The sequence below is a fragment of the Meriones unguiculatus genome, chromosome 7 (assembly GCF_030254825.1).
Source record: "Meriones unguiculatus strain TT.TT164.6M chromosome 7, Bangor_MerUng_6.1, whole genome shotgun sequence".
Lineage (NCBI taxonomy): Eukaryota > Metazoa > Chordata > Mammalia > Rodentia > Muridae > Meriones > Meriones unguiculatus.
Genome location: NC_083355.1, coordinates 23,818,431 through 23,936,879, shown reverse-complemented (window position 1 = coordinate 23,936,879; position 118,449 = coordinate 23,818,431). Strand labels below are relative to the sequence as shown.

Below are 118,449 nucleotides of genomic sequence, written 5' to 3'. Positions count from 1 at the left end.
AAGTTCCAGGCCAACCAAAACTTCATAGTAAGATCCTGTCTCATCCAGCACTCAGGAGGGAGAGGCAAGCAGAGAGCTGTGAGTTCCAGGCCAGCCTCATCTACAGAGTGAGTCCCGGATAGTCAAGGCTACACAGAGAAAGCCTGTCTTGAAAATAAAAAATAAAACAACCAACATGATCATAGACATAGGCCAGCTGTGTTACACGTACAGAGAAGACAACTGTGAAAACAGTCTGCTGACTCCCACCTCTGGCCCGGATGCCCTATTCCCCTGAAGATCAAGTCTACTTTCCCACCAATTATCCTGACTGTGTTCCAGCCAGCTTTTTTTGTTTATTTGTTTGTTTGGTTTGTTTTTGTTTTGTCCCATGAATCCTAGGCTTCTTTTCATTGACTAGGAGTTGGGTGAATGGAATTCATTTAGTGAAGTATTGCATTAAACACTTGCTAAATTGTTAGGTCTAGTGTGCTGGCACATGCCTGCAATCTCAGCTCCTCAGGGAGGCTGAGGTAAGAGGATCACTGGAGCCAACAAGTTCAAGAGATGCCTGGGCAACATGATATCTCAAAACCATAAAACCAGGCTGAATGTGGGCAGCATAGGCCTGTACTCCCAGCACCCAGGAAGCTGAGGCAGGGGAAATGCTGTGTGTGAGGCCAGCCTGCTGTTCTATCCAGTAAGCCAACCAGGCTACACAGTGAGACCCTGTCTCAAAAGCCTGGGCTGGAGAGATTGCTCAACGGTTAAGAGCACTGGCTGCTCTTCAACAGGAGTTTCTGCATGGCTATTCACAACTGCAACTCCAGTTCCTGGGGATCTGAAGCCCCCTTCTCACCTCCTTGGCACTGCATGCATGTGGTCCACAAGCATAAATGCAAATATAACACTGTACACATGAAATTAAAAATACAAAGGAAAGCCAGGTGGTGGTGGTGCACCCCATCAATCCCAGCACACGGGAGGCAGAGGCAGGAGGATTTCTGGTCTACAGAGTGAGTTCCGGGACAGCCAGGGCTACACAGAAAAACCCCGTCTTGAAAAAACAAAAACCAACCAAACAAAAACAAAGGAAGAGATAAGTAAAATATCCAAACGTCTGTGGACAAAAGTGTGCATACAAACACATTTTTTTAGATTAAAAACCTGATGTATTAAACATGTGCTCCAATAGCTTGGTTTTTTTGTTATTGGTTTTTTCAGAGCTGAGCTGAGGACCGAACCCAGGGCCTTGCACTTGACAAGCACTCAGTGGTAACTAAGCCAAATCCCCAGCCCTTCCAATGGCTTGACAGCTTTTGATTTACCCAAACCGTATGTCGAAGTTTACAGCCAATTTTCATCCCATCACAGCGAATTGTGCTTGTGTGTATCTGAAGCCAGCCTACATTAGGCTGACTCTTAACACTCGTACATCATACGTTTTTGTAGGTCTGTGTTTACTTTTTCCACTGGACCATGAGTGATTTGGAGATGAACTCTCGTTCTTTCATCTTTAACATTTTGAGAGTTTGCACGCTAAAGAGAACTTGCACACTAGAGAGAACTTGCACACTCCCCCCACACACACATACACACACACACAGACCCTGCTCTCTGAAAATCTAAGCTGTGCTGAGTCACTACAGAAACTGCAGTTTGAGGTGATGAGCACACCTAACATTCGAACAGCATCCACACCGTGGGCCCTGCCCGCCCTGCTCTACCTGCATGAAACAGCAGAGGGCTGTGTCCCAGCCAAAGCCTTGTCCAAGGTCAGAGTCAGCAGGGCACCCTCTCAAAATCCAGCCTTCCTGAATATCCTGGCCAGGATGCCCAGGCTGGCCTTGAACTCAGGAGCCCAAGTGCTCCCTCTGCCTTGGCTTCTGGAATAGTACGGACTACAGGTACTCAGCACCTGTCTAATGATGTTTTGTTTTGTTTTTTTGAGATAAGGTTTCTCTGTGTAATCTTGGCTGTCCTGGAATGCAATGATGTAAACCAGGCTGGCCTCAAACTCACAGAGATCCATCTGCCTCTGCCTCTCAAGCACCAAGATTAGAGGTGTGCGCCAGCACTGCCTAACGATGTTTTTAATCTTCCCTCTCACTTCAAAAATCACTTCAAAAGCCAGGTGTGGTGGTGCACACCTTTAGTCCCAGCACTTGGGAGGCAGAGGCAGGTGGATCTCTGAGTTTGAGGCCAGCCTGGTCTACAGGGCGAGTTCTAGAACAGCCAGAGAGCTACACTTAGAAACAAAACAGAGCAAAACCAAAACCTCTGTCATGCTTCAACTCCCCAAATGCTGGGATTGCAGGTTTGTGGCACCGCAAACCAGGTAGAAACACCTCGAGTATTTCATCCTCTGTTTCCCACTTCTCCCCAGGCCCCTTCTTCTGGATGTTTCTTCAGTTCTGTTTTATGTCTAGATTATTTTGACTTTAAATTTTTTTTTTCAAGTCAGGCTTTCTCTGTGTAGTCTTGGCTGCCCGGAATTCACTTTGCGAATATCCTGACTTTTAAAAGCTGGCTTCAGGGAGCGAGAGAGATGGCTCAGTGGTTAAGATCACGTGCTGCTCTTGTAAGGGACCAGGGTTTGGTTCCCAGCCCCCACATCAGAGCCCTGTAGCTCAAGCTCCGGGAAACCTAACACCCTTCTCAGGTCTCCTCAGGCACCTGCATGCACACGCGAACCAACATAATTAACAACAAGAGTTTGCAAAAGCTGCCATTTGAGCCGGGCGTGGTGGCTCATGCCTGCGATCCCAGCACTCTGGGAGGCAGAGGCAAGCAGATGGCTGTGAGTTCGAGGCCTGCCTGGTCGACAAAGCACAGTCCAAGGTTACACAGAGAAGCCCTGTCTCAAAAACAAAACAAAAACAATAGAGGCTCTGTTTCTTTTCTTTTCTTTTTTTTTTTTTTAATTCAATTTACATCTAGGTCATAGGCCCCTCCTTCCTCTCCTCCCAGTCCCACGCTCCCGCTTGCATCCCCCCTACCCAAGACACCCCAGCTCATCTGTTCACCTGAGGACTGAGTTTCCTTCCCCTGAGGCCTGGTGGGGAAGTCTCATCAGGGGGAAGCGATCAAAAAGCAGGCAACGCAGTCTCTGTCAGAGATCCACTCCCCTAACTAGTGGGCCCACAGGGAGCCTAAGGCGCCCATTGGGCAAGGCTCTGGTCTTAAGAGTGAGCTAACCCAGATTTCTCCTGCATCCCGTGAGACGTGACTAGTTAAACCCACCTTTCGAGCCATCTTAAGCCCTGCCTCACAAAGCATCGTCTTTTTCTTAAAAGCTCACACAGGCGCTGATGGGCATGGAAGTTTTTTCAGGGGCTGCGTGGACAGGGGACAGGACGGTCTGGAGGGCTGTAACATTTTGGAATGCCGGCAGCGCGTTTAAGCTGGTAGGTGTCGGGAACAAGCTTTGACTGGAAGAAGCCAGAAAGACAGAGTCTGGCGGGCCTGCCCTGCCGGGGTAAGGCGGAGGAGGAAGGCCGGACTTTGCTGGAAGTTGTGCTGAGCAGCTGGGAGTTGAGAAGTGCACATTGCCATAAATGGTCGGCCCCTGCTCAGAGCAGCTGAGCTCACTCCCGGGCTTCCGGACCTCACACTGGAAGTTTCGATTTAAGCATGTTTCCTGCCTTTTCCTGAGATCTCTGGAGGAGCAGGCCAGCAGTTTCCCCATTGCCAGAGGTGCACTCCTGGGCGCCGCTCCCTGAGATGGCAAAGTCACTGCCAGTGATGATATCAGGAGCGCTCAAACAAGGCTTCACTTTCCCTTTGAAAATTATGTTATTTGACGTGTGCGCGCGCGAGCGTGTCACCGGCGTGTAACCTGACGTATGCGCAGTGCCCCTGAAGGCCGGAAGAGGGCGCCAGATCTCCTGACCCGGGGTCTGGCCGTGCTTGGCCGTTGCGGAGCGCTGGGAATGCAACCGGGGTGCTCACCTCGACGGCAGCCGGGGCGCTTCACTGCTGAGCCGTCTGTCCAACCTGCCTGGGAGATCTTCCAGGTCTCGGCTTGCCGGGCCAGGCTAGCTCCTCAGCCTTGTGCACACACAGGCCGGGTCCCTCATTCTGCTTCAGTGAGTAAAAGCCTGGAGGCCCCGTCTGCTGTCTACACCCCAGGGCCAGGGCTAACACGTGCCGGCCTGTGCTTTGAACACTGCCTCCGCGGTCAGTTCGGTTCGGAGGGGCTCTTCTGACGGCTGCTGCAGCATGCATGCGGGGACACTGGACTTCCTCGAACTGCAGTTGCCCGCAGCTCGTTCCTATGGGTGTGTCCTGGAAACCGAACCTAGGTAGGTCCCGTGCAAGCGCGGTCCGTGCTGTGGACTGCTGAATCGCTCTCCAGCCTTCCTGTCAATAACCAGTACTTGCCGTGGAGACTAGACCCGCCCTCACTCACAGAGATCCGCTTGCCTCCACCTCCAAGGGCTAGGATTCACCGAGGTCTTTTAATCAGTGACTGAAACGTACATCCACCGCAGCAAACGGCACGCCGTGAAATTGCACAAGGCCGTTCTGTCATACAGGGTGCTTCTCGCTACGTGACGTTCCCACGCCAGCAACAAGCCGTGTCTGTCCAGCACTCCCAGGGCATGGTCAAGGATGGACCACAAATGACGAGTCATTTAAAACTACCCACATGGCCAGGAATAGTGGACTAGGCCCTTGGTGCCAGCACTCAGAAGGCAGAGGCAGGCAGATCTCCATGAGTTCAAGGCCAGCCTGGTCTACACAGGGCTAGGCAGAGCTACATAGTGAGATGCTGTCGCTGTCTCAAAAACAAACTCTTCCTGCACTATATATGAGGTCCTTCTTGTCCTGCATTCCCCTCCCCGCCTCTCTCATGCTGAAACTGAACCCAGGAAGTCACACATGAGGACCCGTGAGCTCCACCCACGGCATCAGCATGCTGGATTTCTTTGCTGGGAGGAGGAGGCAGTCCCTGGATTGGTGAGGCAAGCAGAAAGTGGAAGCAGAAGAGTTGCCGGGGCTGGCTCGGCCTACATCCAGCAGAGGAGCCTGCGCCTTGAGAGGCACTCCAGGAGTCCTTAACAGCTTCGGCGATCTGCAGTCCCTGCAGTTTGGGACGGTGAGGACAGGTTCTAGCAGTTTTCTCAGCTGGCGATTATCTCTTCCCCCAAAACCGCGGTTAAAAATCCATCACTACGGAACTGTCTAACCCAGCTAATGGTGATAACAGCCAGATGTTTAGGCTGAAGACGGAATTGACAGTGGTGGGAGGCAGGGACAGAGAGGCACGGGAGTGGTCAGTCTGCCTTGTGTGAAGCTGTCTAAAAATCAAGTTAAAAACCGGAACTTCACACTCAGGCAGGACTGCGAGAGCTGGTGCCAGATACGGTACAGCTGACATCTCCGGTGACAAGAACACTGACAGACGTCACTGAGAACCACTAAACCTCACTCCTCAGGGAGTCTGCCGAGCTCACGGTCGTGGGCAGCATGTCCAGAGCCTGGAACATCAAAGATGGCAAAGGCGTGGCATACTGGCTTGCACAGTGGTGGCACCCACCTGAGGTCCTCCGACAGTGAGGAGTTCTAGGCTAGTCTGGCTGGTCTTGGCTGCATGAGAATCTACTTTTAAAAAAAGGGGAGGGGAGAAAAGAAAGAAAAAGGGATGGAAGGATATCTCCTAAGTTTACCTGTTAAACAAGGCTATTCCACTAACACCTTTAATACCAGCACCGGGGAGGAAGAGGCAGGCAGATCCACTTCCAAGATGGCCAGGGCTACGCAGGGAAAACCTTTCTTGAAGAGATGGCTCAGAGGTTAAGAGCACTGGTTGTTCTTCCAGAGGTCTTGTATTTAATTCCTAGCACCTACTTGGTGGCTCATCACCATCTACAATGACATCTGGTGTCCTCTTCTGGCATGCAGGTAGAGATGCAGGTACAACATTGTATACATAATAAATCTTAAAAACTAAGTGCTTCTGGGCTTGTTAAGAACTCTCCCTCAGGCTGGAGAGATGGCTCAGAGGTTAAGAGCACTGACTGCTCCTCCAGAGGTCCTGAGTTCAATTCCCAGCAACCACGTGGTGGCTCACAACCATCTATGATGAGATCTGGTGCCCTCTTCTGGCCTGCAGGTGTACATGCAGGCACAACATTGTATACATAATAAATAAATAAATATTAAAAAAAAAAAAACTCTCCCTCTCTCCCCTTACAGTCTCTACTTCGGATTGCACCTAGGGCCTTATGCAATGCTAGGCAAGTACTTCACCACTGAGCTCTGTCTCCACCCTTGAGAAGAAAAAGTAGATAGCCCAGGCTAGCGTGAAATAGAATCCTGCCCCTATATTCCAGGTCCTGGGACGCTGGGAATTCAGTGCCGTGCTCAGCAGTCCCCTCCTTTGGAGGCAGAGTCTTGTGTCTCACGAGGACGACACTGAAGTTTTGGTCCTTTTCTCCACCTCCCTCCAGAGCGCTGGAATGGTAGCAAGCCTGGGCACCATTTATGGGCTGTTAAGGATTGGACTCAGGCTTTTGTGCACCACAGACAAGGACTTTACCAACTGAGCCACATCCCCCAACCCTTACCCACCCCAACCCCCATGCACCGAGCCCAAGCCTCTCGTTTTTAATTGAGATCAGGGTTCTGTAGCCCAGGCTGGTCTGAAACTCATGGGTCAAGTGATTCTCCTGTGGAACCCTGTGCATGACATCACACCTGGGTTCCTTCCCCCCCCCCCGCCCCACAACTGGGAAAATAAATATGTGTCACTATTATACAGTAGACGGAACCCAAAACTTTGCCATGCGAAGCAAATTCTCCACCACCAAGCTCCATTTCCGGTCTTGTATCACAGTTCAAACAGGAAACAGTTTTGAATGGGCAGAGGTTGGTAACACAATGTTCTCGGGTGAATTGTTACAACCCTGGGGAAAGAAAACAGTTAGGCAACAATTTTCTGTCACATATCAAAAATATACTTACAGCTATCAGGTGCAGAAAAGGGTGACTTTCTAGAACCTTCTTCAGTTTCGGCATGATGTCTCTTTTTTTCTGCTTTTGAGACTGTATCTCATTTTGTAGCCTAGGTTGGCCTCAAAACTTGCTACACTTGTTTCTCTCAGCCGGCTGTGGTGAAACACCTCTGTAATCTCCCCATCTGGGGGATAGGGTGAGGCAGTGCTGAGTCAAGAGTTCAAGGCCAGCCTGGGCTACAGAGTAAAAACTTGTCTAAAAGCAAAATAAAGATGTGAGCTAGGAAGATGGTTGTCAGCACAGCAAGAGGACCTGTGCTCAGATCCCAGATACCCATGCTGAGGAAGAGCAGACAAGGTAACTCACATCTGTAATCTCAGCGCTTGGAAGAAAGACAAGAAGATCCCAGGAGCCTGTATGGCAGTTTATCGAACCTGTGGGCCCCAGGATCAGTTTATCAAACCAGTGAGCTCTCAGTAAGGGAGCTTGTCTCAAAAAAACAAAGTTGAGATGGGCACGGTGGTATCTGCCTTTAATCCCAGCACTCAGGAAGCAGAGGCAGGTGGATCTCTGTGAGATCCTCAGATGGCCAGCCTGGACCCTATCTCAAAAAAAAAAAAAAAAAAAAACAAGAACAAAAAAACGAACACCAAACTAAAAGTAAAGTGGAAAAACAATGGGGGCACTGTTCAACCTCAGAACCATAGAGCCTCTCCAGGAACGCGTGCACATAGGGAAAATCCCCAGTGAAAAATGACTGGATGGAGTTTTCCGTCTCCTCATGGTTCTGCTCACAGTTTGAGGGGAAATAGCTCACAGTGGAGACACTGGCAGCAGGAGTGAGAAGCAGAAGGTCTCAGTGTCCACAGTCAGGAAGCAGAACATTATTATTATTATTATTATTATTATTATTATTATTATTATTATTATTATTGAGACAGGGTCTTTAACTTGCTCCACAGCCCAGGCCGATTTTCCTGTTGTTGTTTTCCAGGCAGGTTTTGTCTCAAGACCAGGCTGATCTTGAACTCAGAGATCTGCCGGTCTTCCAAATGCTAGAATTACAGATGAGAGCCACCTCGTCTCAGTGCAACAGGACCTTCAGATTATACCTCCCTCTCCTGAGTGCTGCGACTACAGACAGCCACCACTATGCCTGGCTTTTCTTTCATTTTTAAAATTTATTTTTATTTTATGTACCCTGGTGTTTTGCCTGTATGTATGCCTGTGGGTGTGAGATCTTGCTTGGAGTTGTGAGCTGCCATGAGGGTGCCGGCAATTGAACCCAGCTCTCGAAGAACAGCCAGTGCTCTGAACCACTGAGCCATCTCTCCACCATCCCCACCCCAGGTTTTTCTCTTAAAGCTATCCACCTTTAACTGCAGTTTGAACTTGGAATCCTGTCCCCCTAGTGACTTCAGGTGTGTACCAAGACTGGTGGTTGTTGTTCTTTGTCTCTTTTGGGGATGGGGTGGAGGGGAAGACAGGGTTTCTCTGTGTAGCCCTGCCTTTCCTGAAATCACTCTATAGAACTGGCTGGCCTTGAACTCACAGAGATCTGCCTTCTTCTGCCTCCCAAGTGCTGGGACTAAAGGCATGCGCCACCACTGCCTAGCTGACTGTTTTTTTTTTTTTTTTTTTTTTTTTTTTTAAAGATTCTTTTATTTGGGCTGGGCTCAGAGTTTAGGAGCACTGGCTGCTCTTGCAGAGGTTCTGAGTGCAATTCTCAGCAGCCATATGGTGGCTCACAACCATCTCTAATGATATCTAGTGCCCTCTTCTAGCATGCATGTATACATGCAGACAGCACATCATATACATAATAAATAATCTTTTAAAAAAAGATTTATTGTATATATAATAAATGAAAGATTCTTTTATTTATTATGTATATGAGTGATTTTTCATGCATACCAGAAGAGGAAATCAGATTCCATTACAGATGGTCATGAGCCACCATGTGGTTACTGGGAATTGAACTCAGGACCTCTGCAAGAGGTCAGTGTTCTTAACCTCTGAGCCATCTCTCTCACTCTAGCTCTGGGTAGGTCTTAACTCACTATTGTAAACCAGGGTGTTCCAACTCGTGACAATCCTCCTGCTTCAGCTTCCCAGTCGCTGGGATAACATGGGTATACCACCACATCTGTTATTTCTAAAATTACTTTTGTCTTTATTCATTGTGTGTGGGAGGAGGTGCTGATGCCACAGTGCATGTGGGAGGTCGGGGGGCAACCTGCACTTGGCTCTCTCCTTCCACCATGCGGGTCCCGGGCACTCCAAGTAGCTGGGAATAAAAGCAGGTCTTTACCTGGGGAGCCACGAGCCAGCTTCAGCCTTCTTAAGAAGTGCAAATGAACACGTCAGGAAGGAACAGAGGGCTAGGACACATGGTAGACTGTCCCCAAAACACAAAGGAGTTGGGGCTGGAGTGATGGCTTAGAGTTAAGAGCACAAGCTGGTCATGAGAGGACCCGGGTTCAATTTCCAGCACCCACTTGGCTGCTTACAACTGTCTGTAACTCCAGCTCCAGGGGGATCTGATGCCCTCTTCTAATCTCCTCGGGTACCAGGCATGCATGTGGTACACAAGCATACATGAGAATAACAGCACGAAGAACAGAGCATTCGGATCACTGCACACGAAACCAGGTGACTGGTGCTCTGATAAGTGGACTTTCACTGCTCAGTTTGCCAAACGGAGGCCTGAGAGTAAGGTTGGTGAAGGTGAAGGCTGAGGTACGAGGATTCTGAGTTTGAGGCCAGACCCAAAAAGCATTAGGGTTATAGTTCTCAGTCGAGGTGTTAGGACCCAGAACGTACTCAAATGCAGGTGAACTTAATAGAAGGGCTTTACAAAGGGCTCACGGGGACCAACAAGGTGTGAGGGTGTGAGTAACAGAGCAAACAGGAAGTGCTCTTTCCACGGCTGCATGTACGAGGCTGACAGACAGTGGCCTTGAACAGACGGACACCAAGGACTCTTAGGACCAGACAATGAAAGCCAGGGAATAATACTATGACCTCAGGCGTGGTGGTGCTCGCATTTAATCCCAGAGGCAGAGGCAGGTGAATCTCTAGGAGTTCAGGCCAGCCTGGTCTACAGTGAGTTCCAGAACAGCCAGGACTACATAGAGAAACCCTGTCTTGAAAAACAAACAAGCAAACGAACGTGGAGGTCAAAGGATAACTTGGGAGTAGGTTCTCTCCTTCCACTGCACGGACCCTGGGGACGGGAGTCAGGTTTGGTGGCAGCTTTTTACATGCTGAGGTATTATTGGCTGTGTGTGTGTTGATACACAGAACAGAAGAATTCAGGCTGGCCAGGAATCTATTGTATTGTCAGACAGGTTCTCTCCTCCGACTTTCTGGTGCTGGAAATACAGGGTTTTGTTTGTGACACTATGCTGCCCTTGCATTCATGGCAACCCTGCGTCTCTGTTCAGATCACCCTAGGGATCCCCATCTGACCCTCCCCCAGAACCAGCTTTTCATAGGGGTACCTAACCTTTTTTTTTTTTCCCTGCCCCTTTCCCCAGAGTCTGATTGTATAACCCTAGCCTTGAACTCAGGGATCTGCCTGCCTCTGCCTCCTGATTAAAAGGGAGCTCTACCACACCTTTTTAAAATGTTGTTGTTAGGGATATGAACTCAGGTCCTGAGCAGAGCAGCTTACCCACAGTGCCATTTTCCACATGCTATTTTGTTTATTGTGGCTAGGAACCAAACCCAGGCTTTGTGCAAGCTAGGCAAATGCTCTCTTGATGAGGTATATCCTATAAACACGTGTATGTGTGTGTGTGTGTTGTATGTACACCTATATAATATATATATATATATACACACACACAACTGTTTTGAGATAGGGTCTTACTGTGTATGTAGCCCATGTTACTCTGAAACTCTCAATCCTCCTGCCTTAACCTTCAGAATGCTGAAATTATAGGCACAAACCATCATACCTGCTTTGAATTTTCTTAAAAAGAAACACACACACACACACACACACACACAAAACCCTATGGTAAAATTGTGCCTGATGGCTCATGCCAATAATCCGACACTGTGGAGGCTGAGGCAGGAGGATCATTTTGAGTTTGAGGCCAGTCTGGGCTGCACAGCGAGTTCTAGTCTAGCCAGGATTCAGAAAGAGGCTTTACTTCAGAAACAAATGAGAGTGGGCACACACACACACACACACACACACACACACACACACACACACACAAAATGGCATATACAGGTCCACATACATTAAATGTAATGCAAATATGGTTAGCTGGGCATGGTGGCGCATGGTTGTGATCCCAGCCCCAAGGGAGGGAGAGAGGTGGATTTCTGAGGTCCGTCTGCTCTACAGATTTCCAGGACCGCCAGGGCTACACAGAGAAACCCTCTCTCGAAAAACCATAAAAGAAAAACAAAAACATTCTATGGTGGTCAGACTTCTTATAATTCTCTTGAAGCACAGGAAAAGTTTTAGTTTCTTTTCAAGGAGGCTGAAATAATCAGGACATCAACTTCACATTGACATTTTTATTAACGCCAACTGTTTTTTAATTATTATTTTTTAAAACAATAGCACAAAAATGTTTCAAGGAAGCAGTCTCACAATCTGATGACCTTCCGAAATACATTTAAGCCACACCAAATATGAATTTCTGTTAACACAAAAAGAGATCCAGAAAAAATAAAAGGAACAGAAAAAAAGAAAAAAATAAGAAGGGAGAAAGGGGCTGAGGCTTAGTAAAAACACACTGAGTTAGGTGGCCAGGCTCATGAGTGGGCGGGCACTCTGGTAGCGCGGCGGCGCAGCGGAAATTGGGCTCATGGCAGTCCCCGCTGGCCCCTCGTATGCACAAGCCATCGAGCCGGAACTCACAGATACTGTTCGGAAGAGGCGCGGCATTTGGCCTGTCAGGGAGCTGGGACCCTTCTGAGCAGAATCACTCCAGCAGAAAGGCCTGCCTGACAATCCTTATTTCTACTCTCTCACCTACTATGCATTTCAGGGTTCTTAAAGGTTATCTTAAAAAAAGAAGAAGAAAAAAAAAAAGTATATCAGCTCCTCTTATTTAATGTGGCTGTCAAAGATGTTTCTCGTTATCTATAAGAACAATGGGTCAGGGCTCGGCAGAACTAAAGGGAGAACTCAGGATGGGGGAGGGGAGGGTTATTTTTTTAAAAGCTTTCGTTCCTTTTTGGGGGTAGGTGGGGATCACACAGAAGGGAGGCAAGAACTACACTCCTTGGTTCAGACTGAGTTATGCAGGAAAAGGTACCTTCCTGGTCAGTTCCCATGCCACAAAGGAAGAGGAAAGCCCACCTGGAGTTCTGCAGACTGCACTGAGCGAGCCAGGACCAGCCTTCCGGTCAGCATCCCCAGCGATGGACACACCTGGCTTGTTAGGCTGCATGGAGAACCCACTTCACAACAACCCTCTTCCCCAAAAGCCTCTTTCCTTCTGGTAGGCTATAAAACAACATCCGTCACTAACAGGAGAGTGTTCAACACTTTGAACCATGACAGGCTTCAGGAAGTTTCACAGTTTCGTTATGCTCTAGTTTATTACTATCATATTTACATTTTTATTTTATTTATTTATTTTTTTTGCTGAATTGCTGATTTTCCTTTTTCAATAGAATTTAATTCTGGAGTGTGAGCAGGAACCAGTTAACTACATTCATTGTCCAAACCCCACTGGTGTAAGACTCCAAATTCTTGGCATGTGAATCAGCTTGGTAGCTCCACCTCATCCTTGCAGAGGCAGCGAGCCCACGGTGCAGAGGCTTCACACAGAAGGCGGGGAGGCTTTCCGCTGAAGGAGGTACTGGTGAATGCTCTCGGCATCTCGCTTGAGCCAAGCAGCATTCAGCAGGATATTTTCACAACACTGCTGGATGGTACGCTCAGCTGAAGGGGCTGGGTGACTCTCGAAGAAAGCCTGGTATAAGACAACCCACAATGCAGAACTGCCATTAGCAACTGGAAGGAGTTCACAGATGTAAAAGCACAAAAGGATCAATGAGCCTCAATCATGAGAGTTGACCATCGCCACCATAGGCTGGAGTAAACAAATCCTTGGGCCTATATAAAAGAATCCTTCCTTAACAAGTGAATACACAAAACCTAATAAAAAAACTTATAAGAGACGGAACCTGCTAAGAAAACGCTGTGTCCCGGTGTGTCCAACTCGTGGCCCACGCACAAGCTCCATGCAGCCAAAGACAGCTATGAACAGCCTAGTAAACCATCACAAACCTACTAAAAGCATCGGATTTATTTAGTAACTTGATTGTGTAGTTTCTTTCTCGGTAAAATATTTTATTTAACTAGACAGATCCAAATATAACAAGTACATTTAAAAATTTAGATATTATATTTCTCGCATAGTCTCTAAAATCTGGTTATTTTATACTTACAGACCATATATTTCCAGTTTCTAGCTGCTGTCACTTGCGGTACCTAGTAGGCTTTTCTCTGCACAGAGAAGTATAGCCTTGGAAGAGCAAGACAGGACCCTTCAGAGCTCGGCATGTTCAAACCCCCCTACTCTCCTGAAGTCTATTTATAACTAACTGCCTTTTCTCTGACTTCATGTAGAATCTAACCTAGTTTTTTGTTTTTCTTTTTTTTTTTTTAAGATTATATGTTTATATATATGGGGATTTTGTTTGCATATATGTCTGCACATCAGAAGAGGGCATTTGATCCACGGGACTATAGTTATTGAAAGTTTTGAGCTGCCATGTGGGTGATCGAAATTGAACTCAAGGCCTCTGGAATAGTCAGAGCTCTTAATTGCTAAACCATTTCTCTAAGCCCAACCTTTGTTTTTTGAAGATTCTATCTATCTATCTACTCTATCTACCCACCTACCTGCTTACCTATTATGTGTGTGCTCGGGTATGTATGTATGTATGTATACATATGTATATATACATATGAATGTATGTAGTTTGTCAAGACAGGGTTTTTTCTCTGTGTAGTTTTGGCTGTGCTGGAACTCACTCTAGACCAGGCTTTGGCTTTGAACCACAGATATCCACCTGCCTCTGTCTCCCAAGTGCTGGAATTAAAAGTGTGCGTCCCTAATACCCGGCTCTGAAGATTTGTTTTCATTTAAGTATATGTGTGTGTGCTTTAGAGGCCGGGAGCACCGCAGACGGCCTAGGGCTGAAGGAACAGGTGGTTGTGGCTTAGCTGGCATGGGTACAGGAAACTGAACTCAGGTCCTTCGAAAGAGCAGCAAGTGCTGTTTAACCCAGAGATGCTCCTCTGCCCCTGACACATTTATGAGCTGAGTGTGCCCTAGTGAGATGTGGGGTCAGATGCCAACACTCAGGAGCTGGTTCTCCCCTTTCACCATACGGATCCTGGGGATCACACTTAGGTCATCAGATTTGTCATGAATCATTCCTACTTGCTGAGCCATCTCTCTGGTCCTAACCCAGACTTGACAAAAGCCCTGACTTCTTCCGTTTCAACATTCTGCCGCTAGCATTTGGAAGTGTTCCCTATCCCTCCACTTCATTTCCTGGGAACTTACTCCTCAGAGTTAGAGAAGTTAGGTCTTAGCCCTCCGTATGTCTATAAATGAGCTCAAGCTCAAGCTGGTCTATGGAAGGATTTCTGGTGATAAAAGCCAGCGTTCCTCAGGAAGGTGTGAACTGGGGGTTCTGTCCCCCCAGAAGAGTCATTCACCTTCCTGGCAGAAGGTACATGGCTCTTGTGGTAGTTTAAATGCCTCTGTCCCACAGGCTCACATAGTTGATGCTTGGTCACCAGGGAGTAGAACCCTTGACGGGATTAGCAGGATTAGGGGGTGGTCTTGGTGGAGGAGGTCTGTCACTGGGAGTGAGTTCTGAAGTTTCAAAAGCTGAAGCCAGGCCCAGGATGAATCAAGATGTAGCTCTCTGCTACTGCATCATGCTTGTCACCATGATAATGGACCAAACCTCTGATACAGTAAGTAAATCCCCATTTCCATGCTTTCTTTTACAAGTCGCCTAGGTCACAGTGTCTCTTCACAGAAACAGCACTCTGGTTAAAACTGCTGGTCTCCAGAATCCCACTGTTAAACATTTCAAAGGTCTAAACTAGAGTCCTAGCCCTTTTCACTTCCCTAGGCTCCCCTTCTCCCAGACACCCTTTGTTCTCTCTATCATTACCAGGACTTCCCCTTGCTGCCACCACTATCTCTTGCTCCTCGCGGGGAGGGGTGCCCACATCCAGTCTACGTCTTCTCTCTATGCTGGACTCTTCCAAGTATCTCTAGGTACTTTCTCTCTTACTCAGAATAAAATAAAAATAACGTAAAAACACTCGCCCTAACTACGTGGCAGGCTCTTTACCACACCCTCTTGTATACAATATGTTAATGGGATTTGAAAGATGAGGCCTTTGAAACGGGGTTGCTTCTGAGTTCATGGCTCTTAAGCATGAATTTTGTAGATGACATTGCCACATCCCAATGTTAAAAGACCTTGCATGATTAGGCTGTGACACATACTGAGCCTAAGGCTAGGCTTGGTCAAGGTACTGGCTGGTCACTGAGTAAGTTAGCTGTTCTAAGCGTCAATCTCTTGTATATATTTGCAGGATGGAAAGACAAATGAGCACTGAGCAAGACAGGGCACACGGCACTGCGGACCCAATGTTGCACCCACGATAAGCGCATAAGGGCAATGAAACCACAAAGTTAAAATGCTGCTACTAATCCAATTCCACTCCACAGTTTTACATTTTTCATAGACTAAAAGTACTTCCGAGTTTATTTTTTAAAGTTATTATTTTCTTCCTAACCCCAAGACAGGGTTAGGGTTTCTCTGTTGTAGTCTTGGCTGTCCTGGACTAGCCTTGTAGACAAGGCTGGCCTTGAACTCACAAAGATCCACCTGACTCTGCCTCCCCAAGTGCTGGGATTACAAGCGTGCACCATTACACCCGGCTTTAAACTATTTTTTAACTAGTTCATCTGGTTTCACAGCAAACATCTGGAAACATTAACCAGCAAATGGCCACAGGCCTACCTGTCCTGGTGAAAGGGAAAGTGACTAACACCAGATGAAGAATAAGCGTCAGCAATCAGTAGCCTGATTACTGGAGAAGACCTTGGCTCTGCAGGCTTCTCAGGGCTGGTGTGACACAGCAGCCCTACTCCGGTCCCTTCTCAGCAAACAGCACCAGCATTATCATCGCCACACCTAGAGACACATCCCTGCTGTCCTGGAACTTACTATGGAGACCAGGCTAGTCTTGGAGACCCGCCTGCCAGAGTGCTGGGCTGGAATGAACGCACCACAAAGACACAGTCCTTGGCTCTTTTTCTTCCTTTAGGGTCTCAACCTTCCTAACTCTGTGACCCTTTAATACAGTTCCTCATGTTATGGTGACCCCCTCAACCATAAATTAGCTTCATTGCCACTTTGTAACTGTAATTTTGCTCCTGTTATAAATTGTAATGCAAATATCTGTGTTTTCTGATGGTCATCTTTTATAGGTGACTCCTGTGAAAGACGGTTGATCCTAAAAGGAATCTCCAGCCACAGGTTGAACAGTGCTGCCTTAGATGACCACAACACACAGAAATATTGTTGAATTAAATATTAACAAAAGCCAAGTGTGGTGGTTCATAAATCATTATAATCCCTGTACTCTTGAGGTTGAGGTAGGAGGATCATCATGAATTCAAGGCCAACTTGGGGTTCACAGTGAGGTCAGCCTGGCTACAGGGTATGGCCCCATCTCAATGTGTATACGCCAATGCTAATGAGAGAATCCACCCCAAATCTCTATTTCCTGACTCCATTATTCCTATCTAAGCTACTGTGTCTTTTGGCTTGAAGAATTAGTGTCTCAACCTTTTCCCTTTCTCATCTCAAACCATCTTCTTTTATACTGTAGCTTGACAGAGCTCAAACCATAGTGATGCTCCTGCCTTAAACTGACCAGCATAAGCCACCATTCCACCTTCAAGCTTAAGGAAATTCTGCCTTACCAGCTTCAGTGTGCCACTACCCTGTCCCCAAGCCTGTTAGGTGTTTCTCCTCCATAGTCCCACCTTTACAATGAATTGTTCACATAATACAATATATAATGGAAACAAATGCCAAGTCTTTCACTAGTTTCTCAAGACCAGTAGAACTTATTCCCCACCGCCCCTGGTCAGACAGGATTTCCCTGTGTAGCTCTGGCTGTCCTAGATTTGCTTTGTAGACCAGGCTGACCTCAAACTCAGGGATCAACTGATGTACACTACCACATCTGGCTATAAAATTTATCCCTAACAACAGCTCCTACAGTGAACCAGATCATAGTTCTCAATATTGCCTCCAAGAAGATAAAGGTGAAACTGGCGTTATAAATGACATCATGATAAAGTTTAAAGTATAATGAAATTTAATTTTTCCTACTCAGAATTAACTTGTCCCCTAAATACTGATATTTACTAGGTTCAGGGTCTACACCAAACTGATCATCTCTCTAAACTATTCATATATTGAAGGCAAAGTCAAATTTGTCTTTTTTCTAAGAAGAAAGGACATTACAAAAAGCAGGTCACTCCAACATTCATTAGAATGAGGTTCACGGGGCTGGAGACATAGCTCAGGTTAAGGGCACTTGCTGCTCTTGCAGAGAACCTGGATTCCTAGCACCTACTTGGTGGCTTACAGCTTTCTAGAACTCTAGATCCAGGGTCTGATGCCCTCTTTAATATCCACGGGTATCACGCAAGCACACGGTGCACACAGACATGCAGGCCAAAACACTCACACACACAAAAGTAAAGTTTAAGAAAGAAAGAAAAAAAAAGCAAGCAGGAAAACTAGAATCATGTATGTTCTAGATTGAAAAGTAGAAAGTATACAGTACTTACCTTAACTTCTCCAGCCATTTTATCAACTGCAAATCCCTCAACTGACAGCTGAAAACAAACAGGTTTTATACAGTTTAGGGAAACAAAAAGACTAGGAACAAACTTCCACTTACCCTAAAGACAACCCATTCTGTTCTCTCCCACTTGCACAGATGCTAAGAGGGAGATGTGCACGCTCATAAAACAAACCCCAATAACTTTTTTTTTTTGGGGGGGAGGCTTGAACCCAGAGCCTCGTTCAGAACAGGCCTATGAGTAAGATGCAACCTCGAGGAACTCTTTTTTTGAGGGTAGGCACAGGGGTTTGGGTCTTGCTATACAGCCCCGGCTGATTTCAAACTCACAACAATTCTCCTGCTTCAGCTTCTATAGTGCTGAGGTTATAAGCATGGTCCACCACACCTGGCTGAAGAACCTTTTAAAGAGCAAAACCCCTAACTTTTGAGTCTAATACAGAGGTTCCCAACCTGTGGGTTACAATTTCCACAGGAGTCACAAATCAAATATCCTGCATATCAGATATTTACATTACAATTCGTAACAGTAACAAAATTACAGTTATGAAATAGCATTAACTTTATGGTTGGAGGAGGTCACCACAACATGAAGGTTGGTATTAGCAAAGTTTTGAGAACCACTAGTCTAATAGATCATGGATAATTATTACATAAGTCAAAATTAGCAAGCCACTCAACACTCCCACATACCTTTATTAATCTGGATATTAGGAACCCTCCCTGGTATCGATTATAAAGCTCTTCCCAGTTGTCCTTTATGAATTTCCAAGCAGCTTTCCTGCCATGCTTGCTGCCTCCAGCCACTCCACCAATTACTGACACAGTGTCCTGTGGACGTACCTCTTCCTAAAAACAAACAAGAAAGCCTGGCTATCTAGAATATCTCCTGGTACCACAGAATATAACAGAAAGTTGGGAAATTAAAGTGACAGCGGGAAGATGCCCACTCCAGGGAGGTAAGGTATTCTAAAGGCGTCCATTTCTTCTTCAACCTGTTCTAATTCTCACTACTAGTGGGAGAGAAGAGGCCAGCATGGCAGCCATGCCTCACAACCTGATTCAATCTCTGGAAACCATAGATGAAAGGAAGAACCACTCACTTTCTCTCATCCCCACCTCCCACCCCCATCCTCAATAAAGCAATAAAAATTTGAAAACAAAAACAAAAGCTCACACCAGCTTCCCCAAAACATCGTGAGTGTGGTGAATCAAAGTCTCCCTCTCTGTGGTTTCTGGAGACAGGGTTTCACTGTGCAGCCCTTGCTGTCCTAGAACTTGCTGTGTAGATCTGCCTGTGCTCTGCCTCTATACTAGGATTAAAGGCATTCACTGCTGCCGCTCAGCTGAGCACCAGTTCTCTTAAAATGTAGCTTATAACTTACTGAAAGTGCAAAAGTAAGAACTTTTTGAATCAGTTCAGGCGAAAGAGTAGCCCCAAGAACTCTTTCAATTCGGTTTTTCTCTTCTTGCATATCAGCTTGTTTGTGAAGCTACAGGGAAAAAATAAAAAGGAATAGTTAGCACTTTCCTGGATTCTACACATGCTCATAACAGCTTCTCTTCCAATAAGGGTAACTTCTGTTCTGCCTCTCACTGGGCAAGACTAACGGGACACTACATCACAGAGTAAGCACTCTGTCACAACGGTTGGGCACCAAAACCATCCCAGTGAGCCACTACATGTAGGCGTGCATTAGCCAAAGTTCGTCTCAGTTCTCTACAGTCAACATCTACAGAGTAAGTCAGGCCTGTCAAATTCTTTACATCACTGACACTCGACTGATACTTTGCATTGGATGAATCAACTATCACCAAATACCATCAATTTAGCCTGTAATAGTGGGAATATCTAATAGCTGGCTGCATTTAAGATAAATTACTCTTGGAGAAGTAGAAGAAGGATCAAACATTTAAGGACATCCTTGGCTACATAATTTGAAGCTAACCTTGGCTACATGAAAGCCTATCGCCCCTCCCCTCCAATAACAAAATGAAAAGATGTATTATTGAATGTTGCTTACAAAGTGTGTACATGCGCTCATGTTTGCAGCTGTGCTCACCTATGAGTTCACCCGTGGATGACAGAGGTCAAGACAGCAGTCTTCCTATACTGCCGCCCACCTGGTTTCTTTGGGTCAGGGCCTGTCTATGAACCTGGAGCTCACCATTTCACCTAGACTAGCTGTCCTGCAAGCTCCTGCCCAGTCAGTGCTGGGGTGTCAGATGTGCACCACTGCACAGGAAATCCAAACAGCAAATCCTTTTGCTGTGCAATAAACTGTTAATCTCTGAAATGGAACCATCTCTTCAGCCCTCAGAGTCACATAATATTTGGGGTTTGAGAGATAGCTCCGAAGCTATAAGAACTGGCTGCTCGTGCAGGGGACCTGGAATTCAAATTGAAGGACCCACATGATGGCTCACAACTGCTTGTAACTCTAGCTTCAGGGCAACCGGAAGCTCTCTTCTGAGCTATGCAATACACTAGACACACATGTGGTTCAAAGAAATACATGCAGGCAAAACACTCATACACATTTAAAGAAAATAGAAAACCCAGAATATGTATTACCTAATGTTCTTTTCCTTTTGAGACAGGATCTCACTATGCAGCCCTGAGTAGTCTAGAACTCCTTACGTAGATCAGATTGGCCTCAAATTTGTGAAAATCCCGCTGACTCTGGCCTACTGAGTCTTTTGAAGGTCCAGTATATTCAAGGACTGAACTTTAGTTTTCAGGAAGCATTTTTCTCCCAGAAGACATGTAATACACTTCCACTAGATGGCACTCTAGTATCACAGTTCAAGATAGCAGAAATTATTCTTAAATAATTTAAATTACTCATTACTAAATTACCAAGAGAAAACAGACCTTTTTTTTTTTTTTTTGAGACAGCGTTTCTCTGTGTACCCTTGGTTGCTCTGGAACCCGCTCTGTAGAACAGACTGGTCACCACCATCACCTGGCTACCCTTGTATCTTACCATGGTTCTATTTCGTTTTTCCTCTTTTTGTTTTTGAAGTTTGTGTTTCTGAGAGAGGATTTCTTTGTGTAGCTGAGTGTCCTGGATCTTGCTCTGCAGACTAGGCCGTCTACCTCCTGAGTGGTAGGATTAAAGACGCGCAACACCATCACCTGCTCATCACATCACTCTTAAAGATACTGGTCTTACTACAATTTTTTTTTTCATGAAAAAGCTGATTTTTGTGAGCTTCCCTGTGTTAAGTAAATGTGGACTATTAGACACTATTGTAAATTCTTGAAATTGTGCCACGATGTGTTAAGGTATCTGGCATAAAGTCTCCTTTATGTATTCATGACACATCTTTTTAGTTGTTTTTTGTTGTTTTTCAAGATAGGGTTTCTCTGTGTAGCCCTGGCTGTCCTGGAACTCGCTCTGTAAACTAGGCTGGCCCTGAATTCACAGAGATCCCACCTGCCTCTGCCTCCTGAGTGCTGGGATTACAGGTTGCACGCACCACTGTCTCCCGGCTTATGGTGACATAATCATAAGCACATAAAACGGACTTTGGTCACACTCACCTCCCTATTACTTTTTCTTGTCCTTTCCCCCCAGCCCCTTCCTTGAATTTAGGTTTGTACTTCCTGACCCACCTGAGATAACAGAATTATTCTTAATCTATGACCCAGCTGGCACATACCATTCCTGCTTGAAGTGTGGCCCTGTTTTAAAAGACTTATTTATTCCCTGTGCCTGTGTGTCTCTAAGTGCACTGTGTGTGCGCCTGGTGCCCTCAGATGCCAGAAGAAGGCGGCAGGTCCCTTGGAACTAGAGTTATGAACAGCCACCACATAGGTGCTGGGAATAAATCTGAAGAGCAGTTAAGTGTACTTAACCACTGAGCCATCTCTCCAACCCCAATGAGGACTTTTGTTGTGAAGACAGGGCTCATATAACTCAGCTGAAGATGACCTTCAACTCCTGATCTTTCTAGCTCCATTTTCCAAGTGCATGGCTCACCGGTATGTGCAAACATGCCTGGCTTATGTGTAAATCTTTTAATGAATACACAGTTGTAATAGGTAATTTGGGTATTTAGGAACATTTTGCACAATTACTTGGTGACAGTAGCAAGCATATTTTGACCCTTCTACTTCTAATATAGACATCATGATTCTTTCTTAACAGGATGGAAATGAATGCATAGGGAGTAAGCACAGAACTTACTCCCCTTACTTTACTATTTTTTTCGACTTTATTTCTTCTTAAAATATTTTAAAATTTATTTTATGTATATGAATGCTCTAGCTTCATTTCATGTACACCTACATGCCAGAAGAGGGCAAAGACCTCAATATAAATGGTTATGAGCCACCACCATGTAGTTGCTGGGAATTGAACTCAGGACCTCTGGAAGAGCAGCCAAGTGCTCTTAACCACTGAGCCATCTCTCCAGCCCTCGACTTTATTTCTTTTATGTATGAGTGCTCTACGTGCATGTACACCTGCATGCCGGAAGAGGGCATCACCCTGTGGTTGCTGGGAATTGAACTCAGGACCTCTGGACAAGCAGACAGTGCTCTTAACCACAGAGCCATCTCTCTAACCCCAGCCCCTGCTGTTTTACAATTAATTCAAGCCCTGAAACAGATCACTACTGTTGGAGGGAAGGTTAACTATGTATTAATAATGTTAAAAAAAGTATGAAGACAGGTGAATTGATTTCCTGTTCACTCATAATGCTTAGGACATCTGATTTTTCTTGCCCTTGCCTCTTCTCTTGTGTCTTCCTTCCCATGCTGATTTTAGAACCCAGATTCTTGTACATACAAAGCAAAATGCTATCTATTTTTCAAAAGTTGAGTTTTAAAAAAAGCTTAGTTTGTGTGTGGATATGTATGAGTGCAGGCGTGCATATGCTTATGTAGAACAGAGAACAACTTTACCTCTTACATAGAAATTTTTTCCTATTCCCCTCCCTTGAGACACGGTTTCTGTTTTTCTATGTAGCCCTGCCTGTCCTTGAACTCACAGACTTTCACATAGGAGAAGTTTTAAAGAAGCTGGCTTACTTATCTAGACCACTGGTTTTGGGGTGAGTGTTGGATGATCCTTTCACAGGGGTCGCTGGCAACCAGATACAGATATCTATGTTACAACTCACAATAGTAGCGAAAATGATTTTACGGTTGGGGGGTGAACCCAAGAGGAGAAACTGTATTAAAGCATTAAACATCAGGAAGGTTGGGAACCACTGATCTAGACAGCCATCAATTTGGGGCACAGTAGGTGGTATAGGCTGTGATCCCAGCTGCTTGGGAGGCTACAGCAGATTAGGTTCAAGGCTTGATTGCATTAAAGCAAGTGAGTTCAAGGGCAACTTGAATAACCTAGTAAGATCCTGTTGTTGTTGTTATTGTTGTTTTTAAAAAAAGGTGGGGCAGGTGTGTGGCATGCCTGCACCTCTGCAATCTGAACCATGTGGGAAGGTGGAAGGAAGATGAAGAGTTTAAGGCCAGCTTCATTTTTGAAGTGGGGTGCAGGACAGCCTGGGTTAAAATGAACCCCTGGGTAAAAAAAAAAAAAAAAAGGTAGTAATAGCACACCTGTAATCCCAGCATTTAAAGGTAGAGGCACAAAGGTCAAAATTTAAGTGTCATTCTTCAATATCAGCCTGCGTTATCTTAGACCCTACCTCAAAACAAAATAAAAAAAAACAGGGCTGAAGGTAAAGTTTAGTGGCAGAACCCTTGCCTAACATGCTTGAGATCGTGGGATCAAACCTCACCATTTCAGGGCCGCAATTTGGCTAAATATTAAAGTTGTGAAGAAAAAACAAACGAAGAAATCTGAAAAATGAGTTTAACATTTTTGGACACACCCAAACAGATCTTATACAGTTCTGTCTTCTCTCCATACCCCTTTCTTTCCCTAGGGTCTGTGGTACTGGGAACTGGGCCTAGGGCCTTCAGTATGCCAGGCCAACTCTCCATTAAGCTATACTCCATAGCTCTTTCATTTTAATTCTGAGTAGGATCTCACAAAGTTGCCCAATCTGACCTTGAACTCATTCTGTAGCCCAGGTAGACCTTAAACTTTCTATCCTCCTGCTTTACCCTCCTTAATACCTGTGATTAGGAGCCAAATCCAGGACATACATTTCTTTGCCCAGATTTTTCCCTATTCCCCAAGCTGTTAAAGTGGTACTGAGTATATTCAAGTTCAAAAGCAGGAGGCAGAGGCCTTCTCCAGATTCACTTACCTTTAGCATAATGTCTAAGGTAGTGCCGTCACCATGCTTTAGAACAGTAAGATAAACCTACAAAAGAGCAGCAGGGAAGAGAAGTCATCTGAGTTATACAACTGTTATAAAGAGCTAATGTTAAGATAAAAAGCAGCCAGGCATGTTGGCAGAGGCCCTGGGGGTGGGGAGTAGGGGTTGGAATGAGGCAGGAGAAAAACCAAAAGTTCAAAGCCCCTGTGGACTACACAGTAAGACTCTGTCTGGAAAAACAAAACTAAATAGCATAAGGCCAGTTTAAAAGAAACATAATTACATATCAATACACAAACAGACTATGATTATGATTATCAATCACTAATTGATACTGGTGAACAAACACAGAGGCGCTGACATGTCAGGACAATAGCCTGCACCAGGTCTATCAGAGAAATGCACCAAGTTATTCACCTTGCAGCACTGATGTGCTACCTGAGAAACCAAGAAGCTGGCTACAGCTTATCTAAGCAGCATTTGTGCAGGGGTGTGCGGGTCAGTTCTTAGGTCAATTTTAGCTTTATGAACAAAACTGATAACTAGAAGTAGGGTATCACTATGTAGCCCATACTGGCCTGAAGCTCAGAGCTCTATCTGCCTTTGCCTCCTGCACTGAGACTAAAGGACTACACCACCACAGCCAGCTTTCACGGGAATTTACTAAGATAACTTACGGGACTCCTCAGATCAGCAGAAAGAATCTGCTTTCCTTCCACATGCTCCTTAAACCGACGTCGGGCTTCTTCCAGAGTTGCTTTATGCCCTGCTTTCCCCAGTTTCCCCAGCACCAAGCCCCTCAGGAGTGCATCGAGATGACCTGATTGGGAAGTGAAGACACAAGACTACTTGAAAAGCCTGCTTTTATAAATGTCCGACCTGAATATTCTGTAACTTTGTTATACCAAGTCTATGGTCTTGAACAAACACTATCCATTACTCTAAAAAAAAGAACATTTGACGTAATTTACCAAATTGTAAGCAGAAAGGAATAAACAGACTAGACAAGCAAACAAGTTTGCTGACTTTAGACTCAGAAGTACCAGCTACCAGAGTCTACTAATGTAGTTAATTACACTGTTAAAGAGTATGTGTGAAAAAGAAAGGCTTCTATCACATGCAACCAGAATATTCTTTGTATGATAAACTGAAACCTTAGATTAAAAATGAAAATTCAATGGATTCATCTTCTAATGACATGAAAAATACTAATAAGCACCCCCAACTGAGCATCACGGTCACTGTTAAGTCAAAGCCTTCCTGAATGGTCTGGGGATACAGCCTTGTGGTAGAGCATTCCAGACGCTTTGGTTCAATCCTAGCACTGAAAAAAAGTTTTTCTGCGGGGGGATATAGTTTAGATTAGAATGGAGGTTGGATCCCTGAAACTGGAATTACAGACAGATGGTTGTGAGCCTTCTTATGGGCGCCAGGAACGGAACATAATCCTCTGCAAGAGCTTTAAGTGTTCGTAACTACAGAGACAGCCCTCGAGCTCCTGTGATGGCTGTGTATGTGTGTGTGTTTATGTGTGTGTACGTATTTGTGTGTTCATACCATGTGGAGAGCAAAGGCCAACCTTGGGTGTTGTCCTCAGGAGCTATTCATCCACCTTGAGTGTGTATGTCTGTGGTTTTGTTTTTTCATTTATTGATTGTGTATAGAGTTCTGTGTGTAAACCTGCAGGCCAGAGAGGGTACCAGACCATGTGGTTGTTGGAATTTGATCTCAGGACCTTTGGAAGAGCAGCCACTGCTCTTAACCTCTGAGCAAGCTCTCCACCCCCACCTTGTGTTTTTGACGTGGGGCCTTATTACTACTTGGCCCTGGAAGGCCAGGAACTCTCTTTGAAGACCAGGCTGGCCTCAAACTCACAGAGAACCACCTGCTTTTGCCTCCCAGTTGTTGAGATATAGGTGGTGCCACCAATCCTGGACACCTTACATTTTTTTTCTAAAGCTTTATTTATTATGTATACAATGTTGTGTCTGCATGTACACCTGCACACCATAAGAGGGCACCAGATCCTATGATAGATGGTTGTGAACCACCATGTGGGTGCTGGGAACTGGACTCAGGTCCTCTGAAAGAGCAGCCAGTGCTCTTAACCTCTGAGCCGTCTCTCCAGCCCCCTCCACCTTATTTTTTAAGACATCTCTCACTGGAATGGACTTCAGCAAGTAGGCAAAGCTGATAGCCAGCTAGCCCATAGCTCTCCCTGCCTTCATCTCCTCAGTGCTGGGATAACAAGCTTGTGTCACCACTCCAGGCTATTTTCCTGGGAATGAACTCGGGTCTTCCGATGTACATACTTAGAAACAGGGTTGAGCTGTCTCCCCAGCCCTTACTGGGACTCTGCTACTGACTTCTGTAGGTCAAAACAATGTTTTGTTGCTTTTCTCTTTAAGTCCCATCTGTACAGTGATCAAACGCATTCTCCCTGTATCTGTTCTAAATCAAAGGTTTCACACATTTCCAAAGAAAAGTGCAGGAACATCCAGGAACTGAGCTGCCTGCACACACTTCCTTCCTACTGTCCCGTCACTATATACGCATGTCCTCTCTAGGCTAACTCCTCCCCTACTTGCTGGGTCTAGACTCCTCTCAATTAGTCAGCTGCCACACCAGCAATAACTTTCTACCTTTTCTCAGAACACACACATTTCCCATACTAATGGCACTTATTTTCCCCCAGTAACCTTTTAATTCCTGTACAGTCTTGCATAATTTTCAACAGAAAAGTGTTATACATTTACAAACCAAACTGTTAATTCTCTATTCCTTTCTGCTTGTGGCAACTAACACAGTTTACCACTTTCCTTCTGCCTTAAATACCAATCCTTTTAAATTAGGGGCCTGACTCTCCTCACAGGCTAGCCAGTTTCTTTTAAGCTCCTTCTCTCTGAGCCTCACACAGCCCTGGCCTTGGATTTTCTATGAAACTAAGGATGACTCCTGTTCCTCCGGCTTCTACCTCCTAAGGACTGGTGTGGAGTACTGTACTAGGCCTCTTTTTTGTTTTGTTTTGTTTTTCTGAGACAAAACCCAAAGAAGTCTAGGTAGACCAGGCTGGCTTTGAGTGTTTCTGTTTTCTGATTACAGGAATATACCACCAGCATACTTGGCTTTGATTTCTCTTCTGCCAATCTCTCACTCCTGAACTATGATACAGTCCTCAGACCCCTCCTCTTTACCTATTCTTGGTCCTTAGGAGGCCTCTTTTAGTTTCATAGCTATAAATACTACCTTCATGCTATTAACTCCAAAATGTATTTAACCCGCCTGGATCTAGGCCTTTTCAGATGTCAAAAATGGCCTCAATCTGAAAGACCCCAAACCAAACTCTTTCTTGCACCCAAAGATGCTTCTACAGATATATGTAACGAGATTAGATATAGAATATATATTTTAAAAAGAGGATCTCAGTATGTAACCCTGGCTGGTGTGGAACTCTGTCCCTCTACAAGTAGTCTTCTTTTCTCTTGGGGGACGGTAGGTTGTTTCTCTAGACAGGAATACTCTGTATAAAAGTCTTGGCCGCAGACGAAGTTGTCCTCAAAGATCAGCCTGCCTCTCCTCCCTAGTGCCGGGATTAAAGGTGTGCACCACCACTGCCTAATGAAGTTGTCTTAACCAGATGAGTCTTCTTTCTACCACACTCAGTTCTCCACCAAATAAATTTAGTTCTACCTTCAAAACACATAGAGAACACACCACTTGTAAGTCCTAGCTGCAACCAACACCTCAAATAGCCTTCCAAATAATTTTTCTTCAGTTTGTTCTTCATGGTCATACAAATCAAATCATGTTCCTTTGCTCAAACCTTTTAAAACCAGCATCTCGTATCATTCATGTGAAAACCAAGAACTTCCTGCAGTCCTCACTCCCTACAGGACATTACTGACTTGCCATGGGCCTCTGAGCTCCTTCACCCAGGTCCTGACCTCACTGGCCTTCTAGTCTTTCTTTCAACACTCTTGGCCACGCTCTTGCTTCAGATGTTACTTGCTAGTCCTTCTGGTCTGGATCATCTTTTTCAGTTCTCCATTTATGCTCAAAGATCAGCTAATTAGTGATGATTTTCCCCCAGTATTGACTCCTTAGTCACACTATCTAATTTTTCACTGTGATACTCTCCACCACCCTAATATAATTTATTTGCTATGCCTCCCCTGGAATGTAAGCTATACAGTGCAATGCTTTGTTAACCTCTATCACCAGCTTCTAAAATAGCACCTGACTTTTACTATTTACATAAATATTAGTGAATAAATGAAGGAAAGACAGGCAAAAATTTGCTACTAGCTGGGTGTGCAATCCCAACACTCAGGAGGCAGAGGCAGGCGGATCTTTGTGAGTTTGAGGCCAGTCTGGTCTACAAAGTGAGTCCAAGACAGCTAAGGCTACACAGAAAAACCCTGTCTCAAAAACAAACAAACAAACAAGCAAGCAAACAAAGAATTTCACATTGGTGGTCTGGGAGTAGCTCACTGACAGAGTTAAGCACAGACTAGGACCCTATAGGTTTAAACCTAGCACTAGAAAAAGGAAAAAAAAAATCCTATATTAAGATTAGTCAGGAGAAAATACCTCTTTTAATGAGCAGATAGCAACAAATAATTGAGTTTAAAGCCACTATTCTCAACATTTAAGTGACAAATTTTTTTAAAGGTACATGCTTATAGACATAATCATGGAAAACACACAGAAAGCAATTAAAACCCTTATTTTAGAAAGCCGACTTCTGCCAAGTGTGACAATTCATGCTGAGGTAGGAGTCACCATGGGCTCCAAGCTACTTGAGCTATTACTGTTTGTTGCTGGTGTAACAATTTCACTAGCAGGTTTAGAACATTTAATTTCTGGCAAACTGCATATAATTCTGGATACAGAGATGTTGCTGCTAATTGTTAATCGGCAGCAAATAGGAAGTAGCAACTTCAAATACATTCTTTCCCCATACAGTACACTCATCATTACCTTCTCCAGGTTTGGGGTCCCAGCCCAGTCTCTCTCCTATAGGTGAAAAGACATCTTTCACAAACTCCTGGATTTCCTCATAGAAGTCTGTGTGGGACAAGAGAGTTGAAAGAATCCCCAGGTTACAGCTGAGGTCGCTCCATACAGTATAATTGGGCTCATTCACAAAAGCCTCCATGACTTTTAGAACCTCTACAGTGCTAATGATTCCAGCTCGAGCCTGGGATAGGAAAAAACACAAATTAGCTCAGCCTTCAAGTCAAACAAGGCAGAAGAAACAAACACGTATACTGGCATTATCTACTGCTAGTCTTTTTTTTCCTTGTTTAAGGAAATGAAGCTCAGTAAGCTCCCAATACTGTTAGAATAAAAACCTTATTTTGACAACCTTTTATAAATTTCTTTGCTATTTGTAAAAGAACTCCTTAAAAAATTACACTGTACCTCCTAAGTTGGGAACAATAAAAACCAGCTAACTTCTTGTTTCTACTCAATTTCAGGGCCATCACTCTGACATTTTAAAATTTAATACTTTCAGAAAAGCCGAAAAGAGTTGAGGGCCTGGTTCTTGACAAAGGCTCTTTCAGGGCTGACCTGCAAACTGTCAATTTGACCCTCTCTTTCCTTTACTCACTTCTAAAAGAACATGAGCGGGAGGCTCTATGAATTGAGAGTGCTTTCAGCACTGACTAACGACAGTTGAAAAAAAGAACTTGTGTTCTAGCATCCAACTGCACAAACAGCCTGCTCTCCCAGGACAGGTCTCTCTTGGCAATGCAATCAGCAAATGGGAGGTTTTGTCCATCAATGCTAATCTGCATTTATTCAAAGAAGGAATCCAATCAGCAGTCACAGAGGGCGGGGAGATTTCAGTCCAATTTAAAGGAACACTAGAAAGAATGACAATTTTACCACAGGTAAAGACATCCTGAAGTGACCTAACCTGTTGGGAGTCATAAAGACAACAATATGAATTCTGCTGCTTTAACTCTTTCCTGGAACAAGGCCAAATATGTATACAAGTCTGGGGCTGATTGACTATAATTTGAGTGATAACATACTGTTAAAAACACTCTTGTGTTCCCAGCAGAGTAAAACTTAGGAAAAACAAAATCACTCTGAAGTAGTTTTATAAAAAATCAGTAGAAAAATTTCTTAGTAATGCATATCCATTTGTTTTGAAAGACTTGACTTTTGGCCCTAAAAAGGATAGTTTAAGCAAAGATAGGTTTTTTTAAAAAAAGGACCTTAGAAGCAGTAAAATGAAATTTGTGCTTCAGGCAAATGATATAGGTAATAATCTTGTCACGTTAATTAGTAATTAGCCATTTGCTGTTATCCCAACCAACCTTCAGGAAGAACCATATCCTTCTAATATGCTTTATATACTTCAGAAGAAACAGGACCCTTTAACCAACAAAATGCATCATATGACCTAAGTGTGAGATGCTCACCAGAGAAAAGAGGTCATTTTGTAATCCAAGTCGATCCACCGGGGGCAGAGAGAGGTCACGGATGCCTGGCAACAAACTTTCCAGCATGGCAGAGCTGTACTGGGTCCGATAAAACCCAACTGTTCCCAGATTTAGCTGAAAAGACCAATAAATACTTTTAGCCACTTCCTTTCTCCTCACTATTTTTTTGAGACAGGATCTATATGTAGCTCTGGCTGTCCCGCAACTCACTGTGTAGACTAGGCTGGCCTCAAACTCATAGAGATCCACCAGCCTCTGCCTTCCAAGTGCTGGCATCAAAGGTTGAGTACCACCATGGTTAGCCACTCCATTTTAGAAAAGATGTTTTCTGAGTGGGCACAGTGGCCAGCCTGGTCTACATAAAGAAAAACCCACTACTACCACCAACAACAAAAAACTCAAAAATCAAACTGGGGCTGAAGAGATGGCTCAGCAGTTAAGAGTACTGGCTGTTCCTCCAAAGGACCTGGGTTCAATTCCCAGCACCCATATGGGAACTCACAACTGTCTCCAGTTCCAAGACACACAGAGACATGTATGCAGGTAAAACACCAATGCACATTAAAATAATCATAATAATTTAAGAAACTTCAATATTGCTTATTCTTCCAGATCATAATTTCAAATGCTAACCTATTCCAGAGTACATTTTAAATATTTTTTTAATTTCTGTTACTGTATTTCACAACTGAATTATTTCATACATGACACATTTGATGCCTTTCGAAATTCAGCTGAGCTAAAAAAAAAAATTTGAATAATGAAAGAATAGTTTAAAATTCTGTAAGTGTAGATGACTTAGGTCCAAGGAGAACAAAGCTCCAGTTCCAGATGCTGACTACGACAGAGGATCCTAGACTCCTCTTCATATAATAGAGGCAACGCAAAGCCCCAGAAGATCATGGGCTTTGGTACTATCACTCACAGACTTGCAACAGCTCATGAAAACTGGAATTTATTTTCTTAAAGACAATTCTGGGTTTCAAAGAAAACAGTAATTGAAGATATCTCCTCCATTTATATATATGCACAGGAGATTATCTTCTTCATTATTTTTTACCTTTGCAGTATAAATCTGTTTGGTATAGTGTATTTCTGAGAAAAGCAATAGACATCATTAAGAAAAATAGACACTATTTCTAAATTTTGTTAAGAATAGAAAAATGGTTACTTTTTAGCAATTAAAATTTTGGGAAAACCAGTAACTGTAAGAAAAAAACTGCAGCAAAAAATTTTATTACAAAGTGAAAAAGAATACTAATTCACTGGTATTTTTGCAAAATAATTTTACAGCAGTAGCTAAAAGAATTTTATATTTCAGTTGACATATCAATTTTTATGTATTTCTGATTTATTTGAGAATAGTTATATGAGGACGACACAGTACTAAAGTTAATACAACATTAGAATGGCAGGGCAGTTTGTTTGGCTGGTTTTTCAAGACAGGGTTTCTCTGTGTAACCCTAGTTATCCTGGAACTCACTCTGTAGACTAGGCTGGCCTCAAACTCAAAAGATCTGCCTGCCTCTGCTCTTGGGTGCTGGGATTAAAGGCGTGCACCACCACTGCCTGGCTTTTTGCAAAGGAGGGCAGCTGTAGCGGCAAGACTACAAATGTTCTGTGCACAGTGTACTATTTGCTCCTCCTTTTTTTCCCTTTTATTTTTTTTTAAAATAGTCTCACTAAGCTTGGCTACCTCTAACTCTAACCTCCTGCCTCAGCCTACTGGGTGATACAGGTACAGGAGTGCATGATCAATCCCAGTTAACTCTTACTTTTTATCTCCCACTCCAGTCTTTTTTCCTATCTGCTTAGAAATGTTTTTGCTTTCAAAGTACTAGCCTAAGCTGGGTGTGGTGGAGCATGCCTGTAATCTCAGCACTCCTGAAGCAGAGGCAGAAGCAGGTGAATCTCTGTGAGTTTAAGACCAGCCTGATCTATAAAGTAAGCCCAAGACAGCCAAGGCTATACAGAGAAACCCTGTCTCTAAAAACCAAAAAGTACTAGTCTAAATTGAAAGAATACAATTCTGAGTCTGCCACAAAGGCATAGAGTAAGAGAAATAAATCATTTCAGATAAAGTAAAAATGGCTATGCCATTCTAAACTCACCTTTACCCACTGGTCGGGTTTGACATTTTTCAAAACCACACTCATCTCTGACTTATCCATCAGGATTTTCAGTTTAGCCTGGCTGGGATCTTCACTAGTTGAAATTGTAATAGGAACCATCCACTGAGGACAGTCTTCACCTAAACAAGAAGAGATCAAACAGAACATTTCAAAGACAGCGCTACACCAAAAGAAACGGGTGATAAGGCAGACAGACGACTGCCTGGGTTGTAACCAAGACACATTCTCAACCTTACACTATGCCTGCAGGTGACCCGAACAGCATTAGTGCAGGGACAAGGTAACTTACTGTCAAACTCACAATCAACTAAAGGAGAATGTTGTGGTTTTTTTTTTTTCCTTTGCAGAGCAATAAGGACAGTAATGAGTCTACTGAGGAGTGAGTATTCTAAGGCACTTTCATTTACAGGCTCACACTCCTGCAACATTGGGCAGGACCAATCCCGGGAGCTGCTGTCACCAAGGAGCCACAGCTAAAAGGCAAGGTGGTGCCAGTTATCTTAGCTATCAAGCAGACTTCGTCTTATGCACTAACAGAACTATTTAAAGAAGGTACAGTCAACATTTGAGCAAGCCACACACTGTGCTTAAAAGTTAAACCACAGCTCAAGCCTCCTCAACTGAGAAACTCCAGGTTTTAATATCACCTATATTGTTCACAGATTTAGAAAAACCTGCTGGCCTGTCAGTATTACAATACAGATTATAAATATGAGGCAGAAAGCAGCAACTATGACACCTGAAGATTTAATTGGATACTAACGCCATTAGCTGACTTGTTAGATATATTTATTAAAAGTCTTTTTCCCATTAGGTAAGGAATGCTAGAGATTAAATCCAATCCAACGCTTCCACTGCAATGAGTAGTTAAAAGTGAGAGCAGTCACAAGTAGAAGGTTGTACTTCTTTACTGGATCTTGTGAATATAACATGACAAAACACTGGTGACAGAGAGGTAGCAATACACATAGCTCCCACTACTCAGACTACTATTTTCAAGAAAATGAAACTTAGTTTCTTCAATTAAAATTTAATTTCCTGGGTAAAATTTCGCAGGTAAAATTAGTTTAATAACATAGTTATTGAGAATATAGTAGTTGAGAGAAAAAACTTACAGCTTTCAATTACTTTTTTGAGACAGGATTTTTTCAGTGTAGCCCTGGCTTTCCTGAACTTTTTTTGTACACCAGGGCTGCCTCTGCCTCCTGAGTGCTAGGATTAAAGTAATGCGCCATGACCGCGCCCAGTTAAATTCCCACTCTTATTAGACAGATGACTTTGAGCAAAAAAAAATTTTTGGCGGTAGTGGTGGAACAACTGAGACAAGGTCTCACCCAGCGCTGGCTGAACTAGAACTAGCCCTATCGAACGGGCTCATCTCAAATTCACAGACCCTCCTGCCTCTGCCTCCCATGTGCTGGGATTAAAGGTGTGCCACCACATCCATTTAACTAACTTAGCCATATCTCAGCTTTTTTATGTGTAAAAAGGAAATACTACTTTATGCTAAGGAAAAAAGTTAAGAACCAACTGTGGTGCCCAGTGTAATGCTAAGTAAAGACAGCCACCACTAGGAATAATACTGATTAAGCCCAGGACCTTGAAGAGTAGCACAGCAAGCCCTTAGGGAAGTAGTTCTCACCCTGGGGTGGCAACCCCTTTGGGGGGTGACTGACTCTTTCATAAGGGTCACACGACAGATATCCCGCATATCTGATATTTACATTATCTGCACAATATAATATAAACTCATAACAGTAAAATTACAGTTATGAAGCAGTAACAAGGGGTTGAGAACCACTGACAATAAAGAGTAAGACTAAAGAAATAGTTTCTTAGGTTGTTTTTTTTTTTCCCCTCCAGAGACAGGGTTTCTCTGTGTAGCCTTAGCTGTCCCAGACTTGCTTTGTAGACCAGGCTGGCCTTGTACAAGATTGTGGCCAGAATAATGGCTCAGTAAGTAAGAGCACTGGCTGCTTTTCCAACTGCTAGTTGGTTCGACTTCCAGTACCCACATCATGTCTAACAATTGCTTATAATCCAGTTCTAGAGGCCCTCTTCTGGCCTCCTCAGGTAAACACACAGTCAGTGCACACACAGACAAGCAGGCACACACACACACACACACACACACACACACACACACATTAAATCTAAAGTAGAACAAAACAAATAATAACACAGTATTATTTACTCTAATTTTGAAAACTACTAGTAAGGAATGCAAATTGATTGACTAGTTCCCTTTGATAGCATATTTGCTCACCGACATATGGTCCACTGGCACAGAACTTCTTTTGAGACAGCTTTAGCATTCTGTCATCTTCTACCTAAAGAAGCAAAACAAAAGCTATAAAAACAATGGTGATTTTGGGTGGAGGTGTTCTGTGACAATGTACACGTGAAACCAGTACAAACAAATGTCTTCCATGATGAAGATAAGAATACTAAAATACACAAAACAAAAACAAAAAGTTACTGTTTAGGGAGGGGATCATGAGCCTCACCCCTAGCTGATAAGCAGCTGCTCTGTGTGTGTGTGTGGGGGGGGGGATCAATTTCTTCAGAGGTGTGGTCCCTGGTAGGTTGTTCATGGTCCAGTGGATGGCCCCATACCCATGTGACTACAGTGAGTTTTTTAAAATCAATTAATTAGTTAGCTAATTATTCATTTGTTTTGCTTTTTTTTCGAGACAGGGCTTCTTGTGTAGCCTTGGCTGTCCTAGACTTGCTTTGTAGACCAGGCTGGCCTTAAACTCACACAGATCTGCCTGCCTGTATCTCCTGAGGCAGGGATTACGGGAGTGCACTACCAAGCCCAGCTAACATGATTTCTCTTTTTGGGTTTTCAAGACAGGGCTTTCTGTATAGCCTTGCCTGTCCTGTCCTAGACTCACTTTGTAGACCATGGTGGCCTAAAACTCACAGAAATCCATCTGCTTCTGCCTCCCTAAGTGCTGGCATTACAAGCCTACAGCAACGTGCCCAGCCACTTCATTTATTTATTTGTTTGTTTGTTTGTTTGTTTTTAATGCCTGGTCTACATGGCGAATTTCAGGACAGCCAGGACTACAGAAACACCATCTCAAAAAACTAAAGTAAATAAATGAATAAAGTCAACCCATTTCATTTAGACCTCAGAATAAAAATAAATAAAAGGTCCTCTTCCAATGCTCTGGGAAAAGCCACCCAGTATATACACAAAATAAACTTAATGTAGCAAGTGAGGTGAAGGACTACCAAGTCATCGGTGAATGTAAAAACAATACATCTCTGGTTTTAAAGTACAAGTTTCACAATAAAACACAAATGTGAAGGTGGGGGCAACTACAAATAACTAGAAAACCAAAAGCAATAATTTATGTGTTAAAAAAGGGGAAAAAAAAAAACAAAAAACTCCCAGAAGATAAGTCAGTATAATACTTACCATGCAAGCTCCAGGACCTGAGATCAATCCCTAGCACCCATGGGGTGTAATAATGAAGATTTATCCCAGTGTCTGCAAGGCAGAAACAGCAGATCCCTGGAGCTTGCTGTCTAGCCAACCCAGCCAAACTGACCAATCCCAAGTCCCAATCAGAGACCCTGTCAGAACTCCAAGGTGGACAGTCCACTGACCTCCTCCACAGCTGCACATGCACTCACCCCACCAAAAAAACAAATCTCAACCCACAGGCAGCCCTGCCTTACCTCTCATCAATTACATTCTGTATATTTAAAAGAACATACAATAGAACAGATTTGTGCTTACTCAAATCAAATGTAAAACTAGACTAATAATGTGTTAGTAAATAAACTAAATAAAAGAAACAGAACTGAAAAACGGGCATAGTGGACAAGCCTTTAATCTCATCACTGAGGAGAAAAAGGCAGGAATTTCTAAGCCAGCTGGAGCTACACAGGGGGACCCTGTTTCCAAAAACAAAACAAAAAAATATCAAGCAAGCAAACAAGAATGAAAAGGTCCCAGGTTCAATCCACAGCACCACTAAATGAATGAATGAATGAGTGAATAAATGAATGAATGAATAAATAAAAGTTAAAACATTCAGGCCGAAGAGACTGCTCAGCAGTTACTAGCACTGACTGTTCTTCCGTCCAGAAGACCTGGGCTTAATTCCCCAGTACCCACATAGTAGCTAACAATCACTGTACAACTCCAGTTCCAAGGGATCAAAGCCCTCTTCTGGCCTTTACGGTTACCATGCACACATATGGTGCATAGACATATACAGGAAATGTACCCATCCACATGAAATAATATTTTTTTCAATGAAAATAAAAAATAAATAGGAGTTATGAACATGGATCCAGCTAGGACCGCATAGTGATATTCTGTCTCAGGAGAAAAAAAAAGGAAAAAAAAGACTTTCTACACGCCCACTGCCATCCTGGAACTCACTATATAGGGCAGGCTGGCCTCAAATTCACAAGAGATGTCTGCCCCTGCCTCCCAAGTGCTGAGACTAAAGGTGTGTGCCATTACTCCAGCAGCCTACTGAAGTCTAAAAGGGTGCTGAGCCCAAAGAGAAAAAGTACCAACTAGTAGTCTGCATTAAGTGCAGTCATTAATAAGTATAACAGTTTTGAGAGATGAAATCTTCAGAAGAAACAATCATTCTTGTGTGCTAATACTCTTTTTGTCTTTTCAAACTATCTAGGTAGGTAGTCAGGTGGGCTCCTTCCTCTTCATAAGGAAGTACAAAGATTACAGGTTTAACACATCATATTTGGCTGCACAAGATTTCTAATAGGTTTACCTGTTCAGCTTCCACATAAACAAGAGGGAATCCCATTTGTTTGGTCCACGTATTCATCACAGCTGCTATAGGCTTACCACTGGCATTTTCCAAACTTTCCCAGAGATCCTCTACAAGGTAAATGAAAACAATAATCTGAAATGTTTACGTTTATTTACTGTATCAGAAAATTCATTTAACTCTTAACATCGCACGGCTTATCAACTGCTATGTCCATCACACAGAGGCTCAAACAAACACCCACCCAAAATGCTACAACTAAGTAAATTCTACTACAAAGAATGCTTCTGGGGACTTGGTGAAGTGCTTGCCACCCCAGGATGAGGTCCTGAGTCAGATCTCCAGAACCCACATGAAAACTGGGAACATGCGCTGGGTGTGGTACTGCCTGTCTTTAATCCCAGCATGTGGGAGGCAGGGGCATGAGGGTCTATCTAAGTCTGAGCCCAGCTTGGTCTACATAGTGAACTCTAGGATAGCCAGGACTACATTAAAAAAGAAAAGAAAAAAACAAAACCTATTTCCAAAGAGGAAAAAAAAAAAGAAAGGAAGAAATTAGTGTCAGCAATATGTTCAGTAAGTTCTAAATAGAAAAATGCAGAAGAATAAGGAGATGACACTAAAAAAATAGGTAAGGACTATAGCAGTGTGGCTTACAAAGAGGTACAGACTTCAACACGAAGGAAATGCAATGGAAAGTAGCACAATATTTGTGAGAGGTAGCTTCTGTCTTAGCTCAAGAGATGGAGCAGAGCAAGCTACAATTACTGGGTTAGTAGGCAATCACAAAATTCTAACAGGTCATAAAGTCATAAATTTAGGGAAGAACAACGAGAAACAACAGGGCACTGAAATTTCTGCAAGAGGATGAAAATCATTCCCGGTGGCCCAAGTATAGGGGAATGCTGATTATTTCTCATAAATAGCACAAATAAAAACACTAAATAGCCAGGCAGTAGTGGTGCACATCTTTAGTCCCAGCACTCAGGCTGGGACTGAGTGCTGCTCTGGCAAGAGATCACATCCAAAGACCTTCTAGGTCTATATGATTGGGCTGGAGTACAAACACGCCTTCAATCCAGGAGACACAGGCAAGTGGATCTGAGTTCAAGACCAGCCTGGTATAGAGCAAATTTCAGGTAAAGAAAAGCTTAGGTCCAGGCGTGACAGTACATGCCGTTAAACTCAAACAATAAAGATAAAATTATTGTTTGTAGAAGGAAGGACCCGTGATTCAAAGTGATGTCTAATTGAGTGACAGAAAAAAGTGATGAATCAGAAAAAGATTTGGCAGGACAGGATATGCCCAACTCTCATGAGAAGAGAGGAAGGGGAAGCTACTGAAGGGGCAACACAGAGAGGAGAGCAGGCAGTTTTATTGGGACAGTAACAGAAAGATGGGTTACAGAGAGAGAACACAGGTGAAGACTAAATAAGCCAAAGAATGAGAAGGAGCCAGGAGATTAGAGCAGATTGCTTGAGTTAGTTTGAGGCCAAGCAGAGCAATTCAGAGGCTGAGAGAAAAGCCAGACTGAGTAAGTTAGCTGGGAGAAGAGTTTGAGCCAGAACAGCTGAGTTGAGCCAGCTAGCCCAGAGCTCAGGAAGAACAAGAAAGGGAGAGCTTATCAAGCAGTGAGTCTCAGGGGCTGAAAACATCCTAGGCCTAGATTAAATTGTACAGAGACTAGAAGCTTCCAGGACTAAGCCTGGGTTAGCAGACAGAGGCAGTAGGCCTCCAACAAAACAACTGAAGCAGGCGAATCAAAGTTCATTTCACAACCTCCCCACCCCCAAATTCAACAGCAGATTTTGCTGCTCAAAGTGTACTCTATATCTGAATACATTAGATCTGCAAATGACTCATCATAAATGACTCTTCCTGTGTAGACTGACATTTTATCTCCAGCACCCCATTGTCTAGTGCTGGGGACTCAAACCCAGGGCCTTTATCTGTAGTTATAGTTCAAGTTATTGAATATTGCCTCTGAGAACAGGTCTAGCTCAGGCTGGTAGTGCATATGCTTTATATGCATGAAGCCCCAGGTTTGATCTCCGGCATGATAAAAAGAAGACAGGAAGAATGGAGATAAAAATTAAAATGATAAGAAAAACACAAAGATTACCTGTGGCTGCATTCTTTTGCTGGAACTTGGTTAAATACATGTTCATTCCTTTCTTAAAGTCCTGAAAAATAGAATTTTAAATTCAGTGAGTCAGACCTCTGAATTTATAGCAGATATGTACATTAGTCAAAAGTAAATGTACTCAAATAATAAAGTGTCAGATATTCTGAAAAGCGCAGATCCTTTTGAAGCCCACTTTAGCTTTTTAAATGTGGTGCCTTGTTTATCTATCTTTGACAGTGTGGTGGTTTGAGAATAGTCCCCACAGGCTCACATGTTTAAATTCTTGATTGCCAACTGATAGATCTGTTTGGGAAGGATTAGAAGCTGGGGCATTCTAGAGGAAGTATGTCACTCCGGGCAGACTCCTGCAATTCCCATTTAGCTCTCTCTGCCTGATGGTTGTCTCAAGAGAGCTCTTTGCCAGCAGTAGTGGGCACACACACGTCTGATCAAGGCAATTGCCTATAATCCCAGCACTTGGGAGGGAGGCCAGTTTCCGAGTCCAACACCACCCTAGTCTACAAAGTGAGTTTCAGGACAGCCAGGGCTACAGAGAGAACCCCTATCTCAAAAACAAACAAACAAACAAACAAACAAAACGAGACCTCTTAGCTACCAGTGCCATGCCTGTGTGTCACAGGCTCCCCACAGTGGTGAGGTGTTATTACAGTCCCTCTGGGACTGTAAATCCCATTAAGTGATTCTTTCTAGAAGTTGTCTTGGCCATGGTGTTTTGTCACATCAATAGAAAATTAACTAATACAGACAGGGTCTCACTATGTGGCCTTGATGACCTAGAACTCATGGTGTAGACCAGGCTGATCTTGAACTCAGAGAGATCCACCTGCTGCTGCCTCCCCAATGCTGGAATTACATGCTCAACTGTTTTTAGGTTTATATCAGCTTCCCATTCTTTGTTTTTGTTTTTGTTTTGTTTTGGAGAAAAGGTTTCTCTGTGTAGCTCTGGATGTCCTGGAACTCAATCTGTACACTAGGCTGGCCTGCAACTCAGAGATCTGCCTGCCTCTGCCACCCCAGTGCTGGGACTAAAGATGTACACCACCATGACCTGGATAGCTTCTAATTCTTTCCACAAGAATACTAACTTGTATATCATTCATTCATCTAGGAAACTCTAATAGCCAATATAAAAAAGAAATATAGATAAGCTAAAATTCAAACCAAAATTTTGTTCATGCTTTAAAACTATGGTTTCATGATACAGGACTGAAAGAATTTATTATTATTACCTTATCGCCGATGTAGTCATGTAGCATTCGGATAACAGATGCACCTTTGCTGTATGATATAGCATCAAATATCTCATCAACCTCAGATGGGTGGCCCACACTGACCTGGCAGACAGTGTGATTCAGGGTTATGACAGGAAGCAGATAGCCTGTAACACTGAATTACATAAAAAGCTTTCTAGGAAAACCCTTCTAACTCATGATACTCTTTTGCCTTTAACTCGCTCACTCATAAAAGTATATGACAATCCTCAAAAACTAAGAATAACCAGCCTAAGTAAAACAGGATAGATAGTAGACTTCCTACTGCAGTTCACAGCCTAGGTTTTCTCCTTTGAGGAAATGCAAGCTATTAAAGCTCCAATTATTCTTGAGTGTGTCTGGGGAGAATATTAAGATGAACACATTTGATTTCTTCCACTAACCATAACAGGTTAGAACAGCAGCTCTCAACCTAAGCGTCACAAATCCTTTGGGGGTTGAATGACCCTTTCCCAGGGGTCAAATGTCAAATATCCTGCATACCAGACATTTACATTGCAATTCATCATAGTAGTCAAATTATAGTTTTGAAGAAGAAGTGAAATAATTTTACGTTTGGGGGGTCACCACAACACAAGAAACTATTTTAAAGGGTCACAATGGTAGAAAGGTTTGGAACTACTTGTTGAGAACAATGGTTAAAGCAGAATTATAACTCCAGTTCTTTGGATAAAACATTTATAAAGTAGAAGAGCCACCTGGGTATAGTGGCTCACTCCTTCCTCGCTCTCAGGAAGCAAACAGAGGGTATCACCTGCGACTTTAAGTCCAGCCTCGGCTAGACAGCGAGTTTAAGCTAGCCAGGATCGCATAGCAAAATCTTATCTAAAGAACAACAAATAGGGCTGAGAATTGGCTCAGTGGGTAAAACAGCTGGCCACAAAGGCCTGACAACTTAAATTCAATCCTCAAAACTTACACTGGAAAGAGAGAAAGAACCAACTCTCAAAAGTTGTCCTCTGGTACCCAGCCTGTGGCATGTGCTCCCACTCACATATAAAAATATTACTATTTATACAAGGACTGGAGAGATGGCTCAGAGGTTAAGAGCACTGGCTACTCTTCCAAAGGTCCTGAGTTCAGTTCCCAGCAACCACGTGGCGGCTTATAATCACCTATGAGATCTGGTGCCCTCTTCTGCCGTTCAGGTATACATGCAGGCACTGTATATGTAAAAAAATAAATCTTTAAAAAATAGTAAGTACAACAAAGCTGGGCATGGTGGGCACACCTTTAATCCCAGTACTGGGTTAGCTTAGCAGGTGGCTGAGTTGGGGGCCAACCTGGTCTACAGAGTGAAGATAGCCAAGGCTATACAAAGACACTCTGTTTCAATCTCTCCACACACAAAAAAAAGCAGAAAAATAAATAAATAAAAACCCAATCTATCAATAAAAAACAAAGTTAAAAAACAAACACAAAAGGTAAGGGCAACCACCAACTAGGCAACTGCAGAGGGAGGATGATGACACTCAACTATGTGCTGAACTGTTGTTGAAACCAGTGATAGTATTGCTCAATAAACTGGCTTCCTCAAAACAGTCAATAAAAATACCCATAGTTCCTGCCTCTACAAAGACAATATTTTTATGTTCCCCACCTTAAAAAGAAATGCTATTTAGAATTTAGTCTGATCAGAATTTCAAGCATGGAAATATGAGAAATAAATAAATAAATAAATAAATCACTCAAACGAAATCACCAATACAGCTTTCTTTTCGGTTTAGAATCTCAAGCATTTTGAGACATAATAAATTACTCATTTCACTGAAATGGTTGGAAAGTACAGCTCACTTCAATAGGATGGCTGTTATCTAAGGCGTCAAGTTCCTGGGCACGGGTATAATCTGCAGAAACAAACTGAGTCCAGATATCATACTCTGGAAAGCAGTGGTCTACACAAAGATACTCAATCCAGGATGCAAAGCCTTCATTTAACCAGAGATGAGTCCACCATTCCTAAAAGAGAGAAAGGTACAAACAAGTGAAGGAAACAAATAATAGTTATCCCATTATTTGAAAAGCATGTCTCCCTTCTATTACACTTGAAAATTTATAACTTAAAACTAAAATTCAATGGAAACCAGTTAGTAAAGAACTCATATTTAAGAAAAAAAGAGAAGAATATAAAATATTCCAACTGGTAATACTATGGCTAAGTAACTACTTGATGCCAAATTTTAAAAAAGGAAGGAGTCTTAAGTGTGAAAAAAAGGCAACACAAAACACATGAGCATAGACAAGACCAGATATAAAAACCTCACCATGTAAAACTTACTCTGAGCCAACTATGGGGATAGATCCTTTTAAAATTTGTATTTATTAATTTTTTCAATTTATGTTATTTTTATTTCATGTACATTTGGTGTTTTGCCTGTGTGAAGGCGTCTGATCCTCTGGAACTGGAGTTACAGACAGCTGTGAGATGCCATGTACTGGGAATTGAACCTGGATACTCTGAAAGAGCAGCCAGTGCTCAAAACTGCTGAGCCATCTCTCTAGCTGCTATGGGGGTATACTCTTATCATCGCAGAGACTGGGAGAATGAAGTAGGAGGATTAATACTTTGGGTGCAAAGTAAAACCTGTTACCTGGCCCTGCCACAAAGAAAAAAGTTTTGGTCAGGCATGCTGGCATATACCTTAATGCCAATACTTTAAGAAGCAGCCAGGTGGTCGCTAGAAATTTTGAGCCACCAGGTCTACATAGCAAGTTCCAGGCTAGCTAGGGCTAATGTGTCTAAATAAATAAATAAATAGATGAATAGATGGATGAAGAAACAAAAGGAGGAGAAGAAAGAAAAAAGTTTAGCAAAGAACGAGAGTCTCAATTTTCCTCCCTCACTGCCCAGCAAGAGCCATTTATTAAGTTCACTGCAGCAAGGCATCAGGCTGGGCAGTAAACCAGAGGACTGCTTGCAGCCAAGAATTTCTCTTAAAAACCCAAACCAAACCACAGCTTTCAGGGCCAAATAAGAAATGTGGAAATTATTCACACATGACTCAGAGAAACACTGACTTGGGTTTCCATTTCTAAATAAATATAAGGATTATGTAAAATTTAACAGCAATATCATATCAGGAAGTAGCTGTAAAACAAATGACATTTAAACATTTTTATCTTACATTTTCACATCTGTTATTTAGGATGCATAATGAGTCAAACAGACCAAAAATAAAATGAGTAACGGATAACATTTGGGGGGAGAGAAATATCCCAGTTCACCATGTTGCAATGGCAATGTACAGAAATTATAGCCATACAGTCTACAAACATTAAACCTTTTTATTCCATCTGAATAAGAGTAACACTATTAAATATGTGAAGTCTATCTATGTGGGTTTGATCACAGAAAGTAATAAAGAATTCTCTGTATAATAATAAAAAATGGATGACATGAAAAAATTTAGGAACTAGCCTTTTAGAACACACCAGTCAATTTTCATTGAAGTTGATTAAATCTCTTAGTAATTATATAAATCCAAAACAGAGGCCAGAGAATGTTTTGTTGAATAATAAACGGCACTTACACTCTTTGAGAAGATTACAAATGTTAAATATTAAGTAATAAAGGTTGTGTAAGTGCCATTTAGATGTTAGTAAGCCCCAATGAGATAAGCTGGCTCAAAGCTACTAAACACTAAACCTCTGGGATTTCAGTATAGAAACAACTGGCATCTAATAAAGACAGTTACATAAATTCTGTAAAAAGTTGTTTCAAAAACAATAAGCACGTATTTCCTCTGCTAAAATATATTGCTGGTAATAAATCAACAATTTTCCTCAAAGTTGAGCAAAAATATTTGGTAAGAATAGCAGGCTTGCTGCATTAAAAAAATACCAGGCCAGATATGGTAGCCTGCGCCTGTAATCCCAGCACACGAAAGGCAGAGGCCAGAGGATCTCAGTGAGTTCAAGGCCAGCTTGAGACGACAGAATGAGCTCCAGGACAGCCAGGACTACATGGAGAGACCATCTCAAAACAGAACCAAACAGAAACACGGACAGTGGCGGCACATGCCTTGGGCGGCAAAGGTAGGCAATCTCTAGGAGTTTCAAGCCTAGTCTACAGAGCAAGTTCCAGGACAGTCAAAGCTACAGAGAAAAATCCTGTCTGAAAAAACAAAAACAAAAGCAAGAAGAGAGGGAAAGAATACAATTTTTACGAATATTTGAATGTTGGCAGATAGTTCCAAAGAAATTATATTAAAAATTTAAAAAAAAATTTTAACCTGTAAGAAAAGTTTTAAGCATCTAAAGAAAAATCAAAGAGATTATTTTCAGAAATTGGTTTTCTTGAAATGCTCTTAGCTAGGTCATAGTTGAAACATATCTTTCTTGCTCATTTCTAAGACGTATGGGCTTAACCAACATCCAATTCAAGCTTAGCTATTTGGCAGCCTACAGTGCTATGGAGGAATCTGTCTCCAGTTCTTCCACTGTACAGGTACTTAGTACTTCATTTATTTATTAAACTCTATTTCAAAACACTGATATAATTGGCTCCATAGATAGAATTTTATTTATAGTAAAGGTAAAATATCAGGATTAACAGGAACAAAATATATACGGTAACTGAAAACCCCCATCAGAGAGTTGAAATTTTACTACAACTTCTCTGTATTTAAAAAAAAAAAAATCTTTATTTCACTTTATCTTATTTTAGGAAACTACAAAAATGACTCATAGGAGCACTTTAATAAATTTTGGGTTTATACATTTCAACTAGCAAACAATACAAAGACAATTCAAGAAACTATAGTTAACCTGGAATCTCACTGTACAATTCATTCCTCTTTGTCTAAAAAATGTTTTCTCTCAACCAAATTAGTATCTTTTCCGTGTGTGTGTGTGTGTGTGTGTGTGTGTGTGTGTGTGTGCACGCTCACTTTGTAGACCAGGATGGTCTTAAAATCACAGAGAATCCGCCTGCCTCTATATCCCAGAGTGCTGGGATTACAGGCAACTGGCTCCAAATTACTATCTTAACATTTCCCATTTACAAACAAATTGTAGAAGTTTATAGTGTTTTTCCTGCTAAACAAACAGTCTCATTCCCTTCTCATAAATCTCTCTCTTCTCTCATCTCCTCTACATGGTAAGGAACCTAAGGGCTTTAAGCATGTTGAGCAAGTATCTAACCACTGAGCAATTGGTATAGCCCTGAAAAGTGCTTTTCAAAACAGAGCTTTTAAAAGAAAACGTTTCCTTTTTGTTTTGATTTTTTGAGACAGGGTTTCTCTGTCTGTCCTAGAACTCAACTCTGTACAGCAGGCTGGCCTCAAACCCCACCACTGAAGGGCTTAAAAGAAAATGTTTCTTTTTTGGCATAGCATCATAGCCAAACTTTAAACAGCGTGGCCAAAATAACGTGCAGCAGGACACAGATGGATGTATTTGAGCACTTAAAAATATTCAATACCATAGTAACAAGATTTCCAAACCATTGATGGGCGAGCTCATGTCCCACAACCAGGGCCACCCACTGGCGGGAGGAAGAACACGAGTTTTTTGGGTCAATGAGCAATGCGGTCTCCCTGCGTTTAAAAAGAAGACAAAAGAAAATGGTGAAAGCATTTCAATAAAAGGGGGCATACAGAGGCGAAGGAGGTTCAGGCAGTAAGTCAGATGGCTTCATGTTTGGCTTTAGCAATATCCAGTAAACATTTTCTCAGCAAAGGTAAAACAAATAGGGCTCAGGAAGACTGAAGACTACTTTTTTTTACAACAGAAAAACAAAGACATCCAAGTTTATCAGTGCGCTGTCTGGTGACTAGGAAGACTGCTAGCCAGAAGACAAAGTGAGTAGCTCAGAAGACAGTCTGAAGTCCAGAAAAGGACGTGGAGCAGGCTGTGCAGAGCTCAGCTCATCTAAAGGCAACTCAAAGTAGAAGGAAAAACGGTTTACAAACTCAGCCTCAGAAATTATGCAACTCACATGCTTGTGTTGCACTGAGAGACACGTAAAAAATACAGAATCTGGGAGACTCTTAAAGTTGGGTAATAGCCGTGTAAAACTGCTGGGAAGAAACCACACTGAATGTGACTCAGCCAAAAACACAGCTAAAAATGCTACAAGTGCCAAATGCTCCCTTTAAAAATACTGCACCTTCAGATAGTAGCACCAGAGAGGGAAGTCCATCTGCATGCTTCAAATATTCATGAAACTCAGGAGAGGCAGAAAAATTTACCCCAGAGTGTAAAGCAAAAGCCACTCAACTGTGAATACGAGTGAAGCCCTTATGAAATCGGTGATTTGAAAGAAAGCAGGGTAATGTGTTATTAACATACCTATAAGTAACAAGGCCCCAGTTCTCCATGGCACCTTCATAAAATAAATATAAACATTTATTGATATATATGCATACTTTTCCTCAAAAATCACAAAATTCAAATAAAGTCATACAATTCAGCAATAAAATGAAATTTACTTTACCAGCTGCAAAGTCAGCAATAGCAATGAGATCAATTTTAGGCAGAGGATAAGGAACATTGAAGTAGTCTTTATAAAAAGGCAAGGTTTTAGCAGCAACCTATAAAGTATAAAAAAAAAAAACAAAAAAAAATCCATGAAAACTTTATTAGAAGTCATGTAGAAATCCACAAAGGAACCTTTCTTAAGCCAAACTATCATAAGCATCTGGAAACTAATCCCAGGGAACCCTACTTCTTTTGAAGACTGTGTTGGCCACTAAGTTTTCTATCACTGGCCAAACTCTTACCCATTTATAAGTTGATATGAACAATAGAACTACATATTTTCATGGTATTCCACAGAAAAACAAAAATCCATTTTTATACTCTCTCTCTCTTTCATCTAGAGCCAAAGTTTGAAGCCATGACTTCATGAACTGCTAAACACAAACTCTACCACCACCATGACTTTCATATTTTCTGACTCAATGCCTAATAAAATGTTTAAGCAACATTAAATTTGGTATATCCAGAACGCTAATAGAAGTGAAATAAAGTGAAATAAATCACAAATAACCATACTAATAATTGATCAGAAATGTAAATTCCCCAACCTGGAGTTATGGACTGTTGGAACAATCCTCTTCAAGGACATTTACCTCTAGCGCAAATTTTCCTTGCTCTGCTTTGCCAACAGGGGTGTAAACACGGACACACACACCATCTTTTGACCTTGTTTCCACAAAGTCATATTCACCCACAACAAATGCCACCAGATATGTAGACATAACAGGTGTGCGGGCAAACTTCACTTCCACTAAATTTTCATCATCAGGATATGGCTTCCTGTCAATTACATTCTTAAGGGAAAAACAAAACACAGATAAGAAATTTTTAAAGAGATTTATATTGGTATTTTAGAGTAAATACTAGGCAAAATTATAGGCTTCAGTATGTTCCCTTTACCTTTCTCAGAATGGCTTATTTTAATCCCAGTACATCGATATTTTTATATAATGAAGGTCTTTCATTAGATGAAAAATGATCTGATAAAGTTCTATTCTATACACGGTGATATACACCGTTGGTCCCAACACTCCAGAGGCAGAGGAAGGTGGATCTCTGAGTTTCTAACCAGCCTGCTACAGAGTGAATTTCAGGAAAGCCAGAGCTACACAGAGAAACCCTGTCTCCAAAGCAAGCAAACAAAAATGTTCTTTTTCTTCTTTCATTTTAAAAAATATTTTATTTTTTTATTATTTATACAGTATTCTGCCTGCATGCCAGAAGAGGGCACCAGATCTCATTAAGATGATTATGAGCCACCATATGGTTTGCCGGGAACTGTTCTCAGGACCTTTGGATGTACACTCTTAACCTCCGAGTCATCTCTTTCATTTTTGAGACAAAGTTTCAGTATGCTTGATTGGCTTGGATCATGCCATGTAGACCAGGCTGGCTTCCAACTCGGAGATCCACAGTGATGAGATCAAAGGCAGGCAACCACCCACCCTGTTTGGTTTTTTATAGTCTTATAGTAAGAAGTTGGAAACAAAGTGTAAAAACACCTAAGGATGGGCTGGAGAGATGGCTCCAAGGTTAAGAGCACTTGCTGTTTTTCTAAACATCTTGAGTTCAATTTCCAGAAACCACACAATGGCTCACAACCATCTATAGTGAGACCTGGTGCCCTCTTCTGGTATGCAGACAGAATGGCATATAAATACTAAATAAACAAACAAATAAATAAAGATAGATAAATCTTTATTTTAAAGGCAAAACAAAACACCTAAGGACTTACATAAAAAAAGAAGAGTCAACTTTTCTTAAATAGTTTACACAGCAAACATTGGAATTTTTCATTTCAGTTCTTTGACATAGGGTCTCATTATGTAGTTCTGGATGGCACTGAATTCCTAAAGATCCACCTATCTCTGCCTCCCAGGTGCTGCCAGTTTGCCCAGGCATGCAATGAGATGCTTTATTTAAAAAAAAAAAAAAAAAAAAGACCTCAATACTTTTCAAATGAAAATAAGGACAGGGAAAAGTGAATGAAAATAAAAGTGACTACGGAATATTACATTTTAAAGGGTATTAACTTCCAAATCTCAAATACCCTCTCTGTACTAAGGCTCTTTGAAGAAACTTCCACTTTACTTATGGAATTCCTAACGGTTTCTTCTATGTAATAGAGCCTTGGCCATCCTGAAACTTGATTGTAAACCAGGCTGTCCTTGAACTCACAGAAATCTACCTGCCTCTGCCTTCTGAGTGCTGAGATTAAAGGAGTGCACCACCCCAGTCCACCACCACCCAGCGGCTTCTCAGTTTCTTAAGACTATCCTTTGCTCCAAGGAAGCATGCTTGTATGTAAGAGACAAACCTCAAATCCGTTCACACTCAACTGTCAAGGAATCTACTTAGTTATTAGTCTCCTATCTAGGAATGTCTGAGAGGAAAATGCTCTGGAATTCTTCCCAACAGTGAGTAGGCAAAAACTAGATGTCTTTGGTTTTGACTTTTGGAAAAGGGTCTTACTCTTAATCTTTAGTCCATCTTGCCTAAAACTTATTATGTTGCCCAGGCTGGCCTTGAACATGCAGCAATCTTTCTGCTTCCGTTCCTCATATGCTGGGATTACAGGCATGAACCACCATGCATAGAAAGTTAGGAGCTGTTAGTTGTGCATAGTGAGAGTCTAAGCCACCTGGTTATTATTGATATTAAACAATACAGTTGAAGCAACAAAAGCTTATCTTACTTTTATGAATGAGATCAATAATAACAGTAAAGAGAGCATATTTAAAAATATAATCAGTCAAAAACCTTTATAAATATACCTTTTAATACAGCCATCACGTCTACAATTTACTGAGAAAGACAAGACACTCTTATTTCAGGTAGTACACATTAAGGTTGTCCCCTCACGTTTAAGCAGTAGATAATCTGGGCACATGGACACAATACTAGCACAAGGGAAGGTAAAGCCAGAAGACAGGTATGAGTTCAAGGCCAGTTTGGGCTACAAAGTGAATTCCAGGACAGCCTTGGAAACAGTGAGCCCTGACTCAAAAATAAAACAACCAACCGTAAGAATCTTGCCAGTGGTTCTAGCAGGGAGTCTTCCTTGAGGAGAAAGACCATCAAAATGCAACTGAAGCAAACAGGACTTATTGAAAATAAAGGAAACTAGTAACAATGGTTCTGTTATGCAGTAAGCACTATGTTAAGTGGTTCATGGTATCCTAATCAACAAAGTAAACATACCAAAGACTACTAAAAGCTTATTAGCACATACATACCATGTTTGATAAAGCCACTCTGTCTTTAGGAACAACCAGTGAGATATCAAAAGTTGCTTTGATAGCAGGCTCATCCCAGCAAGGAAAAGCCCTCCGGGCATCAGTAGCCTTAAGGAAAAAAATATATAAACTTATATAAATATTAAATTAGCCTCAGAGGATGTTTCATGAAACCATTGCCATTTTTGCTAGCATTCATTTATTAGTTTAGTCAATTTTTTTCTTTCATTTTTGTAAAAATTGTATTTAATGTGTACGGGTGTTTCTCTCTCTCTCTCCATACACACACATATACATATACACACACACATATATGTTTGTAGTGGGTACTTTTGGACACCAGAAGAGGGCATCAGATCCCACAGAACCAGAATTACAGATGATTTTGAGTAGCCATGTGGGTCCTGAAAATCAAACCTGAGTCCTCTTGAAGATCAGCCTGTACCCTTAACCTTTTAACATTTCAGATTTAACATGAACAACTTTACTAATAGTACAGACACAATACAAAGCACAGACCATTTAACCCTACTTAGAGACATCATTCTTTCTATGAAATTTAAAAATGGGGCTAGGGAGAGTGCGTAATGAACAAGCAGGATGAATTAAATTTGAGCCTCAGAACTCATGTTTATGGTGGTATTTGTAATCTGGGACAGATAAGAACCTAGGGCTCCTTGGCAAGCTAGTCTAGCCTAATTAAAACTTGCTGTTGTTTGTTTGAAACAGGGTTTTTTTGTGTGTGTAGCTTTGGCTTTCATGGAATTGCTCTGTAGACCCAGATGACTGAACTCTCAGAGATTCGCCTGCCTCTTTCACCTCCTTAGTGTTGGGATTAAAGGCTTGTACCACCACTACCTGGCTCTAGTTGAAACTCATTAAAAAAAAGAGCTAGTACCTGAAGATTGACTATCTGAGGTTGAACTCTGACCTCCATGAGTACATGCACATGTATCTGCATCTGCTCACGTGTACCTGCTCACACACAAACAAAATGAATAATAATCAGGCATGGTACATGCAAGTGAGCCTAGAACTCAGGAGATAAATAAGTAGAGAGTTTAAGGCGAAACTCAGCTCCACAGTGACTTTTAAGCCACCTGGGGCTACATGAGACCCTGTCTAAAAGAAAGGAAAAAAAAAGGCCAAGAGTGGTGGCACACTTAGAACAGGAGCACTTGGAAGGCAGAAACAGAATGTCAGAAGTTCTAGGATATTTTCATCTCCACAGTAAAACTGAAACCAGACTGGGTTACATTGAGAGCGTAGGTCAAAAATACTGACTGCTCTTTCAGAGGACCAGGGTTCAATTCCCAGCACCCACATGGCAGCTCACAACTGTCTGTAACTCTAAGATCTGACATCCTCAAATAGACATACAGGCAGGCAAAATACCAATGCACATAAAATAACAGGTCATTTCAAAAAACAAAACAAAACACCCCAGGTGTGGTGGTGCACGCCTTTAATCCCAGCATTCAGGAGTCAGAAGCAGCTGGATCTCTTTGAGTTCAAGGCCAGCTTGATCTACAAAGCAAGTCCAGGAGAACCAAGGCTCTTGTTACAGAGAAACCCTGCCTTGAAAAACCATAAATAGATAAATAAATAAACAAGTTTACATCAAAATATATTCAACAGCTATGCAAGATACCAGTTATGAAAAGAAATCAACCACACCCGGCATGGTATCATTTTTTTAAGATTGATTTATTTATGTAATTTATGCATTTGAGTACTCTATTTGCATGTATGTTTGCATGACAGAAGAGAGCACCACATCCCATTATAGATGGTCATTATACACGGTCCCACCATGTAGTTGTTGGGAACTGAACTCAGGACCTCTGGGAAAAGAGCCAGTGCCCATCTCTCCAGCTCTAGAACACATTTTTTTCAATCAGCGTTGAAAAATGAACTCAGCATCTCACATATGCTAGGAAAGTACTCTACCACTGAGCTATGGAGGACTGAATTCTCAAAGTAAATCATGCATTCTATCAGTGAATAATTAAGACACTGACAAAGAAAAAGACAACATAAAGAAAGAAACTACAGGAGCTGGGTGATGGTTCCTGTAATTTCTCTTAAGAGAGAAACCCTGTTATAAAAACAAAACAAAACCAAACAAAAAAACAAAAAAACAAAAAAAAAAAAAAGAAAAACAGTTCTCAGCACCTATGTTAGCAGCCTTACATCTGGTAACTCCAGAGGAACCAACACACACACACACACACACACACACAGTCTAAAATTATGTACATAAAATTAGAGTCACCAAGTAAAACAAAAGGCATGAATATAGGAAAGGGACCTGGGGTAAGTAAGGATGGAAGGGAGGCTTAAAAAAGAAGAATATAATATATACATGTGTGAAACTGTCAAATTTAATACATTACTAAATTTCATAATATTAAAAACAAAACCAGCTGGGCATGTGGCAACACCTAGAATTCCACACTCGGGAGGCAGAGACAAGCAGATCTCTTGTAAGTTTGAGGTCAGCCTGGTCTAAATAATGAGTTCCAGGACAGCCAGAGGTACATAGTGAGACCCTGTCTCAAAGGACCATTCATGGATATAACCTAGAACCCCTGCTCAGATGTAGCCCATGGCAGTTCAGTATCCAAGTGGGTTCCCTAGTAAGGGGAACAGGACTGTCTCTGACATGAACTCAGTGGCTGGCTCTTTGACCACCCTGAGGGGGAGCAGTCTTGCCAGGTCACAGAGGAGGACACTTCAGCCAGTCCTGATGAGACCTGATAAGCTAGGATCAGATGAAAGGGGAGGAGGACCTCTCCTACCAGCAGACTTGGAGAGGGGCATGGGAGGGTAGGATTGGAAGGGAATGAGGGAGGGGGCTACAGCTGGGATACAAAGCAAATAAAATGTAATTAATGCAAAAAAATAAAAATTTAATAATAAAAACAAAACAAAACACAAAGGTGTGAGGTTTTTGGATAGGTGGGGAAGAGAGAAAAATCCAAGACAATCCAGAGCAGTGGCCACAGCCCAGTATCATGCCTTAAAAAAACTAAGGAAATCAAGGACTTTCTGTTCACAGCACGGTGGAAGGATGCCAAATCCGTCAAGATCCTGAACACGGATAATGCACTGTTCAAGGTTCACTGCAACAGGTACCTGTATATCCTGGTCATCACAGAGAAGGCAGAGACATTGAAGCAGTCCCTAACCCCTGGTTTGGCAGTGAAGGAGCTGAAATGAATCAGACTTCTACATTTGAGTATTAAAAAAACAAAAAACAAAAAACAAAAAAAACACAAAAAAACCTGAACAGTGGAAGAAAAAAACTAGAGATGTACTGCAGCTAGGATTCCAGGACAACTGCCAATAATCAAGCATACATAAATGTGATGTGGATTTTGGTTTTGGTTTATTTTTTGTTTTATTTATTTTCTGGCAGCTCTCAAACTCACTCAGCCTAAAACAATAACAACAAAAGCAATTCACTATTAAATTTCATTAGCTGAATGTGTAGATACACATAAATCTGTCACCATTCTCCAACCCACATTCTTCATTTCATATTTTTTTTTAAAGTTTCCCTTTTTAAGATTTCTTTTTGCAAGGTGCAGTGGCACACACCTCTAGAGGCAGGAGCTCCCTGTGAGCTAGAGGCCACTCTGGTCTACAAAGCTAGCCTAGGGACAGCCAGGACTACACAGAGAAACCCTGTCTTCTCCCAGCCCCCCAAGAAAAGGTTTATTTTCATTTGTAAGCGTATGTGTGCACGGATGCAGGAGAGCAGGTGCCCTCAGAGAGAGGCCAGATCCCCTGGAGCTAGAGTTGTTCAGATGCCAAAGGTGGATGCTAGAAATCACCAAACTCAGGTCCCCTCTAAGAGCAGAATGGCTTCTTAAATAATGACCCACAACTTTTCAGTCCTACTTATCTTCTTTATATAAACAGAAATAATCCTGAATATAAACATTCTAGGGCCAGGCATGGCGGCACACCCCTTTAATCTTAGCACTCAGGAAGCAGAGGCAGGTGGATCTCTGAGTTTGAGGCCAGCCTGGTCTTCAAAGTGAGTTTCAGAACAGCCAAGAAAGGCTACATAAAATCAAAAATAAAATGAAATACAAAACAAAAGCAGAAAAGAATGCCATCAGTAAAGTAACGGATACCTCAAACTGCGTGACGGCAGCATAGCGCACCTCTCCGGCAGGGGTGGTGTATTTACTTCTATAGAAGCCTTTCATTTTGTCATTCAGCTCTCCAACAAAATCTATCTTTAAGGTTCCTGTACCTGTGATTGAAGACGAATAGAGATCTTTTTTATGGAGATGTTAATAAAAACAGTATCAAAATATGCCCCCAAGACACTGTATTCAATTGGCTATTACACTGTACAAAGCATTTCCTTTCTCAAATACTCCTCTGGGCACTGAAGAGAGTAATCTACTGACTGACATAACTGCCAGACTAATCCTTAAAGTCTTATTTAGGGAGATTGCTTAGAAAATAACTTCACTAAGTCTCAAAGTACCACAATACATGAAGAAAACATTTATCATTAAATGTCTTAACACATATTTCTGTGTATGGGACTTCTAAAAATATTTATGAATATTTAAAAAGTTAGAAGTATTGTCCTCTTTTTTAGAAAAGGAAACTGAGGGCTGAAAATTTAAAGTGACTTTTCTGTGGTCATAAAATTAGTAAGCAGCAAGAATGTTTTCACCTAAAACATGTTCTCTGCCAATTACATCATGTGATTAGTCTGTTTAGATAATTTCAAGCACACAAAGAAAAATGTAGCCAATTACTCTACCATTAAAGACAGCATTTGTTTGATCCTGATAGAACACTGATGACATAGTCTTGTAAGGAATTATAGGGACGATTAATTACTTGATCAACTAAAGGGCATGAAGTAAACTCTGAGAACTACCTCAATTATCTGAGCACAGATACTAAAGAAAGAAGTTACTAAATCCAAGCACAAATAAATGCAGCCTAAATACACTGCCCAATTGTCCTAAGAGCAAAACTAGTTTTTGCCTATAGTATAACTTTTGCTTTTATGTACTATTTTTACTAACAGAATAAAGATAATTATATCTAGTATTCACCTGCTAAATTCACATTTAAGGCAAAACAATAATCCCATTCTACATCTTACAAATCAAGTCACAACACATGAAGTATCTTGACAAAAAAAAAAAAAAAAAAATGTTGACTTTGGACCTGATCTTTTCCACATGCCTATTTATAAGGATATCTAGAGTGTGTGAGTCTAACAAATAAAGGACATGAAGGAAAATGATAAGCCAATCATACCAGATTGTCATATCCTAATACTTCAACCTGCCATTCTGCAATGCGTTAAAGTAATGATATCTGACACTGATTCAATGTCACTGACCTTTTCTCCTTTGACCTATCCTTTTATATGGCCTTAAAGTCAAAGTTCATGCCTAAAACTGAATTTGCTCTTTGGAAAGCTTCAGAGTCACACAAGTACACGTCTACACAACAGGCAAAGGACACAAGGCCCGGCTTGCACTTACAGACAAGTGCACCTGCCATGCGGTTAGCCTCATTTTCTCACGTTATCACTAAGTGATTCTGACAGGGGTTTTGTTCATATTTTTTTGTTTTTGTTTTTGTTTTTCGAGACAGCCTTGGCTGTCCTGGACTCTCTTTGTAGACCAGGCTGGCCCTGAACTCACAGTGATCAGCCTACTTCTGCCTCCCGAGTGCAGGGATTACAGGCGTGCACCACCACACCCGGCTTGATTCTGACAGTTATTTAAGACAGAATTTCATACTCGCATAGCAAAGCCCTAAAATAGTCTAACATTCCTAAAATAATCATACTAGAAAACAACACTAATAGCTTAACTGAAGCTCAACTGGACAGACAACTGGACAGTTTTTAGATCGGACACTTAATCTGTGACATCTCAAGGGACAATGGTACTTTCTGATGTGTGTGCTGGGATGAAGCAAAGGATCATGAACAGGGCTAACAAGATTTTCTGCAACTGCGCCAGCCCAACCTCAGGGAATACTTTTTCTTTAGTGAAAACAACTGATTACTAGGACAGTAAGTATCAACACAATTATGAGACTCTACAAGAGTTATTAATGATGATAACTAAGCAATAACTTAGTAATAACTAAGGACAAATTTAAGAAAATAAGTGGCTTATTTTCTATCTTCTATAGGCTATTTTCTATATTACTATGTTTTAAAAGCAGATGTATCAACATTATTAAGGTTTGCAAAGAAAATACAAGAATTTCTTAAAATTCCATTACCCTTAGTGGGAATTGTTTGATGAAACAGTTCCACAGATGAAACTGGCAGTCTTTCACTGTCAAGGTGTTTTCTAATATAAGTCACATTCATAGTAAATCTACTTTCAATTTTTCCTACTTGGAACAAAAGTGGATTTAAAACTCATAACTAAATAAGAAAGGCTGCTTACACTTTTACTTGGTTTTAAATCTCGAAGGCCATCAACCCATAACAAGATACTGACAGTGACCACTTCCAAAGAGTGGCTTACTAAACAAAATACAAAGTATTGGAAAGGATAATTACCTGAAATTCAAACAAAACACAAGTTAAAGGTTTTTTTAAATCATTAATAAATTAATACGTTTCACATCATACAATACTAATCACAAAGTATTACTATTAACATAATTTTAGGGTAACTAAAAAAAAAAAAGGATTTTTTTTGACAAATTTCATTTACCAAATACCACGATGAACTGCCAACTGATCTTTAACTTTAACACCTATTCTCATGTTTACATTGTTTTCTCAAATTAGATAATTAATTTCAATATCCAACCTCCTTAATATTTGGATGGCAAACCTTTAAAAACATAAAGCCAGCTTAATGGGTCACACCTTTAATCCCAGCACTTGGGCACATCTCTGCTTGAAGCCAGCCTGGTCTACACAGTTGAGAGTTCCTGGTCAGCCAGAACGGAACTACACACTGAGACCCTGTCTCAAAAACAAAACAAAAACAAGAGCAAAAAGCCAAAACAAAAAACAAGCCATAAAATAATGATTAAAATTAAACATAATGGCACATGCCTGCAATTCCCAGCACTCCGGGAGGCAGAAGCAGGCAGCTATCTGCGGGTTTGAGGCCAGCCTGCTCTAAGTGAAGCGAGTCCAGGAAAGCCAAGGCTATACAAAGAAACTGTCTCAAAAAAACAAATCAACCCAAAACAATAACAACAAAACCCAGTAAAATTAAACAATTAAAATAATCACAACATCCATCAAAAACACAAATGTTGAAAGTTTAGGAAATTATGACTGTAAAACCTCCATGTCTTGAAGTAATTTAATAAGCTTACTAAATGCTGTAAAACTAAAAACCAATTTATATAAAAGAAAAATACTAAGAACTCTGTTTCTCCATATTGATGCCACTTTACAGGATTTTGAAAACTGTTCTCAAGCTCTTGACAATGACTATGAGATTTAACCAATATTACAGAATAATGCTAATATCACATATGCTTTACTTAGCTATCTGATAACTGGTATAACTGTTAAGTTTGAAGAGACGAAACACAAAGGCTACTAATGACACCATAAGATTACATTCAATATTTACTCCATCATCACCCAAGACCAATTCTATAATATGATAAAAATATGAAAAGACAAATAAAGTTTTCTTAAGATTTAGTTCTTATTTCTGCCTAATTCACAGATATGTTGGACGTAAGACCTTTATTTAAAGCAAAAAAAAAAAAAAAAAAAGCCTGGGTAACTGATCCTGAGAACTTTGGTATAATATGGATGTCAATGATTTTCCAACAGACATATTCAATAATTTACAATTTAAAACTGTTGTTATTATTATTGCTTAGAGGATAACGTTATAGAGCCAATTTTCTCCTTCTACCTTTACATACATTCTAGGGATTGAATTCAGGTCACCGGGCTTGGGTGGCAAATACCATTACCCAGTGAAGCATCTGGTTGGCCCAATATATTCAAGAATTTAATAGTGAACAGTCACACCTGTAGGACTTTCTAGCATTTTTATTAGTTACAGGGGATCTGATGCCCTCTTCTGGCCTCCTCAGACACCAGGGCACAGACATACACACAACCAAAATATCCATACATATAAGTTACATTAAAAAACCCAAATAACTATGATATCATTTCTAACAATACACAGGAAACTGATTCCATTATTGTGATTAAAGGCCTGTACCAACAAAGGCCCATCCATAAATTACTTTATTTTTACCAAGTCAGAGTTCATAGTTTTAAAGCAATAAAGTAGTTTCAGGCTTACATATAAGCTACAAGTCCGAGCCAATGTACCCTCAATTCTCCGTAAGTGCCTGGCAGCCAATGGTTTCAACTCTGATTTCTAAACACTTGCTTATAAAATATAACTGTATTCACTTAAAACAAATATTCATTATGCTGGGCAGGGGTGGCTCATGCCTTTAATCCCAGGCAGAGGCAGGAGGATCTCTGAGTTTGAGGTCAGACCGGTCTACAGACCAAGTTCCAGGACAGCCAGGGCCACATAGTGAAACCGTGTCTCAAAAACCAAAAACAAAACAACAAAAAAGTTCACTTTTATATGTCTGGTGCTTCTCCTGCACCTGTATATGTAGACTACACATGTGCCTGGGGCTCCTGAAAGCCAGGCAACAACACACGATCCCCTGGAACTAGAATTACAGATGGCTACGGGGACTTCCTGAAGGCGGACACTTGCAGTGGAGTCAGAGGACAATTTTGGGAACTAGTCTTCTCTTTCCAACATGGTATGAGGTTTGTGCAGGAAGTGTTTCTGCCTGTCAAGCTATCCCGCAGCTCAGAAAACATCTTACAGTATTACTCTAACACAAATTTGACTAAATTTGGATTTGACTAAATATGGAATTTCAAGTTGAAAATCTGATTAGTATTTTACATAAGCAATCGTTTATTAGAGTATACATTCCATTGTTCCTGCTAAAAGTCTAGTTGTATGGCTAGGGTGCGGCTCAGTTGGTATGCTTGTCTAGCATATACACTGACCTAAGTTTGATTCTAAGTACCCAATAATATGGGCCTGGTGGTCTGTAATCCCAGCACTTGAGATGGAGGTAGCAGGATCAGAAGTTCAAGGTCACCCTTGGATTTATTATTTGAGACCAGTACAGACTACATGACACTTTGTTTCAAGATATAAAGCAATCTAGTGCTAATCTGATTCTTAAACTTTGAAAATAATATGCCAGCTTCCATCTCATACCAATAGAAATTCTCTGAAGCAGGCTGGAGAGATGCCTCAGCTGCTAAGAGCACTGTCTGATCTTCCAGAGATCCTGAGTTCAATTTCCAGCAACCACATGGCGGCTCAAAATGATCTATAATGAGATCTGATACCCTCTTCTGGAGCTGTACATACAGAGCACTCATATACATAAAATAAATAAATCTTAACAAGAAAAGAGAGAGAAAAAGAGAAAAAGAGAAAAAAGAAGGAAGGAAGGAAGGAAGGAAGGAAGGAAGGAAGGAAGGAAGGAAGGAAAGATTCTTCGAGAGCTTCACTTTATCCCCAAAGTACTACAATTTGCTTTGGGATTTTTAAATTTTCAGAGCTAGTATCTCTCCAAAGATTTTTGTTTGTTTGTTTGTTTGTTTGTTTGTTTGTTTGAGAAGATGTTTCTCTGGCTGCCCTGGAACTCACTCTGTAGACCAGAATGGCTTTGAACTCACAGAGATCTGTCTTCCTCTGCCTCTTGGGTACTAGGATGAAAGGCGTGTAATACTGTGCCCAGACTTTTGTGTGTTTGACACAGGGTTTCTCTGTATAGCACTGGCTGTCCTGGACTCGCTTTGTAGATCAGGCTGTCCTCAAACTCACAGAGCTCTGCCTGTCTCTGCCTCCCCAAGCACTGGGAATACAGGTGTGTACCACCACCCCCAGCTCAAAGGTGTATTTTTGTAAACTAAAAGCTCGTGTTTAATTCAAATTTCTTTCTTAATTTACTCCTTTAAAAAAATTTTGGGGGGGAGCTGGACATATGGCTCAGCGGTTACAACACTGACCGCTCTTCCAGAGGACTGGGCTCAATTCTTAGCACCCACATGGCAACTTCTACCTGTCTGTAACTCGAGCTCCAGAACTTCTGACACCCTTACATAGACATACATGAAGGCAAAACAGCAATTCACAATAAAATAAAATATTTAAAAAAAATTGTTTCAAGACAGGGTTTCTCTGTATAGCCCTGGCTGTCCTGTAGTTGAGGCTGAACTCCAACTCAAAAGATCCGTCTGTCTGACTCATGAATGCTCAGATTACAGGCATGAGCTTCAGCCACTACTGCTGTTACTGACACCACTGCCCCCACCCCCAGCCCCTGCCTCTTTTTTCTTTAAATAAGATTTTGGTTCTGATAAATTCATTCTCAGTTTTCCTACTTTTCTGCTTTACATGTCCATGTTTTTCTGAAACTTTTACATAAAAAAAGGAGGAGCTGTTAAAACAGCTCAGCCGTTAGGATGACTGGCTGCTCTTCTAGAGGATTAGGGTTCAATCATCAGCACCCACACATTAGCTCACAAACTTCTATGCCTCCAGTCCTGGGTGAGCCAACATCCTCTCTGGCCTCCATGGGTTCTACATGCGTGTGATGCACATACATTCATGCATGCATACATCCAATCCAATCATCCATCTATGCATTCAGGTAAAGAGCCGAACACATAAAAATTAATCTATATTTCAAACCTTCTAATTCATCATAGTAGGACTTCCAAGTTATACTGTGTATACACATGCATACATTTTTCACACCACACACAAACATATACATCAAATACTTAAAAATTTTTAAATTCTGGCAACCAGACAATAGGTATAAATAAGCATAAAAGCAATAGCTGTGCAAATCTTTAGACATAATCTAAATCTCTATGAAATTTACAGCAGATAATTATTAAAACAGGGTCTCGGGCTGGAGAGATGGCTCAGAGGTTAAGAGCACTGGCTGTTCTTCCAAAGGTCCTGAGTTCAATTCCCAGCACCCACATAGTGGTTCACAATCATCTATAATGAGATCTGGTGCCCTCTTCTGGTGTGCAAGGGTACATAAAGGCAGAACACTATATACCTAATAAATAAATCTTTAAACAACAAACAAACAAACAAAACCGGGTCTCATCTAGCCCAAGTGACCTCCTGATCCTCCTGTTTCTATCCTCCAAATGCTGGGATTACGGGTATGGATGCCACTATACTCAACTAAGCATCATTCTATTTGTACTCTATCCATCCATCCACCCATCTATCTGCCTATCTACCTATCTACTTACCTATCCACATAACTACCTACCTACATATTTATTTATGTTTTTCTGGCCAGGGTTTCCCTATATATCCCTGGCTGTCCTAGATATGGCTCTGTAGATCAGGCTCATCTCAAACTCACAGAAATCTGCCTGCCTCTACCTTCCAAGTGCAGGGTTTAAAGGCATGCCCACCACCACCCAGCTCTATTTGTACTATTTTAGAGATATGATCCATCAGTTTGAATATGTACTTTCATATTTTCCAAAATCTGCATTATAATAAACATTTGTTAATAAGAATTCACAAACTTTTACTGATAAATATGTCTCGCTATATGATGTGTCACAATAAATTTGTTAACTCAGTGTTTGTTTATTTGTTTTGTCTGTTTGTTTTTTAAGACAGGCTTTCTCTTGTGTATAGCTCTGGTTGTCTGGAACTCACTCTGCAGACCAGGCTGGCCTCAAACTCATATAGATCTACCTGCCTCTGCCTTTTGAGTGCTAAGATCAAAGGCGTGTGTCAGCCATTAAAGGTGGCCCAGCCATAACCCAGAATTTTTAAAGGGGAAGAAAAGACCTTAATACTTTAATCTGTAAGCAATAATATGGGGAGAAATGGCATGTTTGTCTTTGGAAGCAGTAAAATGCATCATCTTTCATAAGATTTCACAAAAGACACATTTCTTACCTGTTTGTAGAGTACTAGGAAAAGACAAGGTGACTTTTTCATCTTCATTCTGATAGTTAAATCCTGTAGCATGGATTTCTAGAAAGAGAAAGAAAAAATTACTTCACAAATCTAACTACACTGAAAAGAACAAATCTAGACTGCCAAAATCAACAACATTAACAAATTTTCTACTAAACTGAATGAAATATTCTTGTTTTGTGAGACAAGTGAGGCTATACAGCCCTGGTACTATGTACCCCAGGCTGAGCTTGACCTCAGAGCATAACAATCCTCCTGCCGTAACCCTGCAAGTGATAAAATGAAGTGTGAGTGTGAGTGTGTGTGTGTGTGTGTGTGTGTGTGGAGCTTAGAGGTCAGTATCAGGTGTCTTTCTGGATGATTCCACCTTATCTGGTTGGTGGGGGTGTTTTGCTTTGTTTTCTAGAAAGGGTCTTAATGTACATGGCTGTCCTGGAACTCACTCTGTAAACCCGGCTGGCCTCAAACTCAGAGATCTTCCTGCCCCTGCCTCCCCAGTGCTGGGATTAAAAGCTATCCACGTTGTTTTTTGAGACAGGGTCTCTAACCTTGGAGCTTGCTGAGGCTTCCTTCCAGAGATCCGCTTAGCTCAGCTCACCCAGTGCTTAAGTTACTGAGTGTGTGTGCCATGCCTGGCTTATTACATGGGTACTGAGATCTCAACTCAAGCCCTGACATGGCAGTTTACTCAATGAACCTACCCCAGTTTTTGTCTACAGAAACACTTCACACTGGCAAGAAGTTAATAAAACACAAAAGAATGGGAGCCTGAGAACAGAACAGCCCGGTGCTGTATTGCTACATTCCATTCCACAGGACATACTTCCAACTATAAATACAACTAGGCTATGTAACTACCGAGGAATCAAATTCCCTCTCAAGTTTTCTCAGAAAAGAGAGTAGTCATATATCTGAACTCCCTTAAAGGAGCTTGTACTTTGGGGGCTTTTTCAATCATCTTATGCTAACAACTGTAAGTGGAGCATTCATTAGCCTCAAATCAAAGTCTTGTGATGCCCTGAAACTGAATTTCATGACACTTAACATAAATGGCCAAAGGAAAAATAAAAAGTGTTCAACATCATCAAGGAAATACAAACTCAAACCACCACCACTTACCACTGCACACACCAGAACGGCTGGCTTCACTAAAGTGGCAACAAAAATGTTGCCTAGAATTAAAGCTAATATTGTTGGTGCAAACATTCTCAAAGCCAACCTCGGGGTGAGGCATCAACTCGTTTCTTTAAAGATCTGCTACATCACGTTTAAGAACAAGTGTTACAGAGCATGGGAGTGTAGCTCTGGTGCACAAAGCCTCAGGTTCTATTCCCCAGGACCCTCTAATATGGGACAGGTGCTGTGTGTCTGTAACTGAAATTCCAGGACTCAGGAAACAGAGGCAGATCAGAATTTCAGGATCAATCACAACTACATAGTGAGATCAGAGCGAACCATGGCTACTTTAGATCCAAACAAAACAAAATGAATAATGCTCATTCTTACATGCCTTTCCTTTTTTTAAAAAATAATTTTTCTATTTATTTGATTATTGTTTTTGTTTGTTTGTTGTTTATTGTTTCTTGAGACAGGATTTCTCTGTGTAGCCTTGGCTGTCCTGGAACTAGCTCTGTAGGCCAGGTTGTCCTGGGTCCTAGAATTCACAGAGATCGTCTGCCTGTGCCTCCCTGTGTGGGCAACCAGGCTTGGCTCCCTTTTTTAAAATACTACTTTATTCTGCATGTTTTCTTGTCGATTGTTGGGGTATAATAATAGGTACTTGGGTTTTTCCCAATAGCCCTAGCTCATAACTCCACCCCCAAATTAGGTCTTAAGAAAATAGGAAAAACTTAATCTTCTTTGCCTTTCTCTGCCCACACCATCTCAGGAGATGCCCTGTGTCATACACAGGAGGCAGGACTGCTATATGGAGATGCCAAGAGGAATCTGGACAGACTATCCTGAATTTTCTCACCAATTTTGTTTTGGTTTTTTTTGTTTGTTTGTTTTTGTTTTTCAAGACAGGGCTTCTCTGTTTGGCTGTCCTGCCTGGAACTTACTCTGTAGACCAGGCTGGCCTTGAACTCACAGAGACCAGCCTGCCTGCCTCTGCCTCCCAAGTGCTGGGATTAAAGGTGTGTGCCATCACCATCACCAGCCTAAAATACTTTTTAAAATTGACCTAACAGATAAATGTTTGTTAAAAATAATAGTAACACTGTTATTTGATTATATATGCCTTAAAAAAAAAAGTCAGCTGTTCTGAACGTGACTCATGAAATCAATAATTCTTAATAAAAATCACAGTTCACTGGAGTGAGGGAAATGGCTGAGGCAGTAAATTACTTTCAATGCTACCACGAGGATGTGACATTCATTTGTAATCCTAGCACTGAGGGGAGGTAGACATAGGAGGATGCTAGCTTGAGACATGCTTGGCGGCCAATTTAACCTAATCAATGAGCCCAAGGTCCCAGTGGGAGAATGTTTTAAAAAACCACTCGCCTTTGATCCCAGCACTCAGGGCAACCAGGGCTACACAGAGAAACCCTGCCTTGGGGGATGGGGGATGGGGGATAGCTCCTGAGAACAACTAAGTTGATCACACACACACAAATCTACAGATATAGACATTTATAAACACACAAATTCCAGCAAGTTACTTTATAAATAACAACTTAATTCTAAATTCTATATGGAAAAGCAAAAGACCCTACGTAGACAACACAGTACTGAAGAATGAAATCAAAGGACTATATTACCAAGGTTTAAGGCTCCCTGCATAGCTATGGTAATGAAAGCAGTGTGATTTTGGTGAGAATTATATACAAATAGATGAGAAGAGCCCAGAGAGAAACAGTTACAAATAACCAATCTTTGACCAAAAAAACAAACAACAAATACAAAATAAAATTAAAGCCAGGATTACTCCTGTAATCCTAGCACTTTGGGAGGCAGAGGCGGGCAGATCTCTGTGAGTCTAAGGCCAGCCTGGTCTACAAAGTGACTGCAGGACAGCCAGGGCTACACAGAAAAACCCTGTCTTGAAAAACCAACAAAACAAACCAATACAACAGAGAAATGGCAGTCTCAACAACCACTGGAACAAAACATTCACATGCAACAAAACAAAAGCTTACACACTCCATAGTAACTCAAAATGAACCATCCACCTAAATGGAAAGCATGAAACTCCCAGAATGCAACACAGGAGAAAATCAAAATGAATTAAGTATGGTGATAACTTTTTAGCCACACCAAAGACACGAATCCGTGAAAGAAATGACTGATAAACTTAAATTAAGATTAAACAAATGCTTTCCAAAAGACACTGTCAAAATGAAACATTAAGCCATAAAATGGGAGAAATATTAGGAAATCTATCTGACTAAAGAGTTTTATTCTTAAAACGTCACAGTAACAGAGCTGGAGCAAGTACAGCTGTAAACCAGCACTAAGAGTCTGAGGCTGGCCTGGGGCACATGCCTGTAATCCCAGCACTTAGGATGCAAGAGGATCAAAGGACCGTGCATGTGAGACAACCCAAACGATACAGTGATGCCTTCTCCCAAATGTCACTACCACCACCATAAAGTGGGCAAAGAAAGAAAGGATGGCTTATACCTATAGTCCCAGGTACTTCAGGAGCCACAGTAGACGCTGGAGCTACAGGTCAGTGGTAAAGCACAGATTAAATATACACAAAGTACACTGGGTTAGACCCCCAGAGATCTAAACCGAAAAAATATGAAAATAGGCACACAGTATATCATCACAGAAATTTAAATAAAACCCACCACACACTCCTACGTACGTATTAGAATGTCCAAACTCCAGAATATCAAATTCTAGCAAGGCGGTATAGCAACAGAAACTCCTTCACTGTTCACAGAGCAGCAACTCTGGAAGCAGAAGTTGCTTACAAACTGAATACCCTCGGTGTGGTATCATGTAACTCCAGTTCTAGCGCTGGGAACACAGAAGCAGGAATCCAAGGTCATCCTTGGCTACATATCAAGTACAAGGCCAAGCTGAGCTATATTATATATTAGACCCTGCCTCAGAAGGATGGAGATTTCATTTTCTTTGTACCATTGTACATTACCCATCAATTATACTCTTTGGTATTTATACCAAAAGGACTAGAAACTTTTAAGTTAAAAAAAAAAAACCTGAATATGGATGTTTACAATTGTTTATAATTCATAAATGCCAAAATTTGAAAGCAGGCAAAACATTCTGCTAAGTACATAAACTGTAGCCTATGCAAAACACACACATTTGTTTGAGACAGGGTCTCATTATGCAGCCCTGGCCAGACCTTACTCTATGTAGACCAGGCTGGCCTAACTCACAGCAATCTACCTACCCCTTCCTCCTCCCAAGTGCTGGGATTAAAAGCCTGTACCACCAAATCCTGTTGGAATATTATTCAGTGCTAAAAGGAAACAAGTTACTAAGCCACAAAAAGATAAAATTCCAATGTATACTATTACAGTGAAAAGAGCCAATCAGGAAAGAGAGCATACTAGATGATTCCTACAATGACACTATAGAGAAGACAAAACTATGGGCACAAGGCCGGCGAGATGGCTCAGCAGCTAAGCACACATACTGCTCATCCAATTCCCAACACCCTCATCAGGCAGCTCACAACCACCTGTAACTCCAGCTCCAGGGGTATCCTACACTCCTTGGCCACTGTGGGTACCTACAATCAGATATACATACCTACAGAGAGACACATACATATCATTTAAAAATTAACAAAAACCAGAAGAAAGATGGGGGAGGAATAAACAGGTAAGAGTACAGATGGATTTTAGAGGAGTAAAACACTTCCTTACAATTCTACAATGGTAGGGACTTTTCATCATCCAATGTCAGAACCCACAGATAGTATACCAAGAGTGAAGCATAAACAGACCTTAGATGATGATGTTTCCAAAGTTTATCAACTGGAACCACTAATTCCACCCTGGTACAGCATGCTGACATTAGAGGAGCTACTGAGTGCACAGAGCAGGGATTCTGTGGGAACTCTCTGTATTTTCTTCTTAGTTCTGCTATTAACCTGAACTAGCTCTAAAAGTTCAGACCTATTTAAAGTGAAATAAGATGGCCATTTAATTTAGAAAACAGGATATCCCGAAAGTTACTTCTATGTCAATGAACACAGATTACACATGCCTTTACCCGTTCTTCAAAGAACAACAGCACAGACGTTATATTCCCATTCTCCAAACTCATTATGTTCAGAAATAGTAAACCAGAGACAAAATTTAAAAAAAAAAAAAAAGCTGGGCAGTGGTGGCGCACGCCTTTAATCCCAGCGCTTGGGAGGCAGAGGCAGATGGATCTGAGTTTGAGACCTGCCTGGTATGCGACGGCCAGGGATACACAAAGAAAACCTGTCTCAAAATAAACAAAACAAAACAAAAGCTACCCCAGCACCCAGAAAGCTGAAGCAGGGCCGGAAGTTGTTAGAACAACAAAAACTCTCTAAAAGTAAACTGTGTACGGTAGAATTCAGTGGCAGAGTGCTCAGGGTGTGCTCTACTAGACCTCCAGCCTTGGTAGTTCATTACATGCCCAACCTCTCCCACAAAGCAGGCTGAAATCTACAAAAGGAGCTAACTGATAGATCCTGAACATAGTTATTTATTTATGGTAGTGGGGGTGAAGCTCAGGGCCTCACATACGCTAGACAAGTATTCTACCACTAAACTACACACCAGCCATAAATATTTTTTCAATATTATTTTCTGGGGGTGCACACCAAGACACAAATGTCAGGTTCCATCCACCCTGTGGGTTCTGGTGCTCCAACTCAGGTCATGAGGCTGGGAGCGTGACCCCACTGACCATCTTGCCCCGTCCTCAAATCTTGTTATCAATGGTATCACAGAAGCAAGAACAGCAAATCAGTTCAAACAACTCAGTAAATACATTTCATTATAATATAGTATATTACACATTGTTTAGGTCAGTTTTCACTCAACGTCTATAACTCTCAAAGCCGTGCCAGGAATGGCAAAGCACACTTGTATTTATAGCAGCTGACAATTTAAACCAGTGAGCTCTGAACTTCAAGGCCAGTCTTCAAGGCGCGGCAGAAGACACCGTGCCATACATTAACTAGATAAGCAAGCCTTTCCGGCTCACTTTAGTCAGACGGCTATGCTCATCTCACTTCTTGTACTGAGGTCCACGTGGCGAAGAACAAGTATCATATGCCAGTTCCTTGGAATCAGTTCCCAGGGCTCTTTCAGAAGTTCCAAGTTTAACCAAGTTCAATGCAGCCTTCAGAAATGTTTTATTTGGAACTGGGAATATATCTTGGTGCTAGAACATTTCCTAACATTCATGAAGCCCTAAACTCAATCTTTAACACTGTTAAATACTGTTGTTGTTGTTGTTTTTAACTTAAGGGTTTTGTTTGTCTGTCTTTTGGTTTTTCAAGACAGGGTTTTTCCATCTAGCCTTGGCTGTCCTGGACACACTTTGTAGACCAGGGTGGCCTCAAACGCACAGAGATCCACCTGCCTCTACCTCTCAAGTGCTGGGATTACAGGTGTGCATCACCACGTCAGGCTAATATATTTATTTTTAATTGTGATTTATTTATTTTGCTGGGCTGGGGTCAATTTCTCAGAGCCTCATGAATGCAGAGCAGTCAATGTACCACTGAGTTGTATCTTCACATTTTGAGTATGTTTTTATGACAGGTATTCTTTTTAGTTTATCTTCTGTCCCATCAAATTTTTCCAATCCTAGCCCAATTCAGTCATTTTCTTGTTTGTCTGACTGCACAGGAACTCTTGAAGGAAATCCTTAGCCTACATCTCTGTCTTAGAATTGAAGTTACATTCAAATTCCTTCCCATTGGCAGTATCTCCATGAAATTTTCTATTGCAATAGTCCATACATATGGGCTGGAGAGATGGCTCAGCAGTTAAGAGCACTGTCAGCTCTTCCAGAGGTTCTGAGTTCAATTCCCTGCAACCACAGGGTCGCTCACAACCACCTATACCCTCTACTGCCCTCTTCTGGTGTGCAGGTGCGCATGCAGATGGAGCACTAATAAGCATAAAATAAAGAAAATCTTTAAAAAAATAGTACATACATTTTATTTTAGCATTATTTTGCTTTCATTATTAGTCTTCCCATTTTAAGAGCCATGTGAATTTTCAGAATAATGACATTAAATAAGCCACTTCAAAGAGATGCTAGTGTTATCTATTTATATATAATTATAATGACAGAAGATACATTACTAAAAGTTAGAGAAGGGCTTTGGATCAAGTGTGAAGAACCATTACTTTTGTCAGGTTTAACTATTTGCTCTGGTGATGTATCTGGCAATATCCTCTTATTGCATTAGATACATGCACACTTCCATAAGCACACATTCAAATACGCAACTGTACTTCAAGAACAATGTAACTTAGGCTCTCATGTAGATGAGCCAAAGCAATGCTGGTCAATCTGGACCTATGCGGGAGAGCTTCATACGGAGCTCCTTCCCCAGGGGCCCTTTCTCACACGCTAATGCTGCACGCAGATTATCTGGTGGAATACACTCCAGGAGAAGCTGGCATAAATCTTCCAATGATCATTTTCTACGGGGCTTTACTCAAGCTGTCTATTAATGATAAATTAAAAGACTCTTTACCTGTCAGAACCTGAGTTCAGGCACTCAAAAGTTCCGTGCTTCTCTTGCAGAAGCTGGTGACAGTACTAACCCCTGCACTGTGTAGGGAGGTGCATTCCTTGCACTGGCTTAAGTGCTAGTGATTTCACCAACCCTTGAAGTGCAGAACAGTAAAAAACAGTTTTCAGCCATCTTCGCTTACTGTTTCTCATTAGAAATATATTTTTCAATATATATATATATATACACATATATTACAAAGGTCCCAAATAGTTTTTTGTTGTTGTTTTTGTTTTTTAAGTTAGCCATGCCTTAGAGTCTAATGGTCTCTCAGGACTAATGTGCATTTCACAAGATGGCCTTTCTTCACCAATTAAAAACTTATATTTCAACAACATCAAGCTTTCAAATACTTTTCTGGTTGGTTTTACTTTAAAGCATCAAAATTCAGTGACTTTGGATATCTGAATCAATCTTTTGTTGTTGTTGAGACAGAGTCTTACTGTGCACCCCTGGCTGGCCTGGAACTATGTAGACCAAAGTGTCCTGGAACACACAGAGATCCACTTGCCTCTGCCTCTCCTGTGCTGGGGTTAAATAAAGGCATGCTTCAACACGCCTGACTGCATCAATCTTGCAGAAGGTAATCAATCATAAGTATTAATGGGTACTTGATGAGATTAATGTTCCCTTTTACCAGCAGAGAGCTCTGAGAAGAGCTGTGTCAAATTTATAGTCACTAGTTTCTAAAAAAACAACATACCATACTCTCCTGTAAGGTAGGGATCATAAAATGCTATTAGGTCCAAGGCAAAATTAAAGTCTGTGTGCGCTACAAAGGCCAAATCTATCCCTGTTCCTTATGCAAACCTTAAAATACCAAATCAATAAGATTACCATTTTGTAAATTCCATTCTAATATAAGATGAGCTTCCAAGTGACTCTGGGTTTCTGCTGAAGGTATAGGAGAAAAGGAATGGGAACTGTGCCTTAGCTAGTTCTGAAGGAGAATTTTGTTGTTGTTTTTGTTTTTCTGAGACAGGGTTTCTTTGTGTAGCCAGCCCTGCCTGACCTCAAACTCAGAGATCCACCTGCCTCTGCCTCTGCCTCTGCCTCCCAAGTGCTGGGATTAAAGGTGTGCATCACTACTGGCAGGTGGGAAATATTTTAAGTTTCTAAAAAATGTAATGTTTTCCCTGACTCTCTCTATAAATTCTACCTCCTTAAGCATGCAGTGCCCTCCTACTTAAGTGGTGAGAGCACTAAGTGAGCCCAGGTGCAGGCCACCACCAGCACAGCGCCACTCAAACCCTGGAAACCCCCCAAACCCTTTCCTGAAGTTTGGTAAGGAAGTGTTTGTTCTTGTTTTTAAGTGAGCTAAAATGACAACTTAAGAGTGCATATTTATTTTACTATCTGCATATCTATATACACTGCATGCCTCATTAAAACACTACACAGACTTAAATGTTCTCTAATTAAAAGCTAGCCTTGATGGAACTATCTCAAGTACTTCCATTTTTCCTCCAGAGGTGAAGAAATTGATCATTCTTTCATTTACCAGACAATCTTTCAAAAGTTGGCACTCACTCAAGTCCTTTTGAAGAATCTGTTTTTCTAAGCTTAAAATGCAGTAGTTTGACTTCACAAACTCCTGCAGCAACAGTATGGGTAAACACTATGACCTCATCTTCCTACTATAAGATATCTTACAGCATAAACACCAGACCTGAAAATAAACCTGTATGCTTCTTTTCAACATAGCATAAAGTAGAAAAGAATAAAATGTAGAAATTTTAAAGATACATCGCTAACTTACTCTATGTCCAATGAGATTTTCTACAAGTAACTAATAAAATATTCTGACAAGGAATGGCAAAATAAACACAAAAGGAAAAAGCAATTCGGCTCCATTCAGCTTAAATGGGAATAACATTTGAACCCCAAACCTACACACCATCTCCAACAGTTCTCGTTTAAAGATGCTGATGGGGTTCACACACAGCATACACTTCTTGACCACTTCCGTGACTGACACTGTTATCTAGCTTCTAACATTAACACATGGCCTCATAAAGTTGGGGTTTTTTATTTATTTTTTCGGTTATGAGTAAGACTTACTATCTCAGGGAGGAGCTTATGGGGAGATACAAAGTGAATAAAGTGTAATTAGTAAAAAATTTAAAAAAAAAACCTTACTATCTCAAGTTCAAGGGGTGAGGTCTTTTAAGAAAAATACACATAAAACTAAGCTCCTCTGATGAAGCTTTCATGTTCAAAGTACTTAATTTAAAGAACAATTCATCATCAGCTTTGTTATACTGGTTATTATATTCATTTTACATTTATAAAATGTGATTTCTCAGGATATCAACAGAAATTGTTTCACGCAGAATTTGAATTCTGACACTTTCTTTATCTCAGAATACACTTAGATAACACTATTCTAATATTCCCATAAACAACCAACACACTTGCTTTGCTTTGTTCTTTTTTAAGCCAGAGCCTCACCACATAGAACAGATTGGCCAGGAACCTCCTGCCTCTGATGCCTGGCACATTTTAAAGTAATCAGTACTGATGTCTCAATTTGAAGGTCTGAGTCAGTCAATCTCTCTCAAGTACCAAATTAAAATGGAAGAGAGCTCTTACCTTCATCCCCTTCTGGCACATATGAAGCTGTAATAATGTCAATGTCAGCACAATTCATCACAATCTGATTGGTTGCCTGCCTCACCTAAGAAGAAGAGAAAAACCGGCTATTATCAGAGACAGCACACAGTAGCCCTTTAACCTGGGCTAATGTTTTAATGCAATTTTTAAAAACCTAGACTGACAGCCAAACATGGGGGCTCATGCCTTAAGTCCCAGCACTTGGGAGACAGAGGCAGGCGGACTGCTGTGAGTTCCAGGCCAGCCTGGTCTACAAATCAAGTCCAGAACAGCCAAGGCTACACAGAGAAACCCTGTCTCAAAAAAAGACTGATTATGCATACAATGGTAAAAATAAGTAAGTTGTTTTAGTACTTCAAAGCAATGCACATTTTCTAATTATATAAAAAATAATACATGTTTAAGTTTTTCATACTAAATATCTGATCAATAAAATCTTTTCATGATTCAGTGGCGGCATATACCTTTAGTCTCAGCATTTAGGAGGCAGAAGCAAGCAGATCTCTTCATTCTAGGTCAGCCTGTCTACAAAGCAAGTTCTAGGACAGCCAAGGCCACACAGAGAAACCTTGTCCTGAAAGCCAGAAAGCAAGCAAGCAAGAAAGAAAGAGAGAGAGAGAGAGAGAGAGAGAGAGAGAGAGAGGAAGGAAGGAAGGAAGGAAGGAAGGAAGGAAGGAAGGAAAAAAAGAGCACTGACTGCTCTTCCAGAAGACCCAAGGTGAATTCTCAGCATTCACATGGTGGCTCACAACCATCTATAACTCCAGTTCTAGGGGACCTGATAACCTCTCCTGACTTCTGTGGCTACCAGGCACATGCTCATACTGCAAAGCTATATACCGGGCAAAACAGACCTCCAACACACACAAAAGAAATAAAAATAACCTCAATAAAAGAAAGCAACAGATTTTTACAATTTTTTAAATTTCACAACTTAGCATAAAATCTCCTGTTCAGCCTGGAAGCCTCCAGCATATGCCGAATATCTACCCTACTTACAACTAGTCATTTGAAATCCAATTATCAGATCAACTGTAGATACACAAGTGCTTGTGTCCAAGGAATACTTGTTGTATTTACCAAACAAATGGCCCAAAGGTGCAAAACTAGCAATATAAAGCAGGATTAAAACATTAAAGATGGCCTGTCATGGTGGTGCACAGCTTTGATCCCAGAATTTGGGAGGCAGGGGGAGATAGATCTCTGTGAGATGGAGGCCAGCCTGGTTTACAGGGTGAGTTCCAGGACAGTCCAGGCAACACAGAGGAACCCTGTCTTGGAGAAAATTTAATTAATTAATTAATTAATTAATTAATTAGAAATATGGAAGAACAATCTAGGCATAGTGGTCTTGAGATACAGACACATGGGAGTCTCTGAGTTCAAGACCAGCCTAGTTTACAGAGTTCCAGGACAGCCAGGACTACACAGATAAGCCCTGACTGAAAGGTAGATAGGTAGGTAGGTAGGTAGGTAGGTAGGTAGGTAGATAGATAGATAGATAGATAGATAGACAGATAGATAGATACATACATACATACATACATACATACATACATACATAGACAGATAAGAAATGAAAAGGAAAAAGCAGGGGAAGGGAGAACAGAGTATGCCTTTTACTGTATGGCAACACTTAAGATACAAAAGATATAAAATATGCCCTCATATTTCAAGTATCCACTAGGGGTCTTGAATTGCAGCTCCTCAGGACAACAGGGAACTAGAGAATAAATATAATGCAAATGCCTTTCATTTCTTTCTGCATTTTTCTAGAGATAACTACCAACCTAAGGCTACTGTCTATCTTTCCTGTACATGTTCAATTACACAAGGCTCTACAAACTTTTTTACATTTTACACAAAAGATATCAATTGTATACACAACCTTTTCCAACTAACTTTATTCACTTAACATTATGTCTTCTGGAGATGGGCTAATGGTAACAGATGCAGGCCTAACTTACTTATATATGTCTGTGTAGAAACATAGGTTATCTAGACTCACAGAAATTCACCTGCCTCGGCCTCCACTGGGATTAAAGGCATGCATTATCACTCCTGACATGATCTAATTAATTTGAACTCCTTCGTATGTTCCATCCTATAAATAAAGCAGTTAATTATCCAGAATTCCTAATAAGTTTATTTCCATTTTTTTTAAAGCATCGCTTTGTTGCTTGTTTGTGTCACATACATACAAACAAACTTATACTACAATAGACATCTTGGTTTAGTGTTTTCTTGTACACATGCACTTTTTTTTTTTTTCAGAGAAAGAAATCTAATGACAGTCCTTTCTGGACTGCAGAATATAAATCTCAACAATACTAAGACTTGAGAAATTTCCTCCAGAGTAGCTCCAACTGACCCGCCACTGTATAAAGATTAAAGAAATTCGTACCTTCTTTAAAATGTCTAACAATCTTGTCATTCTATGGTTTTAATTATAATCTTCCAAATTATTAACATTGATTACTAAACATCTTATGCTTTCCCCCGGTATTTTGTTTAAACTCTTATCCCTAGAATATACAAGGTCCTGAGGTCAAGCGCCAACATGCACATACTTTTTAATAATTAATTCTTTTTGTTTTGTTTTGTTTTGTTTGTTTATTGAGACAGGGTTTCTATGTGTAGCCCTGGCTGTCTTAGAACTCACCCTGTAAACCAGGCTGGCCTTGAACTCACAGAGATAGGCCTGCCTCTGCCTCCCTGAGTGCTAGAATAAAGGTATGTGCCACCGGGGCTAGAAAGATGGTTCAGAGGTTAAGAACACTTGCTGTTCTTCCAAAGGTTCTGAGTTCAATTCCCAGCAACCACATGGTGGCTCATAACCATCTATAGTAAGATCTGGTATGCAGGCAGAATGTTGTATAAATAATAAAAAATAAAATTAAAAAAAAAAAAAAGATGTGTGCCACCATAGCCTGGTAAAAAATAATTCTTATAAATCTTCCTGTTTCAAAAGAAAAATTTCACCCTGTTTTTAAAAAAAAAAAAAAATTAAGTGGCAGTATTCCTTCCCATTGTAGGATCAGAACATACCCGATCAGTACCAAAACTTTATTCCCAACTGGTCATGGACAATAAATCTTTTGCCTATTCACAAGCTGAATTAAAGAAGGGGGAGGGAGCCAGGAGTGGTGGAACATGCCAGTAATCCCAGTACTCTGAAAAGACAGGAGGGTAGGAGTTCAAGACCAACCAGGTCACATAAACAGAGCTTGTCTAAAAAATAAAAAATTAAAGGAACGAGCTGGGTGGCAGCGGCGCATGTCTTTAATCCCAGCACTCAAGAGGCAGAGGCAGGCGAATCTCTGTGAGTTCCAGGCCAGCCTGGTCTACAGAGTTCCAAAACAGCCAACCCTGTCTCAACACAAAACAAAACAAAACACAACACACAGCAGAAGGTGGCAAACAATGGCTCAGTGTGTAAAGGCTCCTGCTGCCAACCCTGGCAGCATGGATCTGATGCCCAGGACCTCTACATACAATCCATGGCATACCCCAAACCCACCCCCCGAACAATAGTGAATGCAATTCTTTTTTTTAGAAAAAGAAATGAAGGACGAAACTGGAGATTGTTCCAAAGAGAGGAGTTCTCTGTTTACAGTCAAAGCTTGCGCCAACAAAGTGACTGGCCTAACTGCAGTCTTAATCCTCATCCAGGCAACCATTTGTCATCCATCCACACCTACAGTGCGTTTGCAGAGCAGCCGGGCATGTCATCCACCAAGGTCCTGACCGCTGAACTACATTACCTTTGCAAACCACATTTAGCTAACTACTACTATAACCACCTTGAAGGTGCTTAAAATTTTGATTTACTTTGGAAAGCACTGTGTACAGTATCAAATTACCAGTATTTTCTCATCCCTCCTATGGTTAGGGAAAATCCACCCGTGTATACGAATAAATCAAGCTATTTGTCTCTTAACAGCTACTTTCTCTTTTCTTTTTTTTTTTTTTTTTAAAGAATGAAAGAAGCTAAAGGAACAAAACTATGTATCTTAAAAATAGAACTCCAAGCTGGGTGGTGGTATTCCAGGCCTCTAATCCCAGCACTCCAAGGGCAGAGGCAGAGGCAGGTAGATCTCTGTGAATTCAAGGCCAGCCTGGTCTACAGAGTGAGTTCCAGGACAGCCAGGGCCGCACAGAGAAGTGCTGCCTCAGAAAACCAAAACAACAACAACAAAGTTAAAGAAGAGCCAATCAGTACCTAATTTAAATTTAAGAACTCTGTGTTGTAGCATATAGTTTTTAGGGCACTAGCATAAATGTTCTACCCAAGAAAGGTAATTTAAAATATGCATATAGCATAAGCATATTGCCGATTACAAGACAACATGAAGTCATCTTTCCAACAACAGCAAGGACCTGACATACAGCATGCTACTTTTCATATATTGACACCATTACTGTTAGCAAATACTACTGCATTCTGCTATAAAAACCAAAACAAACGCTGGCCAGTGGTTCCTCATGCCTTTACTTCCACCACTTGAAGGGCAGAGACAGATGGATTCACCTTAGTCTACAGAGCAAATTCCAAGACAGCCAAAAAACTACACAGAGAAACCCTGTCTTGAAATAACTGAAAGAAAGAAAGAAAGAAAGAAAGAAAGAAAGAAAGAAAGAAAGAAAGAAAAAAAGCAAAACAAAACAGAAAACCAAGAGGTCTGGAGAAATGAGTGACTCGATGCTAAAGAGCATTTATTGCTCTTGAAAAAGATCTGGGTTTGGGTCCCAGTACCCACAACCACTCATAACTCTAGTTCCAGGGAATCTGATGCTCTCTCTTGACCTCCATGGACACAAAATGTATGTGTGGTGCACATACAAACATGCAGGCAAAACACTCATACACATAAATAAGTCAACAAAACAAAAAAGAGAAACAAGTATTAATTCAAACAAACTTCAACACTAATGTAAAAGTAACTTTTATTTGCCTGATTCAATTGTAGTCTGGAGGAGGCTTACTGCCTCTGTCTGCTAACCTAGGTTTTAGTCTTGGAAGCTTCTAACCTCCTTATGGTCTAATCTAGGCCTGTTTTCAGCCTGCGAGAGTGACTGCTTAGCAGGCTCACCCTTTCTTGCTCTTTCTGGGCTCTGGGCTCATTGGTTTAATTCAGCTGCTCTTGGTCAAACTCCTACCCCAGCTGACTTACTCAGTCTGGCTTTTCTCTCGGCCCTGAATTGCTGTTTGGCCTCAAACTAACTCAAGCTATTTTTTCTAGTCTTCTGACTCCTTCAGTCTTCACCTGAGCTCTCTCTCTTCAAGCTCTCTATTAATGTCCAGGTAAAACTGACTCTTCTTCCTCTCATTCTCTGTGTTGCTCCTTAAGTAGCTTCCCTTTTCTCTCTCTCCTCATGAGAGTTGGGGTATCCTAGTCTGTCAAATTTCTGATTTGTCACTTTTCCTGCCACTCAATTAGACATCACTTTCAAACATGGGTACTTCCTTCTACAAACTAACTTTACCGTCATTGCTTGGGATTAAAGGCATGTACTATCATGCCTGGATCTAAACTTTCATTTACCTGAAACTTGCTCTATACCAGGCTAGCCTTGAACTCAGATCTGCTTGCCCCTGTCTTCTAGATTAAAGGTGTGTTTGTATTCCAGCCAGATCACCCAAAGCTAGAAGGTCTTTGGATGTGATCTCTTGCCAGAACAGCCACGTTCTGAATTAAAATTCCTCTACTCACAAAGACTTTCAATTTCTAAGTTTGAAAAGTGAAATGTACCAGGAGGTGGTAGCACACACCTTTAATCCTGGCACTCAAGGAAGCAGAGGCAGTGGGATCTCTGTGAATTTGAGGCCAGCCTGGTCTACAGAGTGAGTTCCAGAAGAGTCTCAGCTACACAGAGAAACGCTCTTCCAAAAAATAAACAAAAAGTAAAATGCTTAAGTTGGCCTATACATTGTGCTGATAATAAACTCACTTTCAGTTCTTCCTTTTAATGCATAAAAGAGCAGAATGTCATTTCTTTGTTTCAGCCCCAGGATTAGGTCTTTGGACTTCTAGGTAGCTATTCCACAGTGGAGGGCTCCTGGAGCCACAGAGGCAGCAAGCAGACTGAACCAGCCTCCCCACAAGGAGGTGACTTGCTACATGGCCAGGCCCTTGCTGCTGTTGAGAGAGTGACTTCACACTGTGTTGTAACCAGATGCACAGTAAATACATCTTGCATTTACTGTAGTGAGGCTCAACAGTTTTTCCCCCCTCATTGGCAAATCCAGGTAAGTTAATAAAGGGAAATATCCAACATTATCACTACAGACACAATCATTTGGAAGCCTGAGATACTTCCCATAATAAGTGATTTCACTGTTAAAACTTTGCAGTAATTGCTGCGTTGATGGAACAGAACTATAATTTCTCAAGTCAATGAGAAGCAAATAATCAGTCAATTCAAACTGAGCTAAATTTTCTTACAAGAGATACTGAAAACAAGCAAGCTAAAAGAAACCAAGTAAGCCTCACCCCCACCCCCGCCCCACCTTGTATCGTAGGCTGGCCGTGAACTCACTACAGTAGTCCAGGCTGGCTGGAATTTGAGAACCACACATCTTTATTTCCAAAGACTTAGGATTACATGCATGCATCACCACTGCCAGCTATCAATAAATATATATATGATTATACATATATGCAGGGCATGGTGGAGCCCACTTTACTCCTAGTCCTTGAGAAGCAGAGGCAAGTGTCTCAAAAACAAACAAACAAAAAAAAAAAAGTAAATAAAAAGTCTAAATACACAGAATATTGACATTTATATTCTGTGACTTCCTATAAACATAATAAGGTTGAAACTAAACTGTATGACTGTATGTAGGCATATTATGCACTTATCTCTAGGGAGGCAACAGGAATTACCTTGGAGCATGGTAAGACATGGAAATAAATTTTAGTTTTCATGACTGTTTGTCCATCCCACCCCATCCCCTTTGAGACAGGGTCTCGCTATAGCTCTAGCTGTCCTGGAACTTTTCTATGTGGACCAGGCTGGCCTCCAGCTCAGAAATCTGTCTGCCTCTGCCTCCCCTATGCTGGGTTTAGAGGTACTTGGGATTGGACGATGGGGATCCATGGGGCAAGATCTCTTGTAGCCCAGACAGGCCCTGAAATCACTGTGCAAACAAGGAAAACATTAAATTTCTGATCCTCTTGCCTTCATCTTCCAAGCACTGAGATTACAGAGAGATGCCACCCACTGCCCCTGAATGTGCTAAAGAACACACCCCAGACTTGTCCGTGGTAGAAAAGCACTAATCTACTGAGCTGCCACCCAGCCCCTACCCGTGACATTTTCCACAAAATAGTAGAAACAGTCTGATGGAATAAGGCAAAACATTAAATCTAAGTATGTTATTTTCTGTATTTCTAAAATATTTCCTGACTTAAAATAAAAATTCAGGGGCTGGAGAGATGGCTCAGTAGTTAACAGCACTGCCTGTTCTTCCAAAGGACCCGGGTTCAATTCCCAGCACCCACATGGCAGATCACAACTGTCTATACCCTAATTCTAAGGGATCTGACACCTTCACACTAATGTACATAACATAAAATTAAATAAATTATTTTTAAAAATAATTAAAAAAAAATAAAAATTCAAAGAGTACAAATGACCAAATAAAGCAAAAACCACAGGTCCATACAGTGTTCAAAAGGAAATCTCTGAAATCTGGGGTGCTAAGCTCAGTTGACAACTATCAGAAGAGGCTCAGTTCTTCCCCACTGACTCATGTACAGAGGAGAACAAATGTACTTTACAATAAAAAAATGGGCTCATTTATGTAACAAAGTTCAAAGAAGCTTCATAGATAAGTTGCTACTCAAGACCACATTTATCCAGGCTGTATTAGACATTGATAATCTAGAACCAGGAAGTTAAACAAAACAAGAAAAAGCTTATACACAATGGCAGAGTAGAAATACAAAGTCCAAACAATAAAGCTCATACTGTTTACTTAGAAGAGAATCCATCAAACTTTCCCTTAGAAATTCATTTTTAAGTTCAAACAAGCTCAAGCTCAGCAAAACATGAAAGAGCAAGTGCCCGACAGACAGTGCGACAAGACACAGGGCACAGCACGATGCAGGGTGCCCGAGAGCAGGGAACACACACAGCACCTTTAGAGGCCAGGTACTGAGTTAATGAGTTACATGGAGCTTGAGGTAACTCCTTTAAGCATACTAGCTTAGCCGACACAATGAGCCAGTGCTTCAAAAGGGAAAATCTAGAGAATGAATGGTAAACCGGCGGATACTTTTCTGAAAGTTTAAATGTTTCCAAGGCAAGTTTGATTTATATGGAAAATTCACTACAGAATTCAACGTCAGGTGACTTGAGACAGCAGCTGTACTCTGAGGGGAGCCGCTGCTGGTCCGACGCCCGAACCCCCTGCACAGCCTGCACCCTGAGCAAGCCCTCTACCACCAGCTGGGCTTCGCTTGCTGTTTCTCTTTATCTCGCTTTATCTTTCTTTCTTTGTGTGTCAGTCTGTCTGTCTGTCTCTGGCTTTCAGGACAGGGTCACACTATGCAGCCCTGACTGATTTGGAACTGGCCTTGAACTTGTGATAATTAATTCTCCTGCCCCCTAAAGGCTAAAATTACAGGCATGAGCCACCAGGCCCAATTCAGTGTCTTACAGTTTTTATTTAATAGGTACAGTTTTTTAAAAGCTGAACATAAAAACATGAGCAGATTCCTTATTAGCCATCTTCTAAACTTTGTTTATTTGCTGGGCATTGAACACAGGTCCTTGAAACACACATTCTCACCATTTAGATACAACACCTCAAATTTGAGGCCAATTGATGAGCCAACACAAGGCTAGCATATTATTATTTTCCCTGTTTTCCCCAATCGGATTTTTTTAAATTAATTAAAAACTGTCACCCAGGATTACAATGAAAAATCTGGACATAAATTTTCATACCACGGATTAACAGTGACATTCACTCAGATGGCAAGCTTTGAGCTGGCCAAACCAAGCCCTGTATTTGTCACTCTAGTCTTACTGCCAATGTAGTCATCTGCAACATGGATATTTGGTTGGTAGAGCCCAGAAACTGGCTAATATAACCTGATTTCTGGGCTTCATGGATGAAGTTAACTTCTCTGAGATGGACAGAGCATTTTCACAGGAGAGTGTCTAACTCTTGTTCTAGCTACTTACCCAAGGTCTACAATAACACACATAAGCCTATAATCCAATTTAATTAATCATCAATAATAGATCAGATTTTGAAATTTCTGAAGACATCTACTGACTCAAAATATCCAAAAAAGTGAATTACAAGCCTAAAAAAAAATCTGTCTAGGCCCATAAGAGCCTGCTGAAGCTGAGCACAGTGGTGCATGCTTATTATCCTAGCTTTCCAACAGCAGGAGGATTTTTGAGGGTGGCCAGGAATACACAGTTGAGTTCCAAGTCAGGCTGAGCCACAGAGTGTAAGACCTCATTTCAAAAACACAAGAAAAACCTGCTGAATGCCAGGCATGGTGATCATCTATGAGTGGGCGTGGTGGTGCCTCACACCTTTGATCTTAGTGCTCAGGGGGCAGAGGCTGGTCTATCTCTAAATTCAAGGTCAGCCTAATCTACTGAGCCAGTTCCAAGAGAGCCAGGGCTACATAGAGAAACCCTGTCTATGTGTACAGAGAAAAACAACAAAAAGAAAGAAACTATGTAACATCCATGTAAAAAGACAATTTTTACATCATTGCATATTGCCTAATTTTTTTTAACCTCTCACAGAAGTCCAACACCTGAGGCCAGGTTAAAAATCCACCAACTTTCTAATATATAACCTGTACAAATACTCTGCCATAAAATTTTGCAACTTAGGAAGGGCAGTGGTAGCACACACAGCTCCCGCACTTGGGAGGCAGAGGCAGGTGGGTCTCTGTGAGTTCGAGGCCAGCCTGGTCTACAAAGCAAGTCTAGGATAGCCAAGGCTACACAGAGAAACCCTGTCTCAAAAAAAGAAAAAATAATAATTGCAACCAAAACAACTAAGGCAACCATGCAACTCTGAATATTCTGTTTAATATATCAACTAAGTGACCTAATGTCATTCATCAATCTAAAATTTAGAGTATTTTTAATTTCCACAATGATACCACCTAATGCCACAATTTTTTTTGTCTTGGTTTTGGTTTTTTTGAAACAGGGTTTCTCTGCGTAGCCTTGGCTGTCCTAGACTCACTTTGTAGACCAAGCTGACCTCGAACTCACAGGGATCCCCCAACCTCTGCCTCCCTCAGTGCTGGAATGACAGGTGTGCCACCACGCCCTCTAATGCCACAATGTAAACACATACTTTCAGTTCATGGATCTAGTTGCTTTAACTACTTTTAATTCCCTTACACTTCCAAAGGGACAAGTAAAAAGTCTAATTATCTCCTAGTTTGTGATAGTTAGATTCACTACCACCCTGTCTCTGTGTTGACACCTAGCCTTAAAAAATTTCTGGAGGGAAAAAAAAAATTTTTTTTGTAGGCCAGGAAGATGCCTCAGTGGGAAAAGGCCATTTACTGCCCAAGACTCTTGTCTTGAGTTCAATCCCAGAGCCCACACGGTGAAAAGACAGAAACTACTCCCAGAAATTGTCCACAGGCATGCTAGAGTACCAACCACATGGGCGCACTGGCACAAACACACACGCATACATGCTCCCGCACTTGGGAGGCAGAGGCAGGTGAACGCACAAAATAAATGAAAAATGTCTTGTTAATCTTGATAGTCTATTAAAAAGATCCACTTATTTCCTTGTATCAAAGTCACAAATCAGCCAGACACAATGGTGTATGCCTAGAATCCAAGCTACTCTGAAGGCTGAGGTCTGAGACAGTGAGTTCAAGGCCAGCCTGGTTAACTAGATCTCCATCTCAGAGAAACTTAAGTTTCTGTTAAGTCCTGTAAATCCTGCTGATAGCTAATAGCAGAAAACAACCTTTCACATATTTTTACGTATTTATTTACTTATTTATTTTGCTTTTTCAAGAAATGGTTTCTCTGTGTAGTTCTGGCTGACCTGGAACTTGCTCTGTAGAAAGCTGGCCTGGAACTCAGAAATCTGCCTTCCTCTGCCTCAGAATTCCTCAGATCGAGGTGTGAGACAGGCTTATTTTCAATCTTTAGAGAAGTAAAAAGAGGTAAAAGTGATTGCTATGGAAGTCAAACAGCCTGAGTTGGCACCAGAGATCCCACAGTGAAAGGATAAGACACTCAACGTTGTCCTCTGACCATACATGCCACAGCACCTATGCACCCCCACCCACCCGCAAACACATGTTTTTAAAGGGGCAAGGGGCAAAAGCAGCATGCTGCTGCTTGTTGTTCTAACACTTCAATAAAACTCAACCAGTAAACAAATTTCTTCACTCAATATACATAATAACTTCCAGATTTATGAACTCATATTAACCTTTTTTTTAATTAATTAATTAATTTATTTATTTATTTATTTTTGAGGCAGAGTTTCTCTGTGTAGCCTTGGCTATCCTGGACTTGCTTTGTAGACCAGGCTGGCCTCGAACTCACAGAGATCCACCTGCCTCTCTGTGAAACCCTGCCCGGCTTCATGTAATGTTAGTCGTTCGACACAATTCGAATTCATCTACAGCTAGGCCCTTCTTCCAAAGGTCACAAGACACTCCTGTTTACAATCCCTTCTATCTGAGCCCTGCCAATAGGTATCACACTGAAGTCACTTGGCATACACGTTTCCTAACTAACACTTTCAGACCTTAATGTAGACCCCATATGCACTCAGCCTGATTTCTATTCTTGATAGAAAAATCACAAATCATCTCCCTTTCACAAAAGTTCTCTTTTTGACGCTGTCAGAACCTAGAGCCTTCAAGCTTTCAAACCAATGCCCCAAACCTAACCACATACATCATCATCATCATCATTATTATTATTATTATATGCATTGGTGTTTTGCTCGCATGTTTATCTGTGTGGGGGTATCAGATCCCCTGACACTGGAGCTACAGGGTGAGCCGCCACATAGGTGCTGGGAATTGAACTCGGCCAGGGAGTGTTGTTAACCACTGAGCCCTCTCCCCTGCCCCCTAACAGCATACTTTTAAATCCTGTACTTTTACACCAAATTTTAAACTGAATATCAAGCTTTCTTGGCTTCCAGTACTAACCTACATTTCTCTCATTTCATTGCAACACACACCCTCATCTTTCAGGTTGAGGCCTACGGTCCTAGCTTCCTCCACCACTCCGGCTTCCCCAGCCCTAGCTGGAGTAGGAAAAGAAACGGAACCAATTATATTTACCAACACTCATTTCACAGAGAGCTGGTAAACAGCTCCCAATTTCCATTTCTGATTTCACAGCACACCATGCACCATGGTTATTTATCATAAACGTCTGCTTGAGACCTTTGTGAGCCATCTATACTCATGGTCTCCAAAATCAAACAATACTGCCAGATAATGCTTCGGGGAGGAGGGAGGAGCGTATGATTCACCAAAAACTGCAAGGAAGAGTAATGGAATATTTTCACCAGTGGCAGGCTAAGACTGAGAGCTTTCTTTCAGAAGAGGGGACTGCTAAACAACCATCCCCTGCAGCGGTAAACCCACCAGCCTCACGGGAACAGAGCAAGGCAGACGGGAGAAGCTAAGCCGGGGTCCTCCCGCAGCTTCTCTGGAGGTTAGGGGAGAACAAAGTCACTGCTGCACTGTCATCTGAGGGGAAGGGGGGAGGGGGCGGATCATCCTGGAAACCCGGCCCCTGGGCAGGATCAGGCCGAGAGAACTCGGTGAGGCTGCCTGGGATTAACATTCTCGTTCCACTCCCCCCCCCACCGCCCCCCTCAACCTTCCAGACGCTCCCCTCCTCGCCCCCAGGCTGCCCGATGACCGCCCCTTCCAATCTATCCCCAGGCGGGGCGAAGGGACAAGCAGGACAGAAGCCAGCCCGCGGGGCTGGGACCCAGCAGGCACTCCTCAGCCCCCTCCAGCTCCCCACCCCCCACCCAGCCCCTCCACGAGCCCGGGGCCCGGAAGGCGGGGAAGGGGGCGCCGCACACAGGTGTGCCGGCCCCGGAGGGGCGCAGCGCCCGCCGCCCGCAGGCTCCCGCAGCGCGGTCCCCGCCCGGCCGGGCCCAGCCCGCCAGCCCCGAGGGGCGCGCCGCACCCGCCTCCCGCTCGGTCCCGCGGCCCACGCGCCCAGCCCGCCCCGGCCTCCAGCCCAGCCCGCGGGCGCGGCCTAACTGCTCCCCCGCTGTTTGCCCCCCGGCGCCCGAGGGTCGCCGTACCTGGGCGGCGGCCTCCAGCTTGCCCTCGAAGGTGAAGTCCAGCAAGTCGGGCTTGAGGCAGAGGCTGTAGTTGATGGGCGACACCTCGGCGGGCAGCCGCTCGAAGGGCCGCTTCTCCGGCATCGCGGCGAGGCCCAGGCAGTGGAGGTGGCGGCGGCGGCGAGAGGAGCGGCTGAGGAGGAGAAGGAGGGGAGGAGGCGGAGGGCCGAGGAGGAGCAGGCGGCGAGCGAGGGAGGGGGCGGCGGCGGCTAGCCACATCCACCGGGCGCGGGCGACCGCCTGCCGAGAGCCGCCGGGGAGGCTGGGGCGAGGGGGTGGGCAGACCCAGCGGGCGCCTGGGCCGGGCGGGCGGCGGTGCGGGCGGGCTGCCTACGGGGAAGGGGGCGGAGGGGAGGGCAGGGGAGGAGGGCAGGCGGGGAGGCGGCGGCGGCGGCGGCGGCTGCGTGCGCGGCCCCGCGGGGCGGGCGCGCCCCCGCCCAGGGCGCGCGCCGGGGGCGGGGCGGGGCGCCGAGGGCGCGGCCCCCGGACGGGAAGGCGCGGGGCGGCTCCGCGCGCTGCACCTGTCGGCGGCGCCGCTCGGCCCGCGGCAGGAAGGGGCCGCGGAGGGAGGCTCCTGGGCGCTGTGGGAAATGGAAGCCCGCGCGGCGGTCGGTTCCGCCGGGGTGACGTGTGGAAACAGCCGTTCCGCCGCCGCGGGGTAACCCTGACCTGAGGCTCTCTGTTGAGTAGCCGGCTGAAGGCGCTGACCTGAAAACCGGGTTTACCGGGGGACCTTTCGTGCTCCGATCGCCCCGACCGGGGAGATCTGGACCTTTGGGAGATGATTTAGAAAGACCGGATGCCTCAGGGCTGGGCACGGAGGCCGAGGCAGGAGGGTGATCCCGGGCCAGCCTGGCCTCCAGAGTGAGTTCTAGGGTAGTCCGCTCACAGAGGAAGATTTTTATTTGAAGAACGCAGATAACAATGAATCAAATAAATACGCCTCCGGATTCTTCCCTTCTAGGCACTGAACGCATAGTTTCAGGGGTAGGCAAGCACTCTGCCCCTGAACCACACCCCAAGCTCAAGCTCCTTGTTTTTGTTTCTGCTTTTTTTTTAATGAAAATTGTGGCTTTCTCAATCCTGTTGTTCTCTCTCTAATATGGACCTATGTTTAAATCAAGGGAAATATAGTTATTTCTAAAAGCATTTTTTAAAAATAGAAACCTGTAAGGTAGAGCCAAAACTTAATATCCAAAACTCAGCGGAGAATGTCGTACTGGACAAGCAAGCACTGTGCCATAGACATTACACTGAGAACCACTGGGTGGAATTAAAACAAGGGAAATTAATGCAGCTCATCACATTTAACCCAATATATCCAGAATACGGTAATTTCGCCATGTAATGAATTTTTTTTTCCGAGATAGGGTTTCTCTTGGCTGCCCCGGACTTGATTTGTAGACCAAGGTGGCCTCAAACTCACAGAGATCTGCCTGCCTCTGCCTCCCTGAGTGCTGGGATTACAGGCGTGGTCCACCCAGCGCATGCAATGAATTTTAAAAATGTTACTGAGGGCTCTGGCAGTGATGGTACAGTCCTTTAATCCCAGCACTGGGGAGGCAGAGGGAGGGGAATCTCTGTGGGTTTGAGGCCAGCCTGGTCTACAGAGTGAGTTCCAAGACAGCTAGGGCTACACAGAGAAGCCCTGTCTTGCAAAAAAAAAAGGAAAAAGTGTTAATGAGATATTTATTAGACGGACTCAATGTGTATTGAATGTTTACAGCCCCCCTCGATTCTGACTATCATCATTTCAGGTGCTTGTTGCTCACACATGGCTAATGGCTCTTGTGTTGGGCATCACAGTTTGGGATACTCAACCTGCGCTGTTTTCCTCTGAATCCTACACGCTTTTTAGAAAGGCAGATTAGAAAGGTGCAATCCTTTATGAGTCTTTAAAGCCAGGCCCAGTGGCACGTTCCTGTAATCCCAGCACTGAGGGAGGCTGAGGCAGGCGGATTGCTGTGAGTTTGAGGCCAGCCTGGCAAGTCCAGGGCAGCCAAGGCTACACAGAGATACCCTGTCTCTAAAAACAAGAAAAACAAAATAAAACTTATTTTGGGACTGGAGAGATGGCTCAGCGGTTGAGAGCACTGACGCTCTTTCTGAGGACCCGAGTTCAGTTCCCAGCACCCACATGGCAGCTCACATCTGTCAGTTACTCCAGGATCTGACATCCTCACACACATACATGCAAGCAAAATACCAGTGCACATAAAACAAGAATAAAAAGCTATTAAAAACAACAACAACAACAAAAGAATGTTCCTGACCCTGTATACAGCTAAGAATTGGCAGAGCTGGCTTTGGGACCCAGTTGTTTCTTTTCTCTCCTTGAGAACTTTACCACAGCTTTCTCCTTCATAACTCTGCCATTTTGTTTTATTCTAATCCAGCTGTGTATCAGCTCCTCAAAATGTTACCATTGTGAAAAAGGCCAAAAGGCTTCCTCACGTCAAAGCAAAATTGATTTATAACCACTTCAGGCTGTCCATGAGCTATTTTCTCAGACTTCTTTCTTACCCTTTAACATAAATTCTCCAGTCTAACCCGTTTACTGTCTAGCCCTTACATTGCTTTTTACCATTGCTTAAGAATTAGTGCCAGAATGGCTTAATGGCTTCCTCCTCATTTTATTTATTTATTTATTTATTTATTTATTTTGTCAAACTCGTGCCCCTCCCTTCCTCACCTTGCCAGGAAGAGTCCTCACTGACTAACTCCACCCAGCTCTAGCCCCTTCCGATTAGCTCCAGAACTCACTTTGCTGATTAATTTGGAATTGTTCTTATGTTTTGCAATTGAATATTTAGGGGTTTTGTTTTTGTTTTTTAGATCTTGGCAAGATAAATACTAGCAAGAGCTGGCTTGCTTGTTTGATTTTTGATTGTGTGTGTGTGTGTGTGTGTGTGTGTGACAAAGTCCCACTCTATAGCCCATGCTGGCCTCGAATTCAGTATATAGGCCTGGCTGGCAAGGAACTTTCAGCAATTTTCCAGCTTCCCTCCTCCCAGGTGGTTACAGGCATGCATCACCACCAGTTTTCTTATTTTCCTTTTCTCCTCCACTTCTTTTCTTTCTTGCTTTCTTTTTAAGACAGGGTCTCGCTATGTAGCCCTGGCTAGCATGGAATTATCTATGTAAACAGGCTGGCTCCTAGCCCTCAAAGATCTGCCCGCCTCTGCTTTTCTACACGTTAGGATTAAAGACATGAGCTACCATGCCATGTTTCTTTTCTTTTATTTTTGAGACAGCATCTCACACTGAAGCCCCAGATGGCCTTAAAATACATAGTTATCCTCCTGCCTCAGCTTCCTGGGTGCTGGGATTACAGACTTGAGCCAGCACATTTAGCTCTCTCCTTTTTTTTTCTGCTTCATTTACTTTTTAAAGAGCTCATTCTCTGCGTCTTTTATTGCTTTCAGTACTAAGCCCTGAACAAAGTACATCTCACTTGTTACTGAGCTGACTCACAGTAAGAGAATATATTATTCAGTCTGTGTTGTCTTTTCTGTACAAGATCTGTGCCCCACACAGAAACTGTGAACCTAAGACTATAGACAATCTTCTTTTATTAAATCACAGAGTTAAAAAATGAAAATGCAAATGGGCTGGGGTATAAGCTTAGTGGTGGACTGCTGGCCAGCCATGTGCTTAAAAGGTCCAAGGTTCAATTCCTAGCCCCCCCACACTCCAAAAACCAACTTCAGTCATTGGTGATTTTGAACTTGCTGAGAAGGAAGCGAATAACCCTATCAGCCCCATACCTGATCCCATAATGGAGCAGATTTCAGCCTATCAGGTCATTTCCTACCTGGGACTGGCTACTTCCTAATATGCATTCCATCAAGGCTTCTCTAAGACAACTGAAATGGAGAACTGCAGGGCACTTAGAAATTCTCCACGGAGCTTTCGACAGAACAGGAAAGCCAATGATGGCACAAGATCATCAGCCTTTTACCAGATTTCTAGGTATCTGTTTACCAAGACCTTAAAAATGTACGAGTTAAAAAACAAACAAACAAACAAACAAAAAAAAATGCTACCATGTTGCCTGCATTAGCCAGGTGTGATGTTCAAGGCCAGCCTGCTCTCCTTAGTGAGTTCCAGCACAGCCAGGGCTGCATAGAGAAACCCAGTCTAAAGAAACCCAAAACAATAATAAATACATGAAAACTTAAAAATAGACTGGGGATATAGCTCAGCGGTGTAGTGCTTGCTTGCCCTGAGCTCAGCGCAAATTTGTCCTTAGGACAAAAGGAGATAATTTCAGTGTCATCTGACCAAGAACAAGTCATATTTCCTGCCTTGGTTTCACAATCCAAAAATGACATATGTGCTTCAATTGTGGCTTGAAATCTTCTGTGAAGAAGTCTTACCATTTTTGTAATATGAGTGGGTAAAGGGCTAGCATAAAGGATACATAAAGGAAATGCAGATGACTGAAAGGAATGATTCACAGCAAAGATAAAATGAAGAAGTTAGAGTAGGGAACCAAAATATCCAGGCAGGAGTAAACCACTGGCTTCGGAACATGGAATGAGGACAGAACCCACCATGTTAGATCAAAACAAAACATCACTATTCCTGACTTGGAAATTATGGCCTCAACGTCGATTTCAAGGATGGAAATTATAACTCCGATTCTACTAACATGAGTCTTACCTGTGGAATGTGATGAAGGGGTTCCGAAAGCCGGGGATGCAGAAAGTCGGAGCGCAATCCATCAAGAACTGACGCCAGCCTTGACTTCTGAAAGTTAAAATGGCTGTTGTAATGACACTTGGAAGCATAAATAAACAGTGTCGCTGCTCTCCTGTGTCCTTCATGAAAGGGAAGTAGGCTAAGTCAATATGCATTAAGTTTAGTATAATTGCAAGGCATGTGTGTTGGTGCTTGCCTTAAATCCCAGCACTCAGGAGGCACAGGCTAGCTGATCTTTCTGAGTTTGAGGCCAGCCTGACGTACATGATGAGTACTGGGCCATTAATTTTTTTCTTTTCAACCTCTTTAAACGGAGATCTTAGCAAGATGGCTCAACAGGTAAGGGAACCAGCCACCAAGCCCGATGGTTAGATGTCTGGAACCCATGGTGGAAGGAGAGAACCAGCTCCTGCAAGCTGTCCTCTGTCCTCATGCATGCTATAACAGTGTGTGCATGACCAAATAAATAAATATTTAGTAGAAAAAGAAAACGTTATCCTTATATATCTATACGCTGTATTATATGATAGCTTTTTGTTTGTCTAGTTGTGTGTGTGTGTGTATTTGGCTTTTGACTTTTCAAGACAGGGTTTCTCTGTGTAGTCCTGGCTATCCTGGAACTCTGAAGACCAGGCTGGCCTCGATCTCAGAGATCTACCTGCATCTGCCTCCTGAGTGTTGGAATTAAAGGTGTGTACCACCACTGCCTGACTGATAGAGATCTTTCTCAGTTTTTTTCTCTCTCTCTCTTCTATGGCACTGACCCAGGGTCTTGTTCATGATAGGCAAGCATTCTTTCTACCACTGAGCTACACCCCAGCCCTGATTTATTTATTTGAGAATGGCGATGATACTCTGCAGACCCAGCTGAGGCCAAAGATTAGTCCTATTTAGGCCAAAAGATTTCTGTTTCTCTTGGTATCTTTCCATCAGGAAATTGAAAGAGTCATACATTTCCACCTGCCTTGTTTCCTTTTGAGCCCCACCCCTGCCCCCTCCGGCGCTTCTGGTCCTTTTCTCATAATCATTACTTCCAGCTTATTTACCACCCTGAATGACTGGCAGCAGTATGACAGACCCCACCCCTTCTTCACCGGTGATCTTCAGACTGAGTTGGGCCTGTTCGCCTCTCTTCTGTTGGGAAAGGTGAGCCACCAGAACTTTGCAGAATGTGTGTTAGGGAGTGAAGCCAACAGCTGCAGGCAAGAATGCAGATGTCTGTGTCTGCAGCGTGGGTTTCTGGAATGCTGCAGCAACACTTCTCACTTCTCGTGGATTCCCAAGTCTTTAAAGGTTACAGTGTTCTGGGCGCTGGCATGCTGGCGGCATTGGGTTTCAACCACATTTGCGTTGACTTAGGAAAAAAAAAAAATCCATACAGGAGATGGCTCAGTGGGTGGAGGCCCTTGTCACTCAGGCCTGGTAACCTGAATTCCACACCCGAAGAGTCTATGTAAAAGTCTAAGGAGAGAGCAGACTCCACAATGTTGTCCTCTCATCACATTCATGATGTGGCACCTGCACCAACACACATGAATCACTCACACATGGACAGATCATACATAAATCAGGGAAGGGGGGAAGGACTAGGGGAAGAGGAGGGAGGGGGAAATGCATTCAGGATGTATAATTAATTAAAAAATAATAAGGGCTGGAGAGGTGGTTGGGAGGTTAAGGGCACTTGTTGATCTTTCAGAAGACACAGATTCGGTTCCCAGAATACACATGGTGGCTGACAACCATCTGTTACTCCAGCTCTAGAGAACCTAATTCTCTCTTCTTGCTTCCCTGAACACTACAAGTGTGGTACACAGACATGCATGCAGACAAAAAAAAAAAAACAAAAAAAAACCCACAAAGATAACTTTAAAAAAAATGAATTAAAAAAAAAATAAAACATTGTGGACTCAACCTGAACCAGAGCATTGGTGTAACCAAGAGGGTTAGAAGCCTCAACAGCACAATAGCCACAGGGCCCCAATTTATCCGCCCTCAGCTTTTTCTGTTTGTTTCTTAAATCCTTGTCAAGAAGAATTGACATCAGAATTAGGCCTCCCCCAGTCTCTGATCCCAAACCCAGCAGAGAGACTAGCCCAGCCCTTGTTCAACCCCAGGTTAAGGGTGTGGCGAAGAGAGATGAGGGACACAAAGGTCTGCCTCCGCCCACGGACTCTCACGGGGTGTGACTTTACAACAGCAATTCGCCCTGGAGTCTTAGCCACATAACTAACTGAAGATGACAGCCCTCTACCGCCAGCCTGTCAAGACAATGAAAAAGCCTGGGAGACCAGGTGTGGCAGTAAAAGCCTGTCATCACAGCGCTAGAGAGGTGGAGGTGCAGAATGAAGAGTTCAAGGTCATCTTCAGCTACTCAGGGAATTTGGGGCAGCCTCGGTTACATGAGACCCTGTCTCAAAAACTGGAGAGAGAGCTGGGAATTGGCCCAGCTGAAAGTTGCCGTGTCCCTAAGGGACAAACAACAGCAGAGATGAAAGGAGAGAGGTTGTAAGGCCAGCATCTGGGGCATGTCCATTTTCAGATATTACATATTTTTCTCTGGAAAAGAGTCTTAGTAAGGAACCTGCTCTTCAGAGCCCGCTCTCCAGAATCCTTTTCAAAATCGTAAATACAATCTAAGATGTAGATGCAAGCACCTCTGTATTCTGAGCCAAGTCAAAGAAACCAAAGAGACAAAAGAAAAAAAAAAAAGCGATTGAGCCTGTTCATTAGCCCCGAGGAGCCCGCACATTCAGGTTTCTGGATATGGTCTATTTTAGCTCAAAGTGTGATCACACTATATAAAATACACATTCACCGAGAACTGAGAGACATAGCAAGAATACTGTAGGGACCTGACATCAGAAACTGGGGCAGGTCAAGAAAGAAAGAAAGGAAGGAAGGAAGGAAGGAAGGAAGGAAGGAAGGAAGGAAGGAAGGAAAAAATCCCTCAGTCAAGAGACAAAAGACACAATTTAAGTCATTCAAGAGAAATTTATATTCTTATTGCCCCATTCCTATGTCAGCTAGAACTGCAAGTCACTGTGTTATTCCAGTCTGCGTAAGCCAGCCCTTGTGCAAACTCTGGGGTGTCCTGTCTGGGTGCACATCTGCGCTTAGAGATGCCAAACTATGTCACCTCTCTCTAACCCTGTGTACTTTTGTTAAGTAATCATTGTTTTCTTAACCTAAATCAAGAAGAGCTCAGTAGATCGCAGGGGAGGTGATAGAGAGCTTGACAGAAAAGGCTAGCGCGACTGTCAGCCAGGGCGAAGCATTCATCAGCCCTGTCCCCTTCCACGTAGACAAGGAATTGGAATACTGGAGTTCCAGTCAGATCAGATTCACACAGGAATCTTGCAAGTCGAAATTCCAAAAGCAGGTGTGTCCCATCCTTTTCCTTAAAATAACTAACTAACTAAATAAATAAATGAACAAATAAATAAATAAATAAATAAATAAATAAATAAATAAATAAATGGGAATTGGAATGAGAGATGGCTTGCTGCTCCTGCCAAGGACCTAGCACCCACACCAGGGAGCTCACAACCACCAATGGCTCCAGCGCCAGTGGATTTGACTAGCTCTTCTGGCCTCCGTAGGCAGTACAGCAATGTGTAACCTTGAGGCAGGCAGTCTGGTCTACGCAGCCGGGGGACAAAAAGAGAGACCCTGCCTCGAGGTAAAAGGCAAACTGAGGTTATCTTATAACCTTCACACTCCAGTCAAGTGTGGCGTGTGCCCTGCACACACACACACACACACACACACACACACACAAACAGCAGGAATTCAGCTGGGCACAAAGCTCATTTGCTTAGCATGTATGAGGCCCTGAGTTCCATCTCCACATTGCCAAAATGAAACAAGACAACTACAGCAAAACAACAGAGACATGAAAATCAAGAAATTCAGATTCAAATAGGAAAACCTCCAAGTCTTCCTTTTTTCATAACTGTTCTCCCACTTTGTGGTAAAGGGCCATAGAAAGGTCTGCTGGGTCAGAACCTTAAGATTCTTAGGTTGCATTTCAAGACTAGCCAAAATGAGTAGCAAGCCAGTTCATTTCTCTTTTCAGGCCAAAGATCCAGCAATCTGCCAAGGCTGATTACATACAAGCAAAGACTGGAAGCATGATGAGAATGGGTTCAGACCCCCCAGCCCTAGCTGCTGTCCCAAGACTCTGCCCTCTGTAACCGACAGAGAACAAGTGTCCAAATATCAGAGGAGCCACCCATGCCCTAGGTTTTATAGGACTGCAGATGCGCTCTGCCACTGTGGTCACAAGCCAGGCCAAGGTCTGGGAAATTCCAATACTCTGGCATTTGAGTTTAAAGAAAAATGAAAGGATTGAATGCCCTGGAGTCAAGGGAAAGAGGGCACGTGAACAGGTGGTGTCAAGGTCGGGTAACAGGAAGGAGACAGAAAGATCTGATTGCTGGAGTAACCAGGCTGCTCAAATGAAAGTAACAGAATCCTCCTGCCCAGGGCCAGCCCATGCTGAGTGGAGTGCTCCAGCTGAGCACAGCAGGGCTCTTTCCTTTTTCCTTCTTTTATTTTTTATTTATTTGTGAGATAGAGTCTTGCTACATAGCCCTTGATGGCCCGGAACTCACTGTATAGAGCAGGCTGGCTCCTCATCATATCTCTGCCTCCTGAGTGCAAGTATGACAGGCTTGTGTGTACCAACCGTGCCCAGCCAGGATAGCTATTTTTCAGGCCCACTCTGGAATAACAATGTTCCAGCCTCTGTTTGGCAGGCTTCTCTCCTGGATGTCTGACAAGTCCTAAAAGGCCAAACAATAGGGTAATCCATTAGGGAAAAAAGAAGGGATGACTTCATTAGAACAAAATATTCTCCTTCAGCGTTTGTGAAGGGCCTCAGAACTGCTTTACAAAATCGAATCTCCTCATCTGTCAGTGGGAAGACCCAACCTAGCAAGAGAAACAAGTTTTCTAGCCATACGTGTGTGTGGTTAATCTGAGGATTTTAGCTCTTACACAAACACTGACTGAAAAGCTGCAAATCAAGTGTCCACTTTATTTAATAGTTGATCCATTACTGCACCGAATGATTAAAAGTGTATTTACATGGTTCCCACAGGGTAAAGGGGACAGAGTGAAAATCCATGGAGCAGAAGGTTCCATCCTCTTTATCATGGTCACGGTTAGAGGTACGCTCTACTCTCACCAGCCAGGTCAGAGGTTTGCCAGGAAAAAGGAAAAAAAAAAAAAGGACTACTTAGTTGAATTTGAATTTGTCTTAAAAGACTTATTTTTGATATTCTATTTAACCGGTATAGGCATTTTGCCGGAATGTATGCCCGTTCACCCTGTGAGTATCTGACTCCTGCCAGAAGAGGGCACTGGGTCCCCTAGGACTAGAGTTACAGGCAGCTGTGAGCTGACCCGTGGGTGCTTGGAATCAAACCCGGATCCCCTGGGAAAGCAGCCAGTGCTCTCTAATCACTAGGCATCTCTCCAGCCCTACAGTGCAACTTTGGACAAACCATGTGTTGTTTTGCTTTAAACAAGGAAGGCTTCATTTTAGCTCCTTGATGGAGGGTACAGTTCACCATAGCAACAGTAACTTGAAGCACCTGGTCACAACAGCAAGCAGAGGCCAGTGAATCCCAATAGGGTTCTTGTTTGTTTGTTTGTTTGTTTAGCATCAAATATTTAATCTCCAATATTTCATGGTATATGCTTATATTAAAAATGTGTATGCTTGGGGCTGGAGAGATGGCTCATTGGCTAAGAGCACTGCATGCTCTTCCAAAGGACTCAGGTTCAATTCCCAGCATCCACATGGCAGCTCACAACTGTCTACAACTTCAGTTCCAGGGATTCTGATACCTTTGTGCCAATGCGCAGAAAATAAAATTAAATAAATTGTTTTTTAAAAAATGTGTCTGCTGCAGGGCAGTTGTGTCAAGACCTCTGTAATCCCAGCACTCAGAGAGGCAGAGACAGGAGGATCTCTGTGAGTTCTGAGGCCAGGCTGGTCTACAAAGCGGGTCCAGGACAGCCATAGCTACACAGAGAAACCCTGTCTCAAAGTAAATAAATAAATAAATAAATAAATAAGTAAATAAATGTTTTAAAAAGAACTTTAAAATTGCTTTTATTTGCACCAGGCTTTTTCTTGAGAGCTGACTGGCATTCCGTCATGTTCAGTTTTTCAACCTGTGAAACCCTAAATAGGATATTTACCTTAGTGGAAGACAGCACAGGGTAACGCCTTTCTCACCGTTCTGTTGGTGTGAGGAGACACTATGGCCTTATGACCACGGCAAGTCTCATAAAAGAAACCATTTTACTGGGGCTGGCTTTAAAGTTTCAGAGGTTCAGTCCATTAATTATCGTCATGGCGGGAAGCATGGCCTTGTGCAGGCAGGCAGGCAGGGTGCTGGAGGAGCCCAGAGTTCTACACCTTGATCCACAGGCAGCAGAAGGAGACTGTGCCACACCCACTCCAAGAAGGACGTACCCCTTAATGTGCCGCTCCCTTTGGGCCATCTATTCAAACATGGGTCTGTGAGGGCCAGTCCTATTCAAACCACTAGGGACACCATGACCCAGGTGACTCTTATAGGGGAAGGCATCTAACTGGGGGCTTGCTTACAGTTTCAGGGCATAGTCATGACTGAAAGCAAGGCAGCACACACGGTGCTAGAGAACAGCTGGGGCTGCACCTTGACCCATAGGCGGGAAGCAGGGGGAGAGAGAAGCGCTGGGCTGGATATGGGGTCTTGAAACTGCCAACCCCAACCCCAGAGACACACTTCCTCTCCCAAGGCCACACCTCCTAATCCTTTCAAAGAGCTCCGCTCCCCGCTGACTGAGCATGTGAACATATGAGCCTATGAGGGACATCCTCATTCAAACCATCACTGTTCATTTCAACTGGCTCCACAAGAATCCCCTTGTCAGCTGGGTGGGGGTGGCACACACCTTTAATCCCAGCACTCGGGGTACCGAGGCAGGTGGAGCAGCCTGGTCTACAGAGTGAGTTTCAGGACAGCCAGGGCTACACACAGAAACCCTGTCTCAAAAAAAAAAAAAAAAAAAAAAACCGGAACAAAATTAGCTTGCCTCTCCACGTATTTCAGATACTTTACATACCATTTCTGAAATTAGATACTTGTGTTCAGAATCGGGTGGCAATCATTCTGTGTTTTATAAGACGTTACTTTGAGAGTGATATTGGCAAGATTCTGGCAGGTGGCAGCCAAGGGCTGACATACCACACTGAGAAATCAGTGATGTTTTTTGTTTCTCTCTCTCTTGCCACTGGTACTGTTTCAATATACTCTGAGCACTTCCATTATTTGACAATGATTCAGGCTGACATTCCCGACCTGATTCTGCCTCTCCTATGAAAATCAAAGCTTAAATTTACTTCTTTTCATGTATTTATTTATTTAGTCTCTTTTTCTTTCTCTCTCTTTGTTTGTTTGTTTTGAGACAGGGTTTCCTTGTGTAGCCTTAGCAGTCCTGGATCCACTTTGTAGACCAGGCTGGCCTTGAACTCACAGTGATCTGCCTTCCTCTGTCTCCCTGACTACTGGGATTACAAGTGTGTGCCACCACGCCCGGCTTTTATTTGGTTTCTTGAGATAGAGTCTCTCCATGTAGCCCTAGATTTCTGAAACTCATTATGTAGGAAAGGCTGGCCTAGAACTCACAGAGATCCAACTGCCTCTGCCTTCACAGTGCCGAAATCAATGGTGTGTACCGCCCTTGATTTTAAAATTGTTTTATGACATTCATTTATTTATTTATGAGCAAGGGTGTGTAAGTGTCATGGTGCACTCAGAGGACAACTAGCAAGAGAAATCGATTTTGTTTTGTTTTAAATTTTTACGTGTATGTGTGTTTTCCTGCATATATGTCTGTGTACAATATGCCTCTGAGACCAGGAGCAGCATTGGATCTCTTGGAACTCGAGTTACAGATGGTTGTGAAACAACATGTGAATGCTGGGATTTAAACATAGGTCCTCTGGAAAAGCAGTAAAAAAAAAAAAAAATCAGTAAAACCTCTGTTGAGTCATCTCTCTAAGCCCGGGAATCAGTTCTTGCCATGCAGGTCCTGGGATCAAATTTTTTGCTGTTTAGTTTGGTGGAAAATGCCTTTAGCCACTGAGTCATCTCACTGGCTCCCATACTCAAAGTTTCTAATAGGGAAAGGGGGAAAAAATACGTGAAGAGTAAAATGTTCATGGAATCTTTTTTGTTTGCTTTTGCTTTTTTGTTTGTTTTTTTCTTTTTCTTTGTGTGAATCTTTATGCGTAGCATGTGTTAGGACTCATTTTAAAATGCCATGTACGACAGATCTGATATGAAAGAGTTTTATATGGGTAAGGGAAGCAGAAGAGAGTGCGGGCCCGAGTGAGCCATGAGGGTAGAGAGACAGAGGGACAGAGATGGGGGGGGAGTGGGGGGGACCCTGACAGAGAAACCAAAGCAGAGAGGGCAAGAGAGCAAGTGAGAAATGAAGTGACAGGGTGGTCCTTAAATCTTGAGCACAGCTGAACCTGGAGGGTGACACCTGATGACATCATCAGTTACTAGGCAACCCAGAAGCAGGATCCTCTATACTAACACCATGTAGGCACTCATGGATCCCACGGAGCTGGAGAGTAACAGGGAGCTAAGAACCATCCATCCGATGTGGGCGCTGGAAACTGAGCCTGGGCACATTGCAAGAGCAGTGGAGGCTTTCATTACTAAGCCAGCTCTTCCGGCCCTGTTGGTTTGCTGTTGAGGCAAGATCTCACACAGGATCTCTCTAAAGTGGCCTAAAACTCCTTATGTAACCAAAGCTGACTCTGAGTTCATGGCAACCCTCCTACCCCTGTCTCCCAAGTGTTGGGGTTATAGATGTGAGCTATCACATCTGGTATTTTCATATAATTTTTTTTTTCTTTCAGATAGAGTCTTACGTAGCTCAGGGTAGTTTCCTGTCTCTACATCTCAAGTTCTAGGATTATAGATATGATCCACCATAGTTGGCTTTCATGGTATTTTTGAAAAATACTTGCTTATTTAGCAAGGCATGGTGGCACACACCTTTAAGCCCAGGACTCAGGAGGCGGAAGCAGGCACATGTCTGCGAGTCTAAGAGAAAAGGGAGTGACCTAAAACACGCTGAGGTAATCCCTGAAGTGGACTGACAGCCGAGGGCTATGTGCTGGCTGCCTTCCCAACAGCTGAGGATGAGGTCTTTCATTCTGAAAGGAGAATCGTAGCAATTACGGGAAGTGGCCATTCACGGCTTATTGTTCATTCATACATGTTTCTAAAGTAGCTGTTCAAATCTTGCAATTTAGTGCATCAGTTTTTCATTGTTAATTATTGCTATTCCTTAAATTATCTGGATTTGAATGCTTTCTCAGGTATTTCTTCCTTCTTAATGGTTAGCTCATTTTCTTTGTTTTTAATCTTTTGGGATTTTGATTTGGCTTGGTCTAGTTTGGTTTTTTTGTTGTTTGATTTTTTTTTTTTCTCCCCAAGACTGGGTTTCTCTGTGTAGCCCTGGCTGTCCTGGAACTCACTCTGGAGACCAGGCTGGGCTCAAGCTCAGAGATCTGCCTGCTTCTGCCTCTCAAAAGCTGACATGAAAGGCATGCGCCACAATCACCCCAGGCTTTTTTAGGGCTTTTTAAGGATTTTTGTTATTTTTGTTATGTGTAAGCTCGGCATGTGGGTGTGTGCACATGGGTGCAAGTGTCCTCAGAAGCATCCGATTCCCCTGGAGCTGGAGGTACAGGTGGTTGTGAGCTACCTGAAAAAAATGTCTTTTAGTTTTGATGGTCTAATATAATGCACACACATTATATACTCAAACAAAACATACAAAAATTTTAAATTATATAGAATTTAAGAGCTAGAAAGAACTTCAAAGATTATCTAGTTCAACAACCAATATTACAGAAGAAATCAAGGCACTAAGAGAGTCTAGACACAAATAAACGACTTTATGGCACTAATGCTAAGGAGATGCTAGTGACCACCACAAAAGAATGTCTGATTTTTTTTTTCTTTGTGTAGACCAGGCTGGCCCCATACTTATAAAGATCTGCCTGCTTCTGCCTACTGAGTGCTGGGATCAAAGGCGTGTGCTACCAGTACCCACCGACCAGGGTTATCTTTTCCCTTCTTTCTCTAGATTTCTTCTTTGCATTCATTCTCTACCGGTGCCTGTAGAAACTATAAGTACCCCCCCCAAAAACTAAAAACATAGAATCTGGTTTATTTTTTAAGGACTGAACTGGTGATTATTTTTATGGAGTATCTAGATTCACTCAGTGAAAATCAAAGATAAACAACCCGAGGGAAAGCACCGCAAGCTTTCCGGAGCTGGGCAAACGCTGTGCCCGCATTTCAGGCCCTGAGGGGTTGGTTCAGCACAGGGAACCAAGCATTCCCGAAAGGTGCCATGTTGTCCACATTGAGCATTCCGTGTATTCTAACATTCACAGGCCGCTTATTATGTATAACCATCTGTTTCCACTCTTTGTTTCTTTGTTTCTTCCTTTTTCTTTGTTTCTTTCCTCCTACCATTCTTTTTTGAGACAAGGGTCTCACACTGTAGCCCTGGCTGGAAGCCACTGTGTAGACCAAGCTAGCCTAGAATCTACCAAGATTTGCCTACCTCTGCCCCCAGAGTGCTGAGATCAAGGGCATGTGTCACCATGACTGGCCCTTCGTCGTCGTTGTTTATCAATTTATTTTATGTGTATGGATGTTTTGCCTGCATGCAAGTCTGTGTCCTTGGAGAGCACTGGATCCTCTGGAAATAAATAAATAAAATGTGCTGGAAGCCAAATCCAGGTCCCCTGTGGGAGCAGCTAGTACTCTTGAGCGGCCATCTCCCCAGATGCACCGTCAACCCTCTGTCTTTTGTGGGTGGTGGGATTTTGTTTGTTTTAAGATAAGGTCTCATGTAGCCCAGGCTGGCCTTAGTTCAAGTTCACTAAGAACCCAGGCTCCTCATCCTCCCACCTCCACCTGCCACGTGCTGAGATTATAGGTTTGTGCCATCACATCCGGCTTTTCCTTCCTTTTCTTTCTTTGTTTAATTCGTATTTGTTCACTAGCACACACATCAAATAGAGCTGGTCTGTGTTTGCGTGATCCAGCTTGATTTTTTTTTTTTCTCCCTCTTTCTTTGAGGCAGGGTGACAGTACGTAGCTCAGGCTGGCCTCAAAATTTGTCTCCACCTGCCTCAAGCTCCTGAATGCTAGGTTTCCAGGCATGGTCCACAATGCCTGGCCAATGACCTTGCTTTGAATTCAGAACTAAGCGCTTCCATGGTGTGGATTGCAAACCCAAGGTAGCAGAACAGCTGAGTTCTATTTTGGCTCTTCCCTGCTTATTGTCAACAGCCAGAGTTTCTGTCACAGTTAAGAGGCTAAGAGGCAGTAATTATTCAAGAGGGTCTTTAGCAATGCCCCACATCCACTTAAAAATGACACAAGAAAAAAAAAGAAGAAGAAGAAGAAGGAGGAGGAGGAGGAGGAGGAGGAGGAGGAGGAAGAGAAGCAGCAGCAGCCAGGTGTGACTTTTAATCCCAGCACTCGGGAGGCAGAGGCAGGTGGATCTCTGTGAGTTCAAGGCCAGCCTGGTCTACAGACTGAGCTCCAGGACAGCCAGGGCTACACAGAGAATCCCTGTCTCAAAAACAAACAAACAGGGCTGGAGAGATGGCTTAGAGGTTAAGAGCCCTGACTGCTCTTCCAGAGATCCAAAGTTCAATTCCCAGCAGCCACCTGGTGGCTCACAACCATCTATAATGAGATCTGGCGCCCTCTTGTGTCGTGCAGGTGCACATGCACATGCATACAGAACTCTGTATACATAATAAGTAAATAAATAAATTCTTTAAAAACAAACAAGACAAGTCAGCTACATGCATTTTACTTTAACGGAATAATTTGAAAAAAAAACCACAATAAAAAACATTCTAGAAGTTATTACTTCCTGAGAAGTATATGTGTGAATGTATATTTTATTTTATTGTCTTTTGAGACAGGGTCTCAGTATGTGGCCAAGGCTTGCCTTTAGCTTTTAGGGATCCTCCTGCCTCTGTCTCACCAGTGCTGGGATTACCAGGCTACGTCACCACACTCAGCTTCCCTTGTCTTCCTTTTCATCATATCTTAGAGAGACGTGAATTCCTGTCACACAGATAAATGAATGTGTAAAGCGAGTTGGAGCATACCTAAGGACAGAAACTGTGTCACAAAGGAATCCCAGCACTGGGGAGGTGGAGGCAGGAGGATCAGTTCAGTGCCAGCCTCAGCTACCTAGTGAGTTCAAGGTCAGACGTGCAACCCATTTCAACAAAAAGAAAAAAGAAAAGGAAGGTTTTTTTTTGTTGTTGTTGTTGTTTTATTTACTTTAGGGGCCGTAGATATGACTCTGGGAGTTAAGAGCATTGGCTGCTCTCCCAGAGGGACCATGTTCTGTTCCCAGAATCCACATAGCAGCTCACAGCCACATGTAACTTCAGCTCCAGCAGATCTGATGCCTCCTTTTGGCCTCTCAGGCTCTGCATCCCTATTGTGCACAGACACACATGCAAGCAAAACACCCATACACAAAAATTAAAAGTTAAAAAAAAATGTAATAATAAAATTTGTCGATGGATGTCATGGCACAGGCCTTTAATCTCAGTACTCAGGAGGCAGAGGCAGGCAGATCTCTGAGGTTCAGGCCAGCCTGGTCTACAGAGTGAATTCCAGGACAGCCAGGGCTACACAGAAAAACCTTGTCTCAGAAAAATAGATATAGATAGATAGATAGATAGATAGATAGGTAGATAGACAGATAAACAAAATAACTATGTTTTCTCTGCCCAGGGCTGTTTATTCTTCAGCAAGCTCTCTGGTTAATATCAAGATTGTGGCTTATTGATTCATTTGCTTTTTTTTTTTTTTTTTCCTTGATACAGAGTCTGTCTCACTGTGTAGCCCTAGGTGTCCTGGAACTCACTTTGTAGACTAGGCAGGCCTTAAACTCAGAAATCTACTTGCTTCTGCCTCCTGAGATTAAAGACATGTGCTGGGATTAAAAGCGTGTGCCATCACTGCCCAGCTTGGACTCCAGGATCTTTGAAAATGAATTTTTCAGCTGAGCATGATAATGCACACCTACAATCCCAGTTCTCAGGAGGCAGAGGCATGAGAGCAGGAGTATTGTTGGGAAAGGGAGATTAGCCTGATCTACATACAAGTTCCAGGCCAGCCTGAGCCTGTGTGAGACTGTGTCTCGAAAGGAAAAAAAGAAAGAAAGAAAGAAAGAAAGAAAGAAAGAAAGAAAGAAAGAAAGAAAGAACACATGAACCTTTTTCTTTACCCAAAACAAGAGAAGTCAAAAACAAAAATAATGCTCACACTTTATCACAGAAGCAAGAGGCGAAGAAAGAAATGAATCGGCAGTAGTCTGCCGTAAGGAATGGTTCAGGTGATAGCCAGTTACCAAGAGGCAGGGAACTGGCTGTGGTTACTAGTGATTTTTTCCCACCAGTAGCTGTCATCACAGTTTCCAGAAAAGCTGCCAAGAAATAGCAGGAATTAGCATTTCACACAACCACTCCCACATGCAGAAACACACACTCAGAGGCCTTGGAACTTTTCCCAAGTGCTCTTTGCCCTCCTGCCTTCCCTTTCCTCCCACCATTCCAGATAAACAGCCAAGGTGTTTGACTCACCTTGAGGAGAAGACTTCAGCTCTGGAAGGTGCCTCCCTCTGCATCTCGGCTGTTGCTAAGAATTAGAAGAAAAACCCAGGGATAAACATCCTACCCCACTTTCCCTTCTCCCTTTCTCCTCTGGCTGCTTCTCTAAACAATCTCCCTCCTCGCTATTTAGACACTGAGCACACACACTCTTGCAGCCAGCCACCCAGACGTTCGGTTTTCATTCCAACAAAATGTGACTTGATTACGTTGTACCCCAACACCGCAGCAACCTCCGGCCCATTGTTGGGTCTTAATAGATGTTTGAATAGCCTTGCCTGAATTGGCCTCAGGCATCTCCTGAATCTCACAGCGTGCTAGGACTGTAGGAGACTGACTGACAGGCCAACTGCTTCCTGTCTGGGGAAATCCACCCAGAGACCAGAAGACATAGACTCCACTGCTTCAGAGGGAAAGGGCTTGCCTGGCCTGACTGCCTGTACTCCCAACTCACACACTCTCTGCCGCTCGTTAGAATGGTAGGTTGTTTCACGGGACAGATCAGCTAACAGAACAGGCTGTGTGGGCTAGGTTGAGACAGAGCTTGAGTTATAGTGCCGGGACCACTAGGACAGTGAGATTAGGATTTGGTAGGGACCCAAGTAAAACTAGTCCAAGAGCAGAGTGTCTGCTAGGGTTAAAAACCATCTCTACTTTAAAAAAAAAAGAAAGAAAGAAAAAAAGAAAAAGAAAATCATCTAGAATAATCTTGATCACATTTTTAGGGCTTGATCAGGAGATGAGCCTCCCTCAGAATTGCTGGAAGCTCTGTCTGTGTAGTTGACAGGGACTTTTCTTTTCACCAGGGAGGTCCTCAGGGATTCCTTTACATACGGCTATGTCTGTGTCTTATCGTCAGAAGGCTATAACGTGGGTTCTTTGGTGGGACTGGCTTGTTTAATGGGACAGCCACAGATTGGCAGTGTTAATAAGTCAATATTAATGACTAGGAAAGGTGCAGGAATATGTGGCTGAAACACGAGCTTGAAGGTTGTGGACGGCTCAGCAAACAACACCCCCAAAATAAAGATCTCGGAAGCTGAGTTTCCTCCTGATCTCTGCCCTGCTGTCATTTGACCCTCTCATGCTGTCCCAGGCAAAGCCACAAGACAACAGGAGGCCTTCTCCCCTAGGCAGATCACAAGCACGATAAGCAGAAAAGCAGCCCTTCCTCCCAAAGCCAGCATGCAACCTCAGATATTACTGGAGCCTCCCGCCACCTGTCTATGTGAGTTGACTATCAAGAAACTTACGATTTACATTTTGATTGTAACCTATTACCCGACCCTCCCTGGAAGGAGGAACATTGCACAGGCCAAGAATCTCAACAGACAGGCCTTGCTGGGTTTCCCCCCTTAGTCTATTACTCTTTGGTCCAATCATCATTCCGAGCTGCAGTCCAAACTTCATAGGACATGGATAGTTCATCTTGGATCTTTAGGTCTCTAATCTGAAGGCCCCTGGGTGTCAAACTATGTGAAATCTCTCTCTCTCTCTCTCTCTCTCTCTCTCTCAAGAAGAGAGAGACCATTAGACAGAGATGAATGAGAACTGCTGGGCCAGCACAGTGGCACAAGCCTTTAATACCAGCTCTTGGGATTCAAGGGCAGGAAGAGCTCTGTGAGTTCCAGGCTAGGCAGAGATACATAATGAGGCCCTGCCTGCCCAAAAGGAAAGAGAGAAAACTAGGAAAAGTAATACTTCGGCATTACTGCCCTAGGATTTCTAAACTTAACGTTTTTGGTGTTTATGTGGAAGATAAAATACACCCGGAAAAAAAAAAAACATAAATGTGTTTTTCAGGCAGGCATAGGTATAGTATTGTGGTATTGGCACATGCCTGTATTCCCATAACATAGAAAGTTGAAGCAGGAGGATTTCCAGTGTGAAGCCAATCCAGGCTGCAGAGTACAATTTTGCTCAAAATCTTTTTTTTCAACAACAAATAAATAATTATGAATCCTTCTTGTTTATACTGTAATGGGGGTTTTGTTTGCTTGCTTTTAGTTTTTATTTCTTTTTAATTATTTATTTATTTAATTTGTTTTTATTTTTGTTTATTATGTATACAATGTTCTGTCTGTGTGTATATGTGCATACCCAAAGAGGGCACCAGATCTCATTATAGATGGCTGTAAGCCACCATGTGGTTGCTGGGAATTGAACTCAGGACCTCTAGAAGAGCAGCCAGTGCTCTTAACCTCTGAGCCATCTCTCCAGCCCTTATTTATTTTTGAGACAGAGTTTCTTTGGATAGCCTTGACTGTCCTGAAACTTGCTCTGTAGACCAGAAATCTTGAACTCAGAGATCCTCCTGCCTCTGCCTCCTGAGTGCTGGGACCTGGTCCTTTTAATTTTAATTATGAGTATGTGTGTGTATGTGTGTTGTTTTGGGTATATGGACATAAGTGCAGCGCCTATGGAGGTAAGACGATGGTGAGAAAATGGTGTCAGATCCCCTAGAGCTGGAGCTACAGGCAGTCAAGAGCTACCTGAACCAATCTAAGTCCTTTGCAAAGTTTCAAGCATTCTTAGCCAATGCACCATTTCTCCTGCTTTGGAGTGATGTTTTGAGATATGTCTACAATATAGTCAAATCATCATGATGGATTATTAAAAATGTGCCACACACCTGTAAATCCCAGTACTCTGGGAGGCAGAGGCAGGTGGATCACTGTGAGTTTGAGGCCAGCCTGGTCTACAGAGCAAGTCCAGGACAGCCAGGGATACACGGAGAAACCTTGTCAAAGAAAAAGAAATTTTTTTTAAAGTGCCAAAATAAACAAGATGAAATTTAACAGGGATAAAGTCAAGAGTTACATTTAAATTTAGAAGGAAAAAAAAAACCCGCACAGGAAGGAGATAGACTGGCTTGACAACATTTTAGGTGAAAAGGTTCAGGTGTGAACAAAATTCAGCCTCAGCTTCAGGAAAATGTCAGATAGAGATGGTAATCTCATCAGGCTTCAGGATGACTAACTCTGGCCTTACCAGTTCAGGAAGATACTGAGAAGGTAGGATGTGTTTAGTGAGATCATGATGAAAAAGACCTCATGACTTATAAGATGAGCTGTGTCTAGGGACACATGTCTGCAGCCCCAGTGCTTGGGAAGTGCGTGTGAGAGAATCAATAGCTCAAGGTGAGCCTTCATTACATAGCAAGTTCAAGGCCAGCCTGGGCTACGTGAGACCGTGTCTCAAAAAAAAAAAAAAAAAAAAAAATTAAAAAGCTGGTCATGGTGGCTCATGAAGAGGAAACAGGAAAGAAAAACTAAGGTGATGAATAATAGCTATTCTCAAATACCTAGTTGTCCAGGGGTTAAAATGTCAGTTGTTGGAGGCTGACAATTTGAAAATGTCCATATTCAATTGTTTTGAGCTATACAATAACAGCTATTTAACTTGGTTTAGGCTAATAGATAAAGGGTATAGATTCACCTCGCAATGCCGCAGAGGGCATTGAGAGCCACCAAGTATCAGAAGGGGGGAGAAGATATCACACCAGGATAAGAAGGCTCTGTCACAAGCAGATGTTCAGAAGATAGGAGGGGCTGCGGACAAAGATCTAGGTTCCCAGGCACTGAGGGAGCCCAGGCAATGTTGGGACAGGCTTCGAGGGCTGTTGAGAACTTCTGAGTTTGATGCCAGTGCTTCACGTGACTAAAATTTGGGCGGCTGGACCCCAGAGTCCTGAAGCAATGCTCCACCCCACACAGAACACCCTGAGCCTCCTCACTGGCTTATTACCTTCATTTTATTTTGACACAGGATCCTTCTACGTAGCCCTGTTTAGTCTGGTACTTGTTTTGTAGACCAGGCTGACCTTGAACTTGTAGCAGTTCTCCCGCTTTAATCTCCGAGTGCTGGGATTACAGGCATGCTCCGTCTTGTCCAATTTAACCTTGGTCATTTACACTGCTGTACCTTTGAGCATGTCTGTCCCCGTGCCTAGGCTTTCACCTCTCCAGAAGCAAATGTGGCTCAACCTGTATGTCCCCAAAGGACTGTCATGCTCACCTCTGTACTTCCTTTTACCTTGTGGTTGCTTTTGCTTTAGCTCTTACCATCTCGCATGTGTGTACGTGTGTGTGTGTGTGCGTGAATGTGCATGTTTCTCTCTTTACCATCAAGTGATAACTGCCTTTGGGTCAGAAACATGTCTCTTTCATCCTTGTACCCTCCATGCTTACAGAAGTACTTGTCTCATGATAAACAGTCATTCCATACACAAATATCCCTATAATCCCCAGCATCTAGAAGTCAAAGGCAGGGAGTTGGTAAGTTTGAGACCCGCCTGGGTAATCTAGCAAGTTCTGGGCCAGCCTGGGCCTCACAGCAAGAGCTATTACGTATGAGTTTCCATGTCAACGTTAACAGGCCTTCCCAGGCGAGATGTACTCTGCTATGGTATATTATTCTCTTCTAATTGTTTCTAAAAGAAAAAGTCATGACCCAGGTACCCATATAAAATTGGCTTCCCAGCCTTATTCCAGAGAACCAAACAAAACAACCCCAAAGCAAACACACACCGAACCTCGTGATTCAGCCATGCAGTTGAGTAATTCTTTTTTTTTTTCCCCTATGACAAGGAAGGAATACAGGGCTTTGTGCCTGCTAAGCATGTATTTTACCGCTCACCTACACCCAAACCAGGCCAGTCTGATCATAAAACCCTTTGAGAATCCAACTTAAAAGAAAGGGGAGGGGGGGGACCGGGTGGGTGTGGTGGCCCATACCTTTAACCCCAGCACTCGGGAGGCAGAGGCAGGCAGATCTCTGTGAGTTTGAGGCCAGCCTGGTCTACAAAGTGAGTCTAGGACAGCCTAGGCTACACAGAGAAACCGTGTCTCAAAACAAACAAAAAAAGTGCCCCTTTTTGCCAGAAAAAAAGTGCTTAGGCACCAAAATGACATTCACATTCATCTCTAATGTCCTTCTGTGGAATACAAGTTATAAGAAAGTTCCTGTAATTCTGTAATCCTGCTTTTCCATGCATATTATAGTCTAAGAAACAGGGATGGTGGTGCATGTGTTTGAAACCAGCACTAGGAAGACAGAGGCAGGTGGATCTCTGCAAGTCTCTATGCCAGCCAGGGCCACATATTGTCTCAAAAGATAAGAAATAGGGCTAGGGTCCGTGGTGACACACGCCTTTAATCCCAGCACTTGGGAGGCAAAGGCAGGTGGATCTCTGTTTACAAAGAGAGTCCAAGACAGTGAAGTATACACAGAGAAACTGCCTCAAAAAAAAAAAAAAATCCAAAATCCAACCAACCAAAACAACAACAAACAAAACAAGAAATAGGCCTGGTGAGATGGTTCAGTATTTAAGAGCACAGGTTGATCTTCCAGAAAACCCAAGTTTGATTTTCAGCACACATGTGGTAGCTTATAACCATCTATAAATCCAGTTCCAGGAGATCTGATGCCCTCTTTTGCCTCCTGTGGATACCAGACATTTAGATTGTACAGACATACATGTAGGCAAAACACTCATACACATAAATAAAATAAATCTTAAATAAATAGAACGAAAGCTCTGGGTAGAGGCAGGAGAGCTGGGTGAACACGGAGCCAGCCAGACGAGGAGGTGAACGCCTCCAATTCTAGCACTCGGAAAGCTAAGGCAGAAAGATCGTAAGTTCAAAACCAGTCTGGGATTCTCAGAGATGCCCTGTCAGAACAATAAAACTAAGGGATGAATTAAGGAAAGGGGAACAAAAGAAGTTCCATCAAAGGGTCGGGAGGATGGGAGAGGTAACAGCAGTGGTGCAGGGCCCCGTCTTCAGAATTTGATTTTCTTTTCAAAGCATGAAGCTTTGGGGCACAGCCCATGGCTTTCTTCTTCTCTCTATGGCTCTCTCAACACTCCACCCCATTAAGCAGCCCTTCAGGAAACTCTGAAACTCTCTCTCTTCCAGATGGGGAGCTCTGGCGGAAAGGATGTCCTGGCTTGGGTTTGGTGACTCTGCTCCCTCTGCCAAAGGATTGTGCTAAAATTGACTTTCCTGGAAACCAGTTAGTAAGTTTAGGAAGCTCAGCCCTAGTTAAAGAAAGACTGGAGCCTTCCAATAATGGAAAGGTAAGAAAATAATTCTAAATCAGGGCATGGTGGTGCATGCCTTTGATCTTAGCCCTGGAGGCAGAAGCAGATAGATCTCTTAGTTCGAGGCCAGCCTGGTCTACAGAGCAAGTTCCAGGACAGCCACAGCTTCACAAAGAAAGCCTGTCTCAAAAATACCAAAGCAAAAACAACAACAACAAAAAGAAAAACAAAAAAATGAAAAAGAAAAAAAATTCCTAACATTCCTGGTAGAGGGGACTCACAGGAAGCCAATCTCCAGTCTCTTAAGATGTCATCTCAGGACTGCAGACTCCTATACCAGACTCCTGTGAGTCAAAGTGTTTTTGATCACCTATTTAGGAGGCTGCAGGTGTCTGTCTCACATTTTGTACAGGACAAACAGCAAAATGGACATATTAACTCAGGAAGCGTAGAACAATTGATTTTGTATTGAATCTACAGGAGTTAATTTGACAACATAAGGACATTATTATAATCTTCAGAAAGCACACAACATCACTGTGGTCCTGAGTAAGTCAGTGGAGGAAAAGAATGGAATTTAGGGTTGTGTTGGGAGACCTGAATTATGTCCCTAGATGGGACCCTGAGTCACTGTGTTACTTCCTGGCCTCATGTTCCCCTCTGTCTTCTCCTGCACAGTTTCTTTGACAATTCTTTTTTTGGATGAAGTTAAACACAGCAGTTTCAATTTTGATTACTTAGAGCAATCTGGGAATAGCAAGTCCTTTAATGTAGCAATATAGGATGGCCTTGTTCATTTTATATCCACTATTTACATTTGTTGTCCGGGTAGGTGACCGGCAGTGAAATGAGTAGATGGTCTGTTTCCTCTTCCTTGGTGTTTCCTGTCTGAGATGACACAGCTGCCATGTGGCTAACCCAGAACCCTGGAGAGATACTTTGAGAGATATAACTGAGGAGCGCCCAGCTAGGACAGAGAATGAGTCAGGGCTCAAAGACTCAATACCAACTTCTCCCACTCCTGCCAGGAAGTTTCTGGGGTGAGACAGCAGTGACAGCAGCCAAGGGGCGGGGCCTGTCAGCTGCCTACCCTGGGGCCTCTGCCTTGTGGTTTCACCCTGGCTTGCCCTGCAGCTGTAACGTGTCTACTGACACGCAAGCCCTGGACACTCTGTTCCTCCCCCTTTCCCAAACCTTCACTCATCCAGGAATCTCCAGAAGGGAACGTAAGGAGGGAGGAGAAGAGAGGGAAAGGGCAGGACAGGACCAGTGGGAATGTGGCCCTTTCAGGAAACACAGAATAAAAGAGGGTTTTCACCGGAGGCGTGATGTGAGTAGGAAGCAGAAATTTCACTCATCTCCATGAAAAACCAAGAGAAAGGACAGAGGAGCAACACAGTTAGGCTGCTATGGTGATGAGGTAGGTGGACTAGGTGGAGCAACCAGCAGGCATCTGCCTGAAAAACTGCTAAGATGGAAGAGTAAAATGGCGAAAAGCCACACTTCTCTGTGGGGGCCTCTGTGTTCCTGCAAGCCCATCTATCATAACACCACGATTCCCCCTTCGGCAGTAGGTTCCAAAACTTTCCTCTTGCGTTTAAAGAACCCCAGTCATCTGCCCTATAGCAGACACAGGATCCGTATGCTATCGCTGGGCGAAGTCACTTTTGCAACCCCCGTCTCACCAAAGGGTACGTACGGGCCACAGCAGGTTTAAGTAATTTGCTCATAGAATTTGGAAACCATACAAGGTCCTTCGGCGCCAGTTGCCAGAGCCCCCATGGATTCCATCATACCAAGCTGCCTTGGAGCCGAGAGCAAGTCAACTCAAAGTGATGCCAAAACAGTAGAGGCTTTTAAAGACGATTTTTTTTTTTAAAGCTCAGTAAGAGCAGGCCAGGTGATAAGCCCTGAACAGAGAGCTCTGAGCTTCACAACCGAAAGGTTTAGAAGTCCTAACGGGCCAGCACGGAGCTTGCGATCTGAGATCCCAGCGCAGCCCTGGTACCCTCTAGTGGAAGTTCCCCGCATCAGCACACAGCAAGCCACTGCGGAGCCTCTCAAAAGGATGGGGTGTTGGAGGGGGCCTATGGGTGTGGAGGATGAGGTGCAGGTTAGAGGAAAGGGGCGAACCAAGCCCCCGATTCACACGAGGCCCACGAGAGTTCCGCAGGGCCACACTCCTGGGCTCTGGCCTTTGTGCGTTGTAAACAGGAAGGCGATCCACATCAGGAGAGAATCTGGGCTTTTAGGACTCACGAGAGAGACTCCCCCCCCACACATACCTTTTACTGAGGACAAGTCAGTTATCAGAGATGCAAAGTGACCTGTCTAAGGCCACAGGACAAGCGGAAGCCAGCAACAGTGAGACCCCTGTTTCCTTTGTCCCCAAAGAGAGCTTTGCACCTTGTCACGAGTCTTGTTTGCTAATGGGGTTGATTTTACCCAGAATTTGAGAGCATATGAAGACATGAAACTTGTACATACAGACAGGGACTGTTTCTGCCTTCATTAGCCTACAAAGCCGTGAACTTTTCCACTCTTTGATTCAGTGCCTATTACTGCCAAACCCAAAGGCTTTCCAGCCTGCGGACCCTGGGGAGGGAGGGAAGGAGGGAACTCCCAGACTCCTGGAATCCAGTCACCTATAGCCCTCCAGGGCATAGCTGGAGTTTCCTCCTCACTTTCCCAGCACTAAGGCGTTGATTTATTTCTCTCTCTCTCCCTCCCCCTAGAAGTAATCCCTGAGAATGGAAGTGGGTTAGAAGCAGATTACTCTGACCCAAGGGCTTTGCCTTCTCCTCCCTCTGTGGGTGGGTGGGTGGGGGTGTAGGCGGGTGTGTGTGTGTGTGTGTGCTCACAAACAGCCTGAAATTCCCTTTTAGGATTATTGCTTGATTTAGCCAGCTGGGAGGAAAGTGGAGCAAGGAGAGGGAGGGATTCGTTCTAGACCTCGCTCTCCAGCAGCGGGAGGCATGGGCTTCTTTCCTGGCTGAGCCCGGATGAATAATATCTCTCCCTAAACATGCCTTCAGAACGAGGAATCTAGGACAAGCACAAAGGCAAAGGCTCCGTCCCCAGCAGCGGAGGAGAGAGGAAGGCAGCTTTGAGCATTCTGCAGCGCCGCAGAACTCCGGGCAATGGAAACTTCCTGCGTCTCTGCGGTTTTAGCTCCGGCGGAGAGGAGAAGTGCATACTAGGGCTCCCTGAGGAGCCACCTCAGATCTGGAAATTTCTTGTTTAGGGGCACTGCACTGGGATGGTCTCTAGGGTAGGGATGTCCCCTCTTCTGTGTCCAACCTAAGGGACAGGTACACTTCTTAGCATCCTTCTAGGCTGCCCATACAGATTTGCCTCTGGGACATCGGCAAGCAGGGGATGATGGAGCCGTAACTAACCAGAGTGGAACTCATTTGATTTTAACGAACTAATGATTCTGTAATTTGGGTATCCAGTTACCACCGCTGTATAGATGAGAATCAGGTGTGGCCAAGACGCTGCGTCAAGGACTAATACATTCCTAAGCGCCTGTGAGGGCCACAGGGAGTTACTCTGGGCGACAAAGAAGCGTTGCTAATGTTGTTAGCTAACGTCAGTTGAGAGCGCCTGCTAGGGGTCACGGGACTTTTTTCCTCTGTGGCATCTGGCCTCAAATAAGCCACTTCTCTTCGCATCCCTCTTCCCTTCTGTTGGAGAAGCACAATAATCCATGGATCATCGTATTTAGAACCAGAGTCTTCCAACTCTCCAGAAAAAAAAAAAAAAAATATATATATATATATATATATATATATATATATATATATATATATTCCTGTTCAATTCAGCCATGTTCTTCTAGATGTAGGTCACTCAGAGATTTCAGAACTTCCAGCTGAAAAAGCAAAGCCTGGCTGTGGAAGTGCTCGCCTTTAATCCAAGCACTCTGGGAGGCAGAGGCAGGGGGATCTCTGCGAGTTTGAGGCCAGCCTGGTCTACAGAGTGGGTTTCAGGACAGCCAAGCCACGGCTACACCAAGAGATTCTGTCTTGGAAAAATTCCCCCAAAACCAAAGGTGTGTGTATATGTATGTGTGTGTGTGTGTGTGTGTGTGTGTGTGTGTGTATGTAGAACACACACATCATTGTGCCAGTATGTTCGTGCCCAGGTGTGCTCTTGCAGAGGTCAAAAGAGGACGTCAGGGTCTTTCTTTATTGGTCTCAGAAGTCTTGCCTTGAGACAGTCTCTCTTGATACAGAAGTTTGTCCTTTTGGCTAGACTGCCTAGCCATCAAACTCTCCAGATATGCCAGTATCCACCTTCCAGTGCCGGCATTATAGACACACGTAGCTACACCCAACTTTCATATATCTATATCTTTATATGTATGTTTTGTGTGCATGTATACCTGTTTACCTCCTGTCTAGAGGCTGCAGAGTTCAGAAGAGGGCATCAGATCCCCTGGAATTGGAGGTAAGATATTAGTGAGCCCATGAAGGGTGCTGGGAGTCTTGATCCTTTGCAGAAGAAGCCAGTGCTTGTAATTACTGCCTAGCTATTTATGTGGGTTCAGGGGTACTCAAACTCAGGTCCTCTTTGCAGTAAGAGCTCTTACCCACTGATCCATCTCTTCAGCTCTCATCTTTTTTTTTTTTTTTCTCCTTAAAATATGGCCTCATGTGCCAGGCACGGTGGTGCACACCTGTAATCCCAGCACTCGGGAGGCAGAGGCAGGTGGATCTCTGTGAGCTCAAGGCCAGCCTGGTCTACAAAGGGAGTCCGAATAGCCAAGGCTACACAGAGAAACCCTGTCACAAAAAAAAAAGACATGGTGTCATGTAACCTAAAATTCACTATGTAGCCAAGACTATCTCTGATCTCCCTGATGTCACTACTAAGTACTGGGACTACAGGCACGTGCTACCATGTCTGCTTTATGCAGTGCAGGAGATAGACCCCAAAGCTTCCTCTATGCTACGGTAGACAACAGGTTTCTTTTTTAGAAAACTATTATAAGTTATGTGAATGTTTCCCATGCACACATGTTGGTATGCATATGTGGGGGAGGGGGTACCTGCACAGACCAGAGCTGATGTAGTCCCCTCAGACTGGAATACAGGCAGTTGCAAACCTCCTGCTATGACTGCTGGGAATCGAACTCAGATCCCCCACACAGCAGTACATGCTATGAAGCACTGATCCATATCTCTAGGCCCTGTAAGTTCCAATCCAAATGTCTGCCACTGGACTACATATACATTAAACAAGGAGTCCTGCTCCCTTAGGTTCAATTTGAAAGTTTCTCCAGGAAAAAAAAAAGGGGGGGTTCCAGGAACGCCTTGAATATTGAGGGAAATTTCTCTGTGTAGCCTTGGCTGTCCTGGACTCACTTTGTAGACCAGGCTAGACTCTAGAGATCTGCCTGTCTCTGCCTCCCTGAGTGATGAGATCACAGGTGTGTGCCATCGCACCCAGCCCCTTTTCACTTTTGCTTAAGAGCTTTTATATTGTTATTATTAGTATTTTATGTATATGCAGATAGTATATGGGTACTATCTGCAATTGTTAGGTGTACTGTGTGTGTAATCCCCACAGAGTCCAGAAGAGGGCATCAGACGCCCTGGAACTGGAGTTACAGGGGAATAGGAGTCATGATGTGGGTACTGGAAACTGAATTTGGGTCCTCTCTGCAAGACAGCAAGGGCTCTTAACCCCTGAGCCATCTCTCTAGCCTCTATTTTCCTTTCTTTCTTTCCTTATTTGTTTTTGTTTTGAGACAGGGTTTCACTGGGTAGCCTTGGCCATCCTGGAACTCACTCTGTAGACCAAGCTGGCCTTGAACTCAGACATGTGCCTGCCTCTGCCTCTCCAAGTGCTATAAATGACAAAGACTTGATTTACCAGCTTTTTAAAACCTAAGCTTAACAGTACATAACTAAACAATTGTAGAACTGGTGAAATTGACAGCATTTGTGCACAATTAGAAAATATATGAACTGGGGCTGGCGAGATGGCTCAGAGGTTAAGGGCACTGGCTGCTCTTCCAGAGGTCCTGAGTTCAATTCCCGGCAACCACATGGTGGCTCACAACCATCATATAATGATATCCGGTGTCCTCTTCTGGTGTGTAGTTGTACACACAAGCAGAACACTGTATATATAATAAATACATTTTAAAAAATATATGAACTGAAGAAATCAAGAAAGAAAAAATGTTGAGAGCATTTGTGCACAATTAGAGAACATATGAACTGAAGAGAGAAAAATTTCTGTAGGAAACTAATCATGCAGGTGCAGTGGCACAAAAAGCCTGTAATACTGGGAGGCAGAGGCAGATGGATCTCTGAGTTTGAGGCCAGCCCGGTCTATAAAGCGAGTGCAGGACAGCCAAGGCTACACAGAGAAACCCCGTCTTGAAAAAAAAAAAAGAAGAAAAGAAGAACGAAAAAAGAAAACTAATCCTGGTGATAAAAGCTGGATGGAGGGGGCTGGAGAGATGGATGGCTCACTGGTTAAGAGCACTGTCTGCTCTTCCAAAGGTCATGAGTTCAATTCCCAGCAACCACATGGTGGCTCACAACCATCTATAATGTGAACTGATTCCCTCCTCTGGCAGGTGTAAATGCAGATAGAACACTCATATACATAAAATAAATAAAATCTTAAAAAAAAAAAAGCTGGATGGAATGTGTCACAAATTTGCATGTCATCCTTGCAGAGGCACCATGCTGATCTCTGTGTTATTCCGATTTTAGTGTGCTGCTGAAGGACAAGTGGGGCAACTCTTTTTCATTTTCCATTCCGAGAAATGCAGACTATTATGTGTTGGGGGATTAAGAAATATCCTTAGGTGTTACTTCCTCAGCAGACAGCTGGCAATTACCCTTGGATTTAATGAGGCAGAGGGATAATAAAAATTTTCCAAGACAGCTACTCAAAAGCAACAGCGATCACCTACAATCCTCCTCAGAGTGAGCTAAACTGTACTGAGTGCTCTTATTTCATCCAGGCTGATAGGGGATTAGTTTGCAGTGGCTGAGAAACTGAGCACAAGTTAGGCAGAGATGAGTTAGGATGTGTCACCTTCTCGGCATGGGCCAAGTAAAAGTGGGGGGTTGGAGAGCCGGCTTGGCAGTTGTTCTTCCAAGTAAAAACCATAGCAGAGCCCAGTCTGGAAGGATTAAAACAATGTTCTGGAGTAGTCAATAGCCACTCATCTAGAGAATAAGTTTTTTTTTTTTTTATTTTACTTCAAATTTTTTAAAAACATCATGTTTTATTTCAGAATGAATAGAGTTAGATAGACAGGAGTCTGTAAAGACAGTATTAGATGGAGAGAGATGGCTCCGTGTTTCAGAGCACTCATTGCTTTTTCAGAGGGTCAGGGTTCAATTCCCAGCAACCACATGGTAGTTCACAACCATCCATAACTCCAGTTCTTTGAGAGCCAATGCTTTCTTCTGACCTCACTGGGTCCAAGCACACATGCAGGCAAAGCACTTATATACATTAAAGATGGAGGAGGGGGAGGAGGAGGAGGTTTATTAGGAGGGTATAGAGGGAAGGGGGGGAACAGGACATGATGGGGAGAGAGGAAGAAAGGGGAATGGGGTACCGAGAGAGAGAGAGAGAGAGAGAGAGAGAGAGAAAGAGAGAGAAAGAAAGAAGCAAGAGTAAGAGGAATGAACGTGTTGGGGTTGGCCCTTTAAGGGGCAAGGTAACCACGCCTTCCA

The 118,449-nt window shown here is 42.8% G+C and overlaps 2 protein-coding genes across 3 annotated transcripts; one reads left to right on the top strand and one right to left on the bottom strand.

Moving 5' to 3' along the window:
• Positions 1 to 11,460: 11,460 nt before the first annotated feature.
• Positions 11,461 to 104,810, bottom strand: Npepps (aminopeptidase puromycin sensitive). Of its 2 annotated transcripts, XM_021642015.2 has the most exons (25): positions 104,665 to 104,810; positions 90,909 to 90,995; positions 86,205 to 86,376; positions 72,881 to 72,965; positions 62,554 to 62,631; positions 54,700 to 54,821; positions 50,555 to 50,662; positions 47,912 to 48,112; positions 47,275 to 47,371; positions 47,130 to 47,163; positions 46,261 to 46,375; positions 42,633 to 42,797; positions 40,797 to 40,901; positions 39,544 to 39,604; positions 37,421 to 37,530; positions 34,927 to 34,990; positions 32,640 to 32,779; positions 30,508 to 30,642; positions 29,054 to 29,273; positions 24,751 to 24,893; positions 24,062 to 24,118; positions 19,219 to 19,326; positions 18,527 to 18,682; positions 17,820 to 17,867; positions 11,461 to 12,884 (listed from the first exon to the last, which is right to left on the bottom strand). In XM_021642015.2, the coding sequence occupies exons 1-25, from the start codon at positions 104,706 to 104,708 to the stop codon at positions 12,732 to 12,734; spliced, it is 2,808 nt and encodes a 935-aa protein (XP_021497690.2). In that variant the 5' UTR covers positions 104,709 to 104,810; the 3' UTR covers positions 11,461 to 12,731. The 2 variants fall into 2 exon arrangements, with proteins under 2 accessions (XP_021497690.2, XP_060242836.1); XM_060386853.1 differs by lacking the exons at positions 62,554 to 62,631; positions 72,881 to 72,965; positions 86,205 to 86,376; positions 90,909 to 90,995; positions 104,665 to 104,810 and adding an exon at positions 57,010 to 57,028.
• LOC110551410 (large ribosomal subunit protein eL38-like) lies at positions 52,847 to 53,776 on the top strand. The gene is made up of 2 exons (XM_060386187.1): positions 52,847 to 52,870; positions 53,516 to 53,776. Exons 1-2 carry the CDS (start codon positions 52,847 to 52,849, stop codon positions 53,774 to 53,776), a joined length of 285 nt encoding a protein of 94 aa, XP_060242170.1.
• Positions 104,811 to 118,449: the final 13,639 nt, after the last annotated feature.

Excerpts from the sequence above, each read along its gene's own strand:
- LOC110551410 (XM_060386187.1), top strand. The coding sequence starts at position 52,847 with ATGAATATAGGAAAGGGACCTGGG. Across the intron at positions 52,871-53,515 it reads ATATAGGAAAGGGACCTGGG|GTGGGGAAGAGAGAAAAATC; the intron begins GTAAGTAAGGAT and ends GTTTTTGGATAG.
- Npepps (XM_021642015.2), bottom strand. The coding sequence starts at position 104,708 with ATGCAGAGGGAGGCACCTTCCAGAGCTGAAGTCTTCTCCTCAAG. Across the intron at positions 42,798-46,260 it reads TTGGAAATCTTGTTACTATG|GAATGGTGGACTCATCTCTG; the intron begins GTATTGAATATT and ends TCTCTCTTTTAG. Across the intron at positions 39,605-40,796 it reads ATGACTACATCGGCGATAAG|GACTTTAAGAAAGGAATGAA; the intron begins GTAATAATAATA and ends TCTATTTTTCAG.